This window comes from Phodopus roborovskii, unplaced genomic scaffold, assembly GCF_943737965.1.
Source record: "Phodopus roborovskii unplaced genomic scaffold, PHOROB, whole genome shotgun sequence".
Lineage (NCBI taxonomy): Eukaryota > Metazoa > Chordata > Mammalia > Rodentia > Cricetidae > Phodopus > Phodopus roborovskii.
Window position 1 is genome coordinate 29,404,941 of NW_026126459.1, and position 144,179 is coordinate 29,549,119.

General features: G+C 40.9%; 3 protein-coding genes across 5 annotated transcripts in view; 2 read left to right on the plus strand and 1 right to left on the minus strand.

Moving 5' to 3' along the window:
- The first annotated feature begins 40,371 nt into the window (after positions 1-40,371).
- CUNH2orf88 (chromosome unknown C2orf88 homolog) lies at positions 40,372-40,674 on the plus strand. Its single transcript, XM_051190167.1, has one exon. It carries the CDS (start codon positions 40,372-40,374, stop codon positions 40,672-40,674), a length of 303 nt encoding a protein of 100 aa, XP_051046124.1.
- A 4,026-nt stretch (positions 40,675-44,700) lies between these two features.
- Positions 44,701-115,597, minus strand: Hibch (3-hydroxyisobutyryl-CoA hydrolase). 2 transcript variants are annotated; one of them, XM_051190130.1, is made up of 14 exons: positions 115,548-115,597; positions 103,501-103,543; positions 99,688-99,825; positions 92,430-92,514; positions 87,645-87,725; positions 84,871-84,923; positions 65,270-65,348; positions 60,142-60,287; positions 59,703-59,789; positions 57,315-57,373; positions 56,511-56,592; positions 51,217-51,336; positions 48,417-48,450; positions 44,701-45,582 (listed from the first exon to the last, which is right to left on the minus strand). In XM_051190130.1, the coding sequence occupies exons 1-14, from the start codon at positions 115,580-115,582 to the stop codon at positions 45,467-45,469; spliced, it is 1,158 nt and encodes a 385-aa protein (XP_051046087.1). In that variant the 5' UTR covers positions 115,583-115,597; the 3' UTR covers positions 44,701-45,466. The 2 variants fall into 2 exon arrangements, with proteins under 2 accessions (XP_051046087.1, XP_051046086.1); XM_051190129.1 differs by having other exon boundaries at positions 99,598-99,825.
- A 15,402-nt stretch (positions 115,598-130,999) lies between these two features.
- The window catches only part of Inpp1 (inositol polyphosphate-1-phosphatase), a 23,330-nt gene continuing 10,150 nt past the window's right edge, over positions 131,000-144,179 (plus strand). Inside the window, exon 1 of one of the 2 annotated variants that reach the window (XM_051190132.1) lies at positions 131,000-131,348. The gene's annotated coding sequence lies outside the window, so the exon portion shown is untranslated. Of the gene's footprint in view, positions 131,463-144,179 lie in introns of both variants that reach the window. The other variant, XM_051190131.1, reaches the window with a different exon arrangement.

The following is a 144,179-nucleotide window of genomic DNA, read 5'->3' on the forward strand; positions in this document are numbered from 1 at the left end:
AAATGAACCTCTGCTATTCTGGGTGAAATTTTTGACGCTATCAGCTTCTATTTTTATACGTTCCTCTTTGCTTTTGTGTTTAGCAGAATTCCTGAGCTAAATATTCACTTTTGTTCGTTTTCAATATCTTAGCTCTTTTGCCTGCCTATTGAGTTTCTTTTTTTTTATTTCAATTAACCTATAGACCTAGAATTCACCATTTGTTTCTGCTTTCATATAAGTTTGTGTGCTCTCTCCTTTCTCTAGAATAACATACTTTAAAAATGAGGTCTTGTTGCCAGTATAAATATGCATTTCTTCTACCTTGTGACTCTCACTTTGTGACAGTGATTTCTCACTGACCATCCCTAAGATGATCTCATCTTGGTAACATCAATTCCTGCTACATTGGCCATTGCCTTTGTGTCCCCACCCATGGGTGGGTGGGGGAGTGCTCTCTCACATGCAGTGAGAGAGTTGGTAAAATGTGCCTCTCAGCTACACATTACCACCTGGCTACTGTCTCTTCATCCAGCACATGACCAGGTATCTATGTCAGCTGCCACCTCTTCTAGTGGCATGCCCACCTAGAGATGAACACTGTTATTACAGTTGATTATAAAGCATCCTTGATTTTATTGCTGCTACTGTCTTTTTTGCTAATAGGTTTCTAGAGGGCTTTTGCAGTGACCTAGACAGCATCCATTGTCACCCTTTTCCAGGGTCTGCTGATGATTCCTTCCCAGTCCTTTGCTCACCAAGGTATCTTTGATGGGTTGAGAGTATACATAATCTGCCTTATTGTTAAGAATGCTTAATCCACCATAAACTTTCTTTTAAAAGATAAAAAAAAATGAATGAAACATTCTCCCCAGTGTACCATATGTTAGGGCACAAAATGTCTATACAAGTTTAAGAACTATGAAATTAGCATTTATAGGGCAGTGGAAATACATTTCAGTGGTAAGGTGCTTGCCTGGGATAAGGAATAACCAAGAAATACTCTCTCCCTGACAGGGAGAAAAAGAGAAGCAATAACAGAATGAGAGAAAGAGGGGATGGGAAGGAGGAATGGGAGAAGGAAAGAAGGAAAAGTAGATGAGTAAATTTTCAGAAGTTGCTCATTCCTGAACACGCAGTGGGTCAGAAACTCAAAATGGAAATGAAGAGGTATCTTTTTTTTTCTTTGATAGTTTTTTTTTTATTTGAAACAAGGTTGTTTTACATGTTAATCCCAGTTCCCTCACCCTCCTATCCTCCCCTATCACCCCACTGACCCCCCATCCCATCTCCTTTCTGCTCCCCAGGGAGGGTGATGCCTTCCATGGGGAGTCTTCAAGTCTGTCATATCTTGAGACAAATGACAATCAGAAGAGAGCATGTCAAACCTGTGGCAGTCCCAAGAAGGAACTGAACTACCAGAAATGCTTCCATCAAAAAGAAACCCTCTTTCCCGTACATATCACAAATTTCAAACCGTCTACTAGTGTTGCTCCAAGTCCATATAAATGAAATGAAGTTTGTTGGGATTTTGTGGTTGTTGTTGTTTTCTGTAAATCACTTAGAGATCTTAAAGGATAATTTGTCTGTGTCCCATCATTCCATCTGAATCTCTGGGCAACATTTACAATCAGCCTAAAAACAGTGAAGAGTAGAGGAAACATGGAGCTTCCGGGCTTTGATAAAGTACTCCAGGACCTAGATGGCAGAGATTTTCACCTTCCTGTCCAGGAAACAGCCTAGCATAATCCATCTTCCAGGGGTCTATTCATCACTCTAGGCAATGTTTTACCAGTGCCTTTTAATGAAATGCCGGCAGAAGGGAAGATTGAGAAGTGGTCTGTGTGTTATCATAATACTGCTCATTGGGTGAAAAGTGCATTTGTGAGCAAATCTGGCACTGCCTAGCAACTGTCTCCAGGCAGAAGGGGCTGAGACCCAGCTGCTGCTGCCTTCCAGGAGCCAGCAGCCTATTTGCGAACACTGACAGGATATCTGTTTTGGGTAGCTGGAATTCCAGTGTTAAGGTACAGTGCTCAGTGACTCTTAATTCTAAATATTTTGTTTGTTATTGACTCACACATTTAAACTGTATTAACTACATTCTATCAATCTCTGTATAAATATACAGATTTTGAAATAGAATACAATGTCTGAAGGTAAAGTTGTAGTATTTTAACATGGTATTTAAACATGGTAATTCCTTTTCAGCCTAAACTGTCGCTTTCTTGAGAGGCCCAGGACTCTACCCCATTCCCACATGCTTTTGCCTCCTCACGTATCTCCATCCCTCTCGACCTTCCAGAGTGGTCACTAATTCTACTCCAGCTTTACCCTTGCTACAGGACCACGCTAAGACGACAGCAGTAATACAGAAGTTAGAAAGTAGGCTGTGTGAGTCATGGAATTCTCTCCATGGAGAACAGAACTTAGAAATTTTGGAGCATTTAGTCAATACTGTAGCCTCCAACTCATTGGGTACTCTTGAGCAGTCAGTCTCTCTGGTGCTTTTAAAATATGATTTATTCTTTGAGATTTCATACATGTCTTCAATGTGTTCTTGTCATGTCAAACTCCCATCCCCCTGTTGACTTCTTTCAGACTTCCCCCACCATATCTCCTTCCCAACTTCAAGCTCTCTCTTGTTCTCTCTCTATCTCTCTCCTCTCTCTCTGTCTCTCTATCTTTGTCTCTGTCTCTCTCCCCAAACCACTTTAAATAACTCCAACATGCCTGTATGCTCATGGGCATTGGATATGGACAATCTTTTCAGCCATTCCTGAAGATCCCTACTCTGTATCCCCAGCTGTCATCAACCACCAAGAGCTACTCAGCTGGGGGTGGAGCCAGGGTTTGGGTCAGGCAAGCTCCTCCTCTACTCCCACTGGAGTTTTGACTGGCACCAACTTATGCAGATCTTAAGCCACACTTACTTATTTACTTAGTAAATTAAGGTATAGTCCATGGGACCTTGCTCTTCAATATTTGAATATATGACACCTAAGTCACACTCCTTTACCTTTACCTAACTCTTGCTTGCCACTACCCTTTGATTATCTCAGCCAACACTCCTACACCAGACTTCTGTTGTAATGTCCACAACTTCAGAGTCCACTCTTTTTAGCTCCTCTTGACTGGCTCCTAGATTTTCTCTCTTCGTGTTTTTAAAAATCTTTACTAAACTGTCTTGTCTCAGCTTATACACAGCAGACAGGCTTGTTTTATGAAAAAAAAAAACATAAATTGTGTCATGTACTAAAAACCTTTATGCTCCACTGGCCAAAACAGAGTTACATGGCTGAGTCTGGATACAAAGAAAGGATAAGGATATCTCTTAGGGAGAAATTTCAAACTGCTCTGTCCATTGGGTGAGTGTAACAAGTCTTTCTGTGTTCTACACTGACATGGAAACTTCTTATTAATTATGAAAGCTCAGCCTATAGCTTAAGCTTTTTCTAACTAGCTCTTATAACTTAAATTCACCCATTTATATTAATCTATGTTCTGTCACATGGACTGTGGCTGTCGCCTCTCCTCCTGCACATTCTGCTTGCTCTGCATCTCCTGGGGTCTTTGCCTTTCTTCTTCCCCAAGCCCTCTCTGCCCCCTGGAAATCCCACCTATACCTCATCCTGACTAGTTACTTGCCATTCAGCACCTTATCAAAGACACATCTTCACAGAATATACAAATATCCCAGAACCTCCCCCCTTTTGTCTAAATAAAATGGAGAGTAAAGCTGTATACAATAAGAACAATCATCAAGTAGGAATTACATTCACAATGTTTAGTCCATTTGTGTTTGGTAAATTCAGAAAATACTCTATCATCTATCCCATCTTGGTGAGTCCAAAGTTTTGTACTCAATTTATTTTCTATCATAACTTGCATGTATTGCCAACCTAGAAACATCCTTTTAGACTTTAAAACACTTTCTTAAACAACTTAAGCTTTTATGCTTCTCAACTTTATACACTTTACATCTCTTTTGTGAGTTTCTTTTCTGAATTTGGTAAGAATTACCAAATTATCTTGAACTCCATAATATATCCATGAATAATGTAATATTACCTGAGTAAGCAGGACGTATGGAGCAAACAACTTTCAAAACTATAGAAATGACAGAGACAGCTGGCTGTCTGGACAGTCACCCAAGGTTCCTCTGCAACACAGGAGCATCCATCTTTGGCCTACAGACCTAGGGTATCTGACAGAATTTTTTGCTAAGCAGGAATTTTGAAGGACTGTCCTACCTTGTCTTGGCATAGTTTGGCCATAACCACCTTTTGTGTCCTGCTTGTCTAATTTGGACAGTATACTGTCAACAGCCAAGGCAAGGACAATTTCTTGCCCAGAGATGGCTATCTTTACCACGCTGAAAGCAAACTCAGTAAACATCATCCTTTATTTAAAGTAAATTAGTAATGCCAGGAACAGGCATGTCTCATGGTCATGAAAAGCCTTACGTTTTAAAATATCTTAAATGCCATATTCTGTAGGTCTCTGAAGTGTTTGAATATCATCATCTAGCTACAATATGTCAGTTTAACCATGGAAACATACCTAAAATGACTACAAGTTTGATTATTCTAGATGACTATCTATTAACTTGTATTTCCTTTTTTAAGTTTTTATTTATTTCTTATATTTACAGTGATCTGCCTGCATGTATTTCTGCAGGCCCAGATCTCATTATAGATGGTTGTGAGACACCATGTGGTTTCTGGGAATTGGACCAAGGTCCTCTGGAAGAGCAGCCAGTGCTCTTTTTTATTAATTTATTTTTTGCATTCCAATCCCAGTTCCCTCTCCCTCCTATCCCCTCACTCCCTCACCCCTCCATCTCCCATCTGCTCCTAGGAGATGATAAGCCTCTGAAGCAGGACCAACGCACCTCTCCAACCCCTACACACACCACTGTGTCTAGGCTAAGCAAAGTATTTCTCCATATAAAATTGGCTCCACTAAGTCAATTTGTGCATTGTGTTAGATCTTGGACCCACTGCCATTGGCCTCATATATTTTCCTAGTAACACCATTGTCACCTATATTAAGGGAGTCTAGTTCAGTCTTACATTACCATTTGTCAGATCAGAATCAGTGATTTCTCACTAGCTTGTAACCTGTATTTCTTAATTATACTTTACATTTTTAAATGAACTGCATATGTCAATACCTTAAACGGGAGTAGAAACATATATAGAATGTGTTTAACAAAAATAACCTTAAATTTGTGTCAATATACAGAAACCCATGCCAGTGTAAATATTTGAGATTAATAGTTCCTTTTTAGTTTAAAGTAGATATAATAATCTGCCCTATTATCTTATCCTTTCCATAGTCCCCTATTATTTTTCAGAAAGAGATCGTAGAATACAACCTTTCTTGCTTAGTTTCCTCCCTGACCATGACCAGTAACAATTTGCATCCAACCTCCCAAAAATAATAACAAACATTTATACTCCACCAGATGACCAAAAGTCACCCACCCCACCTCTTGGGAATGTGGGTGTCACATTCTTAAAATTACTTCCTGTTGTCTGGGGGCAATGGTATCTCTAGATAATGTGAGAAAAACTGAGAGAATGGTTAAGTCTTGGGAAAATTAGCTGTATTATTTTTTTGTTTAGTCTCTATGTGATGGGAAAGTGTGTGTGTGTGTGTGTGTGTGTACATATATATATATATATATATATATATATATATATATATATATATATATCCTTCTAATAATCTTTCTTGGCTTCTTCCCTCACCTCTGAATCCAAGATCCTCAGGAGATCTCCCTTAATCAAATCTGATCTGAAGAGAACCATAATTTTTGTTTCCCGTAGAAACAAAGGCATAACCTCTTCTCCAATGTAACATATTTTCTGACTTTCTTTCTGAAGTTAAGACATCCTTAAAATATATAGGTTGGTTTAATTTAGCAGTTTCCATAGTCTAATTTCAGCAGCTATTTTTTTTTGTACATTATCATTTAAAAAATTCAAAATCAACAAAGCACCATTCAGGATCCAGACACTCTGTGTCTGGCTTATTTTTTTTTATATCACTTACTCTCTCTTTAAAGACTATAATTTTTAAACTATTTTTTCTATGACTGTCTATACCCATTTTTTTATTTCTTCAGCACCTAAGCACATTTACACTGTATTTCTGTGTCTGAACCTGGCTTTGCCATGTGCCTGCAGCATTCTCTGACAACATGAGACTTGTTGTAGACCCATAGCATGGCTCCACACATGGCACTGTCTGGCTCAAGCTTGCAGACAGTAGGCAAGAGCTGCACCTCTGTGCTCCATGGTCTTCCTGGGAGATTGAGGGACTAGGAAGCCATGTCTGGCTCTGTGTTTGAAGTTCTATGTGGAAATACATGCTCCCACAATGGATGCTATATGTAGAGTCTTTCTCAGTCCTTCTAGCTCCCAAATAATAACACAGAGACTTCTTACTAATTATAAAATATTGACCTATAGCTTAGAGCTCTTAGAACTTAACTTAACCCATTTATATTAATCTATGTGTGGCTTGTGGCTGTTGCCTCTCCCCTTGCACAGTGTGACTGCTCTGCATCTCCTGGAGTCTTTGCCTTTCTTCTTCCCCAACGCTCTCTGTCCCACCTAAACTCTTTCTGCCTAGTTATTGGCCATTCAGCACTTTATTAAACCAATCAGAAGGCACCTTGGGAAAGACATATCTTCACAGAGTGCACAGGTGGAACAGAATCTACTTCAAACATGAGGTACCTAGCGTATGTACGATCTAAAGAAACATGCCTGCAGGTATATCCTCATCTTAAGAGAAATGCACTAAAGGGAGATTCTTCTCACCATTTCCCAGGCTCACTTAATAAGCACACATGAGCTGAAAGAGAAATCCCTCATTGTGACATATACTTCTTAGAACATGCATGGCCTTTCAGTGTTAACGACCGCAGAAACAGCCAACACAAAGAACTATAGCCTCTCCTCAAGGAAGCAGGCATTTTTCTATCCCAGTCTCTTGTGATTTGCTCCCAATAAAAAGCAACTACAGAGAGCACCAGAAAGTTTCTGGAAACTGCCATGGCCATTTTTTTTTTACTCTAAGCCACAGAATTTTTCTTCAGGAAGAAAAAAGGAGGAATTAATGGTTGGAATGACTGGATGTCTGTGAAATCTCTCCATATTGTTTAAGAATCATCTACCACACAAAGATTTAAGGGAGCAAGATGGGAGAAAAGAAATGGAGGTGGAAAGTGAAGGCGGGATATATCAAGTAGGGTATCTAAGTAGGATATATCAAGTAAATTGGAATAAAGGGAGCTTTGGTTGAAAGGGCTTGAGATGTCAGTAGAACCTGAATGTCAGAAGGGAAGGTTGTGTAGCATAAATATGGAAAGAGGTTGTGTAGACAGGAGCCTAGAAAGCTGACAATTTTTTTTGGGGGGGTGCTGTATTTGTTATTTGTTCTTTTGCTGTTGCTGTGACAAAAATATCTGACAAAAGCCACTTTTAAGGAAGGTTTTAATTAGCATACAGTTAGAGAGGACAGGCCATCACAGCAAGAAGGGCATGCCCAGAAGCACGAGGCAGCTGCTCACATTACATCTGAACTCAGGAAGGAGAGACCCATGAATGCTGGTGCTTGGCTCACTTCCTCCTTTCTGTTCAGTCCAGGACACCAGCCCATAGAATAGTCCTGTCCATATAGTCCTGTCCATTACAGAATAGTCCTTCTGTTAATGCCATCTGGAGATCCCTTCAGACATATGCCTACAGGTTTGTTTTATATATGATTTCAGATTCTATTAAGCTGACAGAATTAGCCATCACATGTCTACCCTTTGTAATGCACAGCCACAATATATGCATTTATGACCATCAAAAGTAAATAAATAAATACAAGTTCCATACATCCAACACGAAATGACACAGAATAAACACCCCCATGACAAAAGGAAGGATGGGGCACAGCAAGGAATGATGGGACCAACCAAGGAAAGACCAGAACCCAACAGGGTAGATACCAAATCCTGTGGTTTCACATCTAGCATCTGGGGCTCATTATGGGAACCATCCTGGCTCAAACAGCCTTGGGCTGTCCCACCCGGCAGGGAACAAATTACTGGGTTTGTATAAAAAAAAAATAGAAAAAAAAATTAAGGACCATCAGAAAAAATTATTAAATGTTACAAAATGAAATTAAGTAATAGGTGTTTAGATAAATGTACTGGAATAAAATATGAATCATTTCTCAAGTGAGTAAATATAAAACAACTCAGTTTTAATTTGAATGCAGTTTGAGAGGGGCTGAACAAAGTGATTTTTCAAGTTATGCAGAATGGCTCCCATGAAAGGAGTAGCCTCCTCCTTACACTGAAGCATACCATGACCTCCTTATTGGCTTTGATTTGGGTTTAGCGGGGAGGTAAAAAAAAAAAATCAAAGAACAGAGAGCTAGATTCTATTTCTGAGTTGCTTGTGGGTATTTGATATATAACAAAATGATCTTTTAGTAAAAAGGACATGGTAGGTTATTTTTAAAATGTTACTGGTCCAATGTTATAATAATCTAGAGAGACTATATGTTAAAATAAGTTTCACACTTCAATTTAACTAAGCTAGACAGCTCATGGATGCTGTTAAGTGAAAAGTAAAAATAATAATAATAATAATTTTAAACCCTGTACAATCACGGATTAAGTAGAAAAATAAAAGGAAATGAATGTGTTGACAGAAAAGTAACCTTAAAGATGAAATGTTAAATAAAGGGAACTGTCTGAACACATGACAAAGAAGACCCCAAGTACACAGGAGTCCTTACAGTGGATGAGCCAGACTTAACAACACGAAGAAGGTGCAGTAAGGTTTGAAGAACGGCATATCCTAGTGGCTGGTAAGTAGGAGAACACACTCGACTTTGCTAGGAGTTAAGGGTAGGCAAGAATCCAGCAGCAATGAAATCACTTCACTGACTTTCCATTGGGAATAGCTCAACGGGAAACTCCCTGCCTCTGAAGAGCTTGGGGAGAAGCGTCCTCTCCTGAATGTGCAGATGCTTCAGCCTTTTAAAAATGTAATCCGGTCTGGGGTAACAGGTTGCTGCATTTGAAACCAGCATGTGCTACAAAGAGAGACCCTGCCTCAGTAATCAAAACAAGACAAAATACAAGGTGGCACTGTCCTTTGAAATAAACACATTTGCCTATCCCACTGCTCGGAGCCCCACCCCATGGAAATGAATCCTGACTGAGGCATGCACACATGCACACACGTTGACTGCAGCAGCATCTGCGCTAGGGGAGCCTGAAGAGAATTAGTGCTTTCAGCAGGCCTCTCTCAGGGTGTGATGGCACACCCACATCATGTATCCATCAGGCAGTCATTAAAAGAGAGGGACATTGCAATAGTGTCCACTACATTTGTGGGAGACTACGGGAGACAAGGCAGCAAAGCTTTAGAAGTTCTGCCTTCACCATGAGTGACAATGGGTTGATGCTGCTCTCATCTTTCCTTAACAAAGTCCCAGGACAGTGCCCCACGTCCCACTTAAGACCTATACTTACGGTTCATCAATAGTAAACACAAGCCAAACTAAGTCTTCAAGGGCGTCTCAGAAGATCTTTTTGAAGATTTTCATAGCTAAGATGCTGGGCACGTGTGAACAATCTTTATAGAGACATTTTAACAAAATATGTGTTTCCTTGAAAAGGGAAGTCCATTTATAACAGTAAATATATGTCTATACATTTGAGAATTTAATTTTTATATCCCATTTGAAGTAAAGGGATAAAAGTTCTTACAAAAGTGAAAGCTGGGGCTAGAGAGATGGCCCAGTGGTTTAGAGGACACAAGTTCATTCCCCAGCACCTGCATGGCAGCTCATAACCATCTGTAACTCCTGTCCCAGGGGATCCAGTGCCATCCTCTGACCTTAACAGGAACTAGGCACGCACATGGTACCCAGACACATATTCAGGCAAAATGTACACACATAAAGCACAAACATAAAAAAATGTTTAAATTTTAAAAATCAAATGCTGTTTAAAACAAAAAAAGCAAGTGAAAGAGTGGACACGAGGTTAGCCTGCCTCAACAGTGGCCCCATCAGATCACCATGAGTCGCTCAGTAGGTTTGGATTAGGCTTTACTGTTTTAGAAAGTCAGTATTTATTTCCACCCATTGTATATCAGTCCTACAAACTTGTGTTCTGTTCTGTGGTTTGCACATAGCCTGGAATTCACAGTCCTCCCTCATGTACAACTTCTTTGAGGGTGTGCTCATGTATGTGTGTGTGCATGTGAACAGGAGAGCACCCACCTTGTGTGTCATCCTCAGGAACTATATGTACCATCTGACTCAGGGTCTCTCCCTCACCTGGCCTGCATCACCCAGGCTGGATTGGCTGGCCAGCGATGAGCCCCAGGATTCCACTGAGTTTTGCCTCCCAGCAGAGGGGCTGTCTGTGTGCAAACTATGCCTGGCATTTTCACATGGGTTCTGGGCTCTGGCTCCAGTCCTCATGCTTGCAAAGCAAGTGCTTTGCCTACTATGCTGTTCCCCCAGGCCTTTGCTTTTCTTTACTAACTTACGTATCTTGAGTTCCTACTGAGTATCATGCAATTACCTAGGAATTAACAATGCCTAATAGCATCATCCTTCTGTTTGCATGAGGACACATAAACACAAAATATTCATTACAACATAGTACTTATTATGGGCACATATATGAAATGTGAAGGAGGAGTGAGAACATATCTAAGTCAGTTAGAGCATCAGGTCTTGGGCAATAAGTGAATGATTCATTTCCGCATGTTTTTTTTCCAAAAAGAATTTTCAAGATTAAAATAGCTATCTACATAAATTCAGTAATAACATTACATTCTACATAATCTTGCATTTTGTGATTATATAACTTTTTATGCTGATACTTTTTAGGATTAGTGTTGCAACTATTTAAATCTTTTGCAAAATATTTTAATATATGTTAACTACAATACAGTCATATCACATCTCCCTTCCCTTTCTTACCTTCAATTTCTCCATGCCTCACTCAAACCTTCTGAAGCTGGTGGCCTCTCTTCATATAGATGCAACCTGCTGAGCCTGCTTCTGTTGTTAATGAGTATATTGTTTCAGGGCAGACCACTTTGTGTTGGATAACTTTAAAGGGGCTCATCCTTAGTAGAGGATAATTTTTCCTTCCTTCAGCAGTCTTTAGTTGTCTATAGCTCTTTGTGAGATTTTCTCCAATCCCAGTTAGCATGACAGTTGATACTGGAATTTTTCAGGTCTTGTTTAGGTGGCTGTTTCTAGGAGACAACCTCACAGCAGACTTTCTAGTCATCTGGCTCTTCCCATCTTCCCATCTCCTCTTCCATGATGTTCCTGGAAGCTAACATGAAGGAGATGTGTTATAGATGTACCTGCTGAGGCTGGGCTCCCCATGACCTGTTCAGCTCTGCATTGTGTTCATTTGTGCTGCAGCTGTTAGGTCCTTTAGAAGAAGGCATGGGTGGTACTGTCTTCACCAAGGAGGCTGGTGGTGATGTGTCAAGTTGTTTTCTGTTATAGTGTGGAACTTGCTGACTTGTAGGGGATTCACTCTTAATTTCTTTTATTTTAAACACTTATCCATTTGAGACACTTAGTTCTACAATTCAATAGGAAAATGGACATATCTAGAGGCAACAAGCATATACACATTTAAGCTAAAAGGTCTAATTTATGTCCTCTTAAAATATTGTGGAGTGGGGGGGGATGGGAGGGGAGGGTAATCGGGGTGCATGTGATGGGGGAGAGAGGAATAAAAATAAAATTAAAAAAATAAAATAAAATATTATTAAGTAAAATAACACTTTAGCCATAAACTCTAGCATGAATTTTTAACAGTGGTTGAAGTCAGAGTCATTATTGTTAATTATTTTAAGACAGAGTCTCATTATATGCCCAACCTGGCCTGGCAATCATAGAGTTCCTGAATTTTCAACCGTCCTGTCTTAGCCTCCCAATGGCTATACACTATTACACCTAAAATACTTAGAGATTTTAAGAATACATTTAATTACATATCTCCAAGAAGATGTCATTGATACTTTCTGAGTAAATTTAGAGGCTACAAATCATGAAAAGACTTTTGCTTAGGCAAAACTTAATTTAAAAAATACTCTTACCTTCATTGAGGGTATAGTATTCGCAAGCTGTGTTCCTTACGCCTGTCTGTGATCATTTCCAGGTGTGAGACTCTTGCACACTTGGTGCTATGAATATTCTTGTTTCTTTGTGAAAATGTGCATTAAATTTTGTTGACTATACATTCTGAAAGACATAATTGAAAAATCAAAAATGACCCCACTACAAAACTTGACATGATACTGTAAGTTGAAAATTCCATGTCTATCCTTATATGATAAGCCATGATCAAAATATGGAGATTTTGTACAAAATTCCTTACAGGCTGTCGTTATATGTGAAACACAAATGAATTTCCTGTTTAGATGTGGGCTCTCTCATCATGTATCTGCAAATATCCCCAAAAGTAAAAGAATGAAATCAAAATCACCCATGTTCCCATGCATTTCATCCATACTCAATCTGTAACCCTAGGGACGGCCAATCATATCATATATTATTTTTAGCACTGTTTAGTTTAATATCAAACATTGCCCAAAGTAAAGCTTTGGCATTTCCAAGGTTTCCTATCTGTATCGTGTGACAGTGCCAGCGTCTCTTTATTTTGATAGTTGGTGCTATAACTTGGTGACATAGTGGGATTTGATGATGATCTTAATTTATACTTCTGGTGTGAGTACCTTTTCACTTATTCATTGGACATTTTTATGTACTCTTTTGCAAAGTGTTTATTTAAGTTCTATACATTCAGGAAAGTCTTTTCCAAGGTGAAGTTTGAGTCAGAACATGAAAGGTATGAAGAGAACAGCCAATTGCACCAGTAGGAAATGGGGAGAAAATAAAGGCACACGGCTTTGGGGTAGCGCTAGTGAGGAGTTGGCTGTATGAAATGAGAGGCAACCCTGGTGATAACTAGTGAGCCATACTGTGGGAAGAACTCATGTAAGAAGAATACAAGGGCGACTCTTGAGTTCCTCACTTTTGCCACTAGTGACCATTGAACTGGAGAGATCAGAAACAGGAGAATGCCCATAAATGGTCACCAAAAGTTCTAGTTTTTGGTGAGTGTGGTGGGATTTGCCTGTAGCCCCAAATCCTTAGGAGACTAAGGTAGAAACTGAGCCTGTGATGCAAGTCCAGTCATAGTGAGAATTTGTCTAAGAGAGAGAGAGAGAGAGAGAGAGAGAGAGAGGAGAGAGGGAGAGGGAGAGGGAGAGGGAGAGAGAGAGAAAGCATGAGTTTTGTAGTTGTTAACATGATGGTGATCTTAAAGCAATGCAAACTTAAAGCTTACCTGAGAATCTGAAAAAAAGTTATAAATTTAAAAAGACATGACCTCAGACCTCGTAGGGTTAGCACAAGCGAGGGCACAGCAAGGCATGAGAAGCAGGCCAGAATCCTCCGTGATCATGTGAGCTAAGGGGGGGGGGGGGGAAGCAGTTGAAGAAGATACAGGAGATAAAGCACAGACTGGGAGTGACAGACTAAGACGTGCCAGGTGACACAGCTTCAGTGAAGATAAGCATGCTATTGTGGTGGCCATGGAAACCAGAGGAGTGCCAGAAAATAAGAGGGGAGCCATTGTTTTTGCAAAATATGGAGTGAACTAATACATACTCCGCATCCTCTACATACCCAAGAAAGATGAATTTGAAAGATTTTTTTTATAGTGGCCTCACTAGGAGGAACAAATGTGGATTCTCCACCTGTTCTCCAGGGCCCATTCCTGCTTTGGGGATGAGGCTGAGTCTAGACCAGAGGGAGGAATATGGAAACTCAGTTGTCAGTCTTGTCATGGCTTTGGGGTCATCTTTCAGTGTCCTCTAAGAGATGCTTGTTGTCTGTCCATCCATGTCAGAGAGAAACAGTGGCAAGGTAGCTTCATCATATAAGAATTAGACCACTGATTATATTATCTTAAATAAAACATGTAAGATCACATATAATCTAATTCATTTCACAAAACTTACCAGAGCAGTAATCAAATATAGAAGAACTGATTTAAAATTATAGGCCAATAGATACCATTCATAAACATAATTGAAAGGTACCATGAAAACATATGCACAAACCAAATCAACCAGTTATAACCAAATTTGTCATTATAAAAGTGAATATAAAGTAATTTAATGCTTAAAAATTACACAATAGATCAAAATGATGAAACTGTTTAATTATCTTAACAGATAGAGGAAAAGCATTTTAAAAATGAGTTGCTCGTTTATATAAAAAAAACTCTTTGAAAATGATGAATAAGAAGCTTCCTTGATTTAATTTAAAAACAAAAACTGGAGAGACTGTTCAATGAGTAAGTGTGCTTATGGTACAGTCATGAGGACCTGAGTTCAAATCCTGGAATGGCCCAGCAGGGTTTCATGAATGCCTGGATCCCAATGCTGTGGAGAACAGAGACAGGGTTGCCCTATGTGTGGAACCCCAGTGCAGTGGAGAACAGAGACAGGGTGCCTAGCTTGCTGATCTCCAGCCCAGCTTCAGGTGTCCTGACTGACCCTGTTTCAAGGGACTAAGGCAGAGCTTGATAGAGCAGAACACACGATATCCCTCTGTGCACTCAAAACACATGCACATACACAGACACACACACACACACACACACACACACACACACACACACACGGGTAGGGAGAGATACTGTAGTCTGGGGTGCGGCTCGGCTGGTAGGGTACTTACCTAGCCCTGGGCTCTATTCCCTGCATTACATAGTTTACATAGTAGTGCCTGACTATAGTCCACACACTCTGGAGGATGATCAGAACTAGGCCAGCCTCAGTTACACAGAGTCTGAGGCTAGCCTAGGATACATGACACTCTGTCAAGACATAAAGAGAAGGAAAGGAAAAAGAAAGAAGAGAAAGGAAGGAAGGAAGGAAGAAAGGAAAAAAGGAAAGAAAAGAGAAAATCTATGCTAAAGCAAAGACAATCCCTTTCATATCAGGAAGAATGTCCCTATCGGTACTTCTATTCAGTTACAGCCGACAAGAAAAGACCACAGATACCAAGTCATGAATAAACTGTACACTCGCTCAAGCCCTTACAATGTAGGTGAGGCAGATATCTCACTAGGAATAGGGAAGTTCCAATAATGGTGAGAAGAGCAGGGCCTGACCTCACTTTCACTGGGAACACAGTGACTAATGGACATTTGCTGGGATTTACAGCTCAGGGAAAGGTCTGAGGTCTAAACACTGGAGACACAGAAAGTTAGACTCCAATGAGCAGATATAGCAGAAAATCTGAGTGGGGTAACCTTCATAATCTGTTCTTCCCCACTGATAGTAGGTGTGTATGGAATGTGGCCTGCTACTTCCTCTGTGAGGTCATACCCATTTTCCTCTTGGGACTGCCATTAATATGACTCCACCTGGCAACACTACTGGCAACTAGCTTGTTTGAGCCAAGATACAACATACTAGCTGGATGCTCTCAAAAATTTTTTTCCTCCTCTGTGGTAGGCTGTTATAACATGAAGCTCAATGGAAGAAATATGGACAACCTTAAAACTGTGTAGTTTACTTTGAACTAAATCAAGGCTGTCATGATACATTTTGTCTTTGAAGATGAGAAGACAAGACAGGAACTATTATAAGGTATTCACAAAAGTCTTTGTCTTAGTTAAGGTTACTATAATAACAACAAAAACAGGATACCATAGACTCATCAGTTAAATAACAAAGTGATTTCTCTCTCTTCTGGAGGTGTCTGCTATGAGGGTGGCAGCATGGTCAGGTTCTGGTGGGGGCACTTTTTGAGTTATGGGTGGGTTGCTATCTTCTGTCCTCCAAAAATGGAGAAAGAAAAGGCCGATCAAGCTTCCTAATGTTTTTATAAGGACACTGTCTTAGTTTTGTTTCCTATGCTATGATAAAATACCTTGAAAAAAAAACAACTTAAGAGAGAAAGGGTTTGTTCAGCTTGTAGTACCAGGTTATGGTCCATCATGGCACAAAAGTCATGGTAGCAGGAACTGGAAGCAACTGGTCACAGTCCATTCACAGTTGGAAAAGAGCTAAATGCATGCATGTGTACCCAGTTTGCTTCCTGTTATAGTGTCCAGGGTCTCTTAAGCAATGATCCCACCCACAGTGAGCAAGTCTTCTAGCCTCAATTAAGGTAATTAAGACAATCCCTAGCAGATATTTTCAGAGGCTATCTAAATGATCCCTCACAGGTGTGACTAGAGGCCTGCCTCCTAGTTGTCTGACCCCACAACTCTATCCCTTTTAATTTGTTTTTTGTTTTTAGAGTCAGGGTTTCTCTGTGTAACAGCCATGACTGCCCTGGAACTCCATCTGTAGACCAGGCTGACCTCCAACTCAGGTTGCCTCTGCCTCCTGAGTGCTGGGACTAAAGGTGTGTATCACCATCCAACCAAACTCGCCACTTTTAACCCACAACCTTCTACCTCTTGACCCCATAAGCTAAAAAACCTACATATTGCAACATAAAAGTCCCCATAGCCCATCTTTAAATATTCCCATAGTCATTAGTAGTTCCAAAGCTTTAAAAGTCCAGAGTCTCTTATCTATGGATGAACTACAAAATAAAAAACAAATTACATACTTCCAATATATAAGACACACAGTAAACATTATTCCAAAACAGAAGACTCAGAGCATAAACAGAATAAAAAACTCCAAAGTGAACTGAACATCAACAGGGCAAACATGTAGAGCCTACAGCTCTTTGCCCTCCATCAACTTATTCCAAGAGGATCTGGAAGCCATCCTCTTCCAGCCTTGCTGCCTGTAGGTGGCAGCTGCATTAACTCCTGTGTTCTACTCAGGAAAACATTTTGCTGTTGTTCCAAGGCCCAGCACCAGTTTCTTCCTCAATCTCTTAGTTAATGTTTGTAAATTCTTTGGTTTTTGCGCAGCGCCCCCTTGTCTAAAACTTTAACCTTTCCCACACATCTTTCCTCTACCCAACAAGTTAGTTCATCATCTTTAAATTTAACTTCCTTAAAGTTATTAGGACATGAACAGAATGAAGATAGATTCCTGGCCACAGTGTCACACAAACAGGCCTCTAGCCAAGTTCATGAGCCAGACCTCCACTGTCCACATTTCTCTATGCTCTGTTGTCTTCCCAGATGCTAAAAGAGCATCTCATTGAACCCTGTTTACAATATCCAGTGGTTTTCTATCCCAGACTCCTCTACATTCCTCCACAAAAATAGTCACAAAGGACTAAAAGCCGCACGGTCAGGTGGGTCTCAGCAGTAACTACTCTCACTGCCAGTTTCTCTCTGTCTCGCCGCCTTTTCCTGTGTCTTGGATAAATGACCCTGTCAAAACCAACTTAGCGGAGAAGGGCTTTGTTTATCTCATGGTTGCAGGTTACATTCCACCATGTTGTGGAAGCCATGTGTGGTAGGAACCTGAAGTAGCTGGTCACATCACATATGCAGTCATGAGAGAGTAATGAATGAGTGTATGCATGCTTAACTTGCTTTCTCCATTTGTAGTTGAGGATCCTGTGCCTAGAGAATGGCACCACCCATAGTGGGCAGTCTTCCCACTTTAACCCTTCATAGACCCTCAGAAACTAGCCTTAGTCTAGATAATCCCTCACAGATATGCCCAGAGGCGTGGTGGTATCTTGCTTGTACCATTAAAGCCTGTGTGAAGGTCAGAGAATGGAGCTTGCCACCAGCTAACCATAGAGGTCTGGAGGTCTGTACAGACAGAAGGGAAGTGAGGTATCTTGGCAGAAACAAGATATAAGCAGGGAGAAACAGGAACTCACTCTCTTGTCTGCTGAGACGATAAGGAGGTGAGGTGTGGCTGTGGCTTGCTCCTTCTCTCTGATCTCAGCATTTTCCTCTATATAGGACTCTGGGTTTTTATTACTTAGACCAATTAAAAACTCTGTTTACACAGAGGTTTGACAAGTTAACAATGTAACCATCATAACTATTAATTCTGTTGTGGAGGTTTTATTCTCATGACCTAATTTACCCTGCAAAGCCCTCATCTCCCAATACCATACACTGTAGGCTAATTTTAACACATTAGCTTGTGGGGTGAGTACAATCACTCAGGCCATGCAGTCCTACAAAGCTGAATCCTGGCTGGGTAATTCATTGGAATCACATTTCATGCCTTTTTCTCCACTGCTAAGAGCTTAAGAACTGGACAAAGACATACTTAGGCCTGGTTTTCAAGTGTCGGTGCATGTGTGCATGTGCACACGTGTGCACATATGTGTGTGGTATGATGCTAGTGACATTTCCACTCATTCCTGTCCCTTCTCTCTCCCTTCTCTATCTGCTGTCAGCCAGAATGCCTAAATGGGAAGACTGGTGGGTTCGATTTTTCTCTTAGAAAAAGTAATTATTATTAAGTGTAAGAGAGATCCAGGTGTATTTATAAAAGAGCAATCTGGCTCCTCTGTCCATCGTGGCAGAAGGGTGGTGAGGTCTTAGTGGAGATGTTCCCGTGAACTCCTTAGAGTCACTGCTTCCTGATCGCTTCCTGGTTGGTCTCAACTCAGAGGTCAGGCTGGTTGGGAGCCTAATATGTTGATAAGAAACCAAATTGAATTTCTTGTTCACAAGAGCACAATGGTTCCACATCAGATAGCGCCAACATCTGCTGCTAACTGAGCTCTCTTTGGAATTCAGCCATTTTCTAGGAACAGGATTTTAATCTAAATATCCATGCTTATCAGTAGTTGTCCTTCATTTGGAGAGTGATCAATAAATTGAGATGGTGGGGATTTGTTTCAAAAATGGAAAGATTTCTTTAGGGAGTTCTTAGGACCTTGGGTCCTTAAAGGAACTTCTGGAGAGCCAGGCCACAGAGATGAAGCACTGTGTCCCCTTGTTTAGTACATAGATCACACATGTGTCACCTCATATGGAAATAATAATTATATCAATAATAATGCTGAAAAACTTAAAATTTAAAAGGAAAAATAGAAGTTTATACTACCTAGAATATTTTAAAGAAGGTCAGGAAAACCAGGTAAGGAGACCAAAAAAGGATGAAAAGTAAGCAGGCATTTGCTTCCTCCCAAACCCTTCACATTGCCCTGGCCTTTCAGAAGCAGGACAAGGGAAAGCATTTATTTTGTTCTCATTAAAAGTATAATTGATGTTCACCGTAACAAGTTTTTTATTTTAATTAATGTGTATGTGTGGTGTATGTGTGAGAACATGTGGGTGCACACACGTCCTCTTGCTTATGGAGTCTAGAGTTCACATTAGGTGTCTTTTTGTTTTTTAACATTCTCCACCTTATTGAGGGCCTCTCATTGAATGTGGAGCTCACAATTTTGCAAGGCTAGTTGGCCACTGAGCCCAGAAATCCCAAGCTCGGGCATTACGGGTGTGAGCTACCACCTGAGTCTTTTTGTAGTCAGGTGCTTGGCAGAACGAGGATATAAGCAGGGAGAAATAGGAACTCGCTCTCTGGTTCTCTGGTGTGCTGAGACTCTAAGGAGGTGAAGTGTGGCAGAGCTTGCTCCTTCTCTCTGATCCCTCTATATCTGACTCCAGGTTTTTATTAACTTGACCAATGAAGAACTCCATTTACAAGGAGACACATCCTACTCATTTCCCCCCAGGCCACTGTGCTTTGGGTAGGGTTTCTACAGCATGATTGGTTTAGGCCACTAACCATATACTCATGCTCAGCACTGCCCTCCCTATTAACTGTAAATCCATCCATTCAAGAACATTTTATTACACTGTCTTTGTAATTTAGGGTCTTTCTGGGAGTGTCTGTTATTGTCCTAACAAATCACCTACCATGGTGCTCATGGCCTTGTAACTTAGATTCGTTTCCTTCAGATGTAGGTGTGGTTCATGCCATGCCTGTCCCCTGCTCTTTAGCACAGGCTATATACACTTCTTCCCTTCTTCAACAACTGAGTTATTTGTTCCATGGCCTGATCAGAGCTTTCTCACTTCTCACTGACCATGCATGATTGTTTTTAGTCCTGTTAGACATTTGACATTCTTTCATCATCTCATAACTGCTTCGCAGGTCAGAGGCTGATTCCACACCCCTCCTGATGTAGTTCCAAATAGAAGGTCCATAGACTAGAGCTTTGCTCAGAAATGCAGGAGCAATAGAAAACCACCAGATACTTGACGTTCTGTTCTATCCTGTTTATTTTGTTAAGACAGGGGCTTCAATGTGGAGCCAAGATCGGACTTGAAACTAATCATTCTCCCTCGGCTTCCAAGTCCTGGGTTAGTAGGCATGTGCCACTGCACCTGGCTTAGAATGCTTCATTGACTGTTCAAACCAAGTGCTCAGTTACTAGAGATTCAATGGCGTTAGGAGCAGCCCATCTTTTTCTCAAATCCTGGTAACTTGGCCAGGAGATACTGCCATGCTACATGGGACAGACTGTTGCTTAGTCCCAAGGCCATATTTAACAGGCCACTGAGAGGATGGCTGAGGCCTTGGACAGCAACATAAAGCAACAAAAGAAGTATTGACTTTGTTAATCCCAAAGATGGAAGGAGACATACCACCTCAATCCCTGGGGCCAAATTAATTAAAGCTGTCTCTCCCTAAGACAGGGTTTGAGAGATCAGCATGGGACATGAGGAAGACAAGGCTTTTATAGCTAAGGGACAGGGGGTTTCCAAATGGGGAATTTGATGAGCATAATAGGCAGGGTTACAGGAACAGAACATAAGCATGACAAGTTAGTCCCTCCTGAAACGACACAGTTGCAAGGTGGGTGTAGGAAGGTAGTTATAACAACAGGCAGTCATAACATGGAAGTTATAGGTAGTCATATACATTTTTGAAACAAAGGTAGGGTTACAAGGTGATTGTAAACAACTTTTTGAAACAGACACAATTGCCATTCCTGAAAGAGGCAGTTCAGAACATTTGTAGTTAAGGTTACAGGCAGGATATAGCCTAATCCTTGAGAAACAGAGGTTTAATCATAAATAAGAGTGAACCTGGTTTGCCTTTACTGATGGCTTTTAAGCCCAAGATGAATGCAGGCTGGTTCTTTAGCTTTGGATTCAGGCCTGGATTGAAATTGAAGTTCAATCACACATCAGAAGTTGCCTTGTATTCTCATTCTCTCCTATTTGAAACAAAACGTTACACACTTCATAGGGCTATTATAAGGGTTAGACAGAATGTAGAAGACTATTGTGGTTCCTAACTTATAGCTGCTCAATGACTAGTAACTATCATTAGTAAGGAACTATAGAAATGATCCCCGAAAGTATAGTCTTGACTAGTAACTACCATTATCTCTGTTAGATTAACTCATTTTCCATCAGAGGGTAGCAGCTAATTGACAAATCCTAAGCCATAAAATGTGTCTAGATATGCAGTTTCTTATGCTGAATTACCTGAAATTCAAATACCAATGTAATAAATATTTGGCATTTGATTTGATTTCTGAGGAAAAAATCTTTAATAGAATGAAAACTGTTTTCTTAACCAATGGCTACAGTGAGACTCACTCTCCTCACACAGGGCACAGAGGAGAACAGAATCCCAAGGAGAGACTCAATTATTTTGATAACATCAGACAAATTGTTTTTTTACCACTGCAGGCAGTGAGATAATGGAAATTGAATCATACTGAAAAAGCACATATGCCACAAGAAAAACACAAAACATGTAAGACAATGAGACATCTGGGTAATATTTGGCAACAATGATCATTTTAATATTTGGTGTTAGCAGTGTCTCATATGCAAAGTACTCATGCGCATGTGCGCGTGTGTACACGTACACATACACACACACACACACACACACACACACACACACACACACCACCCTTGTGAAGTATCGGGTAAAGTGATGTAAAGTGATGTTTTGGTCTTTGATTCTGTGAACATGGTAGACAAGTCTCTCACAGCCATGTGACTAAGGCTGACATTGAGATTTGAAGTCTCTTTGGGCACAGGGTCAATTGAGAGGAGTGGGGGGGGGGAGTGTTAAAGTTTGCAGGAAGAAAGGATGGATGGCATCTTTACATTCACAGCCAGTTCTTCATGGAGAAGTGTTCTTAGGTGTCTTGAGCTACAGAAAGTATTGAATCAATTTGTTTGGCTGGAGAAAAGGCTCAGCAGCTAACAGCACAGCCTGCTGTTCCAGAAACTCAGGTTCTATGGTAGCTCACAACTGTCTGGAACTGCAGTCTCAGGGGATCTAGCATCCTCTTCTAGCCACCAGGTATACTCCTGATGCACAGTAGAGGCATCTGTATGATGAAAAAATAAATATGTTTAAAGGATCAACACCATTTCTCCTGAATTGTGAAGCTTTGCATCCCAAAACCCTGGTCTACTACTGAAAAGAGTGTGTCTGCCACTTACACACAGAAGGTATGTGGGTCTCTCCTCCAAATGGGAATAAAATCTTGGTGCAAGTTAAGGAAAGTTCACAACAGACCATTTTATCCTGACCAGACCCCAGCCTCAGCAGCAGAGGGCGCCACATTCTCCCTGTTACCTGGGTCTTTTTCATTCATCTCATTGACCAAAACCAACCAACAGGCCTTAGGCTCCTTCTGTCAAGACTGCCTTGGAACTGGGCTTCTGGATGTGAGGAAGGCAGAAAAAGAAGAGGGGTGTGCCAAGAAGCCTGGCTCTGTTAAACCCTGGGGAGCCTTGGGACTGCCTCCCAGGCACTGGCACAAGCTCCAAGACAAACACTTCCTTGGCTGTCTCTACCATACCTAACCCAGACAGGTTCTTGCCAGCTTGAATTGACTCTGGAGAGGGGAGGAAGGGTCTCCAGAGCTCACAGCACAGTGTGGTGACAGACCTTGTTCCTCTAGTGTCAGCTTTATTCTTAGACCACAGGTTAAGAGTAGATAACTCTTAAAAAAAGATGTGGTCTCGATAGAGCCATGGCTGGTAGCACACATGTGGGACTAGTAACAAACTAATGGGTAAGGTGCTTACTGTGCAAACATGAAAACTCACTTGGGATCCTGAGCACCCATGTAAAAATCCAGGTGTGGCAGTGTTCCTGTAAACTCAGTGCTGGTGGCTGAAGACAGGAGCAGCCCTGGGGCTTGCAGACAAGTCAATCTAGCCAAATCTTCCAGCCCCAGATTCCGAGAAAGATCATGTGTCAAAACAGAAGGTGAAGAGTAGCAGAGATGACATGTGACACAGACCTTTGTTACTTACACACAGTCATGGGCATATCTACACACAGGTATACCCTCCAACTTTGTACACTCACATATATGCAAAGAAAGACACGTGTGTGCATGTGTGTGTTTACCATTTTCTTCTTCTGCCCTAGTAACTAGGATGTAACCACAATTTTCTTTCTCTTCTTTCCTGTAGCCCATCAAAGACTGACACTGGTCACTCAGGGCGAGGCCTATGGATCTCTTAGAATGATAGCACCATAGATTGGCTGAGCCTTAAATCTGACAAAGATAAGAGCAAGCAAATAACACAGGAATTAAGCCTCAAGGTAGACCTTGCATCTGATCATGATTATTTAGCTGAAATGTATGTGAATACATACACCATCTAGATACAATCAATTTATACATTAAAACAATTGCTTATCAAACAAATCAAATTTAACAATAGTCACACTCTGATGCCATTAATCATAGTAAATGACCAAATTTTTATGTTTGAGCTACAGCATTTGCAGGTCAAAGTTACCTAAGCTGATTTACACAGAACAGAAACTAAAATATGCCTGATTCACTTAAAGCTGAGCTAGACCTGGCAGAGCTTCCCTAACCCCGTGGTGCTCTTAGAGTTGATTCTTTACTGAACTGGACCTTCAAAGAGCCCAGCTAGTGTTAGCCTATAGGCTTCAGGCTTTGCTTTTCTTGTGTGTGTGGGGGGGTGGGGTGCAGGAGTGTGCACATTCTGAGGCCAGAAGAAGCCCTTGGGTGGTGTCTTCAACTGCCCTTGACCTTATTCCCGTGAGACAGGGTCTCTCATTGAACCTGAAGTTTACTCTTTGGATAGGGTGATTTGTGAACTCCCAGGAACACACCTAGTTCTGTATCCTCCCTCTTCCTAAGGCGGGACTCAGCCTCAGTGTCTTCTGTAACATCAAGGAGCCAGAAGTGTTATTGCCTGAAGTCCTTTGGGGCATGAGTTTTGCATTGACAATCCATTGTAGAACAGGATGAAATAATGGTTCTTTTGTTATTCTCTTGTGGCTGTTACATTCTCTTGGGAATCACGCAGACAGATGCAGGCATCACATGGAACCAGTGACAGTGATATCTAACTGAATAATGGCCCTGTTTGGAGGCCCCTGCTTCTTTAAAGTATAAGAAAATGGAACTTCAGGATGTTTTGAAAAAACAAGCGTGTCAATTGTTGTGAATGGAAGGGTAGAAAAAGTGCAAGATGGGATGCATTCTCAAATCTGTAAGTACTCCGGGGCACTTTTGCTCCGCATGGCACGCTCACAGTGCCAAGTACTTGATCAGGTGGAGTCTGCTGGGTAGAACTGCGAGGTGTGGCGCCTGGGGTCAAATCAGGTTTGACTGCTAAGCGGGCACCAGAACAGCAAGCTTTCTCTCAGAGAGCCAGGGCCAAGCTGCAGGAGGTCACCTGCGGAGTCCGGCGCCACGCTGCAGTACCGGGAGAGCTGAGCGTGCTCCCACGCGCCCCGAGATCAGGTGATGTCGCAGCCCAGGTGGCTCCGGGGAGGTGGGGCAGGAGAATGGAGTGGCTAGCTCATTTAGCTTTCATACTCGGTGGTCTACATCTCTCTAGGGAGGTGGCGCCTCGTGGATAGCGTGCTGGGGATGGGCTTTACGAGCAGTGGCCCTGCCCTTTAGATCTCTCTGGTTGTGCCTGGGACTCAGAGCTGTGTGGAGGAGCCCCTGGCGGTGCCAGCGCTGAGGGCGTGCTCGGTAACTGGGCTTCTCCTGGCTCCACCTGCAGGGTACCACCGGCCGGGCGCGGGGCGCGGGCCGCGAACCTGCGAGCAGGGTAGGGCGGGAGGGCTGCAGGAGGAGGAGCCGGGAGCACGACCGAAGGACGCAGGCCCTCCGGGAGCAGCCACTAACTTGACCCAGCTGGTGTTAGCGAGGCGCTGTCTCTGCAGCCCGGCTATACTGCTCCGGTTCAGGCTGAGGCTCCCGCCCCGACACCAGCTCCCTCCCATAGCTGCGCCCTCCCCGAGCAACTTCCGCCCGGGAGCCCCGGCTGCGGCAGGGGCATGAGGCCCGCCGAGCACCCACACCAAGGCCATACAGACCTGCGATGGCTGCGCAGCTGCCCACCCGCTATGTAGGGTAAGTGAACATCTGGGAGGCGGGTGTCCTGTTCAGTTGCTGTGACCTTTTGACTTTCCGACCCAGGAAAGCTGGAGTTGCAGGAGTTAATTGTATTTAACATTTCACAGCCAGCTGTCCTGGATAGTTCTCAGATCCTAGGTCCCTTAATTGAGCCGTTAGCTCCGCCCTCCCGATCTTGTTGGAGCTTTCAAATGAAAGTATTTCATTGTGAGAAGCAGGTTCCCTTCCCACCTGAAGAGTGAATGAAGGCTTTCAGGTAAAGGACGCTACATGTGCATGCCAACCTGCCAGGCTTGTGCTGAGTGGCGCGTGAGGAGCTGAATGTTGGTGTCTGTACTCTTGGAAGCCGTGGGAGGCTGAATATTGAAGGGAAATGATGCAAATAAGAAAGGTGTAAAGAATAGATGGGTGGGTGGGTTCCTCAGTCGCTAGAGAAGGCTCTGAGAAGCAGGTGGTTTCCCTGTCTCCAGTCTGACCCCTTCCCGTCCTTAACTGGAGCTCATATAACATTATAAACTAGTGAATAGCCACTAACTGCTGCCTATCTACATCCGATGGAGATTTTTAGGTAAAATTTCAGGGGATTAAAGACTCTGCTTCAATTATGGCAAAACAGGAGTCAACATCAGCAGATGGACATTCTATTTATAGTTCCTAATATAGCTACCATTTGTGCATAGATGGGAACAATGTTATTTAAGTATAGCAGAATGGTTCTAGAAAAAATAGCGACTTAGAATTTTACCTTTTTCTTCTCTCTTTCTTAATAACTTTAAGAGCATAATTGGATAATAGAAGGGTACTTTAATCTCGTGGTCTGCCCTCCAGTCCATTTCAGTGTGCTGTCCACACCCCACTTCTGACAGATACCAGGTTTTGACTGGCCACTTGAGTGTCAGGAAGCACCCTGTGTTTGGAGGTAACATCCTGTGTCCGTCAGCAAGGCCATGTTTACTCTGAGCTGACAACAGCTTCTTGGGACCTGTGCCTCATTATTCCTGCCCTAACCAACAACCTTCCAACTTACTGAGATTACATGAAAGAACTCTTCTTTTTGCAAAGGAAATCTAAAACTTTCATCTGGAGTCCATCCCACTCACTCCCCTTTCCCAAAATAGAGAAAAGAGAGAAAGAAAGGAGAAAACAGTAGAGAAATGAAAGGTTTGAAGGGAGTTTTTGTTTCCCTGGCTGTAGGGAGGTTAAAACCGTTAACCCCCACAGTGCACATAGGTGCTCAGAAGACACCACATACTTTTCCTTAATGAGTAACCAAAATCGAGTTAAATATACCACTTGACTGAAAAGGTCAAAGACACCCTTTATTTGTTGTGAGGAAGACTTTATTAATCTTTATTGTGCAGCTTTGTGCTTCTTGAGTGGAACTCTTTCTCTTTTGGTTTATATTACTTTAAACTTCTAATTTTCACTTTAATAGATATATTTCAACTTTGATTCTGACATTCATTTTGTTAATTCTTCACATTTGAGAATGCCCAGCATGGCTCCTTTTGTGCTGAAAGCTGCACAGTTAGGAGCCCATGGCATGGTAGAAATGGCTCTGGGAGGTTGAAGTTTGAAGACTGATATGTACTCCATTACAGATCAGTAAAATGAGGTTAATGCCACTCACTTTCAGGGTGATTGTTGAACTTCAAAGTACTGAAAAAGCCAAGCACGAGAGTGGCTGGAAAATTTCCAGCCACTAGTTGGTCCCTAGTAGATACTAGTGAGCTAGATGAATTCGGCACTTGTTGTTGTAGTTTGTTGGTCTTTTCTGTAAGGATTTCAGGAAAGGAAAGTTTAATCAAGTTCCTTGCTGGAAACAGACTCTGGTTCAACTCCTGAAGCTTCCAACTACTAGAAATACAGACCACTACCCCTGCCAAGCCTGGCCCACTTACATCTTTAATTTTACCTGGGAAGTACAAATCAAACTGTTCTTTAGGGGTTGGGAATTCTAATTCACTTTCTCCTGTATTTAGTATTAGAAATTAACATTGGGAAAAAGTTGTGCAAGTGACTGCAGCTTTGAGACATTCCCATAGGTTTCTGGGATATTCTGGTGTTCATAACTCCAGGTTCTCTGGGGTGCTCAAGTCTGAGTGATGGGAGTGGGAAGGCATGGACAAGTTACCCCTCCAGCGTGTCCTTTAGTTCTCTCTCATCTTTCCATCCTTTCCAACGTGATGCTCATAAGGCAGGGAGACAGCTGATTTCCTTCGCTAATTAATTAACACAGCATCTGCCTTTGGATGCGAGGAGTCTGTTAACTGTGTCCCTGTTCCAGAGCAAATACACAATGAAGAATATACACCAAACTGGGGTTCAAAGTTTTGGCAACTGTAAATAACTCTAGACAGCATATGGCATAGAAACATTATATTTTATAAATTCATTTCTTAAAGAGTGGAGAATCCACACATTTTTCACAAGGGGCTGAAGGTAAACAAATCCATGACACACGGCAAAGATGCAGTGATGCTATGGAGTCCTGTTAAGTAGAGGTGTATGTCCTCTCTGGGGGTATCTTCATCAGAAAATTGTAAATATTAACAAGGCTCAACTCTCCAACTCTGCAGCAGCCTTTTTATATGAACAGTCTGAACAAAGAGAATAATGCCAAAGTCATTGCTTATGCCCAGCATCTAACACACTGAAGACACACGGGTTTCTGGTGAGTGGCCACACTTTAATAAATATTTGTGACATGATTTGACACAGGGAAATGTTCTGCGCCAAAGAAAAGACTGCTCCCCCTGAGGAATGTTCTCACCAGTCCTCAGTTCATTAACAACAAACTCAATAGTCTAGACACCCATGCATGAGGATTCTATAGAAGAGTCATGGGAATTCTGGGAATTCTGTAGAAATGAGTTGGGGCTTCCCCATCCTTGAAGATAGACTATGGTGCAAGTAGGGAAGTGGGGAGAGGGTGCTGGATGCAGATAAGGAGGAGAGGGGGTGTTTCAAGTTAAGGAAGGACTAGAAGAAGGAGATGGACATGGACACTGAAAGCAGTCCAGCACTAAAAAAGAGGAGATGCTCTTGCATGAGTGAGAACTCCAGAGCTTTTATATGCATCTCAGTAGACCCTTCCTCCCCCTGGAGCACTATCCCATCAGCCACAAGCAGCAGATGTGGTAACTCCTGAAGAAAGAAGTAGAGAGCACAGCATCATGAAAGAATTCTTAAGCTTTAGTAAAATTTTCTGAGTTCTTGGTCTCTGACCTAGAATCCAAGTACATCTGAACTCTGAGTTCTCTTGTGTCTCTGCACTAGAGTAATGCTATGTTCAGTGTTCAGAATTAGATATACTGCTGCCTGAAGTTAATTGTGTGCTCAGCACTTAATCCCCTCTTATCATTTGCACCTCCTACTTGTTCTAAAGCATCTGAATTGGTCTCACTGTGTAACATAATGCCTAAATTGAATTTAGAGGAAAGACAAGAAGTTCTTTAGCTGTCCTATGTCAGTGACTATAGAATCACTTGAGAATCCAACTGCTAAAAAGCATTGTGATTTTAAAAAAAAAAAAACTTAATCATATGTATAAGCAACGTATGAATACAATGAGCCTTTAGAATTGGGTCTGAGGTTCTAGATCATTCTTTAGTAACTAATTAGTGAGAAACTATGTCTCACTTTTCTTTAGGGCATATTTATAATGTTGGAGGAACTAAGACAGGCTGAAGTTCAGTATTTATCCCCATCAGTGAGTGGCCAGGTAAAGCCTGGAAGGGCTAAGGGACACAATGCTGCTTGGATGATATGACATGTGAGAGAGGTTTTCAGCCAATTCTAACTTGCAATTCCAGAATTAATGCTGACAATCTTGTATTATAAGTCTTTTCATAACAATAATTTTAAGATGTAAATCACTTGAAATGATGAATAATTTGATGTTCCTAGGTTTAGGAGATACTCCAGAGAAAAAGGGAAGGAGAGGGACACAAAACAGCTCTGTTCCAAGAGTTCTAGATCTTTCACACAGAGGACCTCACTTGATTTTCAATATATCTGTGATAGATCCTTGTTGGTTTACACATAAAACCAAGCCCCCCTGATCCCTAAGGACCAGGCTTGCAAGAATCTCAAAAATTGTCCTTGTGCTAAGCAATGCCATCTTCTCTACCTTACACTGAGAAACTGGCCCTGAGTGTGAGTGCATAGGAGCTGACTGGTGGACAGCCACAGGCTGTATGCATCCCTGGAGCCAGATGAGGAAACTATGTAGTGTTCTGCTGGTAACCTTCAGACAGATCAAGATTGTATATGCATGTTCTTGCTTTTGCTTTTTGGTGAAAAGAAACTTTAAGTGGAGTCTACTTGTTTAACTGTGCTATTTGCTTCTCTTGTAAATTTATAGTCCAAGTGAGTGATTCTCAATATTCCTAGAACAAAGACCCCATGTATTACTCAGTTTTCTGTGGGTCCTTACAAAAATAAAAGACAATGGAATTTTGGGGTACATTATTAGAGGACAAATAATGACAAATATCTGTTACAAACTCAATGACATAGTTTTTTAAAAATAACAGGTATTTTGTATGCCTTTGTGTTTAGGGAGATTAGAGGAGAGAGAGAGAGAGGAGAGAGAAAGAGAGAGAGAGAGAGAGAGAGAGAGAGAGAGAGTACATGTGCCAGAGACAGACACTATCTCTTCACCAGTCATTTGCCATCTTTTTGAGATAAGTTTCTCACTGAGCCTGGAGCTCACTGGTTCAACTAGACTGGCTGCCAGCAAGCTCTAGAACTTTCCTGTCCCTGCCACCCCAGTGTCAGGGTTCTAGGTGCACCTTTGTCTCTCTTTCCTTTGTTAAGTATGTGGTACTGCAAGTTAAACTCTAGTCCTTGGGCTTGCATGACAAGCATTTTCCTGAGCCATCTCCAGAGTTCCTTCAAGTATGTTTTTTAATGAATTAGCATTTTAAGTATATTTACATCGAAACTGATACAGCATAAATATACATGTACAAGACCTGTGTGTGTGTGTGTGTGTGTATTTGCATTAATTCAAGGCAGAGCCCACTGTAAAGTCAGAATGTGAAGCAGATAGCTTCACAGAACCCTGTGAATGTGATGCAAAGCAAGCCAAGCATAAAGCCAATCTGCACTTTAAGGGTGGGCTTTCAGCTGGTCTAAGCCTGCCATCTACCTGACACATACGACTTGTGGTTTCTTTTTTACTGTGTTTTGAGACAGGGTTTCTCTATGTAACAGCCCTGGCTGTTCTGGAACTTGCTTTGCAGACCAGACTGGCCTCAAACTCAAAGAGATTCAACTACCTTTGCTTCCAAGAGCTTTGATTAAAGACATGCACCACCATGCCTGATTGAGCTCTGTGTTTTGTTGTAGTTTTTAATTATTGTTTTTAAAATAACTTTTCCTTGCAGGTAGCTCCCAACTTTGGGCCCTGCCTTTTCCCCCACCAAGCTGTGGAAATTTAGGCACTGTCAACTATGCTTGGTCTTACTAGGTCACTTTAGACAACTGACACAAGTTGCTTTGTTTATTGATTTCTGCCTTTTTTTATATCATTTCTGTCCCTCTTACTTGGAATTAATTTTTCTTTTTTAGCATAAGGTAAAAATTACATGACTAATATAAACTTGGTTGTTACAAGAATTCAAATCTATACAATTTTCTTTTACATTTAAAGATTCATTTCAGAATTTTAATATATTGTAGCTTTTATTGAGCTGGAAATATATTTAGTTCCTTTACAATCTCTTCTTCACTCCATGGGTGACTTAACAATGAATAATTACTTTCCAAATATTTGGAACTTTTCTGGATATTTTATTATTTTTAAAATTTTAGTAGCAGGTCAACTAGGAAATATGTCCTGCGGAATTTCAAGCCCTGACATCTGTTAGACTCTTCCTTTCCCAGTCTAGCATAGTGAGTTTCCCTTCAGCTCGTGACGGGAATGCTGTCATTGCTGAACCTCTGTTCAGTGATGGCTGACTCAGGCTGGACTGTGTTTAAAGTGTAGCTCCTTCATTGGTCTCTAGATAATCCATTCCTGCTTAAGCAATATAAATCTCCCCACTTCACTGTGGCTTATTTCCTCTTTTAATTCTGCCAACTATCAGTCATGTATGTATTCATGTTTAAACTGCACCTCTTACAGACAGAATATAGTTAGTAGTTCTTCTAAAAGACACTTTGGGGTGAATTTTAGGTTCACAGAATAATTGAGGAAATAGAGTCCTCAGACATCATGACTATATTCATTTATTTCCCAGACTATCTGTGGCATGGAGTGACAAGTGTGTTTCACAAGGTTTTAACAGTTTTGCTGCATCATGACCACCAAAAGCCCACACTTTATATTAGGGTTCACTCTTGGTTTTATAGAATTAATGGTTTTTGACACATGTATAATCATGTATACTCATTATTATAGCAACATATGAAATACTTTCACTGCTTTGAATATCATGTGTTCACCTGTCCATCCTACCCACCTCCACAATTCCTGTAACCCTCTCTTTTTATTGTTCCATAGCTTTGCCTTCTTTTAATGTCATAGAGTCGGAGTCATATATAATCCTTTCAGGCTGGCTTGATAACTCATTTCTTTTTAATGCTGAATACTACCCCATTACCTAGATGTGCCACGGTGAATTCATTGATCAACTGAAAGCTGTCATGGTTGTTTCTGAGTTGTAGAAGTTATGAAAAAGACACTGGGCTGTACAATCTTATGTGGGCCTACATTTTCATTTGGGTGAGTGCCAACCTGTGTGTGGGATTGCTGGATCATGTTGAAAGATATGTGAAGAGATGCAAGACTGTTTCCCAAAGGGATTACATTACTTTGTTTTATCACCTGCAATGCACAGAATTCTGTTCCACATTTCACTCCATTTAGTGCTGTTTGGACTGTTCACTATTCTTTTGGGTTATCCTGTATCTCCACACTGTTCTGACTTGTAAGTCCCTCGTGCCATACGTTGATGATTTTCTTAAATGCTTAGCTGCCTTCTGTGTATTCCTCATTGAAGTGATATTCTGCACATTTTGATCAGATTCTTCAGTTTTATTATTGAGTTTTTAGAGTTCTTTGTATATTTGGATTACAGTTTTTTAAGAAAAATTATATTTTATATGAGTGTTCTGCATATATACCTGCACCCCAGGAGAGGGCATAAGATCCTATTATAGATGGTTGAGCCACCATGTGGTTGCTGAGAATTGAATTCAGGACTTCTGGAAGAATAGCCAGTGTTCTTAACCTCTGAGGCATCTCTCCAGCTACTGGATTATAGTTCTTATCAAAGCTTTTATAGTGTTTTCTCCACGTCAGTGCGTGGTCTTCTCATTTTATTAAAGTGTCTCTTAAAGAGCAGAGCTTTTAATTCTAGTGACACCAAACCATCTTTTATGGGTCACGCCTTTGGTGTTATACCTAAAATGGTAACCACTAAACCTGAAATTATATAGCTGTCTTTTTTTGTTGTTGTTGTTTGTTTAGTGTGTCTATGTGTGTGTTGTGCTATAGAAGCATTAGGTTGTTAGTCTACAAACTATTCTGAGTTCATCTTATTTTGTTTCTTTGCATGTGTACATTCACTTCTCAGACTATTTGTTGAAGACTGCTTTCTCCACTTTTCTGCCTTAACCTCAAATAAGTTGACTATACTTGCTTAATTTGTATTTAATTTATCTAGTGGTTTTTATTTATTTATTGATTTTTATTTATTAATCCATTTATTTGAAGAATACTAATTTTTCCATTTGTAAGTGGTTATCAGTTGGAGATAGCTTCTGGGTTAGGGATGGGACTTTGTGTCTTCTTCTCCTCTCAGTGCTTAGATCCTTAGATCCCATGTGGTACAGACCTGTGCAGGCCCTGTGCATGCTACTTCAGTCTCTGTAAGTTCATATGTGCATCACTCATTCGTACTGTGTTCAGAAGGCCTTGTTTCCTTGGATTTTATTTTTTGACTGAATAATTTGTATTTAGGAATTTTAGTCTATTTTGAGTATTTTTTTTAATGGAAGGTGTTCATCTCTCCTCTCTGCATTTTAACTGTCCTTTTGAATTTGAGGTTGAACAGCTCATATATTAGTCAAGACTCTACCAAGGAGCTGCACCTCCAGCCCTTTCTTTTTTACATGACCTTTTAAACACATGGTGTAAGTTTCCTAAGCAAGGTGAAAACCTAGCATCTTCTTGCCACTGTCTCCTGAGTAGCTGCGAGTGCAAGACCTGGCTCACTTTTATTTCATTTATAGTGTTTTTGTTGTTGTTGTTGTCTTCTGTGCTTCCCCTTTCCTGCCTTCTGAGTCCAAGGCATGTCATTCTTCACAGCTTGGATACTGAATGATACAGAATTATATTCCTCGTGGCTGCTCTGTTTTGATTTTTAAATTTTTCCCTCTCATTTTTCAGATTTCAGTAACTCAATGGACAACTCATTTTAGATGTTAAACCTCTGTTTTCCTGAATTTATATTTTCTTTTAATTGTACAACATCAATTTTGCTGATGAGTTTAATCATCATTATCATTTTTTCCTTTAGGTCCTTGAATATACTTATTTGAAAGTTTGAATAAGTACTATTAAATTCTGTTAATTGTCAAATGCTGGGTAATTTGATGGTCTAGCAGTGTGCTGGGTAGTTTTATGTCAATTTGACATAACCTAAAGTCATTTTTTCAAGGAGGGGACTTAAACTGAGAAAATGCCTCCATAAGATCTGGCTGTGGGTAATCCTACAGGGGATTTTCTAAATTAGTGATTGACATGGGAGGGCCCCGGCCATTGTGTAAGGTGCCATCCCTGGACTGTGGTCCTGGGTTCTATGAGAAAGCAGGCTGAGCAAGCCTTGAGGAGCAAGCCAATAAGCAGCACCCCTTCATGACTTCTCCCCAATTTGCTTTAGATCATGGTATTTCATCATAGCAATAATAACCCTAACTTAAGGATAAACAACTATCATTTTTTCTTGACTTAGGTCATTCTTATTTCTCTGCATAACTTTTGTAATCTGTTTTTTTTTTTTTTTCCTGGATGTTTCATATTGTGAATAGTTTGGATTATGTCATCTTTGTTTCAATGGCGATTTTATTCTTAAGTGGGAATACTTCTGTTTTGCCCATGCCCATGATTGGCTGCCTCTTTTTAGAACTGAAGTCTTCCTGGAATATGACTTTCTCATTTATGTGTTGTCTGTGACTGTTTCTGTGCTATGATCACAAAAGTGAGTACTTGCAGCATATGTTGTATGTGTTTCAGTCTGTTCAGACTGCTTCAATGAAATACCATAGACTGGTTACAAACAACAGGAACATACTTCTTAAGGTCATGTGCTGGAAAGTCCAGTTCAACCCAGACACCAATAGGTTCAGAATTTGCAATCGAAGAGCTCTAATTCATAAGTGCTGCATTCTCTAGTAGCAATGGAAGGCAGGAATTTTGAGTTTCTTTATAAGGTCGGTATTACACTAATACTATTTCCCAGAGTTCCCACTTTAAATACTGTCATGTGAGGATTAAATGTCAATATGGTATTGGGGGAATGTGCACAAGTGCTGTCTAGAGCAATGGCTCAGAAGTCTAAGCAAAAAACCGTCTAGTTCTTTAAGACCTTTGCCAAACCTTGTTCTTTTTGTTTATAGAACTATCTGTTCAAGTCCCAGGCCCACTCTTCATTTTCTTTCTTTTCTTCTTTTTCTATGTTCTGCTATTAACCCTGCCAGATGTGTAGCTGGCAAAGATTCGCTCCTACTCTATGGCCTCCTTCACTCAACTATTTCCTTAACTGTGCATAGCTCTTTAATTTTATGAGGTCCCGCTTCTCAACTAATGACTTTAATTCCTGGGCAAATGGAGCCCTGCACAGAAAGCCCTTTACTACACTTATATCTTGCATGGTAATGCCTAGATTTTCTTGTAATGGATTAAGCATTTCAGGTTTCAAACTGGGATATATGATCCCAGATACTGGTCTGGTTTCTTCCTTGGCTATCAGTTTTCCAAGCACAATTTATTGATGCTTCTACCTTCTCTCCAGGGTGTTTTTGGCCTCTTTGTCAAATGTCAGATGGCTATAGGTCTATGTACTCATGTTTGGGTCTTCTATTTTGTACACTGGTCTATATGTATGTTTTTATGCTAGTACCATGCAGGTTTGGTTTGTTTTCATTTCAAAGAACCGGTTCTTAGACTCATCAATTCTTTATATTGTTATTTCACTAATTTTGGCTTTGATTTTTATTTCCTGCTGTCTACTAAATTTGGGTTTGTCTTTTATTTTACTAAATTCTCTAGTTGCATCATTGCCATTTATTTGTGCTACTTCTGGTTTTGTCTTGTTTAGAATGTAGGCACATAGAGCTATGAAGGTTCCTACAAGAACTGTTTTTTTTTTTTTTTTTAATGTATCCCAAAGATATTGTTGTTTTTATTTCCATTTAGTACCATAAACTTTTAAAAATTTTATCATGATACCTTTTTTGACCAGTTCATTATCCACTAATTGGTTGCTTAATCTTCATGAATGTTGCACATAAAAGAAATTTGTTTGCTTGCAGTTTTAAATTTTATTGCATAACAGCCAAACAGGACACATGGAACTATCTCAATTTTTTTTTTTCTGAATCTAAGATTTGTTTTGCATCTTAGGATGTGGTCTATTTTAGAAAAGCATCCATGGGCTGTTCAATAGAAAGTATATTTGGTGTTTGGGTGGAATATTCTGTAGTTATCTATTAGGTCCATTTGATATATTCCTCAATTTTTTGTTCAGGTATCAATTGGGAGAATGAATTATTGAAATAATCTACTAACATTGGGTTGGTATTAACTTATCTTTAATTTTAGTAGGGTTTTTTGTTAGTTTTTTTTTTTTTTAAGAAATTGGGCACACCAGAGTTTGGTACACATATGTTAAGTATTGTAATATCATCTTGGCTAATTGTTACCTTGATTGGGAATGAAGTGCCCTTCTTTGTCTCTCCTATTTAACTCCTGCTTCTTTTTGGTCCTATTTTCTTAAAATACTTTTTTCCATCTTTTCAATTTAAAGTGGTGACTAAAACCAAGTTTCCTGTAGATAACAAAATGAAGAATTTTGTTTCTTAATCCACTTATGTTGCCTATGTCTTTTGATTGGAGAATTAAGTCCACTGATTTTTGAAATTATTATTCAAAGGTGTGTATACTGCAGTAATTTTGTCAGCTTTTTTTCTGTTTCTTAGTCATGCTTTGTACTTAATTATAGCTTCATTTGTTCTCTTCTTAGAAGCTCTTGGCCATGTGTATTCCTCTCTTCACTCTGAAGTACTGCTTCCAGTATTCTATAGGATCATTTTGCTAGACATGAAAGTATTCTGTTTATATCATAAAAAGTTCTTTTTTTTCTCCTACCATTATGTTAAATAGCTTTCCTAGGTACAGTGGTTGAGGCTAGCCATCATCGTCTTTTAGAACTTAGAATATGTTGCTTCAGGCACCTCTAGCTTACAAAGGTTCTGAGAAATAAGCTGTTATTCTATGTGACACGAGCTTTTTCTCTTGTAGCTTTCCACACTCATCTTCTGTATATTTAGTCTTTTAAGTGTGATATCTCATGAGTAGATTCTCTTCTGGTCTTGTCTCATTGGTGTTCTGTATGCTTCTTATATCTGTATATCTTTCCTTAGTTTAAGGAAGTCTGTTTTCATATTCTTGCTTAAGATTTGGTCTATGCTATTGACTTAGGATTCTTTTCTCATCTATGCCTTTAATTAGAAGATGCTGTCTTATCATGGTATTCCACAATTTCTGCATGTTCTTTTCCTGTGGTGTTTTTTTTTTTTTTTTTTTTCATGTTCTTTGCTTCTGTGGTCTAATTCCTTTGTTTTCAAAATCTGATATTCAACCTTCTATTTAAACCACTCTTTATAGCCTTCCTCTGAGTTTTCTAATTGGGATGCTTCATTTTCTAATTCTGTCTTCATTTTAATTTGAGTCTCTTCAATGCTTCTGTCTGTTTATTGAATGCCCTTTTCAAATCCTAGTTTTTATCATTTCATTCAGCCTTATTTTTGTGGGGTTTTATCCCTTTGAACATTACTCATACAATTTTCCTCTTTATATTCTTTTTCAATTCATCAAGCTGTTTTTGTCTTCTTTAAGCTTCTTGAATTCTTTGATGAAGTCTGTTTGTTTGTCTGTTTAAGATCTGTGTCCTGCAAGACTTGTAGTAAGACCATACACACAATAAGATTGAAATGATTCATTACTCCGTGGGCTTGTTTATGTTATAACATAGTTATATGCCTGGCAGAATGAGACCATAAAACTTCCATTAACAAGCGAAGGGAAAGAAGCTTTTTACTAAATCACACCGACTTATCATGAACATATATAAAAAGCAGTACAAGGAAATTCTACTGTTTTCTGCTATGCCTTCTTGGGTATTGAACTGAGGTCTTCAGACTTAGCCAAAAGCTATTTGAATTCTCTGCATTTTGAAATTATGCTAATGCAATTACTCATTATGGTCCTGCTTACTCTTTATGATGAATGCAAGATATTTGAGCACCCAATAATACTCGTGATGGTCCTGATTATTGCTTGAGACTCAATCAAGACATTGTTGATGAAGTTCGAATAACATATTTAAAAAGTTATATGTGACAGAATACTTGATTGCTTAGATAAGATTTCATAAACCTACAAAATGAATGGAAATTGAATTAACTAATTTTTATTCTTCCACAAAACGTTAGCTGCTTTAAAATGCATTTCTGCCAAACTGTCCAAGTCATTGCTTTCACACCAAAAACATAATGATAGAGCAAGTTGCTGTTGATGCTAACTGAGATGTCACATATATCCACATCAGTAACCAGGTGTTCTCAAAATCTACTCCTCGGAAGGGTTCACCTGTTACTGCATTTTGATGTTGTTTTGGTTAAGCGAAATAAAAGCAAAACTTGGGGAAAAAAAAAAAAAAAAAGATCTGTGTCCTGGGCTCAGTGAGGTGATTCTTAGTAGAAAACATTTCTGTCATGCTTACTTAGTGGTAGAGACTGAGAGAATCATTAAGAGAAAATCCAAATATTTAAAGAAAAATGTACAGAAGTAAGTTCAGCAAAGGTTAACTTTTCTAGACTTCTTTTATTACAAACGGTTAAAAGTGAGTATACATACAGTAGCTTTTACTTTCAGGGATCAGTTGTCTTAAAAACAATAACCTTCATTTATGACATTTTAGGGTTCCTTCTAAGATCAAATAAGGTACTATGGACAGGGATTGCTGACTTCATCTGTCTCCCTAATGTAGTCACTTATATAAACCCTAAAGTCCCATCGTAATTCATTCAACAACAACACCCATTTAAGATGCAAAGGCATACCACAGAGTATGGCCTACTTCATGTTTAAACACCAATAAGAGTAGGATGGGGATAATTTTGTATAAGAAACCTTTACTTTAAAATAACTTCATAGGGAGTATTTCATTCAGAAGTAAAAAAACAAACCAGATGGCTCCTGGGTGTCTGTGCACACAGATATGAAGGGCATCATTCTCTTCTCACCTTTAAGTTATAAATATCTGGCCAGGGAACAAAGTCTGATTTGAACAGCAGCCTCAGATGTGTGGGTTCATGGGTTGGTGGCAGGAGCAAACTTTGCTTTGTTTTTCCTAATAGTAAGGATCAGGAATTAGCAAACACTTCCTGCCAAGGACCAAAAAGTAATCATTTTAGACTTTGTGGGCCTCTTCAGTCCTAACTAGCTAGTCTCACCATTGTTGGCAAAAACAGCCTTATAGACTACAGCCAGGATTTCTGCATCTTCTTAGAATTCCCATGACAGCGCCCCTTACCAGCAGGAAGTAGTTTGAGAAGAACGACGCCCAAATTCCCAAATATTGTCTACAAATGTTTGTTTTCATTTAAATGGACTTGGTTATATAAAAAAACTTGAAAAAAAATAAAATAAAATTTTTTCAGGTTAAAAAAAAAAAAAAACAACTCCTACACAATACAAACAAATGAGGCCTGTGCTGGTAAACTTTTGTTACAGAAACACATTTTTCTTTTGTTTTTGTTTTTTGACATTTTGGAAGCAGTAGTAAAAGCCACAGCCTGCACAGCTTTGGGCAAGTGGCAATGGAGAATGAAGAAATGGCAGACACACACACAGAAAAGCTGGGATCTAAGGGCTATTTTCTGTGCAAACTGCTAACATCCACACTCCAACTGGAGGAAGACCTTGTCATTTCCATGAGTCTGAGGCACTGGGTTCCTAGACAGCAATGCTCATGGCAGGAATGCTCATTAATACAGGAGTATATTTGCTGCCCAAAGATGACACCATCAAATTAAATGCTGAATAAAAATGCCCAAATTTCAAATGGTTTTCTAAAGGACTGACTTTAAAACTGCCAAATTAAATTTGTGGGACACCCACCCACCCATGGAGGGAGGCAACAAAGGGAAAGAGGGAAGAAGAGAAACAGCAACAAAAAACACAAAAAGAGGGTGATTTGGGGGTGGGTGGTTGGTGGTTTGATGGTATGAGTAAGGAGTAAGAAGGTAATAGGGAGAATATGAGCAAAGTATATTATATATGTATGAAATTGTGAAGAAATAAAATAGAAAAAATGTACTTGAAATTCAGTCCAAGAATGATCACTTGTTACTGTAAAGTTTTACTCCATTTATTTTTACAAAATTTTCAGGAGCTCAAAGCAATGTTTGATGAGTGTCCTGTCATTCCCACTGACTGATTTATCCAGCGTTGGCTGATATGGTTGGTTGTTAGTAACTCCACTTTTCTTTCAAGGAACCAAGAGCTTCCACATTACCACATCATACAGAACCTCACAATGAAAACTCCCTTCTCTTGACAGGTAAACACAAGACGTGAAGAGTACTGAGAGGGACCAGTGGCTGCCAAGTGGCCTGAGAGGAAGCCCGGTCAACACCGTGTGAACAATCCTGCATTGTTTTCCAAAGATGCTGTTGAAGCTGTCTTAATTAACACACCTTGCCTATACTCTGCCAAAGCTCTACACCATGGGTTGCATGAAATCAAAGCAAACATTCCCATTTCCTACCACATTAGACAAGCTACATGAGAGTGAAGAAGCCTTTATGCCAGATGATAGCTGTCAACAAAGGACCCCTTCTCCAGGTAAACCTGGAGACCAAGAGGAAGTGAAGAAACTCCCAGAGCCCAGTGCTGTGGTCCTTGAATTTGCAGAGCGCCTGGCCAAGGAAATCGTGCAGGATGCCTTGCAGCAGTGGACATGTGAAAACATCAAGTACTACAACATCCCATACATCGAGAGTGAGGGCTCTGACACTGCTGTTGGGTGATGACACTTTGCTGTGCTCTGGATGTAGTCGGTGCTAGCTTAAATACATGAAATAAGTTTTAAAACTCCAACTGGATGTAAAACCATGTCTATGATATTGGTGTAGGAAGCTTATGATGAAATATAATTTTAAGCAGTTCTATGTTAACATCAATGTGTATCTGCTTGATCTCAAATTTGGGTCACAGCAAGCTGTCTGCCATGGCATGCTCTTCCTCAAGCAGTAATGGCATCACCAAAGAAAATGTTGAATAAAAAGTGCCCAAGTTCCAAATGGTTATTTTAAGGACTGACTTTAAAATAACTATTTCTGTAAATCTACACCAAAAAATAAGCCCAGAACATGAAAAGGGGTTTCCTTAAAATGCTTTGGTGAGGAATGGCTCTCCAGCCATAGTGACCCACAGCCTGTCAGATTGTCAACACCATTTCATCAGGGACTGCCCACTTGCTTCCTGCAGCCTCTAACCTACAATTAGAAAACCTCCAGAGAAGAGGCCCCCCTTGAAGGTTGTTCTTTGGAGGAAATTGAATTTGTAAATGAAAAGGGTAACTATCACACTAAGCCTCAGGGTCATGCCATGGCTGTTACTGGATGATTTAAACTTTGCACATTACAGCCATCTTTAAAGGATAATGTATGTCATGACATTAGTTTATGGCATTGAAATAAGCTCTTCGGTATCTTTTATCCATCATATCTTAAAAATGACAGAAGCCTAGTCTGCAAGGTGAAAATTACCCAAGGTGTCATGGCCCACCATGGATAAAGCCTCCCTGCAGTGCTGGTGCTGATATAGGAGCAGACATTCAGGGAGCTGTAGATCTCATGCACTACAGAGTGGGGTTTAGCAGTCACTTGTGCTCATAGGGCACTCTTAGCCATATAGTCTCCTCTTGAGTAAAGCACCTGTGTGGGACTTAGCAGTCATAAGGCACTCTTAGCCATGTTATAGAGAGGTTTTAAATTAGGCATTTTAAAACTTTCATATGTATATATTTTTTATTTTTTAAAGAACTCAACTGTATAAAGTTCAACAGTAAGATAAAACTTAGGACAAAGTCACTAGAGGAATGGAGCTGAGTGTCTACAATTATCACCAAGCTGTGCTAGACACTGAGTTTAACTAGACAGGAAATAGGTCCATCTACACAGCCCTTCAGTGGTATGGTTTATCAGCATACTTAAAATCCAAAACAACTGGAGAAAGGCTTTTGGTATTGTTAACGATATAAATAGGCACTTGACTATCAATAGTGAGAAATGAGGCCTCTAGTTTTAACACTAATATGCTGAAATCCAAGCTAAATAGTGTGAATCCTCCAAGTTTTAGCAGCAAAGGGATCGTTAAAGTGGGTGACAGGCCATCTTTTCAGTTTGCTTTTGGACACCTGAATACAAATATAGAGAAATTCTAATTTCACTAAGCCCTGGGAATCACAGTACTCCATTGCACTTGTAGTCCAATAGCTTACAGAGCTACAAGCAACCACTCTGTTCCTACAGCAATCTGCACATAAGTCCCATTAAGTACAACCTCTAGTTCATGAAGCAGCATAGTTTCCAATGTCTGTACTGATGATTCAGGCAAAGCTTATGTCATGAATTTTTTTACTCATTTGTTTCTCATATGAGGACACCTATTGCAAGAGTTCTTGTTATTTAAAATATATAATTAAACATATAAAATAATATGTATGTTGTTCAGAACATGACACAATCTACACGGGGATAATGGCAAGAGGGTTTGGGTTATATGTGAGTATTTCAACTTCAGGTTTCTTCTTTGTCTCGTGTTGATTCCTCAAGGGTGGAGCAGGGGTGTCTGCCAGGTCCACATCTAGCCAGAGGTCTGCTCCCTGCTTCGACCCCCTTTCAGGAACTGTGATGAAAGGTTTACATGAAGCAAGCACTATGCCCTCACCCTGAGTCAGGCTTTGTATATCAGCCCATGAACAAGGAACAAAAAAAGAGCTGAACAAACTTTATACCACGCGGGATAGTTATCAGGATATAGTTTGGACTTAATGAGGCATCTCTGATAAAGAATCAGCTTTCTTCATACCTTTATATGAAAAAATCTGATCTTCATTTGAGGTCTTTCATTGAGGAGGAGATTACTGGGGGTGAGGGACTCAGAAAGATGGATGACTCATTTAACTACTGGACAGGGACATGTGGAACATCAGTGCAAGGGCACAGGGACTGCTAGCAGCATATAGCCTCTCAGTGACAACTGCAGAGGCAGATCAGTGGAGGAAATAAATGTGCCAACTCTTTATTTACTAAAACTCTCAAAGTGCCCCAGTATTCTCCACTGTCCCCCTGATGTCTCTTTGGTACTGCTACCTTTTGATTACAGGTTTTTGATCCTACAATTCTCCCATCTTAGTTGCCTTATCAGTTGTTTGCAAACCACCTATGGTTGGTATCACTTAAAGCACAATTTTGAAGGGGAAAACATGATTATCTTAAGCCCAAAAGAATTTGTACCAAACTGTCTCATAAGCATCAAAAATAAATGCACATAAATAGCATGATATGCACATACTACTTCATCACCATTGGCATTTGGTAAGATGGGACGGTATGTTCTACATTTTATTATTTTAGAAATCAGAAGCTAGACATGTATAAATGATGTCAACAAACAGTAATGTATGTAATGTCTACACAAATATAGTATCTACGTGAAATGACCCAGCAAGCCATGTGTTTCCTTGGAGCCATAAGCTAGCTCTAAAGAATTAGCTGCCAGTTTACTCACAAACTCAAGTTTTGTTAGAAAATTCCCTTCACTGTAGGAGTTAACTCTGAAGTGATTTTTTTTCCCAAATATTTTTGTGAAAATGTTTTTTGTAACTATAATAAAAGTCCAATTGCAATTAGCTGTCAGTACGTATTTAATTGAAGCAAATACTTTTTGGTGCGGTTCACTGATGTTTCACATAAAGACTTCTATTCTGTACTGCTAACATGCACCAAGTGAATGAAAGTACACTTACACAGACAAGCTCTTGAGTTGCTAGGGTCTAATTTTGGAGCTTTAAGAACATAAATGTAAAACATGGTCAATACCATGGTACTAGTTCAGACATGCTTTGTTTTCTGAACTGTTAGGAAGGAAAGTTCTGCATGAAGAATAGATTAAGAGCTGAGAAAATGGAAAGCAATACCCTCGGGGCTGGAGCCTCCTCTTCCGTGGAAATGTGCAGACATGAGTCCAATGTGAGCCCAACTCAAGCCCAACGATCTTTTCAGTTTTGTTGGTTTTGTTCTTACCTCACTTTCTCCTGGTTTCTCAGGAGCCTGGGATGGAGGAGATATTATAACAAATTATAAACTAAATGATTAGCTAACTCTAATATAAAATTATTCTGACTTAAATCTGTCAGGGGCTGGAGCACTGGCTCAGTGGTTAAGAGCACTAGCTGCTCTTCCAGAGTACCAGGGTTCAGTTCCCAGCACCCACAAGGCAGCTCACAATTGTCCTTAACTCCAGATCCAGGTATCCAATGCCCTCTTATGGCTCTACAGGCAAATATGCATAACCAAACATAACCAAAAAATATTTGAAAGATTCTATCAACTTCCAGTTACTAAAGATGTTTCTATTTTAAAGTGCTTTTAACTTTTCATATAAAGGTTTGATGTAACATATAAAAAGCAAGGGTGTGTCTGTCTTAGAAACTGGAGTTTCTTAATTCCTCATTATTTCCAGGTCAGCAAATACTGCAAATAACAAGAGCAATGATTTCATTTCTGCTGGGGAGGTCTGTTCTGATGACCCAGAGAAGGCTGAGTTAATATTCTGGAGATGGAACTTCATACAACCTTTTTCTTTCCAAATAAGAATTTTCCTGTTTACAAAGTAACTCTTCTGCCACAGTGTTGTTTTAAATTCACTCACATTTTTTTTTTAAAGAAGTGCTTATAAGGAATTAACATACCCCCTTCAAATTTTAGGGTCTTTATTTTTGATAATTTATATGTAATTTGGTTAACATATAAACTACCACAGGAAGCTAAAGTCACCATTTTAATGAGAGCTAGTAACTCAAGGCTCTCTGAAGCTCTTGAGAATTTCCCATCTTTTGAACCATGGCCCAGCAAACCATTTCTGAAGATCACAGTTGACACTTAAGGCTTTGCAGGTCATACAGTATACGTCATGGTGTCTTAAGTGTTTCTATTCCTGTGAAGAGACACTGTAACCATGGAAACTCTTATAAAGGAAAACATTTAATTGGGGCTGGCTTACAGTTCAGAGGTTTAGGCCATTATCATCATGGCAGGAAACAAGGTATTGGAGAAGGAGCTCAGAGTTCCATATCTTGAATCCAGGCAGCAGATGCAAATGTGTCACTGGGCTTAGCATGAGCATAGGAGACCTCAAAGCTCACCCCCATGGTGACACACTTCCTCCAACAAGGCCACACCTCCTAAGACTGCCACTCCCTATGGGGGCCATTTTTTTTTTTTAACCATCACCCATGGTCACTTCCAGTAGCCACAGGTAACATATATGGCTATGCTGCAGGAAAGTTCTATAAACATTAGTGTTTGAACTAACTGTTGTGTCATGAAATACAAACACTGATGTTTAAACTTCGGGTGACCACTGTATCATAAAAATGTTAGTTTTTTTTTTTTTTTCATTTCCAATAATTTAGAAGTGAGAAAACTACTTCCTGTTTGCAGGCTGGATGAATACAGGCAAGATGCCAGACCTGGCCTCTGTATTATGTGTGCTGACCCTTGTTCCAAAATAAACCTGAGGGGTGTGGTCACCTCAGAATTTCAAATCATTGCTTCCCAGAGATTTAAAGTAACTATTCAAATCTTCATCAGTAACTTCATTTAAATTGGCTGGTTTCCACTTTGGACTCTGGTCTTTGTCAATGAGAACTGTCAAAAGAAGGCAAAGACATTAGCACATCTTTTTCTGTTATCAGATTTAACTACTAAACTGATAACTGTGTCTTACTAGGCATGGTTTTCTATTGCATGATTTTCTACAAGGTTTGCATTTAATAAAACCCAGTGAACTAATCTGGCAACTTAAGCATGGCTCTTTTGTCCTCAGACAGAACTATAAATTAAATCTCCATATTACAGGCCACTAAAACCAGTATTGATGCAGGTTGGAGGGAGGCAATGGAGGGCAGTAGGCCCAGGCTCCTAACCAGGCTTTGAGAGGGAAATCAATTACTTGAAGGAAAGGAATGGAGACTGATACACATAATTAAATGTAGATGCTGCCGTTTTACCAAATCCTATAGTATAGACAGCTTTGAATTAAAAAAAAAAAAAAAAAAAAAAAAAAGAATCAGACCACCATCAGATAATCACATCATCTTCTACTCCTATGTCATCACAGACATCGCTCACACATTACATCCCCACAGGATTCTAAGTGTAAGCACTTCAGAAAGTAAATAGAGAACATTTATTTTCTGGTGTTAGTGCACTCAGTTACACATGTGCTATTCGGGCACCTGGACGGAAGGTGTGCAGGAGCTCCATACTGTTTGTGACAAGTACATGTCAATCTACAATTGCAAACAGTTAAAAAAGCATGGTTATGGTAGGAAATCTCAACCATGCCTAAGGTATAGAACTTTAACAAAGAATGGAAGTGTTGGGCGGGGGAGATCCATGTTTGCTCTGTTGTTGTTTGGTGGTGACAGTCCAAGAATTGAACCTTAGGCAAGCTTTCTGTCATTAGCCTACATTCCCAGTCTTAAATATATAAGTTCTATAGAAAAACCCAAATAATTACAGTTGGAGCAGCAGTCTGAGAACCAAGGAAGAAGGATGGCTTGTCGCACAGATAAACTTTTATGTACAATTAAATGTAGACACTGGAGAAGTTATCTGTTTTTAGTTTTGCTCTGAGATGGGAGTTTCAGGTAGCTGGGGACAATAAGTAGGCATAAGTTTGTGTATTATGGGAAGCAGGTCAGAAATGGCTGTGACTCCTCCCCACTGAAAGCTTCCATTTCCTAGCCAGTGTCAGTGAAAGACTCGTCTTGGGGCATTCCTCCCTTCCGTAAGACTCACTCCTTTAAGAGGCTGGGTGGTAACATCTACCTCCTTGGGTAGAAGGGCACAGGAGCAAACACAAATCAAATCTGTACTGTGTTCTTGCAAGACAGAAAAGTGCTGCCCATGCAGAAAGATAGGCCTATGGGAGGGAGAGCTTCTAGCCCTTAGCTCTGCTGGCACGGTTCACTTTTATCTTCTGTAACCAGAAGGAACTTCATCCTAGATGTTAAGATTAAGGATGTTTAACAATCATCTCCCTAATTTGCTGATATAGCATTATAATTGTAAACTGCAGCAAGAATACTTAAACAGTCTTACTCCAGCAGATGCTGGAGCTACTTTCTAAGAGTCTATGCTGAAACAGGAGGCAACCATGCTGTCTCACTATGCAGCTAGGCCTGGTGGTACTTAATAAGCAAGTGCTTTGAGTTTTTTGCTGTTGCTGCTACTGCTGGTGGGTTTTGTTTTGTTTTCTTTTGTAGACAGAATCTCTCTATTATGTGGCTGTGGCTCGCCTGGTAGACCACAGAGATCTGCTTGCCTCTGCCTCAGTGCTGGGATTAAAGGAATGAGCCACCACAACTCCATTTTCATAAAATAACTGAAAACATTTACCTAAAACATCTAAAAATGTCTTATATTTGCAAAGGGACCATTATAATATTTAAAACTTTAGTAACAACTCTAAAGCAGTATGCCCCAGAGCAGAGACCATAATTCTGATCTGCATGCATCAAGAACAGCAGGAATTAATAGGAAAGATGCACACTTTGTTTTAATCACATAGCCACCTATGCAGACTCAAAACCACATGTCTCCCAAAATGACCTTCACCTTATGCTTATTTATGATATGTCATACTACAAATTAAGAAAACTCTACTACAACAACAATAGAAATTTACCAAATCTCAGGGTATAGAAAACATCACCTTGTACTCAGACAAATTCAAATACTTCTGGGGTTGGAGAATATAGGTCAGTGGTAGAGCAGTAACACACACACATGCACACACACATGCACACACCCGTGCACACACACACACACAGTGTCTGTGCTCTACTAAAATGATTAAGAAAAAACAACAAAAAATTGGCCAGTATGATTTGGGAGGCAGAGACAGGAAGAGACATGCAAAATTTAAGCAGAAGAAAACTCATATAAAACTTTATATTAGCTCTTTATGAACACAAGAACTACATATAAAAGGAATGGCTACAAGTTTGCTAGAGGAAAACAACATAAGCTTTTTCTAAATGTGCTACCTTGAGATGAGCAAAAATGTAACATATATGCTCTGCAGTGATGCTACCTGATGAGACATTAGGAAGTGGGCCACGGGTGCAGACACTGCCCGTTCATAAGGGAAAAAAGGAAGGAGGAACAGCTGAGGGCTTCTAGCCAAGAATTGATGCCCCTTTCAAAAGTAGCAGGGCACGTTTACAGGCGGCCTGATCTGACACACACATCAGAGAACAGTCCACGATGTGAATGTGAAACACTAGTGCTGGAGACACCTTTTCATATGACTGATAGACACACACACACACACACACACACACACACACACACACACACACACACACACACACACACAGTAACCATTCTAAAAGTTTCATCTTCACTAAAAAAGTCAATGAAGTTAACTGAGAATGTTCACAAATCCTCTTTCTGAAAGTCAGGGAGTCACTTACCTGCTCTAACGCCTTCATGGAAGTCATGACCTTCCTGAAAGAAAGCCAAGAGTGAATGGAGTAATTCTGGCACCCTTTTCCCATGCTCTTGCTCTCCCACCGGCCTCAACCCTCCATTCCTATGACTACAACCTTGACCATGCACTCAGAGACTACACCCCTCCATACAGCTCCCCTCAGACCTCCCAACTTGATTGGCTCAGGCAAGTCCGCTGAGGCGCATCTTAGCTCCTCCTCAGGTTGGTGAGGCCCTGCAACTCACTCCACCTGTGCTGCCTTTCCTTGCTCTTTCCCAGACCAGGCTCTTGAAACCACTGAATGGGCCAGTTGGTCTGGAAAATGTTCTTAGCCTGCAAACCTTTATACTATTCCAACAAATTCTCTACACTAGCTACATCCTCATCTACCTATCAAAACACCATAGGAATGTGAGTAATGTCATAATTCATGATTTATAATCATGTCTCACAGGCACAGAAAACAGCCCACAATCCATGACCACTCATTCTCAAGGTGATGTTCTAAACTATTTCTGCCTTCTCAACTTCTATCCTTCTCACTCACTTAACCTTCTACACACACACACACACACACACACACACACACACACACACACACACACACACACACACACACGTTCTCTGCACCTAGATCTGTGCGGCTGATGCAGCCTACAGGCTTTTCTCTCCCTTTCAGACTAAAAGGAGGAGGGGTCTCCCTTTCCCAGGCCAGTCATGTCTGCATTCCACTCTACATCTCCTCTGCCCTCCCAGGGGTTTTTCTTGAGAAGGGGTTCTACATTTCTCCCCTGGCATCACTGCTGGAGGCCACAGGACTTAAGGGGCTGAGGTCATGCAGTTCAAATACCTGTCACTACCACCAACTGTGTTGCCTTGAATGTAATTCCCTTCATCAAGTGGCTACATCAATACATCATGGGACTATTTTAATCTGTGTACTAGCGCAGGGACATACTACGTGTGCAGTGCTTGCAATGTGCTGCAATCTGAACCATCCACCTATAATTCTCTTTGGATAATTCCCAGTCCTTTATGACCATGTTATATCTCCCATCTTACAAATAAACCTCATGGTCCTAGATTCTATTTCAAGAAGAAAAGGCTGGATATATACATTATTTTCATTTCTTCACAGCCCACCTGCTGCAGTTCACATCCAGTTCATGCCATTCTACCTCCTGCCTCTGCCACTCTGAAATGGCTTGTTAATTCACTCACTCATTAATTATAAACTTTCCTCTTAACCATTGCCTTGTTTGTACAGATTTGGGTGTGTTATGTTTTCAGTCTCATTCAATTTTAGACATTTATTTCCTCACTGATCCATTTACTATTCAATACTGTATACCTTAACTTCTAAGACCTTATATATTTTCTATCACTGTTGATATTTAGCTTTATTCCTTTGTAGTCAGAAAAAAAATGCAAGGAGTTACTCCAATTTTCCTTTATTTGTTGAGACTTGTTTTGTATAATATGTGGCCAATTTTTGAGAAAATTCCCTAGGCTATGGAAAACAAAATGTACTCTCCAGTGTGTGGGTTCAATATTCTGCAGGTAACAGCCCCATTTGATGTTTAGTCCCACTATTTTTCAGTTTATTTTTAGATTGTATGTCCTTTAGTGAAAATGAGGTACTGAAGTCACAACTAATGTATTGGGGGGGGGTTAATCATCGGCTTTATGTCTAGTATCATTTGCTTTAAGAAAATAGATTTGCCAAGTTTGTTGTATATATGTTTAGAGCTATAATGTCCTCTCAATGGATTTTTTTTTTTTTTTTTGATAAGCATGATGTGACCTTTGTGGCTTCGGATTAGTTTTAATTCCAAGTCTCTTTTGTCAGCTATTAGGACAGCAATTCCTGTCTCCTCACTGTTTGTTTGGAATGGACACCTGTGACTATTCTTTCAGCCTGACCTCATCTCTCTTTGATAGTGATGCATGTTTCTTGGAAGAGGCAGAATACTGGTCCTGTTCTAAGTCCAACCTGCTAACCTGTGTCTTTGACTAGGGAGCTGAAATCATACTTGGGTACTACTGACAGGTGTGTTCTGGTTATCACACGTCAGACTTGATTTTGTAGTGTTTGTTTTCTTAGTTCCCTTGTATAACCACTGACATAACATGAATTTCTGTCTCCTCTTGTTATGCTTATCTTTCTCTTCAGTCTGAGGTGCCCTTCCACTATCCACTAAAGTGGTTTGATGGTCACAGATTACTTTCACAGATTTTCTGGGCCAAATAGCCTGGGTTGGGATCTGTGCTTGTTCACTGGTCCAAGCCTGTCTGACTTTGAAGGTCTGCACTGCAAATTCAGCTGCTATTCTGATAACCCACCTTTCTATGTGAGTTGGCCTGTCTTTCTTGAAGCGTTCACTGCCCTTTCTGCACTCTGTACCTTAAGGGTTTTAGTGGTATGTGATGTGGGGATTTGTTTTGGTCATATTTGCGTTCTGTATGTGTTGTTCACCTAAATAGTGTCTCCCTAGATTTGGAAATTTTTCTTCCATGATTTTATTGAAAATATTTTTTATGCCTTTGAACTGCTTTCTTCTTCTTTGATGCCTGTAATGCATAAGTTTGGCCCATGAATCCTGAATGTTCTCCATGCTTTTTTATAAAGACTCACCATTTTCTTAAACTGTGACCCAATTCCTCTATCTTTCCTTTAAGCCTTGATAATCTGTCTGCCACTTGCTTATTCTAGTCTGAATTTTACATGTTCTACAATGAATTTCCTAACTAGAAAGTAGTAATATTCAGTATAACATTCTTACCATACATGCTTGAGTTAGCCGGTATTCCATAGTCAGTACCTCTTGCAAGGTCTTTGAGGAGCCTTCCATGAGCTGCCTAAGTGTGATCTTCAGGGATGTTGGAGACATTTTACTAATTACCTTTGGGGGAAAAAAATATTCCTCATTACCCTCCCGCTCCTTTACTGCATGCAATACCCTGAATGTCTATGTAAGCCAAAGTGATACTGTGCAGAACTTCTTCATGTGCCAAAGACTCATAAAAACTGTGCCTTAGCTTAGCCCTGCCAAAACGTGTAATAACAGTGTTCTAGCCCACCACAGCAGTGACACAGACCACTCCACAAATGCAGTAGAGCCTACTCAAATAAACCTTATTTAAGTTAGCCTGGCATAAGCTAAGTAGAGATTACACTGAAACAGAATATACATTATAGCAGGAACATTCCTCACAAATGTCAGAACTGGAAGGAGAGCTGAGCAGCTGAGAAGGGAAGGAAGAAGTTGCTCACTACGCTGACCCCACCCCAGCTACTGGGTAAGTGCTGAAAGGAAAAAGGAGGAGGAGAGGGGCAGCAGCTGTGATCTGGATGTGTCTTAACTGCAGTGGGTTTTTCACCTCTGAAAAACATGGACACAGAAAACAGTCCATGACTAACTCTTCTTTAATGTCAATTAAAAAATAAGAATGGCATACCTAATCCTTCAGCTGCAATGCCATGTGACATGTTCTGAATTTAAAGATTCTATTACTAATGTTCCAAGTCACACATATGACTGTGACCACCTGGCTGATACAAAAGGCCATCACATACCTGCAATCTCCTTTATAATTGCACATACAATTTTCAGATTGATTATTGAATGGCTCAAAGGTTTAATCTGGGTTCAAAGAATTCTCATCTCAAATTCTACATTTTTTTAAAATTTTATTTTCTTTTTTAGTGTTGTATTATGTATATTACTTGATTATAGTCTACTGGGTATCTTCTTATCCCCCTTCCCCACTGAACACTCTTCTTTCCAACAAGCAACAAGTCCCCTTGCTAGACTCGTGTCTTTTTTTATGTGACTGGACAACTGCATTTAGTTAGGGCTGCCTGCATGCACAGCATGACCAGGGATGGGGTGTGGTGGGTTGTGGTGAGGTGGGGTGGGGGGAAGTAGGGGGAGTACTGGAGAATGGTACTTTACCAGTGGCTATAGCACTGAGGTACATGATTTCCCTTCCCTGGCAACTATTAACTACTGATAACCCTTCATGAAGTTCCTCCTCAGGAACTCCTCCTCAACACATGGCAGAATGGTGATAGGCCTAGTCATGTACAGGTTTTGTTCAGGAAAAAGGTTCTGTGTCCTCTGTAACATCCTCAAGTCTGCCCATGCACACTCAAGGACAGGTTCTCACTTAGCACTTGCTGAAGCTTAGAGCTTGACAACTACACAGGAAAACGTTCCGGCAGGGGGTGTCAGCAGCTTACCCACAACCTCACTGCTAATGAGAAGAGGATGATGACAGAAGGCCTTTATGAGCTGCACCCTTGAGAGGGCTAAACTTCTGAGTGAGGGCCTTCAGGATACTAGTCCACATTCAGCTCCTAACAGCAGTTCTGTTCCAGGTTCTTGTTTGATGGCTGCAAGTGAGGCTGAGGACAGCAGCATAGCAACCTGTATGTACTACGTGCCACACTTGACAGGCATATAAAGTGACCATTTTGCTAGCATACCCCTTCTTTTCCTTAGTGAAAATGGACCCACGTTATCTCAGGGAAGCACTTGAAAGAACATCACTATGCTAAAAGGCATGTTTAAACACAGCTCCCTTCTGCTTTTCTAGTCTCCAGAGACAAAGTCACCTTTCCAGCAGCCCTGTGGTGTTCAAGCCAGCATTCACTCCCAGCACTTCATCACAATTCACTGCTCAGAGGGCCCATTCCTGGGGGGGGAGGGGGAGACACGACTTCCTTTTTTTATATGTACTCTGTCGGCTACTAATTAATTTAAAAAGGCCTACTTACTCATGATTGTCACATGCCTGGTAACAATGGAAGGTGCTTGCTGAACCTGCTGCTTTATGACCTATGAATACTGAATGATGCCCGCACATGACAGACCTCACTTAGAGGAGTATGAATGTTGAGTATTGAACATGGATCTCTAGAAAAGCAAGGGTGCTCTTAACTGCTAAGGCATCCTTCCAGTATATAAAGGGGAAATTTATGAAGCACATTTCCCTTAGAAGTTAGAGATGTGCTTCAACATGTTTAATCCCACTCTGTAAAGGGGACAGTAAAATCACTTCATGGATGAGGAAGCTGGGCCTTGATACAAACTGGCCCAAGTGAAAGCTCGAATCCAAATTCAAGGTTATGAGCTCCCAAGCCCACTTCCTTTCTCTGTATAGAGTAACAGCCTTGACACCAAAGAGAAGTCCATGGAAGATGATGGTGAGAGGGACACCATATTTGGGATTAAATAGATGTGACTAAAACCTGTCTGTAATTTTTGATGGTAAGAGAAACACAAAGGATTATAGCTTAAGAAGGTCCAAGGAGAAAGCTTTAAATTTCTTCTTACCACTTCCTAGCCTGATTTTATCTTTCTCCTTGCCCTGGAATGATGTTACTGAATGGAATCCATGGACTGAGTCAAGCAATGACTTCCCACTATGGGGAAGAGCATCCACTCCATCAAGAATGGGCCTCTGCCTGACTGCTTGGGCTCAGACACCAATATCTTCAGGCCTTCAAACTTGTCTTGGAATCTACTGACTCTCCATTTCTGTACAAGAAAGCATTTAATTTGGGATTTACCATTACAAAGGATTAGAGTCCATGAGCATTATGGTGGGGAGCATGGCAGTAGGCAGGCAGGCATTGTGCTGGAGCAGTAGCTGAGAACTTTCAATTGATCCCCAAGTAGGAATGGCCGTGGACTTTTAAAACTTCAAAAGCCACCCCAAGTGACAGACTCCTTCAGCAAGGTTATAGTTTGTAATTCTTTCCAAACAGGATCTGTTCTCATTCAAACAAACACAGGCAACAACCAAAATGCTTTTAGAAGAATAGGTAGGTATTTCTGCATATTGGGAGTAAGATGACATTTCTCAGAACACAGAGGAAAAATAGTTACAATAGGCTTTGGGTTATAGTTCACTGGTAGAACCCTTACTTAGTACACATAGGTCTTGGATTTAATCCCAAACACTAGGGTAGACAGAGAAAATGTTAAAATTATATGATCATCCTAACAACTACAGAAAAATGATAAACTCTAACACTTAGAACAATAATTATAAAAAAAATCCTTGTAGGCAACAAGGAAAAATTGATAAATTTAGCCAAGTTCTGGATATAAGGTACGATATATATATATATATATGAATGAATTTTTGGTTCAGTGTTACTTCTATATCTCAACAAACAAAAAAAGTAACTTTCAAATGATACCCATTTTCAAAGGCATCAAAACCATCATAATCTACTGATAAATCAAATAAAAAATATACAAATGTAATTCTCTACAAAGAAAATTGCAACGTCATTGAAATGAACATAGCCCTAAATAAAGGAAAGAGCACATCAGATGTGCAGTAGGATGACTGTGAGCTTTCCTTATAAGGAGACTGGAATTCTGCTGTGCTAGGAGGAGAGTGACTACAGGACTAGTCCCCAGTGACAGTCTTGTCAGTGAACCATGTTTCACTGACGTGCTGAGGGAATAGGAAGGCACTGTGTGACTCCACCTGGAAGTCTGGTTTTCTCCAGACCTCACTGCATGTGCCTTTCCTTTGGTTTTTCTTTGTCTGTTTCCATTACATGCTGAGTTTTGAGTCCTGCTAGGGGTCACCAAACTCACAGGAGCTTGAACACTCTAGATGTAAAACATAACATTGACTTGTCTCTTTGGAAGATATCAAGGGTCCTAATGCCTTCGTATACAATATATTTTCTTATCTGAAAGTTTTCAAGGGTAGCCAATAAGTCCATTAAAAGGGCCTAAAGAACAGACAATAAAGGGGGGAAAGACAATTGGGATACTGGTATTTCTATTAACTTTTTTGCTCATGTGGAATCAGGAAGAGAAAGTAAATGATAAAGGAAAAAAGATGTATGAATACATATGCCAACTGAAGGACTTGTATCCAGAACAAATTTTACAAATCAATAAGATGAATATTTAAAAGATACTTCACATGAAAAAGTTACCCATATGGTCAATAAATATATAAAATGGCATTTGATGTCCTTAGTTATCATGGAAATGTAAATTAAAACCACAATGCAATGTTATTTTATGTGCTCTTAACTGAACAAAATGAAAAAAAAATGATATCATATATTGGTAAAATTGTGGAGCTAATCAGTGCTCCAATACAATCAGAAGCAACCTTATTGGAAGAGTATTTAGAATAATGATTACATGTATACACAAAGCAGGTATGTTTTGTAATGCTGCTTACGGGTTTATACCCAACAGATACATAAATCTGTGCTATTATCATAAGACACATATGCAAATGTTCAGGGACACATCAACTTTTACAGTAAAAACCTGCAAGTAACCCCAGATGCTTAACAGCAGAAAAAGTCAATGTGAGTATCATGTAATGGAATGTCTTGCCAAAATGGAAATGAAAATCCAACCTACTTCATGCAGTACAATGTGGGTTAATCTACACAGATAAAGACAGGTTCAAACACATTTCAAGTATGAAGAAGCATACTTTTTCTTCTGCCTAGAATTCTGAAATACTTGAAGTGTCACACTCAATCCTATGATAGCTCAAGGGTATCAAGTCCCTATGCACACAGCACTTCCCCCCAAATTGTTTTCCTTCCACTTTTACCAGTTATGTGTAGAAAGTCCAAAGTGCTGCTAACCCTGAGGAATACTACTTACAACTCAGTGGTGACAGAAAATGGAGGCATGCCAGCTTAAACAATCTCACTTCTTTATTAAATTGCTTGGTTAAAGAAGACCATCTTACATATTAAACATTATTTATAGGCTCAATCACCAATATATTATCACCAGGTGACTATTCTTCAGTGACTCACCCTTCTAATAACATTTCTATGTGATTCTCCCCAAGACAAAGGGACACTCAGAAATGAAATGCTGTCACCAAAATCCTTCTCTGTTATACTCAAAGGACATATAACCAGTTTCACTTGATTCTCAAGAGCCAGCAGGTAGGGGCATTTGGGTATAGCCAAGGTTTAGAACTGATTTCAGAGACTTCTTGGGACACCATCATGGAATACTGACAACCCTCAGACAGGCTTCCCCTTCCCAAAGGATTCATGCATTACCTTCAATTGTTCTATGGCAAAAGGCGAACCATCCTGCCGTAAGTTTTCAATAATCTGTTCCACAGTATTGGCTGAAAAACATCTATTAAAAAGAAAGAAAAGAAAAGAAACACAATTTCACCATTGCACAAGTGCACAAGTAATTTTCTATTTCCAATATATCAATGAACCTGGGCGCTGGCTTTCCCCAAGCCCCATGTCTACATGATGACTTTCAATGTGTTTTTGCGAGGGAGGAAATGCACACCACTTCCCTGGGTAGGAGCACCTGTCATCTATCACTGCTAGTGAGACTATAGCCTAATCTTGGCTTCTCATTTGCTTCCATTCATTGCTGGTACATACATTTAGATACATGTCTAAACTATAAAAACCTGATGCTTCAAAACAGAAGACAGTAGCACTATATCCCAGTCGTCTTCCTCCCATTCTTTCCTTGGGTAAGTTGGATAGGTTCTAGTTCACACACAAAGCCTCTTGCTGACTAGCTTAATAATCCCTTCTGGGAAGATGGCATTGTGAAAACAAAGGTAAGGTAATTCGTTTGTCTTCTGACCTTTCTTTCTAACTTTTTAAAGAGATAAATTTTTATTAAAATGAGTAAGCATGGGAGAGGACAGCAATGAAAATTTTCTCTTGGAAGAGAAGGTGAGACCTCACTTTGAAAGGTAAATGGAAATGAAAGCAGGAAATTACCCATCTCAAACTGTGGAGCATTATCAAATAATAAAATGACAAGGGGGGCAGACCTGACTTAATACAGCCTTCCAAAGGACAGCATGATCAGTACCTTGTGTTACATACCTGTTTATCTTGTCCATGTGTTCCTCAAATATGACAGGTTTGTCTTGATCCATCTTGGACTATTTGAAAAGAAGTACTCTGAAGTGACTCAAATCTTTTTTAAAAATCCTTTAAAAGTTCATCACGTTTAATGATATACTTTGTGACAGATTATCACTTTCATTCAAATTACATTTAACACTCTCATAAATAACTGCCACCATATGTTCAAAATTCAGACAATCTGCAGAACTCCAGATAAGCTCTTGAAAGTGCCAAAGGCAAAAAAATAAAAAATCTTTCATTTATTTATTTCTTAACATCTAAATGTTTCTATGAATATAAGGATAAAGAGTCTAGGACATGAGACCTGAGAACACCATGTCAATCTCCATCAGAGCTAGAAATGTCCAGGGCATGGCTGGCTCTGCCTTCAGAGGGAGAAAGTGACCTTAGAAAGACAACCACAAGTGCAAGCCAACAACAGTCCAGTCTTCAGCCTTTATGGCTGTTCTACCTCCCAATGGGAGCTCTCCTGTGTATATTTTTTAGTCACTCTCTCTTCTATTAACCCATATCTCACATGACATAATCCAGGTGCCTTCTTATAAAGTAATGCCGATTTACCAAAGTCATTCTTATGGTAGAGAACACATACGTATTGGAAGGTGAGGCTGGGTCACAGGAATGAGCAATTGGGCCTGCGTTTTGGATGAACTACTTTTACCGACAGCTCTGTACAGGCAGTCCTATTAGAACGCTGTTTTAACACTGAACCCCAACCAATCTTTCACTTTAAACCATGTATATCATGTTTCTCCATTCTGATACTTAAGAATCCAGTACTCTGGATGGCTCTGTTGACCTTTAGTGAGTTGTATGACAGACATGTCTACCACAGCTGGCAACTGAATGGTACATTCCAAGGATCAGCCAAGTACCTACACCTATCAGGAGCTCCCTGAGTGCCAGTCTTGGGAGAAGGACAGCAGACATTGGTTCTGCAAGCTCGCCCCTCAAAGGCACCACAGGTCTTCCCACTGTGCATGCTCCCTCTCCCTCCTGTATAGCAATACCCCTCCCCATCCCTGCCCTCTTGGCTAGACTTTCAGAGGTCTAACTGAACTTATTGAAACTCGTAAGACATTTTTTACTTTTTTCCCCTGTCAACACAAGTATCCCCGCCTCTGCCCCACCTCTAGCTCTCTAACTGACGATATCACCCTTTCTTTTTCTCAGTTCTTCCTCTCTCCTACACTAGCCCTTCATTTTAGCAGTGCTGAAGAAGCAGCCTTGCACATGCTGAGCAAGCACTCCAGCACTGCTCTGCCCCTGCCCACTGCGCGGGTCTTCAGAGGCCCATGCCCACTGCGCGGGTCTTCAGAGGCGCATGGTTCCTTAAAGGGCTCTCCACAGGATGCAGCTTGCCCCAGCTGGCTTCCCACACTGTAGGATGATGTCATAATCTCATTCTAAATTAGAGCCTTCCTCTTTGAAGCTGTCATTATATTGCTAACTCACTTCTACCTTTGTTTCCTTTTGTTTTATTTGACTTGATCTATGCTCTTTTTCTTCCTTTACTACAACTGCAGTGAAATTTTAGGAGATACATGTATTCAGTAGTAATTTTTAAGGATTCTTGGCTTTCTGTATATGCACACACATGTACATGTCATTTCTCTCCATTTGTTTGTTTGTTTGTTTGAGACAGGGTTTCTCTGGGAAGCCTTGACTGAGACCAGACAGAGATCCACCTGCATTTGCCTCCCCAGTGCTGGGATTAAAGGCCTGTGCCACCACCACCCAGCAATGTCATTCTTCTTTAAATGTTATTTAATGCTATTAGCACTTGGAGCTTGCCATTTAATCTAGGCTAGTCTGACTGGCCAACAAGCCTCAGGGGATGTGCCTGTGTCCACCTTCCCAGAGTTGGGGTTACAAATGTACCACATCCTAGCTGAGGATCAAATTCAAGTCCTGATGTGCTTGTGCAGCAAGCACTTTACTGACTGGGTAGCTACCTCCCCACCTTCTATTCTTGGCCTTTATAAGAAAACTCAGGTGACATAAGTAAGAAATTGAACACTGCAGCATGTTTTATTATTAGAGTTTCACTTTAGCAGCTCCACAAATAGTCTGAACATTGAACCTCTGTCACAGAAATGCCATAGAGCATTGAAAGGCTTTTGTAAAAGTACCTTCCAAGGCTGAACATATAAGTTCAATAGACAAGCTGTGCTGTTGCACAGGAGGAGAGCAGGTATCAGATGGCTAGCGCAACACCCAGGCTCTGGTCCTCCAAGCTTTAAAGTAAATGATCCTCAGTGCACTTTCTACAGCCTTGAACTAGCGCTTGCCATCGCTCACTGTGTGAGTATTTTACTTTGCTGTGATCGGAAACCTACTTACCTCTGCATGGTAGCTTTTTAAGACACCTGCAATATCTTCTACTGTGGGTGATTTCAAGGTCAACAACTCTTCCTCTAACTTGTGCAACTAAAAGGAAAGAAAGCAAGATGTGAAACTTTAAAGAGGCAGAAAGCTTTTATCCCCTTAGGAGCCTTATCTTAAAATCTTTGCAAACTTTCAATAAGCCCTGAAAGAGAGGTGGACTGTAGCTGCATGCATATACACAACAAATGCTGCCCTCAAGGTTGGATGAGACAGGAAATGAAGGAGCCCTTGTGATGTAGGACAGCATGGAGGAGAAAAGGGAAGGTGAAGGAGTGGGGAGGGGGGCTTAAGTACTTTCTCCAAGGTCACATAGCTCAATGCAATAAATTCTGCATTCATATTCATACTCACTGAAGACCTGTGATCTCAACCACTCCAGCAAACACCCAGTTACCTTTTCTGAATCTACAAAGTGTGTGGCGATTCCTGCTCTGTGCACATCTCTTCCTTTCAATCTGAACCCTGTCAGTGCAAGGAAGTAACCCAGCTTTCCTTGAAGTCTTGGCAAGAAATAACCTCCGCCTACATCAGGAAATAGCCCTGTAATAAAGTACAGCAATGAGAGTAATTCAACAGAAGGCAGAGTTAGGCTCTTGCATCATGCAGCCATTTCTATAGACTGATGATCTGTACTATAATTATTATATGCTATACAATCAACTCAAATTACAAGAAATATTATAAACTGTTAATCTATTTTGGACATTTTAAAAATTCTTTGTATCTCATTGCTGCAGAGGTAAGTAAAGTACTTGACTATACAATAGCTTGTATCTTACGAGTATGCAATACTGGGTGATAGATGGTTCAGTAGGGACCTGAGTTTGATCCCTAGAACTCATGTTTAAAATTCCAGGTGCAGCAGCATCTCATTGCAATCCCAGAGCTGGACAAGCAAGACAGAGAAGTACCAGGATCACATGACTAGCTTGACTGAGGTCAAGCCAGCAAGGAGAACTTGTCTCAAAGACAAAAGGTACCTAAAGAACAACAGCCAGTGCAACCAACAAAATATCCTTTTTCCAGGCAGAAAGCGCAGTACATCTTTTCCTATTAACTTGAGAGAGAGCCTTGTGAAGTAGCCCACAGTGGCCTTGAACTTGTGTTCTCTGTCCTCAGCCTGCAGCCTCCCCAGCACTGGGATTACAGATATGGGTTACCATAGCCAGAAAGTATGGTATTTTTTAAACATGAATTCTGATCAGAGTTTTAATTCACATTTCTTAAACACTGTCACTGGCTGTGCTTTTTATTAAATTAGAACACCCCCCCCCAACCCAGCTGAAAATGTCCACCCACATTTTCAGGGGCATCTCTTGAAATCATGCTCTGCCCTAGCCACTCCTGTTTTCTCATCTCACCTCCTGACTAGAGCCTCAATGGTGGCATTCTGAACACAGGAGACCCTCCTATCCTGAAACATGCCCTTATCCTGCAAGGCCTCTGATGACACCCAATGAGTGCTTCTTTTCATCTATGTCTCTATGTGACTTGATCTCTGAGTGCTGCAGAAACTATTACACTTGCTATCAGGATGCCCACCTGTGCTCATTTCCCTTGAATCCAGTGGCCTTACGTAACATCCGTATGCTGATTACTATTGACTAATAACATAATTGTGTCCCAAAATCTTTATTTTGAAGCTTCAGCCCAAAATGTAGCTATTATTTAGAGATGAAGCCTTGGGTGCTGTGGAATCCTTTTGTACACTGTAAAGCGTATCTTTGCCAAGGCACCTTCTTACTGGTTTAATAAAAAGCTAAATGACCATTAGCTAGGCAGGAGGTCTAGGTGGAACAGCCAGACACAGAGACCTCTGGGAAGAAAAAGGTGGGGTCGCCAGGAGATGCAGAGGAAGCAAGACATGATGGTGGACAGGTAAACCCACAAGCCATGTGGGTTAATTTAAGTTGTAATACCTAGCTAGTCAATAGCAAGCCTAAGCTATGGCTAAGCTTCTGTAATTAACAATGTCTCCAGTGGGGAGCCAGGGGCTCCCATAAAAAGCTCTGACTACATTCAGGTATGTCAGATTGCAAGGGGGATACCATAATCCAACAGAACTATCCTTGTGAACGAGATACACAAAAGAAGGAAGGCCCCATGAAGACATGGCAAGGAAGCAGCTCAGAAGGAACCAATCTTAGTGACACCTTAACCCTGGCTCTCAACCCTCAGAGATGTTGTTGTTTTAATAGTTTTGTTGATGACCAGTCAAGTTGACAACCAGTCTCAAACCTAGCTGTGCCTTTCCCCTCAAATACCAAACTCAAGAGTATCTTTGCAGTCACATGGTTTATAAGCATCTCCACACACAAAACCACAACTCTGGACTCACATCCTTCAACTACAACATTTCTCTCCTGATATGCCACCTCCACCCAAAGGCACAAACTGAATGGCCTGGTGCTATCCCTAATTACACTTCAGGGTCTCTCCATCCACAGCTCTCCCTTAGAACTCATCAGTACAGTGTGTGAAAAAGGGACCTGAGCCTCAGGAAGGGATGCAAAAACTAAGTGGAAAGCCTCTGCCTAAACACCACATTCACCAACTAGATGAAGATCAAGAGTCTGAGCACCAGACAGACCCAAGGGCAGATCCTGTCTCTGTAGTTGTAAATATAATCAATGTTAGCTTAAAGCATCATCCCCACCCTATACAAAACAAAACACCAAACCCTTGTTAGACATTTATGTCTAACAAGATCAAAATGCTTGCAAGCAACTTTCATTCATCCTAGGAAAAAGTGCAAGAACATTTGTAAGAACTCAAAAAGTCAAAAACCAGGCACAGTAGCACACACTTTTAATCCCAGCCATCAAGAAGTACAGACCTACAGACCAGTCAGGACCAGTCAGGGCTATACACTGTCACAGAGAGAGGGGTTGGGGTGCGGAGGAAGGACAAGCTAGGGAGGAAGGAAAAAGAAAGAAAAAAAATTCAAAATATCCAGCACCCAACAAAAGAAAAGTTTTTTTAGAATCTAATAAAAATAAATTACTAGCTGTCTTAGTCAGGGTTATTATTGCTACAATAAAATACATGATCAAACACAAGTTGGGGAGGAAAGGGCTTACACTTCCACATCCATTGTCCATCACTGAGGAACTTAGGACAGGAATTCAACAGGGCAGGAACCTGGCAGCAAGGGCAGATGCAGAGGCCATGGAGGGGTGGGACTTACTGGCTTGCTCCTTGTGGCTTGCTCAGCCTGCTTTCTTACAGAACCCAGAACAACCAGCCCAGGGATGGCACCACCCACACTGGGCTCAGCCCTCCCCGACCAATCACTAATTAAGAAAATACCCTCCTACAGGCTTGCTTACAGTCTTATCTTCTGAAAGCATTTTGTTAATTGAGTTCCCTCCTCTGGGATGTCTTTAGCTTGTATCATATTGACATAAACTATCCAACACACTAGCCACCTAGTTCATGTCTTTAGTCCTAGCACTTGGGAGGCAGAGGTAGGTGGATCTCTGAGTTCAAGGCCAGTCTAGCCTACATAGACCCTATCTCAAAGAGAAAAAAAAATTAGTAGATATCTAATATGGCAGGATTAAATGCACAATGCACAGTTAGACTGAATCAATTGAAATTGACATAGATGTAAGAATTTGTTCATATATTCAAAAAATTTAGAGACAAGTTATATTTTAGCAACTCAAATCACATTTCCATAGATAAAAACTGAGATGAATTCACAGTCTAAAAAATATTTACAAATACTAAGGACAGATTAGACTGCAGAGGGAGAAGTTTAAAATATAGAAATAGAAACTAAATGAAAACAGAGAAGAGACAACAATCGAAAATGAACAAACAATAGGGCTTGGCATATAGCTATGTAATTATAGCTACAGATGAACACACAGATACAGGCAGGAACACAAGGATCACAGGTTTAAGGGCTGCGTGGGCTACAGGATGGGTTCCTGTCTGCCCTGAGTAACTTACAATACTCTCTCAAAGTTTAGAAAAAAAAATAATGGGCTGGGCCTGTTCCTCAGTGGTAGAGCACTTGCCCAGCTAACACTATGAGGCTTTGAGTTCAATCCCTAACACACACACTCACCCACACCCACATACACACATATGCACACACTCACATACTCACACATACCACAAACATACCACAAACACACACACCCACATGCACTCATTCACACACACACACACACAGTCACACACACTGATAAAACAAGAGCACATCTAACATTAAGTACAAAAGTTGTATCTGAAAGAGGGAGCTGTAGGCCAAGTCTGCTGGAAAACATTGAAATCAGTGACACCATGAAAGTTGAAATGTACTTCACACACAACCCACTGAGCATCCATGACTTAGCCACACCATATGCTGGACCCAGAGCATCAACTGTACATTCTTATGACCATGGGGCCGACCAGGAGCTGCAGCCCAGGAACAGAGGAGAGTATCTCATCACATAGGACTAGCCTGGCAAGAGATCAGAATGCAAAATTTGGAGGACACTTTCTACTAAATGTGTACATGAAAGTTTTTTTTTTAATTATCTGGTAAGATTAGAAAAATAGAGCAGCGAATGAAAACTAAAGCAGTTGAAAATAATAAACATCTCAGCAAAAACCAATTAAGTGAAAACCAAATTCAGATTTATGATCAATAACTGATAAACTTCACATTAGAATGATCTGGAAAAAAGGAATAGACATAAAATTAATCAAAAATGAGAGGGATAGAAAACACTACAGAGTCTATACATATTATAATATCATGGGCAGCATTATACTAATAGATTGCAAAAATTCCTTCAAAGATTCAACCTACCAATGCTTGCACAAGAAGATAGGTCGACTAGCCAAACATGTACCAAATATGATTACAAACTTTCTCAAAGAGACAACTACTAGCCTAGATGGACTTACTGGTGTATTCTACACTAGGTGATATCAATTCTATACAAGCTCTTCTAGAAAGAAAAACTGATAAGATTGTAAACTTGCGAAATATAACAACGGAAGACAAACTAGATGTTTTTACAGAAATACAAATGATCTTTATAACCAAAGCACTTGGGGGTGGGGGTAAAGTGGGGTGGTTGTTGCTACCTGGTTTTAAGAGCACTGTGAGGCAAAAGCAAACAAGATGGTATTATACTGACAGGACAGCAGCATGGGCAGCACCGGCATCCGCCAGAGGCAATGGCGAAGGAACAAGATCCTTTTCAAGAAACCCTGCAAGAGTAGCTCTTTTTAACACAAAATAGGAATGCTGACCCATGAAACTCCCAAAGTTTCACAGATGGAAATGTGAGTATATTTTTCCTTGCCAAGATTAACTTATGGGTACTAATGTCTTCAGATAACTATTCTTATATGTGATATAATTACTAAACTAATATAAAGTATCTTGCTTTCTTGGGTTTTTTCATTGTATCTCACATGGAGTCTTTTGGCTCCATATGTATATGTATAGAATATCTGACAGATAGTAGAGGAATGTGATTCAAAAGTAATTACAAAACCTTTCGGTGTCTTTTTACCTATTCCCGTTTCTGGCATTGCAAAGAGGGACCTTTCAGTAGCCACTCGGAATCGCCCATGAACTGAAAGACCAACTCCCTAGGGAAGTAAGGGAAAAATGCCTTAGCATGTGGTAAAAATTCAAAGGTCAACACACAAATATTATAAATTTCAGTGTTATATGATCTTATATTCCACAGCAATTTGTTTCAGCATATTGAGCTGGAAGGGAGCCCCAAGCCTCATAATTTCAGATGAATTTGCTAGACAAAACTATACAGGCATCTCTGACAGGTGAGCTTGGCCTGCTCTAGATAGGCAGCTGCCATCAGCAATCTGTACTGTGCTTAGGCTTTCCCAGCATTACAGACACCTACTCTCCCTGGAAGCCCAGCACTGCTTATTACCGGCACTAACATCCATAAAATCATGATCAGGTTATTACAGAAAATTTCAATAATTTTGAGAAGACTATTTAACACATTTCTTAACCTATTTTATCAAATAAAATTAGCTACATCATTATTTTCACATGCACCACTTAATGAAACTCCTCCAAAGTGGCTTCTAAAAGATTTGGCTGAAAATCTATCTCAGATTTGGTGAATGACCCTGAAAATAGCAAGCACTGAATACAGCAAATGCTAGAAACAGAGCATATGTGAAGACCACCATCCCTGTTTATGCTGACTGCTCACCGTACTTCCACTCTGTATGCTCCACACTGTCTACACTATTCACAGCTTCGCAACGTTTCCTTTCTCACTTTAACCAGTGAGATACGTAACTTAGAGCAATGCCAGGCTCTTTGTGCTGTGTATTAGCTAAACAGATTTCCGTATTAGATTCTCTTAATTTTCTTCATAGGTTTTGCCATTTTCTTCAGTCATTTGTAAATTATTAATCCTCTAAGGATTTCATTAAGAAAACACTTGAACATCCATGTATTTTCTTATGCTGTACATTAAGCTTAACATTTAATAATCATGGCCATAAATGTGTCAACCAATGGTGTCCTTTAGTCAGTACCTATGTCCTTTGTGGTCAACACCTGTAAGTTATATTAGATTTGCTCTGTGTGGACAAATGTATTTGTTCTGGGCACTGTGCTAGGACATGGTCAACTGACAACATTGCCCAAATCAGAACGTCAATACACTTCAAGACTACAGTGAAATCTTACAATTCTGATAAAGATGAAACATGTTGCATTGATAATTTCCTTTGTGGTTTTAAGAGCCTTTCACTCATAGTCTGACACACTGCAACTGAGAACTTAGAACTGCTCAGAAATGCCTTGCTACAAATTTAAAAGGAAATGTCAGGCAGAATTAGTAGCTAATTAACACAGGGTTTGTTGAGTTCAGGCCACAGTCCTCTCCAGTTCTCCAATCATAGACCCTACCTCAGCTGTCATCCATCTAATTATTGCCCTTCCTCTTTTAACTATGGAAATCTCTCAAACAGCATGTAAGTATAACCATTATTATTTATATATCAAGCTAAAATCTGACTACAACTCTCAATCTAAGTCCTATCATTTTCTTCCAAATGACACAGTGATTGTCAAAACTTTCAAGTTTCCCCCTGTATTACATATTTGAAATATATAAATACATATATGACATATAGCAGTATATATTTTTAAAACTCCACTCCATGGTCTGCAAAGAGTTCGGTACTCCAGCCAAGCCTACCCAGTGGACTTCATCTTCTTCTATTCTTCCTGTTCTCATTCATTAGCCACAGCTTCAGGCCATTCCTCTAAAGGTTTAACTTATGCCTTCAACTGGTATGATTTTTAAAAATTAGTTTGCATTACTAAACAATGGGTTTCATTATGACATTTCATACAAAGATCATTATCACAATCATATTCACTTCATTCCACCTCTGCACTGACTAGTCTTATAACTTGAAAAACAAACTAGAGTTATCTGAAAGGAGGAAACCTCAAATGAGAAAAGGCCTCTATAAAATCCAACTATAAGGCATTTTCTTAATTAGTGATTAATGGGGAAGGCCCATCCCAATGTATGTGGTTCCACCCCTGGTGGAAGAGCAAGCCATGGGACCTAGCCAGTAAGCTGCACCCCTCCATGGTCTCTGTATTAGCTCTGACTCCAGGTTCCTGCCCTGTTTAAGTTCCTGCCCTGACTTCCTTCAATGACAAACAACAGCAATGTGGAAGTGTGAGCCAAATATACCCTTTCCTCCCAACCTTGCTCCCATGGCGTTTCATCACAGCAACAGAAACTCTAAGACAATCTTCATCCACCACCCTAATTGTTGGATTGTTGATTCCCTTTCTTCTCCTTAAATAATCCCCTTCTACTTACGTCATACCGTGAAGTGTGTGCATGTATGCATACACACACACACACACACACACACACACACACGCACGCACGCACGCACACTCACTCACTCACTCAAGTAAATGTGTAATTTTAACATGAAGAGCTAGAAGAAAAGGCCTCTGCCTTCTATACTGACTGCATCTGCTTTACCCAGGGAATTTCCTCCCCTGCCAGCAGGGTCTGAACAGTGGACCCAGGAACAACCAACTGAGACTGACCTGAGAAGCAAAGGGCATGAGGGATCAAACAAAGCTAGTATTGAGGAATTTAAACTAAAACACAGTGGTCAGCTGTGGGGTGATGACAAGCAAGTAAGTTTAAAGGTCATCCGAAATTTGAGTTGAAGATCACATGGCAGCTAAGTAAAGGCTGAAGTTAGGGGTAGAGCGCAGAACCTGAGAAGGTCACAGTCAGTACATCCCAGAGAACAAAGCAAACACTTGGAAACAAGCAGATGACAGAAGGGACAAAAAGTGGGTAGGAGTCAGAGGACCAGGGAGTTTGCAATGAGATTGTTTCCTAGTAACATCAGAAGCTACACCCATAAAGCCTCACCCACATGACCATCCAAATGTGAGCTGAACAAGGACAACACCAATGGACATGCAAAGTGGATACGGAAAAGGCCACGAGACCTCAACCCTACACAAATAACTACAGGCAACTAAGGAACACTAAGAGTAGGAGAAATATTCTTCTACAGAGAAGAGCACACTAACTGGTTACCCAATACTAAGCGGTCAGCCTTGAAACATGCATAAATAATATACAGAGTGGACAGATTATATTTAGGGTGTGTGTGTGTGTGTGTGTGTGTGTGTGTGTGTGTGTGTGTGTGTGTGCGTGTGTGTGCGCGCGCGCGTGAGTGCATTAAGAAAAGGCCATGAATCTGAAGAGAACAGGGAGGCGTATATGGGAGACATGCACAAAGGCCTAGGTTCAGTCTCAAGCACTGCATAAAACCAAGTACAGTGGTACAAACTTGTAATGCTAGCACTTGGGAGGCAAAGGCAGGAGGCTCAGAAATGCAAGGTCATCCACAGTTCTACAGAATTGAGGCTTGCCTGGAATACCAAGACCCTGTCTCATAAAGAAAAATATTATAAAGTTTAATGTATTTTATTTAACCATTAATTTTAGGAGGTGCTTTCTGCTATACAAGAATAGTCTTAAAGTCTCCCACCCCCCACCCCACCCCCGGGTTTCTCTGTGTAGCTTTGGAGCCAGTCCTGGAACTTGATGTGTAGATCAGGCTGGACTCAAACTCATAGAAATCTGCCTGCATCTGCCTCCCGAGTACCGGTATTAAAGGCGTGCACCACCACCATCCAGCAAAGCCTTCCTTTTTTTACTGCATTAACTAATCAATTTTTAACCCCCTGTATCTACCCTGCATCCTGCCAAAGGAGTTGCCAACCTCTTCATATGAGAAGTCTCCATACATGTGACAGAGGACTCCTTCTGCTCCCTGGGAGTGGCCTTGGCTTACCACTGTATCTTCTGAACTCCCCCTACCCTCTCCTGGTTCTTTAAAGTGTTGACCTAAGGCCATCCCTCTGTTCCACTCACCCACAGATGATATATTCATCCCCTAGGCAATCTTCAGCCTCAGGGCACCCAGTTAGTTCTGTAAATCGATGACTTATTTTGCCATCCACAATCACTCTGGACTCTGCTGTCATTTGAACATCTTTGTTTGTAAGTGGCTGAGCCTTCACACTGCTCTTAAACTGGGAAGCAGGTCAGCAGCAGGGGCCCTGGGTCCAGTCTCCATTGTACTACACCTTTTCTCCATCATAGCAATAAGCAGTTCTGCACTCACCATCTACTCAGGCAAAAACCTAGTGCCATGTATTTTCTTACCCAGAAACCCATCTTTATAGCTCTAATTCCAAAATGTATCCAAAATTGGCCCCTTTCACTCTGCCATGAGCTTACTTGAATATTCCATCATTTTTGCATGCTATCTCTGGCTTCTATTCCTGCCACAGTTCATTCTCCTCATTCTCTCACAGTTCATGTCATTCTCTTCCCCTAAATCTTCCAGAGATTCCCCACCCTATGATGATAGCATCAAAACTCTCCATCATGGCAGAGCTGAACTTATGTGGCCCGACTCTTTCCTAGTTTCTTAATCTTTTGATCTATTTTTCTCAATATCACTCTACCCAGATATCTTTATTGTTTTAACATGAAATAAATGTGGAAATACTAAAATAGTAGTTAGTAGGCTTATAGTTTCATCAAACTCTCAAAATGAGTATTTTCACATGACTAAAATGTAGGTGGGAATGGTCATAAATTCCTTTTTGTGTACTGTCAGTCTCCAGTCCCTGTATCCACACAACTATTACTCTAACATCCATCTAACATGTGTGGGGGTCAGAGAACAACTTGTGGAAGTTGGTTACTTCCAACCACCAAGTGTGGATTCTGTGGATTGAACTCAGGCCATCAGGTGAGAGATAAAAATCTTTGTTTACTCAGTTTTCTTATTGGCCCAGTCTTGGGTTGTTTCCTGTTGCTATAACAACATGTTTGAGGCCAAGTAACTTACAAAGAACAGAAGTGTCCTTAGCTCTGATTCTGGATGCAGGAAAGTCCAGAGATGTGGTGTGATACCTGTTAACATCTGGTGAGGGCTTCCTACTACCTCTCAACACAACAGAAAATTCTACATGGTAAGACAGAACAAGCATACTAGCTCAGTGCGCCTACATGGCAAGACTGCAAGCACTCTAACTCAGTCTTCCTACATGGCAAGACTGCAAGCACACTAGGCTCTGACCTTCTTAAGAGAGCCACTGATGTCACCATGGGGTTTTCATCCTCATGATCTTATCTAAAACTAGTTCCCCCAAAGGACCAAATAACTAACTTGGATATGAAATTGTGTTACATAAAGTGTAGAAACACAAACCACAGCACATGTGTTTGTGTCACCAGACTTATAGTTTGTATTTAATGATTTAAGGGTTATCAGGATAGAAGTGCCTGGCCTGTAATTTACCAAAGATCTCCACTGACTCACTGATACCGGTTATTCAACATCCACAGCATGCAGAAGCCAGCCTCTGCACATTTCTCTGACCTACCACCAAATGTTAGTCATTTATTTTTAATCATTTATGACAGTTGTTAGTGGAATATTATACATGAATTACTTGCCTGATCTTGGTTTAACTTTGGTAAGTGGTATGCATCAAGAAAATTATCAATTTCTTTAGATTTTCCATTTTGGTGAAGGTTTTTATTCCCTGGGTTTCCTTGCTATCTCTTGAATGCCCCCTTTTTTCATTTTTAATTTCGTTAATTTAGATAGTCTCTCCCAAATAATTTGGGATACAGATAGATAATTTGGATACAGGTTAGTCAATTTTATTGATTTCTTCCAAGAACAAATTCTTTGTTTCATTGATTCTTTGTACTGAATTTTGTTTGTTTCTACATTATTGATTTCAGCCCTGAGTTTGACTATTTCTTGCTATTTACACCTTTTGGATGTGATTTCTTCTTTTTTGCTCTAGAGCTTTCAGGTGTGCTGTTAAGTTGCCAGTATAATCTCTCTCAAATTTGTTTTTTATGTAGACATTTAGCTCTATGAACTTGTCTCTAAGAACAGCCTTCGTTATGTCCCAAGACTGGGTATGTTATGTATTCATTTTTGTTCAGTTCTAGAAAGTCTTTATTTCCTAATTTCTGACTTGACCCATTTTTCATTGTCAGTTTCATGAGTTTGTAAGCTTTCTGTTGTTTCTGTTGTTGACATCAGCTTTAACTTATGGTGGTCAGACAGGATTCAGATTGTTGTGATTTTCTTGTATCTGTTGGTACTTGCTGTGTTTCTGAGTATGTGATTAGTTGTAAAGACAGTTCAATGAGATGCTAAGAAGGTATAGTCTTTTGTGTCTTGGTGAAATATTGTGTAATATATCTATTACATCCATTGATGTTATCCATTGATAACGTCAGTTAGCTTCAACATTTCTTTGTTTAGTTTTTGTCTGGATGACCTACTGGCAAGAGTAGGGTATTGAAGTTTTCCACTAACAGTGTGTGAGGGTCAATATGTGATTTAAACTGTGGTAGTATTTCTTTGTCTATTCTTGATATTAACATGTGTTTCTTCCATCTCTTATATTCTGTTGGTGAAGCTTGCTTCTGAAGATCCTGTCAAGTTGCTAAAATTCTTATTTCTATATTTCCCACAGTTTGGATTTTCTTTATTGATTCTATTTTCACTTTCAAGTCTTAAACAGTTTTAATCATGACCTTTCAACATTTGCTTGTGTTTGCACAAATATCTCCAAGGGATTTATTCATTTCCTCCATAAGGACCTCTATTATATGCATGAGGGTGGTGGATTTGGAGGGGGTGCGGGAAAGATGAAGATCTACAGTTAGTCTATCTGTTTTCCTGGTAGGGGTGGCTTGTTCAAGTCATTTTTAAAAAAGACTTCCAACATAAAAAAAGATTTCAAACATTAAATAAGTAAAGGCACTGAGCAGGACTCCTAGAATCCAGTTAGAGAGAGGAAGGAGTGATGAGCAAAGGGGTTTCTGAGGAAACCAACAGAAACAGCTGACCTAAGCAAATGTGAACTCACAGACTCTAGACTGACAGCTGGAGAACCAGCATAAGACCAAACATGGACCCCTGGTTGTGGGTGTCAGTTGGGAGACCTGGGCATTTATGGGGACTCTGGAACCAGTATTTATCACTAATGAATGAATGGCTTTGGGAGGCCATTCCCTATGGAGGGATCTTCTCTCAGCCTAGATACATGGGGGAGTTCCTAGTCTGGGCCCCAAATGATATGACAGACTTTGACAATCCCCCATGGGAGACCTCACCCTCCATGGGAGTGGATGGGGATTAGTGGGGGACATGGGAGAAGAGAAGGGAGAGGGAACTGGGCTTGGTATGTAAAATAAGATTGTTTGCATTTAAATAAAAATTTATCTTTTAAAAAAAGTCAATGTTGATAGGAAACATCGAGTTGATGGCCTATTTTCTCTTAAACAAAATATATTCATAGTTTAGTGAAAGTCCTAGAAACAATTAGGAACCTACCCAGTATATGTAACCACTCCACCATTTTCTAATCAAAGTAGCCAGCACTGCCTTAGAGAAAACGGTGATTTGAAGTCTGGGAAGAAAGTGCATAGGAAGAGCCTGGAAAACATTCTTCATGGCAATATAAAGAACTGTCAAAGATCTCTGGAGCACAAAAGCCAACAAGAATGTTTCAAGACCAGTCCACTCTCCTGGCTTGCTTCTTCCAGTCACCACCCACTCTTTCCCTGGTGTCTTCTGTAGGTTCCTTGTTCTCCCCCTGGTTAATGACCCTGGTGGGCTTAAACACATCATCTTGGACTTACCTTTGTCTACATCACACTGTACATTTCTATATACAATCCTTTACAATCCTTTCTATTGACAGTTTTTCAATACAAGGCTTCTCAACTGTAAAACAATAAATCCCTAAAATACACCAATAAAAAAGAAACCCTCATACTTTATTAAACTGCACAGAGTATATAGGAAAAAGGGTTGGCACAGTCTGCTCAGAACAATATTGAAATCTTAGTGTCAATGAAAACTATAAATGATCCTTTAGAGCCCAGTCAGGCTGTTCCACACAAAGAGGATCACAATAGGTCATTAATGTGCACAGAAGCACAGAGGACACTGCTTTAATCTGGGCAGAAGCATAACCCATGGAGTCAAGAGAGCAGAGCGTCTGGCTTTGAGCCAAGTAGCAAAGATAGCACTGGGGGGGGGGGGGGTCCCTCACCATAAACTACCAGGGCCACCATGAAACACCCCAGCTGTGGGGACTGGGGATTGGCCAGCAGGGGAAGATGCCACTAAGAAAAACATTCATTTTCAATTTTCTTAAAAAACAAAGCAATCCCTGTTCATAGCACAAATGAATTAATGATTCCTATTAGCTGACAATCTCAACGCTCTACCTACTCCTTGTCTAGCAAAAGCCTGCATATGAGCGAAGTGGATTTCTGCATCATCCTAATATCATTTTTCCTTTTATGTGGAGTAATTCACATTACTCGAGCACACACTATACCTGTATGTCAAAGTTATACTACATGCCTATTTCAGACCTGTGTATTCAGTAAGACACTTAAGTTCAGACTAAGTGCCCCCAGTTCACAGGCATCTCTCAATGAAACTCCAGATTCAAATTAGTTCCCTTTGCCCTCCCTGCCACTCCATACCCACTCTTCCACCTGAGCAAACAGTGCCATCATCCCACCATGGTCCTAACTGGAAACCTAGATGTCATCCCTCCCCCACCCCCAGTACCTTTCACAAGCATCGTCAAATTTCATCATATCTCCTAAACTATTTTCTTAAATCTACCCCATTGCCTGCTCTCTGTTAATTACCTGTACCTTCCCTCATACCATTTCACCTGGATCCCTAAAATAGCTTCCTAAATAATCTCTTTGCCTTCAACCTCACTCCCCTCCAATCTGTTCTTTTCCTAAGAGCTCTCTCTAAAATGTAAATATGTTCCAGTCAAGCAAGCCCCTGCTGAGCACTTAAGTGGCTCTCCAGATTGACACCAGGATAAATTATTCAGCACATCTTCATGCAGGAGGACAATCTGGCTTCTTACCTCTCTGGCTTCAGAATTTAACCTCTCCCTGCTTCACATTCCAAAGACAGGCCCACTGAACTTTCCTGTGGTACTTTCCCCCTCTCACCCTTTCCATACATATTATTTTCTTCTTACTCACACACTGCCCTTCAACACTGCAGCAAAGATCAATATGGTTGCACCAAACACTGCATTCTTCTCTTCCAACTGGCTCTTTTCAGGCAAATAATCTCTCCATCTTTGAATCTTGGTTCAAAAGTGACTTCCTCCATATGCATCCCACTGCATCCCGTCACCACACCACCTGCACATGTGTACTGTAGAGGTGGTACTCTCAGTACCCCTGCACTTGCCTGATTCAACAGAAAACAACACAAGGAAAGAAAACGAGTTCACCTTGTCCACTACTTTATCCCCAGCATCTAACCAGTCTCTATAGCACTAATAGACATCAATATACTTTACTGCTTGGGAAATAGTTGAGAGCAATCTTCAATATGGCATACTGGGGGTCTCATTAGTAATTTCAAATTTCCTATGATCACATATCCTTACAAGGAGTTTATTTTGTAGACAAAAGGAACTACCTCCCCCACTTTGGTCTGTAAAAAAATTCTATGATTCTAAAACAAAATACTATTTAGATCACAAGTCATCAAACCATCATGGTGCAATGGGAATATAGCAAAGAAAGCATAGCCTAAGAGGACAGGTGGCTCCCGCTTGGCCTTGAATCCAGGGTGCTTTCACAATTACAAACAATGAGCCAAAAATCTAAACAGTGCAACCATAGGAGCCAGCCAAGGGAAAGAAAAAATAACTCATGGAGCTGAGCCTCTGATAGCTTCCAGAAATGCTCATAATCAAAGCCAAAACTCTATCTCCCACTGCCTTAAACTAAAGTGGGGGAGGAGGGAAAATGAAATGCCAAGTTCTTAGTAAGGAAATGGAAATTTACCCTAACTTTGGACTTAGATGTCCTTGGGATGTGGTAGAGAACGGCAAAGGACAAAGGGCTCTAACAAAACAGACAGGCAAGAATGAGCAGACTACTTATGTTAGATACATGTGAAAGAATATGCATTACATCCTGAAAAATTAACATGGATATATATATATATATATATATATATGCTATATGTATATGTATATTATTTCTTATAGTGTATATGTATATTATATAAAAGAATATGCATTACATCCTGAAAATTAACTTTTGGATGTGTGTATGTATGTAAGAATATGCATTACAACCTGAAAATTAATATGGATATATGTAATATATGTGAAAGAAAATGTATACATGCATTACAACCTTATGCTTACTTATGAAAAATGAGGCTGAGGGCTCCAACAGCAAACACGAGACTCTGGGTTTGATCAGGACAAATGACTGGGGGAAGCAGTGGGGACAGAAAGTTAATGACCCGAAGACTTTCTAGGAGAACGTATGCAACTAAGGACAATCCTAACTCTAAGACAGAGGATATCTTAAAATAGCAGAGTCCCCAAGTTGGGGACTTTATCAAGGAAAAGAAGCTATTCATCCACACGTGGATAAATGATTCAGTAGTGAGCATGAATAAAAAAATAGTGCAAAAAAGTATAGTGTAGTGTACACACTTAGAAATCCAAGAGTTCCTGTTCCTGCTGCTAATATTCCAGTAATCACACACTCAAACACACACATACACTTCCATATATAATTATATATAAATATGTAATTTTCAATACATAAAGAAAAAGACCTCATCGCTCACAGAGTGGCATGTCCAAGACTGAGGAACTTCATCTGGTCTTTCTTGCTCGGTCCTCACATGGCAGAAAACACAACAGAGTGCCAGTGCACACAGCACTAAGATCAGTCTTAAAGGGGACTTGATTCTTTTCTTAAAGTTTTAAAATTATTGAAAAAAAAACTGGTAACTTAAAAATTCACAAAGTGGGAAGAATTATAGCAAATGAGACAGAATTCAAGTTTCTCAAAAAACAAAATCTTCAATTTAGTTAATAAAATCACTTCTTTTTCAGGTCCCATTATGCCCTCATCTATTAAATGATGTTAAGAAAAACTTAGTTCTTTATTATAATAAAAAAAAGGATTCTTAATATGTCATCTTTTCAACTGTCAGTAACAGCAGCAAAAACAGAATACTTTTTAAACTGAAAAAGAGGCTGCTATTACAGCTAGCAGGTCTTTGTAACCTACTAATGTAATTTCAGAGTGTTCTCTTCATATCACAGGACATGTCTTGTGTGACCTCAGTAGCTTACCCCTAACTGAGCAGAGTCAAGACTCCCTGTGGGTGGCCTGGGTCCTGTTCTAACAAAGTGTCCTAAGGTCACAGAGGCACTCATTGTTCATGCTCAGTGTTTCTACTGAAGTTCCCACTGCTCAGTTAATCAGAACACATGAAGGGTAACTCTGTCACTGGCCCAGCAAAAGCAATTCTGCACATTCCAGCTCTATTCTACTTTTCCCCCCCAAGACAGGGTTTCTCTATGTTGTCCTGGTTATCCTAGAACCCCCTCAATAGACCAGGCTGGCCTCAAACTCACTCACAGAGATCCACCTGCATCTGCCTCCCCAGTGCTGGAATTAAAGGTGTACCACCACCACCCAGTGCTTCTTCCTCCTGAATTACTCTCTCCCAGGACAGGACAGACTGATACAGGGACCAGAACTCTGGCAAATGCAGCACTAGGCCTGGCAGAGCAAATATCCCATGATGTGGTGGACTCCAAGTGGCAGCAGTTACACCATGGTGGGCCCAAGACTGGACCCAAGAACAAAAACATCATCTTGTGGGAGTCAGAGCACCCTTCAAGGAATGACAGCTACAGCAACTTACCCTGAACCCCCTGGAGAATCAGAACTGAGTTCATAATCAACCAGATTTCTGGCCCCACCCCACCAAGATACCTTCTCTGTCAGCTATGCAAAACCCAACCACACAACCTCCAGTCTCTGCCTCTGATGCCCTCTCCTGGCCAGTGTCAATGTTCCTGTCAGCCCCCCAGCAGATTGTTCTGGGATCACTGACCATCTTTGATCCTCCTGATGGATCACATGACTACAGCTTTAATTTTACTTTATTTTATACTAAAATATTACATGATAGAATTTCAGAACTCTAAAACGTAATAGAATCTAGCCATTTCTTCTACAATAGGCCTTGTTACTCTTTGTGGTAGATAACAAGACAGTGAAATTGTCATTTTCCATAGTAGGAAAAAGAATACTTTTTACATCAAAGAGTGAGAGAGGGAGGGGGCGGGAGAGAGAGAGAGAGAGAGAGAGAGAGAGAGAGAGAGAGAGAGAGAGAGAGAGAGAGAGAAGTGAGGTGATCAAGTTCTACAGCACCACCCTGTGGACTGTCCAAATTCTTAACAAACTGAAGTTCATTAGAGGGGAGCTGGATTCCCAGGATTTCCCTCTAAGTATTTCCCATGAGAAGTTGCAGCAAAGCAAAATTTTGAAAACTTTCAGAAAGAACTTGGTCAAGATATTCTTAGAACTATTAAACGAACTGGCAAAAGATAAAGAGAACTACAAAAAGTTTTATGAGCAGTGGTCAAAAAATATAAAGCTTGGAGTTCATGAAGACTCTCAAAACCGGAAGAAGCTATCAGAACTGTTTTGATGCTACACATCTTCTGGAAATGAGGGGGTGTCGCTCAAAGACTACTGCACCAGAATGACAGAAACCAGATGCACATCTATTTCATGACAGTTAAGATCAAGGACCAAGTTGCTAACTCAGTCTTAGTGGGGTGTCTCTGACAGCAAGGCTTGGAAGTGACTTGCATGATAGAGCCTACTGATGAGGATAGTGTGCCACAATCAAGGAATCAGAGGGCAAGACCCTAGTGTCGGTCTGAAACATCAGAAGGTGAAGAGGAAGAGAAGAAACAGGAAGAGAGAAGGACAAAGTCTGGGAACCTCTGAAAAATTATGAAATATCTCAGGAAAAAAGATTGAAAAGATGATTGTGTCAAACTGATCAGTGACATGACCATGCTATGTCATTCATTACAAGTACATATAGGTGGACAGCAAACATGGAGAGAATCAAGAGAGCTCAAGTCCTCAGAGACAACTCAACCATGGTTACATGGCAGCAAAGAAACACCTGGAGATGAACTCTGACCACCCCATTATCAAAACCTTAAGGTAAAAGGCAGAGGCTCACAAGAATGACAAGTCTGTGAAGGGTCGGGTCATCCTGCAGCTCTTGCCTTCTGGCTTTAGTCTGGAAGGTCCAGGCACATGTGAACAGGATCTACAGGATGATCGAGCTTGGTGTAGGTATATGAAGATGATCCCAGTGTGGATGACACCAGTACTGCTGTGACTGAAGAAATGCCACCCCTGGAAGGACTTGAGGACACGACATGCATGGCAGTAGACTAAGCCCCACCAGAACCACATGTTCAATGCTTACCTTCTTTCGTTCTAATAATACATTTTCCAAGATACATTTTTGTTGTTATTTTTGTATTGTGAAAACTAGGGAAGACAAAATTTCTTTCTACTTCTGGCACTGTGATACCGTGGGCTTGATTCAATAGGTTGGAAAATTTATTGTAAGTAATGTAACTTTTTAACTTTGCAATTTGAAGTATTTAGCTGTCAAGCTGGATTCCTTAGTCACTGAAGTGTTCTCATATATATCTTCATTTTTATAAGGAAAAAATTGTTAAGATGGCTTGAGTTTCATATCCTATAGTTGACTTTTTTAAACTTTTATTCCCTTTAGTTAACTCTGCATGTCCTAGTTTTGGGAGTAAGAACACAAGCTAAAACAACTTGACAGGAATTCTCCATGTGTTTTCCAACATAAAGTACCTAGGATAAAACCCTATGCTTCCCTATGTCTTGTCATGTCTTGAGACACAGCAAGGCTTGTGACTGGAGATATAATGCCCAGTCACCAAAAAAAAAAAAAAAAAAAAAAAAACAATTACTAACCATATACACTTCTTAAGTCTTAAAAATAATTCTCAGTTTTAGACAGGTCAGTAAAATTAAATAAGCAAGGTCATTGGCCTGAGATTGTCCTCTGAGTTCCCACATTACAAACAAAACACAACCTGAAGCCTGAATCTAACGTAGGAAAAGTCTTTGGAGTCATCAGGAAGACCTGCATCCTCAGCGCTGCCAGTACCTAAAGGTTAATCCTAGGGTCACAGCCCAGACTGGCAACTGTGGAAGGGTGAAGGCTGGACTACACATTACCAGCCCTCCGAGTGTATGAGGGATTTAGAAAGAGCCCCACAGGTGACATAGAACCACATACTAGTGTAGGCAGTTCTCAACCTGACTTCCACACTATAATCACCAAGAAAGGGCTTTAAAAATGCACAGGTTTAAAGGGGCAAAGTGGCACACCCATGTATGTAATTCTAGTTCTCCACAGTGTGGCAGGAGGATCAGGGCCTGTTTGAGATTGGCCAGGTCTGCAGACCAAGTCCAAGGTAGTCAGGGAAACATAGTCAAGACCTTGTCTCAAAAAGAGGAGGAGGTGGACTGGAGAGATGGCTCAGTGACAAAAGCAGTGGCTGCTCTTCCAGAGGACCTGGGCTCCATACTCTGTACCCCTATGGTGGCTGGAAACCAACTGCAACTCCACCTCCGGGGGATTTGATGCCCTCTTCTGACCTCCATGGGTACTAGGCATGTGTGTGACATTCAAGCAGACAAAAACACCTATACATATTTTAAAAATTAAGAATTTAAAGTTTTACTGACTTGTTTGTTTGTTTTTCAAGACAACTTGTGTAGCCTCTGTGTAGCCGTGGCTGTCTTGAAACACATTCTGTAGACCAGGCTAGCCTTAAACTCACAAAGAGATCTTCCTATCTTTGCCTCCAAGTGCGGGGATTAAAGGTGTGTGCCACCACTGCCTTTTTAAAGAGATTTTGACAGTGAAGTCAACACTGGCTCATATGTGGGACCCCAACATTCATTCACAAGCATCCTGGGCTGCACAAATTGGAAGCCAGCCAGAGTTGTGTAGCGAAAACCTATGGAAGCACTGATCACTGACAGACCCATGAGGAGTTCACCAAGCCTTTCACATCAAAATTAATCTTCATAGTTTCCTTGCTATCCACTGCTGATGACTGACTCCAGGATCTTAACTCCAAAACAGCCTGTACCACTGACACCCCAGTACCGTTCTCATCATCAGTATCACTTTGTTTTTAATATTTTGAATCATTTCTGAGAGCTTCGCAAATTTGACCTTCACACTTTCAATAGCCCGTGTATGCATATTTTCTTACACCAGTGTGGACACATTCATGCTGCGGCCAGCATGTGATGTCAGAGGACAACCTCGGGTGCTGGTCCTATCTTTCACCTTGTTTCAGGCAGTCTCTTTGCTGTTTACCACCGCAGAGGCCAGGCTACTTAGCCTTGGAACTCCTGGAACTACTGTCCCAGCCTCTCAGATTACAGGTGGCGACTATGTTGTTGGTTTGACCTGGGTTTTGAACTCAGGTCCCCAGCCTTGTACAGAAAGCACCTTTACCCAATGAGTAACCCAACCCCAGACTCAATTTATATTGCTTTCAGAATGGAAGGTCAGTTCTGCTGCAATATATTTGAGTTCCTAGTCATCCATCCTTAAAGTTATCAGCCCTTACAATCTTCCATCTGAGCCTGATGCCTTGCCTGCCTGCCTGCATCCTGATGGGTTTCCCTTCTGTATGCTTTGGGCATGCCTGATAACTTTGGTTCTCTGGTTTTCCCCAGTTCTTTTTACATCACAGGGCGGTTCTTGACACTTCAGATAATTGTTAGGTTTTTTGTTGTTGTTTTTGGGGTTTTTTGTTTTTCTTTTTTAATAACAGGACCACACTATATAGCCCAGTCCAGTCTGGCCTCCTATTCATGATCCCCCTGCCTCAGTCTCCTGAGGCTAGAGTTACAAGCCTGTGTGAACAGCACTAACAAGGCTTTTACATTCCCAAGTTGGTACTGGCTTGACACAATACAAACATGATAAGATACTAATATCTGCCAAGAAGGAGTAGAATGTAGACTGCCTTTTTAAAAATACTTCATGTGTGTATTTTGCCTGCATGGATACCTGTATATATGGGTACCACATGTATGCTTGGTGCCTAAAGAAGTCAGAGGGATCAGATTCCCTGGGGCTGGAGTTACAGAGGCTTATGAACCACCTCGTGGGTTTGCAGAACTGATCCTGTGTCCTCTGGAAGAGCAACAAGTGCTCATAACTGCTGCACCATCTCTCCAGCCAATTGGTTGTCTTTTTTTTTTTTTTTAAATCTCATTTTACATATGGATCCCAGTTCCCTCTTCCTCCCTCCTCTCCCCACCCCCCCCCCCGTCCCATGCATCATGACCACCCTCCCATCCCATCCCCCTCCTCCACAGGGAGGGTGGTGCCTTCCAGGAGGGGTCAACAAAATCTGTCAAGTCATTTGGAGTAGGAACTAGGCTTTCCCTCCTGCCTCTAGGTTAAGGGAGTATCCCTCCATGGGAAATGTGCTCCCAAAGTCCTTTCACGCACCAGGGATACATGCTGGTTCCACTGTCAGAGGTCCCTTAGACTGCCCAGTCCTTCTAACTGAGATCCATGTTCAGGGGGTCTGAGTCAGTCCAATGCTGGTTTCCCAGCTATCAGTCTAGGGGTCTATTAGCTCCCCCTTGTTCAGGTCAGCTGTCTCTGTGGGTTTCTGTAACCTGGTCTTGTCCCCATTTTCTTATCATTCCTTCCTCTCTGCATCTGGATTCCAGTTCTGCTCAGTGTTTAGCTGTGGGTGTCTGCTTCTGTTTCCATCAGCTACTAGATGAGGGTTCCATGATAGTGGATAAGTTCATCATCAATCTCATTATCAGGGAAGGGCATTTATGGTAGCCTTTCCACTGTTGCTGAAATTGTTAGTTGGGGTCAGTCTTGTAGGTCTCTGGACATTTCTCTAGAGTCAGTTTTCTCGATCGGTTGCCTTTTGATGCTACCTGTAACTACAGAGAGCTACTAATGGACTCCCTTCCCAAATGATGTGAAAAACCAAGCAATTACTGGTACACAAGATGCTACATTTATAGAGATTCTACAAGAATAAGATTTCCAAATTACTAAATTTTTCAAGTACTGAACACATGCAGTTTTTTAAATGTTGGAGTCCTCCTATTCCTGTTTATTGTTGGGAATCACAACATACCAAGTTTCTGTTGGGTCATATTTAGAGGTCACTCTCTAACTTTCCCTCACCCTCCTGAAGGAGAGCTAATGTGGTGGCCTGAATGAAAAGGAACCCCACAGGCCCTTAGAGAGTGGCATTATTAGCAGGTGTGGCATTGTTGGAGAAAGTGTGTCACTGCAGGTGGGCTTTCAAGTCTCAGATGCTCAAGCCTGGCTCGGTGATTCTCTCTTCCTGCTGCCTGCCCATCCAGATATAGAACTCTCAACTATCTCTCCAGCACCCATATCTGCCTGTGTGCCACCATGCTTTCTGCCATGATGATAATGGCCTAAATCTCTTAACCTCTGTAAGCTAGCTCCAACTAAATGTTTCCTTATAAGAGTTGCTATGGAGCTGGACAGTTTTTGGTGGTGGTACACGCCTTTAATCCCAGCACTAAGGGAGGCAGACACAGGTGGATCTCTGTGAGTTCAAGGCCAACCTGGTCTACAAAGCTACACAGAGAAACCCTGTCTCAAAAAACTAAAAGTTGCTGTGGTCATGGTGTCTACTCACAGCAACAAAAACACAAACAAAGACAGCTGATAATAAAGGATATCTATAACCTGTCTCCTGAGAGTATAGCATCATTCCACCTGATGAAGACTCCTGCCTCAGCCAGAAAGGATGCCACATAGCCAGGCAAAAAGAACCCACTTAGAACCCCCATCTCTTCTCACTGATTCACACCCCTTTTGTTCATTTTCTGTAACCATTCGTTCTCTATCAAAACTAAATAGAAAAACAGTTTGCCTTAGGTTTTCAGGTCTTCCTTTCAAATGCTCCTGTCAGGCATTTTGTTACACGAACTTGTCATGCTTCTCTCCTTAATCTCCTTTGTCCCAGCTGTCAGCCACTACTTCAGTGAGTCACAAAAGAAGCTGCACTTGGGGCCAGGAGATCCTCACTGGGTACCTGACCTCAGTGCCAAGACCCACATGGTGGAAGGAGAGACCTGATTCCCACATGCTGTCCTCTGACCTCCCAGGCTCACCATGGCACACACTCACCCCTCTCCCCACACATAAATAAATGGTTGTTTTCTGGTTCTTCTCTTACCACACACACTACCTTTCAGTTCAGTTCAATTCACTGACTTCTCCACCTGCTCTGCAGGTCCCTTCTGACCCCTCATTCTGTAAAGACTAGATCTTGTTCTAATCAGCACCAGACCATGTATGTGTCACTTGCTCTGTGATTATTTAATATGTTCCTCCAGTTTTACAGCAAGTAGTTCAAAGCACATCTTAGTCTTCTTCGTGATAGCACAGACACCAAGCAAAACATCTGTCAACTGAAAGGAACACAGTTTTAAGGAAACACTAAACTGAGTCTGCAATCCCAGCAGAAGCAACTAGACTGAGAAACCAAGACTACCTAAGCTGTAGAGCAAGACCCTATCTCAAAGGAGAAAAAAAATTACAGCACTTCCATGAATGTGAAATGTAGGACAGAAATAATTCAGTGACCCGCCTCCCCACTACTGAAGATCCAATGTTGGGTTTTTCTCCCAATACTACTGGAAGCACTCAGCTAATGTGTAATTAGGAAAGGGGGTTATAGAGGGAATAATGGTGTATACCTGTAATCCCAGCCAGCACCTGGGATGCAGAGGCAGGAAGGAACATCTTGAGCTCCAGGCTATCCTAGGCCACATAAAAGTTGGTAGCTGGCCTGGGCTATATATCAAAGTCCTAAAAGGGCTAAGGATAAAACTCAGTGATAGAACATTTGTTTAGTGTACATACAGCCCTGAGTTCACTGCACAAAAGGGGGAAACATCTAACATGTAAATAAAACAGTGCAACCAGAGTTGGGAAGTACTTGGTAAAGTACTTGATGTAGGGTATGAGACTCTGTGTATGAATCCCCAGAACCTACATAAAGCCCATGTCTACAACTCGTGCTCCTAAGAGGAGGAGATGGGAGCAAAATCAGGAGAATCCAAAGTTTGCAGGCCAAGCAGCCTGACATACACAGTAGAAAAATAACAAGAGGCCTTGCTCAAAGACTAGAAGGGATAGGCTGACAAACAAGGCTGTCCTCTGCCCTCCACCCCTGCACCATGACACATGCATGCCTGAATATTCTCATATTTTACCGCCCTACATGCCCCCCGACACACACACACGCACACGCACACACACACACACGTAAGATTTTTAAAGTACAATCAGCTTCTGTGGCTTAAGAGAGTTTGATAACTACAAAGGTTAAAATAGATTAAGAACACAAAATATTCTTTTGGTACCAATACATTTTATATCCCAAATCGTGAGGATCTGAACCTGAAATAAACATATGTTCCAATGAGCTGCATTGTATTACATTCACTTTCTCAATTTAACGAAATAATCATTATCTTATTTTAATACAACTCATTAAAACAATGAAAATAGCAAAAAGTCTACTTACCCCACCCATTGTGACCCCATCAATAAGGGCAACATAGGGTTTCTGACAGGAAGCTAAAAGAGAAAGAGCTTTAGTTAGAATATCTAAAATACATCCACTTTCCAAAGAGTCCTGGTATGTGCACTCTAGTTTCCCAAGGAAATATTTAAAGAAATATTAAGGAAGACTATTACATAGTTTGTAACATGTATATTTCATTGTCAATTCACTCATAGTCATGATAAAATAATCATTACTGCTTAACAACTCGGTCTTAAGTCGGAAACAAATAAAAGTTTTGTATTATTTGTCAACTAAGAAAAATAATTAGCATCCACATTATAAGCCACATACCCAGATGTGCTTTAAGAACATAATTGCTTTCTATACAATGACAGCATCAGGATACATGCAGAGAAGTACACTGTACAGGGACAATCACAGAGTGGGGGTGACAAGACCCGGATTCCAGTCTCAGCTTTATTATTAAATGAACAGCCACTGAGTGACATATAAGTTATATGACACATACACATATCGGATAAGGATGTTTCATGTACTTCACCCACAAATAAGTGTCTTCATCTATAAAATAACGCCTAACACATGTCCTCAAATATTCCTTCCTGTTTGAAAAATTCCATTAATCACATAAACTTTTACTGTCTCTATTTCTTTTTTAGGTTTTCTTCTTAGAGAGTTGGGCAGAACATAATGACATAACTTATGGGGCTTTTGTCACATCTTACTGTCAACACTACCCCGATGAAGGCCAAGGTAAACCTGCATTCTGATACATTCTGGAAATACTCAACATATTCACAAACAAAGCATAACTCAGACTTCACACTCACAAGGTCTGTACGTGCAGTTCCTTAGAAACTATAGAAGTTATTGTGATAGAAATATATATACAGACCTCACACCAACTACTACAGAAGTGTATATTTCAAATACAAAATATTAGGTAATAACTAATGCAGGACATGAAGCCAGAATCTGCCAAATCTTTTACTGATTATAATATCCCTACATTCAGAAATTTTACCTCAAGACTTTCTCTCTCTATTATTACCAAACACTATCTTTACACTGCCTAAACACTTTCTATGTTCTTTCTGTTTCATTGAAAAAAAAAAAAGAGTAGTCACTGTCCACATGAACCATTTATATTAAAATTATAAACATTCAAAATTCCATTTCTTGATTACAGCACACTTGTAGCCACACACCTTGTTAATTTTCTAAAACCATAGGATGTTTATGATACTATACTGTGAACTATAACTCCAATGAGATTCATGGGAAGAGGACTCCTACAAAGAGCTCATTTCTCACTGAGTCAGGGTGAAACAAGTCATTGTCTTTGCAGCCCAAGCTTCCCCAGGTACTAATGACTGTACTCACTTGCATTCTCATAGTCACACATTCACATATTCTCCGTCTCCCTCTCCTTTTCCCTCTCCCCCCCCCCTCTCTCTCTCTCTTTCTCTCTCTCTCCCTCTCCTTCCTTACATGTGTTTGTCTGTCTGCCTATTGTCTCAAGGCTCAGGAATGAACCTCAGGCTTCTGGGTTACATATTCCCAGGCTTCCATAGGAATTTTTTTATAAGGAGACAAAACAATTATTAAGTTAAAGGAGAAGATACAAAAATCCAAGAGTAGTCAAAACAAAAGATGTGTACAGAAAGTCGTCTTTTTCTGGGAAATGTTGGAGACAATGTGCATCTGGATAGCATATCCATTCCACAAATTACCACTATACAAACGTTAGCAAATGGTCATTAGAGCAGCATATAGCCATCTCTATCAGTAAAAACTAGGAATGACCTCCTGTGTACAAATGTAGAATAGATAGTGTTAGTGCACTGACAACACTTGGGAGAACATAAGTACCAGGGTCAGCAAGCAGCACTCAACAGTGAACTGTAGTGCTAGCTGTATCTTTTACAGGTCAGATGCATCAAATGTCTTGCTGTGTTTTCAACTCAATTACATCTTATTTGGACACACTCCCATCACTAGTCAGGGCACATGTGCATACAGTTCTGTAAGTTGGTTTTAACCACAAAGTGTTATTACTCTTCTAACGTCCACTGAACACTTATGGAATTGCGCTATAAATTCTAACTCCACAGATTCGTGAAGGAAAGACCTGCATCAAAGAGGTCAGTTCTCCCCAAATTAGTGCAGAATAAGCCCTATGATGTTAAAATCAATTTAAAATGTCTACAAGAATACATTACAGATTAATAATGGCAAGGCTTTTGAAAAGGGCTAAGATTCAGGGCTAAGGTTCCTTCTGGTTAAAGAATGGCAGCAAGGAAAACCACAAAAGGGGTTGAACTCTAAATTTAAAATGTATTATTCTTATATCATGCAAAATCAGAATATTGCTACAATGTGTACACTTACGGATACAAATGCTGTATTAATTTATCTTTTCAAAACATGTTTGACTAAGGTAAATGCTACTTCACTTCCACAGAAACCTAGAACTCTGATTTTAAAGACATTTCTACTCCAGAGTTCCTAGAGAAACAGAAAATGGTACTTTATTTTATTTAGAAACCTAGAATGCAAGTTTTCTTATCTTCTGAGAAAGCTATCTAAATGATCAAGAGCCTACATTTCACATTGATTTTAGACAAATACAGAATAGTTTTACCAGTTTGACCAAAAAGTAAAAATGAATGTTTCCATAAAAAGTGCCTATTGGTTGCATTCTAACAAATTACAGAGCCATCCCAGCTCTCAATTTCAAGTTCAAAGGGCAGAGTGGAACACACACATACCAATGGCGTTGTTCAGGATATATTCTTCTCTGAAAAAATCTTGGGTCAAACTCTGCCTTGTTTTTTTAGCTTCTGAGATTGCTACAGAAGGAAGGAAAAAGAAAAAAATGAAGGAAAGAACAATTACAAATCATAAAGATGGCTTCCAGTCAATACAGTCAATATAATAAAAGTCCTGTAATGATTAAGTGCTGGAGGGAGGGGAACTTACAGATGGCTTTAATATTTGAAGTCATCTATAATGATGACATATCACCCATTGTCAGAGATCCATAGTCCAATGTCAAAGCTTCAAAGCAAAAATTCTTCTTTTACTTATTGTGCTGTGAATATACACACATGAAAACAAGTATCCATGCACACGCACAAATGCATGCATAAACACACACATGTGCAAAACACACACACACACACACATTTTTACCCACAGTTCCTGGCACCTTAAGTCCCTCTGCACAGGAGGTCACAGACACAAGAACTTCTCTACCTAAAGCAGGTCACAGTCTCTATGCTTTCCCCTCCCACTACCTGGATTTGACCTGGATCATAACAATCCCATTTGAAGAGTCCTGTCCCAGACTTCAAAGAAAGGAATGGGCTGAGAAAAAAACAAGGATTTGGACACACAGGCCTTGCTGGGCTTCCCATTGGTCTATTTGCATTAAATTATACCGATCACACTTCTGCATGTTCCTCCACGCTTCTACAGTGAAACCGTTAGGGAAGTCCAAAGGCTGCAGAACAATTACAGATAATGTATTGAGAAGAATATATCCTCAACAATGCCTCTGGTGTAAGTTTGTGCTCTGCTCTGAGCTTTGAAATTGAACAAGATTTCTGATGGGTCAACGGGAGGAGGTTCCACACGGACAAAAAGGATATGGAAGCTCCATACCCATTTTTCCACACCTTGTCCCATCCCTGTATCCTTTATAGGAAAACAATACAAGTAAGATGACTCAGGCCCCCCTGAATATGGGTCTCAGTGAGAAGGACTGAGCAGTCTAAGAGACCTCAGACATGGAACCAGGAGGTATCCCTGGTGCACAAAAGAACCTTGTGAACACATCCCCCATGGAGGGATAACTGCCTTAACCTAGGGACAGGAGAGAAGCCCTAGTCCCTACTTCACATGACCTGACAGAGCTATATGACCCCACCTGGATAGCATTCCCCTACATGTGGAATTGGGGTGAGGGGATGGGAGGGGAGGTTGGTCAGGGTGCATTTGAGGGGGCAGAGAGGGTAAAAAGGAGGGAGGGAAGGAGGAAGGGAGAGGGAACTGGGATCGACATGTAAAATAATAAATTAAAAAGTATTAACATTAAAGTTTCAGTTACAACTGAAAAAAATGTATAAATTGAATTAAAAAAAAAGATGACTGAGGCACACCATCCTATGCAATGTAAGTCACCTCTAGCTGACCTAAAACATCCAATATAAATAAAATTTGTTGTCACAAGGCGTTGAGGGACTAATAAGGAAAAAAAGTACCTTTTTGGTACAAATATAATTTTTGCCAAACTGTTTCACATCTATAGTGAGCTGAATCCATAAGGCAGAAACATCAGTCACCAAGGGCCAACAATACTTTCCTAAAAAGATCTGCTGGGACTGTGCCATTACAATGTAAAGGAGGGGTAGTTTCCTGAAGGGGGGGGAACCCTTATCTGTTGTCCTTTGTTGAGTTGGAGCCTCACTTACCAACTCCAAGAGTCACTTTGCCCCAAGTTCCTTCTAATTTTACTTAAGCAAAATTTATATATTGTTGGTTTGAATGAAAATTGTGGTGGTTTGAATGAAAATTGCCCCCATAAGTTCAGAGAGGGAATGGCACTATTAGAAGGAGGTGTGGCCTTCTTGGAATAGGAAGAACTGTGTCACTGGGGGCAGGCTCTGAGGTTTTAGAAGCTCACGTCAAACCCAGCATTGCTCTCTCTCCCTACTGTCTGTGGATACAGATGTAGAACTCTCAGCTACTTCTCCAGCCCATGTCTGCCTGCATGCCACCATGCTTCCTGCCATGATGACTATGTACTAAATCTCTGAACCATAAGCTAGTCCCAGTTAAATATTTTCCTTTATAAGAGTTGTTGTGGACATGGTATCTCTTCACACCAATAAAAACCCTTAAATAAATACACACACACACACACACACACACACACACACACACCCACACACACACACACATATACACATTTAAATTAAATAACATACACCTTTAAAATTTTTCTGTATCTACTTGTAGAATTTTCTGGAATTTGCATTTACTGTTTTGTATGCATAAACTAGAATAATTCTGGAATTTAAAACTACATTCTATATTCTTTATATTCTAAACAAGAATATAAAGTTAGTCATATGGCATTTACATGAGAAATGTCCCCAACAGGCTCAGGCATCTGAACACTTGGCCCATGGTTAGTGGTGCTATTTGGAAAGGATCTAGGAGGTACTATCTGAAGAAACTATGCCACTGGGAGCAAGCTTTGAGGGCTCATAGCCTCACCCCACTTCCCATTTTCTTTCTGTGCTTTATGCTTAATGGTAAAGATAGGCTCAGATCTCTCAGAGCCATGTTCTGGCTGCCTACTGCAATTTCTCTCCTGTCATGAACCCCCCTGGAACCATAAACTGAAATAAACCCTTCCTCCTGTAAGATGTCATAATGTTTTAGCACAGTAACAGAGACTCACATTAGGTCAACTCATATTCAGAAACTGCTCACAACAAGAAACCACTAAACTCACCAATGCAGTAGTCTTTCCCATGTGGAAACTGACAAGACCGTGGCCCCACTCTAAAGAAAAGGCACTCCCAGGGGTGAAAACCATGTTTTAAAATATTGATGTTATGGTTGTTAAGACATAGAGCACAGGCATGCATGAGACCCTGGGTTTGATCTCTAGTACGCACATGTGCACCAGTGCACATAAGCACATACACACATACCACACAGACACAGGCACCAACCAGAGTCATAGGCACACAGGCATGCATGTACATACACACAGTATCTCACACACATACAAACAAAGTCACAGTCACAGGCATACAGATGCATGAACTTGTACACACATAGCCACATACATGGTTATCAAAATCATATGCAGTCATAGGCATACTGGCACTCACATGCACAGTCACGGGCACACAGGCACATACATGTGTGCATACATAATTCATGTTATAGGCAAAACCATAACGTTAAGGAATTAAGGTTTCTATTATATAGTAATTTTAAATTTCAGCTACTTTAAACTGAGTGAGCATCTGAACTTGATCCTGAATCTAGGTTTACTTTCCTTCCTACTGATAATGAAATGATCTATATAAACTTGCAAATTTGGTGAACAATCAACCCAAAAGTTGTTGTATTTTAATAATAAAACAAATATGCAAAATCATAACGGGGGGGGGGGGTGGAAATCCCTGAACCCTACCAATTCCATAAGAATTGAGAGTAGTAAACTGAAGTCAAAGGCTTTACTTCTAATAATTCACATTGGGGAGAAATTGTACAAAGCCTTAAGTTTCCACTTAACTCTTATTATTTATACTAGAGAAATAAAGGTACCAGACCCTCACTCAGCCTCATGATTTAGCAGCCATGACAGGCTACAGAAAAGACATGTAGGCCTCTGACTCAGCACATGACACAAAGATCCCCAGGCCTCCCAAGAGCTTAGAGCCAAGACTGAACACAAAGAAACTCCACACCCGCCTAGCCTTCTAGATACTTGGTTCCTGGGAACTGTTTGGCCACCAAAGAAACTTCAGGGGAGGCAAAACCTCCCCTGTAGTCTCCAGGACACAGTTCTGAAAACTACTGGTATCTATGTACAACAGGCCACCTGTAAGTAACAAGACAGAGCCATAGAAACTACAGAATGTTCCCTCTCTGCACTGACCAATGAGAGTAATTGGTACACAGGTATTTCATGCCAAAATATAACTTTGAGAAATTCCCTTAATAGTTACCCAAATGTCAACCAATCAGAAACCAACTTTGTACCTACTGATGTAATCCTGTGATTTTTGCCTTTAAAAACCTGACAGTAAACAGGGAACTCATTTCCTCTGGTAAATGCTGCATCAGCCAGCAAGATGAGGTCCCTGTAATGGTTGGATGAACAATAAACCTTACTTTTACATTTCAGAGGGTCTGTCTCCCTGGTGGTCTCTTTGGGGATCTTTGAGAATTGGGCACAACAAGAACAATATATAAACTGTTAAAAAAAAAAAAAACATCCTTTTCAATAGTAACAACCAGCAGTGATAGCGATGAGTTCATAACTCTCATCACAAAAGCAAATATTATCTTTAATAGTTAAATACATATAGACTAATTGACCAACAATAAAAAAACAAACAAACAAATTTTAATCTCCCTGTCTTTAAACACTCAACAGTATCATACAATAGGCTATAGTCCTAACTCTGCTCACAGAACTTGCTGTCTGGACTGAGAAATGGAAAGTGATGGAAACAAGCGTGCATCAGGTCTGGATGAGAAGTCCTTCACATGGTGATGATGTTGATGACATTGTGGGGGTGGGGGTATGTACCATAAAAGGAAAACAAGATATCTAAATCTCAGCACTGTACATGGGTAGTAAAATAAAATCTCCATTAGAATGGTAACAAATTCTCTATATTTCTCATCTTTAAAAGAATTATTAACATATAGCATACAATTCTAAAGAGCCAAATAAAATCTATCTCACGTAATTTCCAATACTTACTAGCTCCAGTGGGTACTGGCTTACGGTTGCACTTTACCTTTGATGTCCCCTCCAGCACAGAAGGCCTTTCCGCCAGCTCCCTTTATGATGATCAGGAATGTCTCAGAGTCCTGTTCCCACTTCTACACAAACATAGAAGATGATGGTGGCTTTTGAGGGCACAGTAAATACAAGCCCATTTAAGATACACTCACACACATATGTGTGCACACGTGTGGTCTTTCCTAAAACATACCCAGAGGAATGGATTCCACCCACTTCATTTCACTTTCATTATAAGTACAATCTGTGTTCCAGGAATATCTGTCAAAGCTTTAAGATTAAGATGAGTAAGTATGGGCCTAATAGCAATGTATTATTTACAATTATGAGTCTAGTGAACAAATACACACAAAGACTGATGGCATGTGGTGCTGCAACAACCTTTCCCCCATGGCAAGATAGGACTATTATACCAAAAAAAAAAAAAATATATATATATATATATATATCTCGCAGTCATGATACTTAGAAAGTTCTTTAAATAGGTAGGGGATGATGATGAGGGTTTAGTGAGGTCAGAAAATAAAAAGAGTATGATGAGTTTGGGGTGCAAATCAATGGCAGAATGCTCACTTTATAGCCATACTACAAAAAAAAAAAAAAAAAAAAAAACCATTGTTCTCATTTCCTCACAGCTAAGGAAAGCAGGGTACAGAGATTAACATGCCTAGCCTACAGAACTGAATACTCAGAGATGCTTTCAGCCTTATACTTTCTAATGTCTCATACATACCACTTTAATTCCTATGACCTTCTCTAATGATGGCTAAGAAATATAAAGGATGTGAGGGTTGGGGTGCAGCTCAGTAGAATACTTGGTTAGCAGGCACTGGCAGGGAGGAGGGGAAGAATGGGGGCCAAGCAGCAAGAGGAAGGAGGAGTTAGTCAAGTAATTTAAAGCAGCTGCTTCACAAGGCTAGAGTTGCACACCTCCAGTCCCAGCGAGAGGAAGACTGTAAATCTAAGGCCAGCCTGGGCTATCTAGCTAGACTCTGGCTCAAAAACTGAATGACAAAGTGTCTTCCATGCAAAAGGTCACTTAGAAACAGATCAGACTGCTACAGATTAGATCTCAGATCTGAACAAATGGCTAACTGAAGTGCCTATTTTACATACAAAGATGACCTGTTCTCCACCATGTTCTCCTAGCATCCTTCAGTCCCTATCTGTTACACAGAGTATGGCCGGCATACCCCCATCCCTACCCTAAACTTCTCTAGCCCAGAAGCTGAGCTACCCATGCCCCAGCTGCCCTTCCCTATATAATCCAGACATTTTGGTTACCTGCCCCTTTTTTGTATACTCTTTACTCTCCTGGTCTCCTGGCTCTTAGCCCACATGGAGGGGCCCCAGAGGGTGTAACAGGGAAATACACAGTGGTCAGACCAGAGGGCACCGCAGGAAAATGCCCATGTGGAGAAGCATACTTCAGGAGCCAGGAAGATACCCTTCCCCCTCTCCTCACATGACATGATGGAGGGTCCTGTTCACTCTGGACTCTCCCAGATGTCCCTGTCTCTGCCTATGCTCTCCCTTCTAGTCACAATAAACTTTCTCCACCAAGCTGAGGCGCAGTCATGTCCTTCCTTTTTACTTCTTTTCATTCATCTGGTGCCAAAGCCCAGGACTGGCATACATGAGTTCCCTTCCAAGGAATGCAGCCTCTCCAACAGAGCTGATTTGACTCTCCTAAGGTATTTGGATCATTTGTTTCTGCTGGCTTCTGCCAACCACCATATTAGCCTCCAAATCCTAGAGTCCAATTTTTCAGCTGCTTCCTCCCTCCACCTATTCTACCCATCTCTTGCCTACTCAGCAAGTGTCCTCTCTCCAGCTCCTAGAGCCTGCAACACCCTCTGGGATGCCATACATGGGCATTTTCCTGCAACACCCTCTGGGATGTCATACATGGGCATTTTCCTGCTATGCCCTGTGGGATGCCATACATGGGCATTTTCCTACAACACCGTCTGGGATGCCATACATGGGCATTTTCCTGCTACACCCTCTGAGATGCCTACCACATGGGCATTTTCCTGCTATGCCCTCTGGGTCCTCACTCCTCTCCTTCTATTAGAATCCCCCCCCCTTCCCTCAAGAGCCTCTCAGTCCACCTCTTCAACTGTGTTCTCCACCTGCTCCATGCATCTCTCCTCTTCTTCTAGGTAAATGTCACCATGAGCTGCCTGTTTTGTCTGCTTTTACTACAGAAGCTACACAGGCCCCTATTCTTGTCGAAAGGAACACCTCTCCTCTGTGACTTGTGACATTTCTCTGACATATCTCTCAGTCTGTTTGGGGCAACCCTAGATTAAAATTCTTGTCACAGTGACACTTAAGGCCCCTATTCCCTTATGGTCTCTCAGCTCCTTCCTGGAACTTCCTCATCTCCCCTGAGAACTACCTGCTTCCACAGCTTCTCTACTCTCCCCTGACAACCTTTTCCTTGCCTCCTCCCCCACAAAGCTACCTGCTCTGTCTCTCCTGGTACCCTCCTGGACCTGTACGTTGCAAGTTTCCTTGCTTCCCCCTAGGAAATGCCTGCTGAGTTCCACAGCTATCCTGGGCCCTTCTGGATCTCTGACAACTGTGGTGGTTTGAAAGAAAATGGCCCCCACAGGCTCATAGGGAATGGCACGATTAGGAAATGTGGCCTTGTTGGAGTAGGTGTGACTGTGTTGGAGGACATGCACTAGGGAGCAGGATTTGAGGTCTCAAATGCTCAAGCCAGGTCTAATGTGATATCACTTCCTGCAGCCTGAGGAACCAAAAGTAGAATTATCAGCTCCTTCTCCAGCACCATGTCTGCCTACACCACCATGCTTCCCACCATGATAATAATGGGCCAACCCTCTAAACTGTAAGTCAGCCCCAATTAAAAGCTTTCCTTATAAGAGTTACCGAGGTCATGCATTTGTTCACAACAATAAAACCCTAACAAAGATGGCAACCTTGTCCCTCAACTCCCTCCTGAAGTCTTGCAGCTTCTCTATGACCTCATGGCCTCTACAACACTGGAACCTCCCTGGGGTGGGTTCTGGTTTGTTTTTCCTTGCCCCTCAAAGCTACACCATTCTGTCTCTCAGCTCCCTCTTGGAACCCTCCCTATAGCAGAATTCCTTGTGGACCCTTCCTCCTCCTTTTTCTCCTCAGACTGAGACTCTATTAAAACTTCATGTCTTATTGCAAATGGCCTCAGTGAAGCTCCATGGCTAAATATGGTACACTTGAGTTCCAAATTCTAACAGATTGTAACAACTTCTGCCAGCACAAGCAAATGATCCCAAAGTATCTCATCTCTAAAGTTTTTAAACTTTCTACTCTTAAGTCTTTTATCTATACAATATCTCTGTGCTCTGCTCTAAAAAAAAATCTTTTAAGACTAGTGTGTAAACAGTCTTTATCTCAGGATTTGTAACTTCAATGGGTGTGGTTAAAGAATCTGTAAATTCTGTATCAAAAATTAGCTTAAAGCCTGTAACAAAAGTAGACAGTTTAAAAATCTCTACATAGGTGATCTTAATTTGCTACAACATATTCTTGTTTAGAAAAAGAGATGCTTTTAAATAGCAATCATGTGGCTCTCCCCCATCTTGGCTGATGATCTCATCAAGATCTGTTGAAGAGTGTATGACATGTAACTTCATCTTAAGATGACAAGGTGGCATAGAGCAGCAATTATAAACCTTCTTATTCTGAATGAGTTCTCTGTTTTTCATTATACTTCCTTTTTAGACTAAGGAGAAAACAGCAAGTTTCCAAAATATTTTGGATTGGTATGGATTTTTGAATGATGATAAACTGTTATGGTTTAAAAGGTCTACTCTTATGAACAAAGGTTGACTTGGAGATCTACATCTAAGTCCTTGTATTTTTGCTAACTGTTCAACACCAGGCATCTGGAAAATTTAGATAAGCAATAATATATGTTTGATAAATAAGGTATATTTGATAATCAAGGTTTATAAATTCCTAAATATTTGTCTAGATTCTTTGTGTTTGACCACTTTGTTAAACTTTAGCTATTTGGATAAACTAAGCCATTCAAAAAAATGTGATAGTCTATAATGGTGCACTATGAAAAGATAAGAAAAGTGTTCCCAGTGTTCCTATGGACTGTATTTATGGTTTAAAGTTTTATTTCTATGTTAAAGGATTTTCAATTAAATCTTCCACTCTAATTTAGAAAGTTCAAACTTAAAAGGATAAAGCTATAAAATCCTAGTCTTATAAAAGCTACCAACTTAAACTGTTAAAGATAATTGGGACATACTGTTGATGAAAGTTTTCTTGTCCTGCCAGGTCCCACAGCGACTTCAGCCCCAAATAAACACACAGATGATATATTAATTATTAAACTGTTGGCCAATGACTAGGGCTTCTTATTGGCTAGCTCTGTCTTAATTATTAACCCATTTCTATTAATCTATGTATTTCCACGTGGTCTTAGCTTACCAGAGAATGCCTGGTGTGTCCTATTGTCCTAGTCTCCTCATGGCATCCCTCTCTGCCTACTTTTTCCAAAATTCACCTTGTCTCCTAGCCCCACCTGTTTTCCTGCCTTTCCTGGCTATGGGCAAAACAGTGTTTTATTCATCAACCAATAAGAGAAACATATACAGAAGGACATCCCACATCAACATATAAGTTAATGTATTTTCAAAGTAGAGCCTAAACTCAGGTATAGTTAATAGATAAATGGTCTTCAAACTCTTTAGAGATCTATTGAATATATCATTTAAAATGTTTAATGAGAAAGCCTCCCATAATAGACAAAATGCTCCTAGTAGGAACCGTAAGATCTCCAAAGAATATATAGATAAGGCACAATGACATGGCCTAAATTATGGTAACACTAACCACTTGGCAAAGCTGCCCTGTGCCTCACCTGCTGCCAGGGTTCTATACAAGCTGCAGACACTGTTGCTGATTACCCTGCTCTGCCTGGTCAGGGTAAGGTCAGTCCCCCAAGTTCCTCCTCCACAGGAACACCCCTCAGACCTGGGTCTGGCAGCCCAAGGCCGATGTTGCACTGTGTAGCAGCTGAAAATTACTGTCCTGTGTGACAGTCAAAGACCTAGGACCATTTCCCCCAGCGAAGCCATCAAAACCACAGGAGCCTAGGACAACTGTCTAGGTAGTGGGTCTCTGTCATTTTAATTGATAGACAGGCTATAATTTATCCTTTTCAAATCTCTGATGATACTGACAAACTGTTGCTTTAACAGCAACAAGCACCCAGCTCTTCTCCACAAGGCTTCAGCTGCCTTTTAAGTTCTGTTCATATGGAGGAGAGAGGGAGGTCTGTTCATATGGAGAAGGGAGGGAGGGAGGAATACTTTCCTAGAGCTACTAGGTCTCCAGCTGAGAAAGACAATTTACCTTGTTCCCAGATTATGAAAAGAGACAAACTCTCAAAACAAGTTCAATGTAACTTTTTTTTACTATTCCTTTATTTAAAGGAACTGCTTTATAATGATTGCTCTCATAATTAACCACCTGTGTCTCCTGGGGAATGATTGGATAGGAAAAAGCTCAAATTTTATGTAAGTTTGGAGGATCTAAGAAAGTGTTTTAAGATGTGTAAATGCATGTTATAAAGGTCTACGTTTTTAAAGGTATGTAAATGCAAGCTGTAAAGTTCAAGAAAATGATTTAAGGTATATGAAAAATAAAAAATTTTATATTTCTCTCTTCATTATGCTATTGTTATACTAAAATTTCTGAAGTTCAAAATTTCAACATCAATCAACAAAGTTCTGATAAGCTGGTAAAGCACTGACTACTATTATCAATCACAAGCTCAAGATTTTAAACTTACTTCGTCTTCTAAGAATAGACTTAAAAGTGCTTCTTAATAGTACTAAAAACACTTCTGCCTAATCTACACATCCAGCCCTCTGAAAACAGTGTTCATGATTTTAACTCAGAATCATTTTGGGTCATTGGGCTTCTACTGTTTCTCAAAGGCATGAGTCTACTGCCTTTCTACACTAGGGATTTCAGTACAGAGTACAAACAGTAGGCATGCTAGCATATCTAAAATTATCAGGGAGTCAACTTGGAGCCACCTCTCCCAGGTCAAAGGGACTTCAGATAAATACACCTAAGTTTTCCCTACCTGTCTATTCTTGAGGGTGGGATCTCTCCCCCTTTCCCTGGTCTTGAGATTGCCCTCCCCAAACTATCAGGACCATGGGTCTGGATATACACTCTGGATAGAAAATGTCCCCTAAACTCCTTAACTATACCTTCTGTTCCTAGTCTACCTGTCCCAGCAGATTTGAAATCAATAGCATACTGCTCCAGCAACCTGCTGGCCCCTGGTGTTCTCTTTAAGTCTGCACCCAAGCCTGCTCCGCTCCAAAGCTGCTAGCCCAGGCGGTCCAGCCTCACAAACTGCTCCAATGCAGCTTGCACTTCCCAGGCCCCAGATGGTCCTGCAGAGCCAGGACAGTGCCTGAAAACAGCCTTCATTCCTCTCTCTCTCTCTTTCCAGCCTTGAACAACATTCCCACTTTCTTCAGTCCCCAACAATGACTGCACCAATGTCACCAGGAAGAAGTCATAGAAAAGATTATATCTTCCCTTACCATTTATTATCAACAAAAGGTGGGAATGCTATGCCTCAAACCCAGGCCTATTTAACATATCAAAGTAGACTGGCCACCATGTTCTCCTAGCAACCCTCAGTCCCTACCTGTCTGGCATACCCCCACCCCTACCCTAAACTTCTCCATCCCAGAAGCTGAGCTGCCCTTCCTCCAGCTGCCCTCCCCTATATAATCCAGCCATTTTGGTCACCAGGCCCTTTTTTGTCTACTCTTTACTCTCCTGGTCTCCTGGCTCATCTCCCCCCTCCCCCACCTCCTCTCCTCACATGGCCAGTCTCAGGATCATATTCACTCTGGACTCCCCTAGAAGTCCCTGACTCTGACTTTGCTCTCCCTTAGTCTACAATAACCCTTCTCCTCCACAACACCTAGGAGCAGTCATGTCCTTCCTTTCCATTTCTGAGCAGTCAGCATCACTGTTTAAAGGGTCAGTGACAGAACACAAGAGTGGCAGAACACAGAAAGAAACATGAAAAGTAAGAGCTATGTGAAGTAGAAGGTATGTCTCCTAAGAGTGAACGGAGTGGGCAAGGCTCCACAGGAAAGCACCAGTGGTGCTGATGCAAGGGAGTCCCAGGGTAAAATACCAGGGATGCTCTCCCACAGTGCACTTGAGAAGGGTTCCACGCTGTTGCGGACCTTTAGCTGTGGATAGATCTGCCGGATCATGCTGAGAGACAGAGCGTTGAGGAATTTGGGTCTGTTCAGCGTTATGACTCCCGCACAGCCTCTCCTCTCCAGCAGCACTTCCGCGGCTTCAGTATGCATGGACATTCTCTGAGTGAACAAAGAACAACTTCATGAAGTTTTTACCATATGCCCACAAAAGAACATACCAAATCCACATCTTTCAGGCAACAACCAAAGGAGTGACCATCTAGGGACATCTAACAATCTAACATTCTCAGACTATGCAGATGGGGCAGTCCCAAAGCAAACCATGCACATTTCCTGGATTTTCACTATTTTATTTCTAAGTGGTCTGAATCAACTAATCTAAATACAGCCTCTTCCTAGAGCACCTGGACTATGAGATACTCTTAAATCTTGTCATTTGTTACTACATTCAAATTCTCTGTTAAGTGCTTAGAAAATGGGAAGAGCAAATAATTCTTATACTACAGTAGCTGTGAGCAACTTGGAACAGGTAGCATCTGGGCAGGGCTGTGATGTACACAAAAGTGAAGGTGAGAATCCAAGCAGAACAATGGCATGTGCTGGCCATCTAGAAACACTAAGATGCTAAACATGAGTACAACAAAGGCTGGACAAGGAAATGAGCATGGGAGTACAGACGGAAGAGCAGCAAGGCAAGATCACAACTTCAGACTTGCATGTTCTACATTGAAAAGATGCAGTGTAAGCATTGGCAGGGTCTCACACAGGACACCTCGGCACCACTACTACAATACCGACAAAGTAGTCTTCAATCCAAAGGCTGTCATGTCTAATTACATTAGACTGTACAATGATTCCCTAAGAGCAGTCAGCATTTTTTTTTTTAAAGTCAGTGAAACTAAGTGGCAGGGTACAAAAAGAACATGAAAAATAAGAGCTATGTGACATGAATTTAAAAAATTAAAAGGAAAGAAAAGGGCATGACCACTCCTAGGTATGGTGGAAGAGAAAGTTTATTGTAGATATGTGGAGACGAGCATAGTCAGGGACAGAGATATATGTGAAGACTCTAGAGTGGACATGACCACTCTAGGTGGTCTAGGGAGAGAGGGGAACCAAGTGCATGCAGCAGCCAGGAGGCCAAAGGTCCAAAGGGGGCAGGGTAACCAGTGTCTGGATTATATAAGGAAGAGCCTCTGGGGGAAGGACAGCCTGGACCCTGAGCTGGAGAGTTCAAGGTAGAGGACAGGATATGCCACGTACCCTGTAACAGGTAGGGACTGAGGGATGCTGGTAGAACCTAGTGGTCAGGTCCATTTTGATATGTTAAATAAGCACCTCAGCATTTGTCCTGGGTTTGAAACTTAACTACAATACCTGACAGGAACAGGAGTTTAACTACACAGCAACTTTATAGGATTTGGTCAGGGACACAGACAGACACACACACAGACACACAGACACACAGACACAGACACAGACACATACATACACACACACACACACACACACACACACACACACACACACACACACACACAGGGCTTTCAGGGCTTACAGCATCACCATTCCTAATATCTCCCTTTATCCATGGAGAATAATTTAAACCTCACAGGATGTTGGAACACAGTCCATGAATGAAGCTGTGAGATTTATGAGACCCTATGAGAAAACTCCAAATAACCAGGACAAGAACCTCATAACCTGTTTCTCTATAACCTGGGTTGTTCTTGGAATGAGCTTCTGCACCCCTCCCAGCTGTGGTAATAAGAGCGGTTTACTTTAGATTACCCATCAACGTATCCATTATTATTCAGAATGATGTTACAAGCAAGATGTCCTCAACAATGTATACAACTTGAACTAATGTCACCTTTGCTCATATGACCTTGCTTAACCCTCAGAATGTAAACTAATAGATGAATAAAGTTGGCTATTGCATGAGAGTTTAGTCCACCTCATTTCTAGACTTCACTCTCCCAGGTTTACTCCACCAAGCAGAGTGGCAACACATGGGAACAGTCTTTAGTATAAAACTGGAAGTCAGCGGGGCTGGAGAGATGGCTCAGTGGTCAAGAGTGTGTATAGTTCTTATACAGGACCTTAGTTCAGTTCCCAGCACTCCACAACAGGCTGCTCATAGCTGCCTATTAATTCCAACTCCAGGGGAATTTGCTACCCCTGGCTTCCATGGACATCACACACACATAACCACACACAAATACTCACACACAGACATAATTAAAATAATAAAAATAAATCTTAAACATATACTAAAATTGGAAACTGGTTTAAATTTAAAAATTGTGGCTGAGTGGTGCAGTGCTTGCCTAACATATGCAAATTGCTCAATTCAATCTTCAAGATCACAATATTTTAAAAATGAATTTAAATTTTTATCTTGAGATATGTCAATTAAAACCACACAGCACACATAACTAATATCTGATAAAATCCAATTGACATTTTGACAGCATTAAACATGTTTTCATTTTCCTTGGTAAATTCATGCTGTATATTAATTCTTATGACAATTCATTACCAGATATTAAACAAAATGATATGTACTTAAAAGAACTTTAAGTGCTGGGCAGTGATGGTGCACATGTTTAATCCAACACTCAGGAGGCAGAGGCAGGAGGATCTCTGAGGTCGAGGGCAGCCTGGTCTACAGAGCAAGTTCCAGGACAGCCAGAGATATACAGAGAAACCCTGTCTTAAACAACAACAAAAAAGAAAAACAGAAAGGAAGGAACAATAGGAAATGATTTGTCCTTTTAATTTGAATTTCTCAGCAGAAAAATCCAGTTAACAAAATGATCCCTGTAATAAGTTACCCTTCTTAAGCAACTTGACACAGATCAGAAAATATGATCTTACTATGTCAGGTGTGAGTAAACACACACTGTAGAAGCAATAACTATGACAGAGCCTAGGAAAACTATCTGATACTTTTGTAAGACAGGTTCTTAGCATGCTACCCACCAGACCGCATCTATATTCAGATCAGACAGTGTCACAAAGCACATTAACCACAAATTAACAACAAAAGCTCTATAGACGAGGCTTTAAAACTACACATAAGAACTACAGGCTCTGCTCCAAGCAAGCTAATACAATATGAAGGACTTAGTGTAACTACTGTCTGCATATAGTGCTATAGCAGTGTTTATTCATATTAAGATATTCAGCAGATTCTACAAGAGATATCAAACAATAAAAATTATTTTCCTGTTATCTAATAAAAATAGAAAGTCTAACTTTACAAGGTACAATTAGCATAATTGCTATGGTAGTAGCATTTATTATTAGCAATAACTACTAAGGTATTACGTTATTATTTACATGTTACATACTGTTTTTAAGATTTTTAAAATTTTATTTTATGTGTATGGGTACTTTGTTAGCATGTATGATGCCAGAAGAAGACTTAAGATACCCTGGGACTAAAGTTACATACTGATAGCCACTATGCAGGTGCTGAGAACTAAACCCCAGTCTCTTAAGCACTGCTGAGTCATTTCTCCAGTCCACATGTTAAATTTTGAATCACTGTGTGCTAAATACTATCCTCATTTTACACACACACACACACACACACACACAAGCTACAATAAACTAAGCATTTGTCCAAGACTGAGTTGTAGATGCAATATTTAAACCAGACAGTAAGCTTTACAACACAGAGTGTGCAGGAGGTGGCAAGTCTTACCATGGGAGTCTGAGGGCCACGGTTGGGGAGTCAAGGAAACCTGTCATCCCAAGAACATCTACTTCCCTAACAGAGACACCTTTAAGTTGTATCATAAACAGCAAAGCAAAATCCAAACTTACCAGATGCTGCAGAATAACACTGGCTCTTCTGAGTGAGTTGAACCTGAAACAGATGTAGAAGGCAATGAGTAACACAGGCAATTGTGTATTAATGTACAAACACCATAAGGCCTTAAATCTCTTCTAAATATTATTGGGACAAAACCTTGAGAACAGATTTAACAGCAATGAAATGATGCGCCATCTCAAGGACTTTGGCACACTCTCTTCCCATTTGTTTTGGGAACTTTCTTGGGGTGGAAACAAATGTCAATCCCCTACTTATAGAACACCAAAGATTAACTGAAGTAACCCCACTAAAGTGCAACCCTGGAAACCAATGACTTTCTGAGGCTACTTACAGAGCATGTATGAGGAGGGATGTAGGGGACTGTAAAGCAACCATACCACCAGAATATCTTGTCCCAACATGGATGTCAACTATCTCATAGCTACATCAATGGAGTCCCTGCTTCTGTTAACCTTACATGACCTATACATCATGGCACCTTACAAGACCATGAGGTCATGTGCAAATATGACAGATTACATACAAAAGGCTGGGCAGTGCAGGAAGGAAAAACTGGGATCTCAGTGAGGGTCTACTAAATCTCCCTAGACTCTCTAAAGATGACGGCCAACCATCAATAAGCCTGGGCTCAGCTTGTGTATGTATACATGTGTATGTTTGTGTTGTGTGCATGTGTGTGTGGTGTGTATGTGTGTGTAGTATGTATATATATGTGTGTGTGTGTGTGTGTGTGGTGTGTGTAGGAGGCATATATATATATATGTATGTGTGTGTGGTGTGTGTATATCTGTGTGATATGTGTATGTATGTGTGGTGTACATGTGGTATGTGTGTATGTGTAATGTTTGTGCATGTGTGTGTGGTGTATGTATGTGTGACATATGTAGGTGTGTATGGTGTGTGTATGTGGTGTATTTGGTGTGTGTTAAGTGTATATGTGTGGTGCTGCACAAAAAAGTAAAAGACCCAAAGACAGATACTGAGGTTCAAGCTTCAAGCTGAAGATCAGAAATGCAAAACAGCTAAGCCAGTAGATCTTACCTCTACCAAGCTAAAATGGCAATCCTGTCCCCATGAATCCTCAGAGGCAAAAATTCTTAGGTTCCTATCTCCTCCTCCTTTTACTCCTTTCTCTCTGCCCAGCCATATCACTCCTGTCTCCACCACCTCTCTAATGCTGGGATTAAAAGTGTGTGATCCCAGGTGCTGAGATCACCTTTGTGTGAGCTGTTTCATTTAGGACTGAATCAATTTCGTGTATTCAGTGTGGCCTTGAACTAACAGAGATCCGTCTACCTCTTAGTCCTACATCCTGGGATTAAAGATGTTTGCCACCACTGCCTGACCTCGATAGCTTGTGTCTGGCTTTGCTTTCAGTACCCTCGGGCAAGCTTTAATAAATCATAAATAGTATATCACCATAGTGTGGGGTGTGTGTGCATGCGTTTGGTGTGTGTCTCTGTGTGGGAGTGCGTGCATGCATGCGTGCATGCATGTGTGCGTGTGTGTGGTATGCATATGGTTTATGTGTACGGTATTGTGGTAGTCTTGTATTTGGACCCGATAATCCCATAAGGAGTAGCACTATTAGGAAGTGGGGCTTTGTTGGAGTGGGTATGGCCTTGTTGGAAGTGTGTCATTGTGGGGGGTGAGCTTTGATGCTTCCTATGCTCAGAATACTGCCCAGTGAGTCAGTTGACTTCCAGTTGCCACTGAGTCAAGATGTAGGACTAGGTCTGCCTGCATGCTGCCATGTTCCCCCACCATGATGATAATGGTCTGAACCTTTGAAACTATAAATGAGTACTTCAATTAAATGTTTTCATTTATAAGAGTTGCCATAATCATGATGTCTCTTCACAGCAATAAAAACCTAAGACAGCTCTGTGTAGATGGAGGTTTCTGTCCTGCCTGGTCCAGCAGCTATTTAATCCCAAATAAATACACAGAGGCTTGTATTAATTATAAACCGGTTGGCCAATGGCTCAGGCTTCTTATTGGCTAGCTGTCTTTTAAGAATTAATCCATTTCTATTAATCTATATGTCTCCACATGTTCTTGACCTGGACCTTTTGCTTCCTAGCAGCTATATAGTGTCTGTCATGTGACCAACTCTCTGCTTTCCTCTTCCCAGAATTCTCCTAGTCTAGTCTCTCAGCCTATACTTCCTCCTGGCTACATCCAGCCTGTCCATTGGCAGAAACAGCTTTATTCATCAACCACCAGTAAGAGAAACATATATTCACAGCATACAGAATGACATCCCCCTTCATCTCCTCTTTTCTAAATAAAAAGGAAGGTTTTAACTTTAACATAGTAAAATTATATATAAGAAAACAGTTGTCAAGCAAAAATTATACTTATAATATTTAGTTCATTAATATTTGGTAAAATTTAAAGAAAATATTCTATCTATCTTATCTTTGTGAGTCTAAAGTATTACCTCAGTGTGTGTGTGGTGTGTGTGGTGTATGTGTACAGTGTGTGTGGTTGTGTGTCTGTGTGGTGTGTGTGTGTGGTATATGTGTGTATATGTACATCTTTTGCAAGCAGTCACAGCTGTTGTGATGAAGATGGCTCTTATGCTTGAGGATAGCTCTCTACAATACCATAGATCTTGAAATCCTAATCTTTGAGTTTGATGAAATGAGCCAGAAGCTTACATCCACAAGAAAACCTGCAAACTTGCACATGCATTTTATACTAATTCCATTTATAAGTGTAAAATCCAGGCATAATCAAGATATCCTTAAATAAATTCACACAGGAATAGAAGCCATAAAAAGAAATGAGCTCCCAACTCAAACATCCCACACATAGAATGAAACTTAAATAATGTGTGCTCCTAAGAAGTAAATCTGAGAAGAAAATGCTCTGAAATTTCAAGTATAAGATATTTTTAATATGGCACAGTTCTGGAATGCACAAAAAAAAATAAAAATAAACAGCTGTTAGAGATTTGGGGAGAGAAATGAATAGTGGAGACATAGTTAGACTTATCTGTAAAACACTGTACATGCCATTAGATAATAATTAAAAATTTTGAACAAAACTTCAGCTTAATTATCTATAAATCTAAAACTGTTCCACAAATAAAAGTCTGTAAAATAAAACTTCAAATTACATTTTGTTTATTTATGTGTGTATAAGGATAGGGAATCTGTATTTTTTTTTTTTTTTTAATTTGGCAAGGATGAAATACAATGCCACTCTAAGTCACCACTGGGAGAGGTCTAAGTTACTGTGACCTCCTAAACAGGCAATCTGAATATACAGCCCTATATCCTCCAGCAGTTTAGGGAGAAAGGGTTATGTAGCTAACAGGTTACACTTCATCATGGGATAAGCCAAGGCAAGGACTGAAACAGAGGTCATGGAGGGACACTCATTTACTGACTGGCTCCTCCTGGCTCGCTCAGTTTGCTTTCTATACCCCAGAACTACATGCCCAGGGGTAGCACCGCCCACATAGGCTGGGCCCTCCTACACCAAACAAGAAAATGCCCCACAAAATGCCTATTGGACAGTCTAATAGAAGCATTTTCTCAATTGAGGTTCCCTCTTCTCATATGATTGTAGATTAGTAGAGTATTAACATACGGACACATAGTTTCTAGGGAGATGAGGCAAGAGATCAATTGAGCCCAGGAATTCAAAGTCAGACTGATCAACAAAATGAGACTCTACCACCAAAGAAAACAAACTTAATTTGTCCTTTCACTTTCCAGCCATTCCTCAAGCATTTGCAAAGTATGACTTACTAAACTACTCACAGTTACCAGCATGATAGGAAAACTGAAAACTTACAGTGTATTATTTTTAAAACTGTGTCATCACTACCTAATTATTATACAACCATTAAGCACACTTGAAGATATGTAAGTTATATGACATGTAAAAAGTTATGACATAATTTAAAAAGCAATCTATAAATAACAGACATTATATTTCCAGAGTTGTTGTTTCAAAAGTATTCGGCTACAAAAACAGCTAACATACAGCGTGGCAAAAGTCACCAATAACAACTGATGTCAGAATGGCAGATGTAGGGGAAGCTGGGAGGGGACAAGAAGGAGGTGGAATTGAAAATCATCTGTACATAGCTGGCATGGTGGTGCACAACTGTGATCCCAGGACTGTGAGGGGAGGCAGGAGAATAGTGAGTTAGAGGCCCACCTAAGCATCACAACAGCCCCCCCAAAAAATGTGCCAGAGATGATGGCTCCAGGATAGTGTATAGGATAGTGAAAACTAAGCTGTAAATTTCAGATAAGTACATTTGTACCGTATGTAACCTTTCATTTAGCAAGTGTCTTAACAGGGTTTCTAATGTTCTGGAGAGACACCATGATCACAGCAACTCCTATAAAAGAAAACATTTAATTGGTGTTGCTGGCTTACAGTTCAGAGGTTTAGTCCATTATCATAATGGTGGATCATGGTGGCGTGTAACAGACATGGTGCTGGAGAAGTAGCTAAGAGTCCTACATCTTATAGGCAGTGTAAGTGGTCTGTGACAATAGGAACAGCTTTCGTAGAAGAGAACTCCAAACAACTTCCTCCAACAAGGTCATATCCATTCCACACATCCTAATAGTGCCCTTCCATTTGGGGACCATTTTCTTTTAAACCATCACCACAGCAAAAAAAAAAAAAAAAAAAAAAATGAGAAACTCAAGATTAGGGAAGGTAGTGGCAGGAAAGCACATAAGGAGGTCTTCCAAAATGAAGGTGTCAGCCTGTTTCTTGATCCACTTGACACTTAAAGGAATGCTTGACTTGTGAGCACTGATCAAGGTATCTTTATGCCTTGGATGGTTTTCAAAGAATTCCCCAAGGACAGCATCTCTTGCTCCTGGAAACTCACAAGGTAGTGACTAAACATCAAAAATGCTATCATTAGAATACACTGGGATATATGCTTCTTCTCGAAGACATCAAACTTTAAGAAACAGAGAAAAACCAAAACAGGAATCAGTAGGCACAGCCTCAAGGAGAAACATGCCATCTACAGATATGCACACTATCTGATGGAACTAATACACTGCCAAGTGTTAATGTTTTTCAGTAATACAGAGAACACATAGGATGAATAACTGAGCAAACAAAACAAAATGAAATAAAGAAAACCTAGAAACATCACTATTACCACTTGTAAATATGTTAATGGCTGTATATAAACTATTGAAACCCAAATGACTTAAAGAAGCTACATTGTTTTCCTTTTAAATTATGCTCAAATTGACAATACAACCAAAAGAAAGAAATCATGTATTCATTTCTGACCTAGCATATTTTCAATCTGCTTTATTACAAGTGAAGTATCTTTGTCCCTAGTCCAGTGTAGTCTTCTGAAGATCCCTGCCATTATTCCAAACCTCTGGGCACAACAGCCCAGTTAAATATTAACTATGCAGGTGAGGCACAGGCATGGGTATTTTGTTTGACAAAATGAATACTACAAAGTGCAAACAAGTTGTCATTAAAATAAAATTGTTATGAAAATTAGCCTTAAGTGACAGGTGACAGGTAATTTAGGATTTTCTAGAAAGGGTTTACACACACAATTTGTGCACATGCTGAGGCCAGAGATCAAGACTGAGTGTTACTATTTCAAGGTCTAATTTCAAGTTCAAGCTTATTCCTTAAGACAGTCTCTCCCTGAACCTGATAGACTAGACTTTCCAGCAAGCCCAGAGTTCCACCTCCCAGCATTGGCTTTTAAGTGGGTGCAGCATGCTTGGGCATCCCCCCAACCCCTCATACAGACTTTTAAATCTACACCACCTAACTTAAACACCCCAACAACCAATTTCTTAAAAAAAAAAATCTACTCACTTTCAAAAACTTACAAATACACATGTGTATGGTTTATTCCCCAGCACAGCAAAAGAAAAAAGAAAAAAAAAAAAAGAGTTCTTTCTTTCAAACCATAGTGGCTCTGAAGTTCTTAATGAGGCCAGTGCCTAAATGGCAGCTCAAGGTTACAGAGGGTGCTACAGTCTGACAAATCTAAGTCACGATAGCCTGAGCACAAGAAGACATGAGAAACACATGAGAACATAGGCCTAACTTCACGTCCCAGTTTAATTTATGAGATACAGTTCTACCAAAATCAAGAGACATTAATCCACACTGACCATACCCACATGCAAAACACTGGGCGAGGCACTTGCGGGTCACAAAGATCAGGAACCAATGACAATAGTTAAGTATAACTAAATCCTCCACCATTTTCTATACAATCAATTTCCATTTAGTGCCATTCATACTAAAACTCTTAATTTAAAATATGATACTGGGCAGTGGTGGTGCATACCTTTAATCCCAGCACTCAGGAGGCAGGCCTTTGGATTTCTGTGAGTTCGAGACCAACCTGGTCAACAAGAGCTAGTTCCAAGATAGCCTCCAAAGCCACAGAGAAACACTGTCTCAAAAAAAACAAAAAAAAAATCTGAGGGGGGGGTATGTAGCTCTTGGTACAGTATTTAGTTCAATCTCTACAAAAACATAAAATACCATTATTTGAGAATCCATTCTCCAAATGTATTTGACACACATCTCCTTCTTCTCTGTTGCCTCTAAGACTGCCATCTGGTGGACAGGAGGGGGTACACACATCTCAGCTAGTGAAGTCCTTTTGCAGCTATCATCAAGATCATTTAATCCTTGCAAGTGATATAAAATACTGGGAACCTGGCTGGGAAGGCAAATAATTTGCTCCATCAGAGACTACAGAAGAAAATTAAGGACCCAGAAATCTTCCTGATGATTACAATATATAAGAAGATTTAAAACAACTATGGTAGCTGGGCATGGTAGCCCAAGCCTTTAGTCCCAGCACTGGAGGCAGAGCAGGCATGCCATCTGTGAATTTCCGGCCAGCCTGGTGTACAGTGACTTATAGACCAGCCAGGAATACACAATGAGACTCCGTCTCCAAAAAAACAAACAAATAAGCAAACAACAAAATACCTCCATCTCAGAATGATGCAAGTTTCAGAAACTTTGTTATCCAATAACGCAAATACAACGCAACTCTACAAGGAACTGTTCCAGCAAGATAACCTAACAAAAGAAGGGCTGAGAGACAGTACTGGCAGCTGCCAGGGTGTAGGGCAGGCAGTCAAGTGAGTAATTGGGTGAACTGATGGAAAACAGTGACATGGTTGGCATACAGAGTTGTGAAGTAAAAACTCCAGAAAAGAGGGCTTCCAGCAAGACTAGGAAGGGAAGAAAGTGCAGGTCCCTGTACACTTAAAAGGACACCAGCAGCTTTACAGGATGAACTATGAACTTTAGGTTGCATTTGCTACGACATAAAGCAAAAAAACATTCAAGAAGAGACCCTGAAGCCTAAGAGAAAAGTCAGGACTGAGGATACACCATGGGGTGAATCAGAGACAACCACAGAGGCACTATAACCTCAACCTGTCTGAAAGAAATAACCCTGGTTTGTGTGGTTTGTTATTATTTCATTCCTATTTAGTCAAGTGATTTTTCAACCACAAACATCTTTTTTAAAATCAAGAGATACTGCCTAAGCTAGAGTTTTCCAGCATTTCCAGAAAATCAGACAAAAATTTTAAAAAAGCTACTTTTGGGGATAGTGGATCTATCTGCATTTTACTAACCACATCAGTCCAGAGCCTTCTCCCTCACCCAACAGTGCCCTGCTGGTCCCCACTGCTGTCATGTAGTGACCACCATGAACGCTTATGCTGTCTTGGTTTGTGTCTCCTCACACACACACACAAAAAAAACCAAAAGTATAACACAGCCTCAAAGAGTGCACCTTTGTCCAACTAGCAGTAAAGGACAGAGGCAGCAAACAGCAGCAACCCAACAAGGAAGTTAGGCAGAGAACTGCAGCAATCTTTTGACAGTATACTTTTTTCTTGGAAACACTTCCCAAAGTCAGTAAATAAATATGACTTTGTCTTTAGTGTTTATCACTTAAGGATTGGTAAGAATGTCTAGTCCACATTGCCTACAGGATAACCAGTGCCCAGAACAATGCCTCTGAGCACCACAGAAAGTAAACTGAGATTCAAATTCTTGAGATCCAGGCTAGCAATGCTCTCTTTTATTTAATCCCATTGCCAGGAAGGTTTTTTTTTTTTAATTGTTGGGGCTTGCTTTTATTAAAGATTTATCGGATTTAGATTCACCATCACCTCTCCTTGGCTCCTGTATTCATTCCTGCACATTTGTCTCTGCTTCTTACACCTCTTCCTTCTGCTTTGCTTCTGATGGGCACAAGTCAAAGGGTATTCACATGCCTCATTCACTGTTCATTGCAGCCAACAAAGGCATTTGTAATACCAGCCTTTCCCTCATTCTCTGCAGCTCAGGGGGACTTTCTATTACTATTAGTTGAATTCCTTTTCTATGAATTGGTTTTACATGGCCCTTTTCCATTTATTTTGGTTATCCATCTATCATCTACCTACCTACCTACATATCATCCATCATGTATGTAAGAATGTATGTATTTTTTATGCTCTCTACTACCTTGACAAAATAGCTGAGATAATGAAGGAAAAGCATTGTTTTGACTCAGGGTTCAGAGGTATTGATCCATGGCTACTTGGACAGGCTTTGTGTCTGTCATAACTCTGTAGATCATGTCAGCTAAAGGATGTCAGTTCATGCTATTGTAGAAGCAAAGAGAGAAAGAGTGAGGGCTTGGGGTCTCAGTGTCCTTTGTAAGGTTCTGCCAGGAAGGTTCTTATGAGAGCTTCTAAGCAGATGAACGGCTTGCACTGACATAAATTTCAGTAAGGTTAATCTAGCAGTCACACACAGAACTTACTCGAGGCAGAAGTAGTAAGACCATCAAGTTTCTGCAAAATGAACAAGTGCCAAACTGAGGGTGTTGTATAAATTTGAGTCTGCAAGAAGAAATAAGGTTTGGGGTGTTGGGGAATTAAGGTGACCTTAGGACTCTAAGTCCTACCAAAGAGATTCTTGTATATTCATGTGTATTGCTGCATCAATTACAACAGCCACAAATAATAATAATAATAATCAAAAGTAACCTAGAGAGCCATCAACAGCTCAGATAAAGGAAACTGCAGTATGCAGACACAATAGAACTTTATAGCAAGAAAGAAAACCATGACATTTGCAGAAAAATGGAACTGGAAGTTACTATGTGTCTTAGTTAGGGTCTGCTGTGATGAAACAACATAATAATTAAAAGCAACTTGAGGAAGAGATGGGTTAGTTGACTCACACTTCCAAATCAGTGTTCATCTCTAAAGGAAATCAGGGTAGGAACTCAAACTGTGCAAGAATCTGGAGGCAAGAGCTGATGCAGGAGCATGAAAGAGTTCTGTCTACCAGCCTGTTCCTCATGACTTATTCAGCCTGCTTTCTTGTAACACCCAGGACCACCAGCCAAAGGCCACCAGCCCAGAAGTGATACTACCCACAATGAGCCAGGCCCTTCCACATAAATCACTAATTAAGAAAATGCCCTACAGGATTACCTACAGTCCCATTTTATGGAGCATTTTCTCAATTGGTGTTCCCCTCTCCCCTGAGATTATAGGTAGTATCAAGTTGACATAAAAACTAGCCAGCACTCTGTGTTAAGCAAAGTATCCCAGATTCAGACAAATACACCATGTTTTCTCTCATATGTGGATGACATATGTATAGATACAGATCATAATGATGGAACCCACGAGACAGCTGACCTGAACTTTTGGGAGCTCATGGAGTCTGGACCAACAGCTAGGAAGCCCACATTGGGACCAACCTGGGCCCTCTGATTGTGTGTGACAATTGTGTAGCTTGGTCTCTTTTCATGGGGCTCCTAGCAGAGGGATCAAGATCTGTCCCTGGCACTTGAGCTGGCTTTTGGTTCCCAAAAGCCTTGCCCAGCCTTAAGGCAGGGGGAGGAGCCTGGCCCTGCCTCAACTTGATGTGCCATGCTTTGTTGATGCCCAGGGGAGGCCTGCCCCTTTCTGAAAGGAGACAGAGGAATGAATGGAAAGGGGAGCAGATTGGAGATGGGGGGGAGAGGGAAAACAAGAGGAGAGGAGGGAGGGGACACTGTGGTTAGGATATAAAACAAATGAAAAAAATTTTAATTAGTTAAAAAAAGAGGAGGTCATAAAACTAAAAACAAGACCATGAGAGCAGAAAAGGGTCTTAAGAGAAGGCTGCAAGAGGGTAAAGAGTGGGCAACAGTAAAAGAACAAAGTGACATGAAGGCGGGAGGGATGGAGGGAGTGGGAAAAGAGGACTTATGGGGAGGGGGTGACAGGAGACCAGAGGAGGAGAAAAGGGAAGGACCAGCAACCAAAACAGTATCACAGACCGGTCGCAGTGAATCTCATTACTTAGTGTGCTGATGGAAAAACACTAGAAACAAAGATCATCTAGAAACCTAGTGTACAAATAACTGCAAGTGTTTGAAGTACAACTGAAGCATTCAGCACAGGGCTCAGCATAAATCAGGTTATACAATACGTATGGGAGTTGTCTTCAAAGAAGTGGTGTGCGGACAAAGAAGACCGCCTAAAAGCTGTGGGCACTGCAGTGGGAAAGTGATGGTGGGGACATACAACAGCCATTGGCACAAAGTGAGGAGGTCAAAGATCAACAGCATTGCCCAATAAGGTCAGCTAAAGCACACAGCTCTTTTCCCTCCAGACACTCTCAGATTCCCTCACATGTTTGTGGGGGTATGCTCCTCTTGACTGCAAGATCTTGGCTCTGATCCCTTTTGCTAGGGTAATACCGTTTCCAGGACTGAATGTAGAAAAAGCACCTGGAATCAATGCTGTCCAATTTGTTCCTGGCTTGACCTAGTCAGTTTACGTGGAGTGAAATAGGGCTAAGCTCAACTGGGTAATGATGGAATCTTTCAAGTTGAAGCTAACTTTGGTAATATCCATGTCTTTGCAACATGGTTCCCAAATAATGTGGAAATTGCCAGCATCAAAAAAAGCAACAAGAGTGAGTATATGCACATATGTTAGTATTTACCTCGGGAAGAGAGAGAGAGAGAGAGAGAGAGAGAGAGAGAGAGAGAGAGAGAAGCAAGCAGGGCAACTCTACAATGTGTAACAATGTTAGAGGCTCTCCCCCGAAAAAACACTATTCTTAAGATTTATTTTTAATTATGTGTAGATGTGTCCGTGCCCATGTGAGTACAGGTGTCGTGTGAGTCCAAAAGAGACTGTCAGATGCCTTAGAGCTGGAGTTACAGATAGTCACCAGCCACACAGGGTACAGAATCCCAATTCTCAGATCAGCTCTCTCTCTAGCTCCAACAGTAGATATTCATTTAAACCAAAGAAACACTCCCATGCCTTTGCAGGAACCTTCCAAACAGTGAGGCATAAGGAACTTGGAGTGGAACAAAGGGGAGTGAGTTCCACTGTTTATGTGCTCCTAGACCACACAGATGTCTATCAGTAAAACATCTCAGCACCCAAAAAGGACTTCTGACAAGCATTTCACCGGGACAATTAAAGTTTTTGTGTATGGTACTGAACTGAACAAGCCAAAGCTCCTAGAATGAGGTGGGGTTGCAGTGAGAGGCACTTTTAAAAAGTTAGTATTTTGTAGATTTGTGGTCCGGCCAAACAAGTAAAATGGCTACAATATTGTTTTGCAAACACCTGCGCTGCTGGTGCAGCTGGCTAAAAAGCTCTACCCAGAGCCCAGGTACACAACGGTCAGACCTGTGTGACCAGAAAAAAATAGCCCACATAGTAAATTAGACGGCACGTCCCCAAACTGCACCCAGCTCCAAAAAAGAAAATAGATAGGAGCAAAAAGTAAAGAAAAGTTGTGCGAGGTCAAGGCTGAATACAACACAGAGAGCGGAAAATGACTATGTTTTTGCAAACAAAGTGCTAGAGAGCAAACTCGGGGGACGGCGCGGCCGGCGGGTCAGAGGGCTGCCCTCCAAGGGCGACCAACCCGCGAGGCCTGCGATGGACACTCGCGAGCCTTCTCCCCGGGCGAGAGCGGACGGCGAGCCGGCCCTCAGCCGCTGGCTCGCTCGCTAACTCACCTCGACAGGAGCCGACACACGTCCTGCTGCCCCATGATCCAATAACCCAGAGCTACAACAGAGCGGAACGACGCGGCGTTCTGCACACGTCAGACCCGCCCACCGCCGACCGGAGCCGAGGAGAGCCACGGGCAACGATGCAACGATGACAAGTCCTCCGGAGGGCCAGAGCGGCCCACAGCCTGCACTTCCGCCGCGCTGAGGGCGGGGCAAAACAAGAGGAAATGAGAAAGAGCGAAGGGCGGGGAGGCGGGGCGGGGCGGGGCGGGAACCGGGTACTAGCGGGGCGGGGCGGGGCCTGGCTAAGGGGCGGGGACTAGAGCGGCTGGAGAGGGCAGGGGAGGAGCCAGAGCGTAGGCGGAGAGAGCTGAGGTAGGTAGCCAAAGTGCAGAGAAAAGAACGAAATTTAATTGGAAAGGGAAAGCGAGTTTGCTCCCTAGAGGTCGTCTTGGGAAACTCCTAGGTTAGGCCTTCAAGTTTGACCAGCAGAAATTGATTGATCTAAAGGAGTTTTGTGGAATTTTAATAATTTTTAAATGAAAAGGTAGGTTTAAACCGGACATGATGATGCATTCCTGTAATCCTAGAACTCAGAAAGCTGAGGCAGGAGAATGAATGGCCACCCCGGCCTATATAGCAAGACCCTACCTCAGAAAAATAAGTAGATTTAGTGTTCTTCGTGAATCAGATGAAATGCATTTAGTGTCAAGGAGAGGTCGGCGTCGTTTAGTACTCACTCTACGTATCTGAACTTGCTTTCAAATATATCTAATTGTCTTGGGAAAGTTAGAGATCCCTCAGTCTCCCTCCGACAGGCGAATATATCTGATTAGAGGCTGTGCTCACCAACAAAACTAAAAATCGCTTTTATCAAAGAAAGTATACCTGCACCAGAAAGCAGTTCATTAAATAAAACTCATACTTAACTGCCTGCTACTGTTGAGTCACCTCTAGACCCACCCAGATGTCCAGCTGTAAGCATTGAATCACCAAGTATTAGCATATTAATTCGAACTAAGAAAATTAAAGGTGTGTGTGTGTGTGTGTGTGTGTGTGTGTTTGTGTTGGGATGGACACCAAGCATTCATCCACTATATCTTATTCTTAGTCTTTGGCAATTAGGCTACATACTATATGATATTTGGCCAGAAATTATCTTTCTGACCTGGGTTAAATATAGCAATACCCAGCGAACAGAGGAAGTCTGCAGGTACTGTAAAAGGAGTAGACAAGAGACACAAGGAATTCCTGACCTGCAATTAGTCCTCAAAGGTACAAGCAGTCACCATTTGACTTCACCATCAAACAGTGTCATGTACTATCAGGGAAGAATGAATATGTTAGCCTATCTAGGGAGTGTTACTGGACAAACAAGCTTTCCTACTCTAGCCAGAGCCAAGTCATCCTTTTCCTGACTCCATGTGAATGGGGCCTGTGCTCTACAGTCTCCATGCTTAGAGGGCCCTATTTTGACTTAATGCCCTGCTATTAAATGTTTTTATTTTGTTTATTAATTTATTATTTATTTGTTTGTGTACCTATACACATCCAAGTTCAATGATGCATATACAGAGGTCAAAGGGCAACTTGCAGACCTCGGTTCTCTCCTTCCACTATGTGGGTCTCAGGGACAGAACTCAAGGTTTAAGTGATGTTGGAGATTCAACCATGGCCTCAGGAATGCCTGGAATGCCAGGCAGGCACTCTGCCAACTGAGCTATATCCCAAGTTCTGGATATAAAATTCTTCTGTTCAGTTTTGAAGGATATTTTGTTGTCTTCACTTTGGGCTACAAAGAATGGCTAGGTCATGAACTTTCACGTATTGTTTTATGTGGTCTCTATTCATTTATCTTGGGCATACATGTAAAATTGGAATTGTTGGGCCCTGGGGTAATTGTTTAATCACTTATGAATGTGCTAGAGGCTAAAAAGAAAATGATCTGGTTTTCCATATCCTCATCAAAATCTTGTGTTCTTACTCTTGATTTTGGTCATGCTGGGGTGTGCAGTGTTATCCCACTTCCTTTTAAAGTTTTATTTTCATGGCCTTTAATATGTTGAACACTTTTTTATTAACTTGTTACTATTTTTACCAAGTGTCTACTTAATTATCTTGCCCATTTTGAAATAGAATTATCATCTTTTATTACCCATTTATATTATAATTATCCCACAAATTAAGCAACCTAAAGCAGTAAATTTTTCTCTTCCAGAGGGTCAGGAATCCTAGATTAGCCAGGTGATGCTGGCTCATGGGCTAATGAGGTTGCAAAGTGCTGGATGGCTAGGTATGAAATCTCCAAAATGTCCACCTTGGACAGGAAGAATTGCTTCCCAACTCTTGTGCTTGTTGGCAAGTGTTGAATCTCACTCTGTGAACCTGTGCAGAGAGCTGCCCACATGTAGAAGCTGCCTCCTACCAGAGCAAGGGGTCCTGGAGGGGCAAACACCAACACAGAAGCCACAGTATTCTTACAACCTAATCTTGGAAGGGATTTACTGTGGCTTATTCTCTTGGTCACACAATGTGGGAAGCCACGCTGGCTTCGTCAGGCTTTGCCTGTCAGCTTGTTTACTGCTTTTGTAGCCTAATCGTCTGCACATGAGCATATGACTTTATCCTAATATGGCTGCTCACCTATCCCGATTGGGTGATGCATAATCGTCCCATGAGACCTAACCCAATCAGACGACGTTGCACGTCCACATCATCACTAGTATATAAGCTTGGTGCTCTGTAGGGTCAGGGTCCTTCTCTCTTTCAGCTTGGAGCTCCCAATAAAGTGTGCTTGAGAAGAATCCTGTTGTTGTCATTCTTCCTGCTGGCGGGAAGGGCGCAACAACACAAGGCGTCCCTGGGACTATGTAGAAGACTTGGATACTAGGTGGCAGAGAGCCTTGCTTCTTTTTTTGTGTTCTTTTCTACTCACCAATCAACCATTAAGACATCTCAATCATTTCATTGAAACATCTCTCAAATTCCCCTGCTCTACACCCCACACTACTGTGCTAATTACCCCTGTGATTCATTCCAAGTCCTATCCCCCACCCCCACCCTCACCACACGCCCACTTCAGGCACCGCTCAGTGTGCATTTCACACACAACCAATTAAGACATCAAGTTTTATTATTCGGATACTAAACAATCTCACACTTGTGTGTACCTATGTTGTTAAGACTAGACACATGGGGATATTAAGCCATTGAAATGCAGCTAATCTCACTGATGAAACAAAATTCTTAAATTTTGAATTCAAACTGAAAGCATTCTGAAAAAATATATTTAGTGCATGTTAAACTGACAGTATTTTAGACATACTGAGTTAAGGAATAGCTGTCATGAAAATTAACTTCACATGTCTCTTTTCATTTTTTTCAGAACATTTTAAATTTTACATGTGACTTAAATTTTATCTCCATTCAAATCCAGCAGATTGACTTGGGGCCAGAAGAACCCAGGCTCGACCTTATAACAGTCTGTCCTTGTTCCCCCATTTACTCTTCTTGTTCTTGTGCTCTGCTCGTATCCTTCCTGGAGGTCCCTGCTCACATGTTGCCTTTCCCTCCCTCTGCCTTAGCTCACACCTGTCTTATATCACAAATGCCACTCTGCTTTTACGTTCCTAGAGGGTAGCCTGAGGACTAGACCTGATCTTCCCGAACATCTCTACCCTGGCCTGCATTGAGCTTCCCTTTTCTGAATTTGAATTACACTTCTAATAAGTATAGCCAACTGCTGCATAGCTATGTGTTGGATGCTAATTCTGTGTGTACACATGTGTATGTCTGTTCATGCATGTGCAGGTGTGTATGCACTGATAAGTACAAGGCCACAGGTGAACCATAAGTGTCATTCCTCAGCAGCTATTCATCTTGTTTTTAAGATGAGTCCGCTAGGACCTGGAACTTTCTGGGGTAGGCTGGTGACCCTACCAGCCCCAGGATCTGTCTACCCCTGACTCCCAATCCCTGGGTTATAAACCTGCTTCCCTATTGCCTTATTGGAGGCAATTGGGTATTGGAGATCACACTCAGGTTTGCAGGCTTGCATAGCAAATACCTTACCAATCAAGCTCTCTCTCCTAAGTCCCACTAATTTTCTTTCCCAAACTACAAATTTCAAGTGTCATTTAGCTGATTGTGCAAGAGATTGTGTGTATGAATTGTGTGTATGAATAACTCTTACATTTTGATTGGGGTAAACTTGATTATGTTGAAAAATATGAGTATAAAATTTGTGAAAATGAAAGCAATCCTTAAGTCAAGTTCCTATGTCAAAGATGACCCAGAAGTCAACATCGGGACTAAGTGACCTAAAGGAGATAATTTATCCAGTATGTGTGGCAGTTTCAGCATACCCCTGAGACATAGGCCAACTGGAGAAGGACATGATAGCAACAGAAAAACAAGAATTGTTAAACATCCGGGCTTTTCTCTTCAGTGAAAAGGATGTGCATACCTGGTCTTCGTCCTGAAGGCTGGAGATGGTACATTAATAACCTGGTAATCTTTGCTATTCTGGAGAGTCAGACTTCAACCTAATCACCTGAAGCTGAGTGTTGTTTCTCCATCAATAGAACCCATTCTTGTGGAAGAGGCCACAGGTACTTTGCAAATGAGTTTTAATGTAGCCATGCTTTTTTGTTATGGTAACTGTCACAAAGAAACTTTTCCAAAGTTGTACCATGTTTAAATATGTCAAAAATAAACTACTCAGGGTTAGAAGTTTGAACCAGCACAGTTTACTAGACCATGCTGGACTGGGTTTCCTTCTTGCCCCTCATAGTTCATTTTTCTGCCAGCTATAGAGGGATCCGCACAGCCAACCACAGCATGCACAGAATGTAGACCCCCTGCATGAAGTCTGAGAGAATGGGATAACAGTGATGGAAGCCTCTCCCTTTCCTTGAGTATCACAGGTATGTTTAGAAAACAGGCCTTGATTCAGTGGCTACCAATGGCGACACTGAGTTCAATTTATTCTGTCCCAAAAGACATATATATATATACCATTCCTTTATGTCATAAGGTGAGAGATATTGTACTATGAGTTAACAGCTCTTCTTGTGTCTTTTAAGATTTAGTTTTTATGTGTCTGAGTGTTTGCCTGAACATATGTCTGTGTACCACATGGCATCAGATTGCCAAGAACTGCAATTACAGGCAGTTGTGGGCTACTATGTGGGTTCTGGGGACTGAATGAGAGTCCTCTGTAAGAGCAGCAAGTCTACTTAACTGCAGAGCCATTTCTACAGTGTGATAACTTGTTTTGAACTATGAATGGGTCACTGTGGATCAACAGTCCGTGAGGTTTAATCATCTGTTTGGGCCCTGGGGCTGTTCATAGGTTCCAAAGTTATGGCATCTGTCAGGCAAGGATGATTTTTTCAGCTCATCAACCAATCTCCATGCTCACAGAATCACTTTAAACAGCAGACAATACAATAAAAACATTAATAAGGTAGGGGAAACTTAAATAGTTTATGTTAAAGAAATGTATATATGTCCAGGAACATTTAAGAGAAGTAAGACCCAAAATATCAATAGTATACAGCTGTGGAAATATGTGACACATTTCTTTTTTACACTTACATGCAGTATTGTTCTACTTAAGAATGTACAGTTGTAGCAGGGAGATGGTAGCACATGTCTTTAATCCCAGCACTCGGGAGGCAGAGACAGGTAGGTCTCCATGAGTTCAAGGCCAACCTGGTCTACAAAGTTACACAGAGAAACCCTGTCTCAAAAAACTGATATATACGTGTGTGTGTGTGTGTGTGTGTGTGTGTGTGTGTGTGTGTGTGGAGAGAGAGAAAGAGAGAGAGAGAGAGAGAGAGAGAGAGTACAGTTGTAACAAAAGCAAAGCAAAGGTGAACTTAGGTTTTATTTACTTATCTTTATGTGTTTTGTCTTCATGTATGTCTATATACCATATATGCCCCAGTGCCCACAGAGGATATCAGATCCCCTGGAACTGGAGTTATAAACTGTTGTGAGTTGCCATGTGGGTCCTGGCAATCAAACCCTGATCCTCTGGGAGAGCAGCCAGTGATCTTAATAACCAAATAACTTCTCCAGCTTTCAAACATACATTTAAAGACAATGAGGGCTATTACATGTTATAAACCATAATTCCACAAACCCATTGAGACAAGTTTTTTCCTCCTTATAAGTTGCCACTCACCATATATGGTGAATATAGTCCATCCAAGAAAATTGAAAGGTGAGTTTATTTGTAGTATAGTCCCTCTGAAACAGATTCACTAGAGAAAAAAAAAACTGCAATGCATTGTTTGATTTACTATATGACATGTCATAGTCTTCAGTAATGAAAATGAAAATACACTACCCATTTAAAACATAAAATAACACTGACATTTTAAAGACTACACTGTTTTCAGTACTAGCCTTAGTACAACAATACAATGTCCACATTCAAGGTCAACTTCATTTTTTATAAAGAATATTTATGTTATGTAGACACAGTTTGCTAAGTTTATGAAGCCTGTGATGTTAGCAAGTCCCTAAAGAAACTGGGTAAGCAAAAGGGTCTCTGCAAGCTATCACACTAAATACTTCAGGGTTTCTACAGGCTTATTTGCAGAAACCTATGCATAGCAATATTATATGCAACGCATATACTACATATGCATAGATACAATATTACTTTTAGATCGTGTGAATGTTTCTGGTGACATTTCATGTCTAAATATGTATATTTCTTTGGGGTATGAAAAATAAAATTGTGTGTTGAGATGGTATGTTTTTTCCATGTACAAGAAAAAGCTTGAGTGCTTTTGTAAACCTTTTCTTTGTTCAAGTGTTTGGTATTTGGCAACTTTCTATTAGTCATCCACCATACATTCTCTTTCCTTGTGGAAGATAAAGAGGTAAGGAAAGAGAAAACTGTAATTATTGATATGAATATTCTTACATTGTTAATATGCTCAGAAACTCTTTGCTCAAAAACCCAAGTCAACAAAAGAAAACAGTGACTCATCCCACAATACGGGTGGCAAAACTGATTTAGATATGATGATATTTAGGGACAAATGACAGTGGAAGGCGTGGCAGCAGGGTTGTATTTTTAAGATTCCAAGATGAAGGAGAAAATAATTTGCAGTGGACAAAAGACTTACGGGAAATGACATCATCAAGGACCTGTTTTCCCAAGTTTTGACTTTGATATCACCAATGACAGAAATTAGAGACACATGCAGTGGTGCAGGGACCTTCTCTTAGACTGCATAGCATGTTGTGGTCTAATCGCCACACTTTGTAAGAACAGACCGTCTAAAAGAATGGAGAATGGGAGATCAGAGATGGGTGATGCCAGCGAGGGCTGAGAACTCACTCTCATCTCACCTTGATGTCAAACATTGATCTACAATCCTCCTTTAACTTATTAGACCTGTAGAAACATCAAATGGCTGCATTGTTATTTTCAAAATAGTATTTAACTGTTTAGATCAATTAGACAATTAACTTTTCTTCACAGTCTTTTGGAGAGTAGAAAAAGGCAAAAAAAAAAAAAAATGTAGGAAGTAGGGAAAATGACTATGAAGAAAAAAACCATGTGAAGGTAGTTTTAAAACAAACAAAACAAACAAGATGACCAGTGAGGGGGTCTCTGCAGGTATCATACAGGGAATGGAACCCTTCGAAGAGAGGATTGAAAAGATCATGCAGATTGACTTAGTCATCCTGGATCAGACATTGGGGAGTCTTATACCAGGCAGTTTATTCCCACTGTATTTAAGCCAGTATAGTCTGGAAAACATTACCTGATGTAATACAATCCCCATTGTGCAAGGAAGCATAATTACATTGAAACTCAGATCTGGGTACATGTCATTTCTTCCAAGAAGATAGGTTCTAGAAATAGACTACTTGTACTAGCTTAAGGGCCTAGTCGAGGTCATATAGATATTGTAGAGGTCATTTAGGCTGTTAGCCTCCTCTGGTTCTGGTGTAGAAACTTGGGAGAGCCTCTTGCTATCAGGGTCATTTAGATTACTAGCCACCTTGGGTCCTAGTTGTAAGAACTTGGTATGGTCTGGCCCAACAGATAAAGCAGATCACCAGGCCGCTAATCATTTCCATGTCTCAGATTTCTGTATGGAAGAACAGGCTTTTCATCTTTTGCACTGGAAAGACAATCTTGAGTGCTTAACAGTCCCAGTTTCTTTGAAGAGCTGTGGGCTCATGGACCTTAGTGTTATGCTCTCAACAGACCAAAATCAATTGTATGATCATTCTGATTTTCCAGTATTTTTCCCCACTCACAGGAATTAGAGTTAGATGGTTAACCACACTAAGCAAACATTTCACCACCAGGACATTCAACAAGAAGACGGTGAAAAGCATACAAGATCAAATATTTTATGCATATAATCATTCTGAAAAGTAGCATTACTTTAAGCAATGGGGAGAGGATCAGGATAATGACAACGTCCAAATATACTTACTATGGACTCAGTAGCACTATCTAATTAATTAAGCTGAGCACTTAGAGCCCAACTTCTTGAACTGTGGGTCCCAACCCCAGATGGAGGTCACAAAATAAATTGGCAATAATAAAACTTTTAGAATGCACAAAAACCAAAAATTAATTTGCAATGAAATCCATGATGAATCCAAGGTGTTCCTGATGGCGCTCACCTGTGTGAAAGCCCATGCTGTCACTGCATCAACTCAAACTTGTGAATATTTTATGTTATAAATAAGAGTGTTCTCACTGTACCTACAAATGTCTCTGCTCTTAGAGAACATCTTGACTAACAGTCTTTCCACCATTATTTCTCAGCAGATGAGTAACAGTTTAATAGATCTGCAGACTGCTTGCAATGTTTTTTTTAAAAATCACTGAGTTGCTGACTTGAGTTTCATAAGACAATTAAACAAATTTTGACCTGTCATTATAACAAGATTTCAAAACACACTTCTATCATTTTATTTTCTATGTATGCAAAACAGCATTCTCAGCTTTGCTGGTTCTGAAATCAGAATACTGATCAACTCTGAAAAATATCAAAGATGCTGTGGTATCAAAAATTCAGCCAAGATTTAATTTTTATGTAGAAATAAGCAACCACATTCATATCGTTGGTAGCTTTCATTGTTTAAAAACAGTAACATTTTATTTAAGCCAAAGATTTTTTTTTGACATTTATGTTTTGTTTCTTCAGAGAATTATTTTAAAATACTCTTTTTTGATTTGTTCTCAGTAAATGTCTGGTTTATTGGCCAAGTTTATATATACTTATATATACCATAAGTTACATAAAAATTTTCTCAGACCAAAAGGGTTGAAAGTACAGAAAGCTTAAGAAACTGCTTTGGTGACTCCAAAATTTAACTTGAAGAACAAGTTACTGGGGAAAAGGATTTCTATTTTTGTTTCCACAGAAAATGAAAAGATGTGGACTAATGTGGTTTGATCACGCCAGACCGCCTGAAACAGAGTACAAGCTGATCCTACATTCAAAACAGCTGGACAAAACAGCCCTACAGACTACAGCTAGGATATCTGAATCTTCTTCGAATCCCCCAAGACAGCACCCCTTACCAGCAGGAAGTAGTTTGGAAAGAACGAAGCCCAAATTCCCAAATATTGTGTATAAATGTTTGTTTTCATTTAATTGGACTTTGTTATATAAAATTAAATAATAATAAAAAAAAAAAGAAACTGCTTTGGACCACAAAAGGAAGGTTTTTGGTAAATTTTAAAGTCAGAAGATCCGGCACCGGGGAGACGCTCTTGTCTGCTCTTGCCTTTCCAGCCTTGTCCTTGGCTTCAGTTTTTACTAGAATGATCTGGTACATGCAGTCTAGAGACACCATGGGTATGGTTTGGGAAAAGAATTTGATTCTGTGTATAGATATTTTTGGTTGTGAGCCTAACCTTTAACGGCTGAGCCATCTCTCCAGCCCCTGTATAGATATTTTTAAAAAGCACTTCAGCGTTTTATTTTTAATTCTTATGAAATAAATGCATTATTTTCTATGAAATTAATTATGTTGATACCACAAAATACCAAAACATAATCAAATTGTATACAGTTCTGAAAATAAAACCAAGGAAATTCATTTCAAAGGCATAAACATTCAAGATAACAAAGCATGCATTGAAATAGTATTAGGGAACCTCACATAAGCTCTTGTTAGAGTCCTCTGTGGAAAGCTAAACAGAAAATGTCCAGGAAGTTTAAGAATTGGGGGAAATGACTCATCGATAACATTCTTGCTGCAGAGGAAAACCTCTCTGCAAACAGCAGGCAAGGTGTCAGAAGCTTGGCCAGACTTTCAAAAGGAGGCATTCACATAGCACAGAGCAAAAGGCATCCCAACACTCTCAAGGGAAGACCTGGAATCCTGGGACCCATGTACTTCACAGCCCTGGTCTTTACAGTGCAGATGTGAGGGATAGAGTGAGCATCCCTGCTGGGGACCTACAAGCTGGAAAACTGTGATTCCCAAGTTACAAGGTCGACATATGTACCCAAGTGAGACCTGAAAAAGAAAACACCTATTTCCAAGCATAGGGATATGACTCTAAATGCATCTATCATGACTTGTCCATCCTTTGCTTTGACCTTCTCACTCAGGTGGAGTACTTCATTTGATCCCCTCAAGTTTATATGGTTTAATAACACTGCACTATAAAAACTTCAGTTTTATATATTCCATTGGTCACAAATGTTAAGGGGTCATCTCCAAAAGTTTCTTCATTATAGCTCAGATAAATTTGACTTGCAGTGTATAATAATAATAAAAGTACACTGACTGAGCTGAGAAATTATGACAGTATCAATTAAAACTCAGTCCATGCTGTGAGTATCATACAATGATTCATTACCAAGACTCCTATGGTTACTGTTACATCTGCCTAACAGAAAACATACAGGTGGCTAGTGCTGCAGCAGTCACCTGGTGAGCCACAGCAATGTCACTTGTCACTTCCAGCTGTCCAACGGTGACAGGCACACTATGTTGATCTGAGTGACAACTGGCCAGGTTAATACTAGTTTGAAGTGACAGATACAATTTTTTTAAATTTTAGAATATTTGTATATATTAGGGAGTGCAGGAGAGTGTTGGTGCTGTGGTGATTGAGTCATCAGATCCCTTGGTGCTGGAGTCACAGGTGGTGTTGAGCTACATGAGTGTGGTGAGCAAAGTTCAAGTCCCTTGGAAGAGCAGCATAAGCTCTTAACAGCAGTGCCAACTCTGAGCCCATTAGATAGAATTATATATAAAGAATATGACTGAGTCCAGAAAGCCTGAAAGTACTGGGCTGTGGCTATTGACCCTTACTTAGGACAGGTTGGCTACTATGTTATTGAAAACTCAGAGGAATATTTGTAGAGTGTATCTTCTAGAGTGGGACTCTGCTAATCTGTGTTTCAATCTGTGTTCAGAACCATCTCAACATCTGCTTCAAAGATAAATTTCCTCCAACTTTCTGTCAGTTAATCACCTCAATATTTGTACAGTCTCCATGTTTGATACACATAAGAAAGTTTCACTGAAAAGTCCACTAAGGCTGGGCATGGAGGAGCTGAGGTAGGAGGCCATCCAAGACAACACAGAAAGATCACACACACACACACACACAAGCACACATGTACACAAGCATGCAACATGGGAACACACACACACACATAATGAACCTACTGAAAATATAGAAATCTGAACACCAATGCACTGTAGTACATAATTACCTAATAAAATTCAGGCATGTTACTTTTCAAACACTGCTTTGCAGCAGTTAGGAACAATGTTAAGAGTATTACATTCCCACACAAGGACCTCACAATACTAATTCAAATTCATACCCACAATGCATGTAAATCATTACCTCCAATGTAAAATGTCCGTGGCCTGTTGCAATGAGGAATAAAAGTCTATGATGACCAAGTGTCCCTTAATATATACTAGTCTGTCACAGCAGGAACCAGCTCTACTCAGATGTTGAAAATGCAGAGATATTTATTAAAGAGACTACAGATGTTAAATTCAGAACAAGAAAGAGAAGTGGTCAGACGGACAAAGAGAAAGGAAGGCAGAGAGAGCTCACACCAGACCCAGAGCTTTGTTGTCACTCTTCCTCTCTAAACTAGGCCCCATCCAGGTGGTGGTGGCACACGCCTTTAATCCCAGCACTAGGGAGGCAGAGGCAGGCAGATCTCCATGAGTTCGAAGCCAGCCTGGTCTACAAGAGCTAGTTCCAGCACAGCCTCCAAAGCCGCAGAGAAACCCTGACTCCAAAAACAAAAAAACAAAAACATAATTATAATAAATTAAAAAAATAAACTAGGCCCCACATCCAAAAAGTTCCAAAAACCTCCCAAATCAGTGTTTCCAGCTGGAGATCGAGTGCTTGAACACAGCGGGCATTTTATCTTTGAACCACAGTATTTCATTTCCACCTTCCTATTGGCTTATCACCACTTTATAGTGAAAAATGGACTCTGTCCAACTGCAAAGGTCCGCATTGTCTTATAACTTCAACACCATTCAGAAACTGAAAGTCCACAATCTAAGACTGCAGGCAATCTAACTATGAAAGCCTTAAAAGAAAAAGTCACCCACCATTTTCAATATACAATGACACAGAATAAAAATTCTGTTCAGAAAGGGGTAATAGACCATAGCAAGGAAGGACTGAACCAAGACAAAACCAAACCCCTCTATGTCAAACCCTGTTTGGTGGCACCGTCTGGGATCCAATGGACTTGGGTCACCTCCCTATAGCTCTGTTGCCTGTAGCACATGTGCTCTTTCTTGGGCAGACTCCAGTTCTCTGACTGCAGCTTGCCCTGACAAATATTTCATGTTCCTAGTATCTCTAGCATCCTTAAATCCATTGCAACTTAGGCTTCACCTTCAAAGCTTCCTGAACTGCTCCCTGAGATTTTGTTACAGGCATGGAGTCCAGTCCCACGCCATATTACCAGTCCACAGTGGCTGTCTAGAACCGTCCACAATACTGTAACTCTGGAATCTTGCATGCTTGCAAAATCAGTAGTAAATTCTGCTGCTGGCTCCCTGTCACATCAGTTGTGGCAGCCTCGGAGTTCCAATATGGCTGAACCTAATTAAGCAGCTCCCTAGCGGACTGAGTTGGGTAGGTTACCTAGGAGCTTTCCGAGCATGGGGTCTTGTACTCAAAGAGCGGTTCCTACTGCAGTGGAGAGCTGGGAAGTTCTCTCTAGGTTGTACTATTGCAGAAAATGTGGCCAGAGTCTTGGTGAGAACTTAACACAAATGGCCTCCAGGCCAGTTCCCTCACCTAGAGCCCAGCCCTCCTTCCCCTCTGAAACCTCTTGAGAAGTTGCTTTCTGGTCTGTCTTCCAATTGGCGTTCTGCCACCAGAACGGCCTGTTAAGCTCTGCATACAGCATTCTGAGGTTCCTCTAGTCTGCAATGCCAACTTCTTCCACATTTCTTCCTTCCAGAGACAGAGACAGAGAGAAAACCAACAAAAATAAACAAACAACAAAACAAACCAACCCCAAAAAGAGACAGAGAAGCTGGTAACTGGCCAGACTATAACATCAGTGGTTACTCCTCAGCCACTCACGTCTTCCAGTGAGGACATCCCAACCCCCAACCTCCAACCCCCCCATACCCACCCCTGACCCAAACTGTTCTGTAACTCCCCAAAGAGCACTGCAAGCTAGGGATGAAATGTCTAAATGTGTAAGCTTGTGGGTAACACTTTGCAATTAAACCATAACAATCTGAGAAAGATATTAAAAAGATGAATGTACCCATCATGTGAGTATTGAAGTCAAATTTCCAGGTTCAAACTTAGCCTCACCAAATACTACATATTTGAGCAAATAAACTCTCTTACATCTTCACTGTCTTATATTTTATAACATTATATTATCATAATTCTTTAATATAAGAATATATAAGTATTTATATTTATGGCACCATGTGGGTACCAGAAACCAAACTGAGGCATTAAGCTTAGTGGCAGTCATTTCCCCTGCTGTATCATCATCTCGATAGCCATGAGAGAGGTGAGACTTACCAGTTACACAGCTGTTATAACTGTGTTACAGCTGCAAGAGACTATTCACAGATGTGACAATGGTGCCCACAAAGGTGGAGTTATAAATATTTATGGATTGGTATCTAGACCAGGTTTGGTAAAAGGGTCAATAAATCTGAGTGGCAAAGTGGACAGATAAGAGGGGACAATGGGCTTTGGTCACCAGGAGCTTGCTCCTAGTATTACCAGCAAGAGACTCACTGGGATATATGTTACAGAGTGATTTCTGCAGCAGCAGAGAAGTGAGCTAGATTCAGAGCCCTTACTCTACTCCCTCCCCAATTGTGCTCCTAGATACAAATCCTTCACCTTCTCTCTATTCCAAAATATCAAATTTATATTATTTTTTTCTTTGCTGTCATAGATCTGATTTCATAAGGAGGGACTTAGGAAAATGGACCCAAAGGACAATCTGAGCGTCTAGGCCTGATGGCACTCCCAGTACCCAGAAGGCTGAAGCAGGGGGATATGAGTTTGAGGCCAGCAGGGGTTATAGAGTGAGACTCCACACAAGAAAATAGAGGATCTGAGAGTGAAAGCTGCATTCTCAGAGCCTGCCAGTGAATGAAAGCTGGAAGTGGGTGGGGCCTACAGGAGACAGCTGAGTGAGTCACAGAGAATTAACACTTTAAACCACTGCTGTGTTTTTCACAGCACTGCCCCAGGCTCCTGCCCTAGTGCCTCCTTGTTCATTGAGTTGCCATTATGGTGATGCAGATAAATGGCAGTGTGGGGGAAGGTAGTTGAGAAAACCTGCTGGCTAGAAGGTCCAGTTCGGCCACCTCCTGTAAGGGCAACCTCCTCTGCAGGCTTATTTTGGGCTTTGCAGTGTTGTCCTCCCCTAGTTGTATAAGGAAAAATGGCTGTAAAACACTGCTTTAGAAGGCCAGGAGCACTTAAGAGACTCTGAGCCCCTTCCATCCCCAAATTTTATGTTCCCACCCTTGCTGCCCATTGTCCATCACCATTCATTCCTATCTCCACCTACCATTCCCAACTATCCCTAAGGCACACTGTGAGCACTACTTTAAAGGGATGCAGCGGGAACGAGTTGCCTACCCAAGATTTCCATCTCTCCAGCCCTTGGCCCACATAGAAGACACCGCTTTGGCTAAAGGACACGCCACGCGGCAACCCAGAACCCTCTATTACAGCAGGGGGACTGGAATATCGCTAGCAGGAGTCCAGCTTCACAGCTTCCAACCCATCTGTCAAAGCCGCAATACCCGGAGTCCTAAAGAATAGAGGAGGAATATTCTAAAAAAGTTTGTGGGCGGGTCGGAAGAAACCACACACACCATGAACTGTGGCTGAGGCGACCCTGAACTTCCTGGCCCTCCCAAGCAATTCACCATGCTTCACTTGTGACGTCGCAGACGCCAAACTCTGGCAGGCGTGGGATGCCCTCGCCCGCCCCAGAAGCCAGAGGCGTCACCGAGCCTTTCCACGCCACCAGCCCGAGGAAAGAGAGGGGGCGGGGACCTGGCAGCAACTAGGCTCAGGACTGGGAGCCAGGAGAGCAGGGCGCCTCCCCGCCTTCGCTGCGGTGACCTCCGCGGTCCTAACAGGCGCTCGCCCTCCGGTTGCGTCCGCCCCAGGACGCCGACGCCAAGTCCCCTCGCGACCACCTCCTGGAGTTGGCACTCCCTTCCTCCTCGCTTGCCCCTCCTCCGCCTCTTCCGTTTCTCAAGGAAAGGCTGTAGCCTCCTTCTGGGCTCCGCATCCCCGCTTAGGTAATCCTCTTTCCTGCTTACACCACCCCTCCCCTGTGTCTCCGCGCCAGCGTCTCCTCTGCGCATCTGGGTCCCGGCAAGCGGCGCGCGCTCCATCGCCTCCGGGGAGGGCAGGTGAGTCGGTCTCCCGCCGAAGGCTGCTGGCCTCCGCAGCTGGGCCTGCGAGGTCCCCGGCCACTGCAGCGAGGCTGTCCCGGCCTGGCCGTGGCCACGAGGACAGAGCTCGAGTCGCCAGCCGGGAGGCTTCCGTGGCCCCCTTAGCTCTGCGGGAGCCGCCTCAAGAGATCCGCGTGGGAAGACAGAGTAGCAAGCAACTTTCTTCCCCTGCTTGGTTCTTTTCAATCCTCCCACTAGCTTCTAGGTTGAATGAGCTGATCTGAGAATGGTCGAAAGCAGAGGCCCAGATTCCGCGGGTAGATGGCGCAGCTGTCAAGAAGTCAGGGAGCAGTTTGAGAGATGCTACTCATCATGGGTTTACATTGACTGCCTCTGGAGACCTATTGGATGAGTGCAAAATAAACCGACCGAGACTAAGTTTAGATAAATCTTCACCCCTTTGATATATTTTAAAGTATGGCTGTGTGAGACGTGCCTAGGCAGCGGGTGTGGACAGCGTAGGTGGGTGTCACCTAAACATGTAACCTGGCTTTGGTGAAATCCTAAGGACTATCAGGCGAGAGGTGTGAAAGAAAATCCAGGGAAAACATGTAAGCAAGCATGGCGGGTACTTTGGAGATTTCCATCCATAAAACCAGGACTGAACTTGTGGAAGTCTGCCCACTGTGTGAGGGTGTTCACTTCTAAATGACAGTGTCTTGAGGCCCTGGGTACAGGCCACTTACATCGTGCATGCACCCCAGGCGCGTGCGGAATAGATTTTGTTTTTTGGCTCCTTGCCCTTGATTCCCAGTTTCAATCAAATGATAAGATTTAGATCCTCTCCAGTCTAAGGTAGAAAAGAATTCCCTAAACTACAGCTGGCTAATGAACTAGCTGAATGACTTTAGTTAGCCAGGCCTCTGAAAGTAGACTATAAGGGGAAATGCAAGCAACAGGGAAAGCCCAATTTTAACCCCTGCACATACCTGTTTGCTGTTTTATTACCTTTATTTTTTAAGCACTTTAATGCTACTTTTGAAGTTCTCGGTCACGATGTAAGTCATTATGTAAAACGCATAAAGCTACACGTTTTGAATAGAATAAATACTTCTTTTCGAGTGTTTGACCTAAGCCACCGCTTGTTTGGTATATATCCTAGAGTTATGCTCTAGGGTGCTGATTTAAATTATAACTATACTTGCAGTAAAACCGCTTGGAGTGAAAATGCTAATTTCTTTTTAGACACAGAAGGCCAATAAAACACAGGCAATAAAGGTAAATCATTATATAGGTGTTGCCTTTTTTTTATTTCGACCTTGAATACTATTAGAAAAACATGCCGAATTTTATTTCACATTGTACCAAAACTGCTTAAAAGTTAAACGTGTAATCAATTAAAAAACAAACACCTTCAGTTTTTTAAAGGCAAGAATGGCACATATGAGAATTTCTAGGTGGGAGTAAATGTCCTTGTTAAAATACTTTCTCTGTCCTAATGAGGTCAGTAGGACTCAATATTCATGCTTTTGCCAGGGGTAGTTTGGAAATAAAAGTTTTGCTTCTTGTTTCTCACTGTTAGTGTGGAGTCATGTTTCCTACCCATGCCTGTTTATTAACATGACCTGAAATAAAGGGCAGGTAGGGGAATGATGTTGATAGTAGAAGGCTGGGAGGGTGGGTAGCTCACTGCATAAAGTACTTCACATCCCCAAAACCCATACAAAAGGTAGACAGGCGTAGCCATCCTCCAGTACTCCCAGCATTCAGGGCAGAGGTGGAGCATCAGGACAGACTGGCTAGCTAGAGTAGCTAGAGTGAGTTTCAGGTTCCCAGGTTCCGTGAGTGTGAAGCTACAATAAAATACAGAGTGACCTAAGGAAACATCCAGCTTCAGCTCTGGGTTTCCACATCTACAAAACAGTGGACCATGCATACATACACAAGCACATATACCACATGTGCAAAATGATACTTGGTTGCAACTTGGTAATATCATCCTATTATTTAGTTAGTAAGCTAGACAGGGTCTTACGTGTCCCAGGCTGGCCTCAAACCCTGTGAGGCAGAGGATGACTTTGATCTTCCTGTTTCCATCTCCATAGTGCTAATATTGCAGGCGTGTGCCACCATACCAGGTCATTGTGCAATGCTGGGGATGGATCCTAGAGCCCCAGCATGTCTGGCAAGAACTTTACCGATTGAGCTGCATCCTCAGCCTTCAAGGTAGTACTTTCTAAGTCATGGTTTCAACAATAAATTTAAAACATTGATAGATTTCTAAAAAGATAAGCAATAGCAAAAAAAAAAAAAAAAAAAAAAAAAAATAGACAGCCTTGAAATCCACAGGTAAAAACTAACTGTGGCTAAGGTGGATAGTTGTGTGATTTTCTAGCATTCTTCTACATAAAATGTTTCATCATAAAAGCTGGGCTGTTATTTGTGTAATGATGTTACTCATTTAAGAAACCAGCACATCTCTTTCTTCTGGTGATTGGATACCTCTTGCTGCAAGTGTATATTCATAAACATTTTTGCCATTTCATTTCCATCATAATGTATGTAATGTTAGTTAAGTCTTTTCTTATTAAAAAATCTAATGGATATTTTTAAAAAGATAATCTCATGTGCTGGAGATCACTGGCTGCTCTTCCAGAGGTCCTGAGTTCAATTCCCAGCAACCACATGGTGGCTTTCAACCATCTGTAATGAGAGCTGGTGCCCTCTTCTGGCCTGCAGGCATAACACTGCATATGTGATAAATAAAACTTCAAAAGAAGAAAAAGATAGTCCAGGCTAGCGTCACATATGTAGCTGAGGCTGGCCATGACCTGATTCTCCTTCTTTCACCTCCTGGGGCCTAAGGTTAAAAGTATGTGTCACTATGCCTCTGGGGACCAAATCTATTGTTATTTGTGTGTGTGATTATATCTGTGTATAAATTGTTCACGTGTGCTCATTCATGAAAAGCAAAGGTTGACTTTGGCTGTCATCGTCAATTTCTCTCCACCTTGATTTTTGAGGCAGCATTTCACTGAACCTGGAGCTCACAAATTCAGTGACACTAGCAAATCCTAGGCCCTTGGCTCTCAGTGTTGGGGAATAGAGGCAAGCCCAGCTTCTTAGGGGGTATTGAGGATTGGAATTCAGTTCCTCATGCTTGCACAACAAACATGTTACTGAACCAGCCACCTCCCTCACTTCCTTATTAATGCATCTTTAATAAAGAATGAATCTTTAAAGAAATTAATAATTCACTGGAAAATACTGTGCCAATAATTTCTTTGATGATTACATAGCAGATTTATTTGTTGCCTCTACCTGATTAAAAAGGAAATCAGCATACAGTTTTGAATAATTTATTTGCAACTTTTATTGAAATGACTTACCAACCTGTCCAAAAAGGGAAAGAAAAAAAAAACTTTACTTGACCATAGACATGGCTATTTAAATATAAAACCTAACAGCATAGAATATTAATATCTAATTATTAATGCTAATTACCACAATGGGGTTTGTAGCAGAATTATTTTTCTTTCCATTTCTTCTCTTTCCTTTCTCCGTTCTTTCAAAGAGACTAATTGCACACTGGTTTTACCCTTAAACAACTAAATATTTTAAATCTCCTAAATTATCTAGGTTTAGATTAATTTAGGTAACTTTGCCAGTTGATATTTAAATGTGGGCTTTTAAAAATGTAACAATGGTAGGCTTCCCATTGGTGTAAATGAGAATTACACTAACAACAAAGGAGGGATTTAAAATGATCAAATTTTAATTTTGCCTAGGGGAAACATAACTCCATAAAAGGTGATTACCTAAGTTTGCATTATTAGCAGCTTACATGTTTTTTAAAATTTATTATACGTATGAGTATTTGCTTCCATGTATGTTTGTGTACCAGTGCATGTCTAGTGCCCAGGTAGGCTGCTTGAGAATGTCATAGTCCCCAGAACTGGAGTTACAGACAGTTGTGAGCCATGTGGAGGCTGTGAATCAAACCTGGATCCTCTAGAAGAGCAGCCATCTCTCCTAACTGTGCAGCTGTCTCTGCAGACCATCTCCCCAGCTCTCATAGCAGCCTTTCCGATGAGGGTTTGAACTCAACCTTACTCAACTCCTCAGAATTTACAGCACTGTGCACAACGCCAGTTTGTTCTGGGAATGGTTAAAAGCCTGTTTTAAAAAGATGAGTGATTATAAGCCTCATTAATAGAAAAGTGGCCAAATGCAAATAAGAATGGGATTGGGAAGGAAAATATTAACCAACTTATAGTTAAAGATCACCAGAAATGTGAGAGTGCTCAGTTTGTTTAGATATTTCTATGGCCTTAATGAGCCGCTCATACTGTTTACAACTTTGAGCTTTTTAGATCAATCATACTATAAAAACTTTTATCAGTTCCTTTTCCTTTCAGGGCAAATGTTACATCTGGAATTCTTATTGCTGTCTTCCATAACCTGAAACATCTGTTAAAAACAAGCACCCGCTTCTCAGAAGTGAAGGAGCAATAGCATGGCAGGGGCTGCCAGGAGAGGCCTAGCAATGGCGCCAAGGTGCCAAACACAATTCATGATCTGTAAGGACCTGTAGCTCTCGGGAGGAGTGCTTGGTCAAGTTATTTATTTCTAAGAGAAGAGTCATCTTCATCATCTAGGGTACTCTTTGAAGTGCTCTTTCAGCTTATGGTTTCATGGTTCTAAGGTCTGAATAATATAATGAATAATCCTTTCCAGATTCACTTCTAGAAAATTCCTTAAACACATTTATCTTTATTGAGATGAAAGTCAAGCTGACAATTCCCATTGTGGGCTGGGGAGGGAGGTGGTTATCCTGTTTGGAAGGCATTAACAGCCTTGTAGTGGGGACCATGGTGCCCCAGGAAGTGTTCTGGTAAGGAGCTCCCTGCCTCTTATTGTCCATTAACCCATTCATTCACACCCAAAACCAGGGAATATAATATGCAATCTATTAAAATTCACTGTCATTGCTATGCAAAATAAGCATCAAGACAGACAGGCAGGCAGCATCAAGACAGACAGATAGGCGGGCAGACACACACACACACACACACACACACACACACAGTATCAATCAAGCCTGTCCAACTCACAGAGATCTGTCTGCTTCTGTCCTTTGAGTGCTGAGACACTGCTGGAAAGAGGGCACCACAGTTGAGGGATTGCCATTATCAGATTGTCTTGTAGGTATTTTTATGGGGCATTAATTGCTGATTGATATAGGAAGGCCCAGCCACAGTGGGCAGTACCATCCCTGGACGGGTGGGTCTAGGCCCCAAGAGGAAGGTGGCTGAACAGACCAGAAACAAAAAGCCAATGAACAGTTTCTCCATGGTCTCTGCTTTAGTTCCTGCCTCCAGGTTCCTGCCTTGAGCTCTTGCCCTGTTTCCCCTGACAACTGAATCATATCTGAAATAAACCATTCCCTCCTCAAGTAGTTTTTGGTCAACATTTCATCACAGCAAAAGAGAATCTAGGTTTGAGTAACAACAATCCAAAGTAGAAGCTGAGCCAGTGGCTCATGCCTGTAATTCCAGCACTTAGGAGGTTATTGAAGTAGGAGGATCTCATGAGGCCAGACTGAGCTATACAGTAAACCCCAGATGGTGGGAAAGGTATGTGTGTGATGGAGGCAGGAACAGAGACTAATATAGCCTGTTAGCCTCTTCAGAGCTACAGCGAGTTAGAGAACCCTGTTTATAAAGGCCATGTGTTTTAACACCATTTGAAAGTTAGGAAGAAAGGAAAATTAAAACACATTAATGTCTGTAACCCCTTTTTGTTTACTTTGAAACAGGGTATCATTATATAGCCTAGGCTGGACTTGACCTAGAGATCTCCTAGTGCTGAAATTACAGGCATGCACCACCATGGTCAGTTAAATTTTTCTCATCTTTAATTAATTAGTTGATTAATCAAATAGTTTTATGTTTATGGAGATGAAACCTAGGGCTTCCATGTGCTAGGCAAATGATCTAACACTAAGCTACATTGCCAGCCATTATATCCCATGTTTAATGTCTTTTATAACAAAAACAAATTAACTTAGTATTTTGGTGCTTTATTAACTAAATTAAAGTTTTTCAAGGGTGGGTCACCTTTAAGTGAGATATTATAATTTCATGTTCTGATGCAGTTCTCAAAAAAAAAAAAAAAAAACCTGAAGTTCAGTTGTTTGGCATCTGGTGGGAACTGTCATTTGTCCTTAAAATCAATAGGGAATGTATGCAGACTTTCCCATGAACAATATGACCCATGTATCAACACCTCTTGGGCAGTGCTGATAAAATCCAAGTATGATAAACACCCATACAGGGGTGGATTCTGTGCTTATGAAGCTAAGGGGAAATTCATCAGTCAGCATGGGTTGAACACCTCTGAGTATGCCCTGAGTTATAAGAAATCAGATGTGTGGGGGTTTTGTTTGTTTGTTTGTTTTTTGTTTTGTTTTGTTTTTTAATGAAACAGTTAGCCTGTTACTAGCATTTCTTATTGGCTAGATCTGCCTTAAATATTATATTTCTATCAATCTAAGTGTTTCCATGTGGTCTTATCTTACCAGAGAAAGGGTCCGGACCTCTTATTCCTCTTGTGTCCTTCATTTGGACTCCTCTCTACTATATCTCCCAGAATCCTCCTTGTCTCCTAGTCCCACCTAACTTGCTTCCCTATAGGTCAACAGTGCTTTATTCATTAACCAATAAGAGAAACATATTTACAGAATGACATCTCCCTTCATCTCCTCTTTTCTGTCTAAATAAAAAGGAGGGATGTAACTTTAACATAGTAAAATATATAACAAAATAGTTATCAAATAAGAACTATAGTTAATATTTAGTCCATTAACATTATCAGGAATTAAAGAAAATATTCCATCATCTATCCTATCTTTGTAATTATAAAATCCTATATGTTACTTATCTTTAATCCTAACTAAGGATAACTATAACCATAACTATCTATCTTCAACTCCTTCAAAGACCACAGAAGGATAATATATAAACTCTAGAAATGACAGAGACAAATTGCTGCCTGGTCAGTCACCTGAAGTTCTTTTGTAATGTTCCATCTTCAGCCTATAGTATGACTGGCAGACTCCTCAGCAAAGCAGGAAATTTCAAACTGTCCCACCTATATTTGCAATTTGTCAGTCACTTTTCTCTGTGTCCTGCATAATGTCTGGCAGACTCTTCCATAAAGCAGAAACCCTGTAGCATTGTCCATCTTGTTTCAGCAGTCACTTTCCTGTGGGTCCTGCACATCTACTTAATAAAGCATATAATTAAACAGTCTAGACAAGAGCAGTATCTTGCCCAAATGGCTAGTCTTGCCATATTGAAAGCAAACTCCATTATGAGCTTCTTTGATGTCTGTCTTCCTTTCTGACGAAGGCGGTGTTGCCAGGAGCAGTTATGTCTTACTGTCAAGAAAAACCCTAAACCATTTTAAATGCCATATTCTTTGAAAGGTTTGAAGAATGCCTATCCAATCTCTGTATATCTGGAAAACCTAACCAACCTGACGATAATCTTTGAGTATCATAGGTAACTATCTACAATCTGTACTTAATTATACATTACATTTTTAAATGAGCTAAAACAAATACAGTACCTAAACAAGAGAAAAAATATACATATCACAAAATTGACCTTAAATTTGTATCAATAAATGAAAGTCCATTCCAAAACAAAGTATTCATTTCTATACCATAATCCCCCTTTTACGAGCAGTTTCCTGCCAGCCTAGTCCCAGAGCCCCATCAACCTGAATAATACAAGAGACACTATATTAGTTATGAAACTGTTGGCCTGTTACTAGCATTTTTTATTGGCCAGCTGTCTTAAATATTAACTCATTTCTATCAATCTAAGTGTTTCCACGTAGTCTTATCTTACCAAAGAGAGGCTCCGGACCTCTTACTCTTCTTGCGTCCTACATTTCAATTCAAGAACTAAGATGTGTTTTAATTCTTCTGCCAAATGAAACACAGATAATTAAACAAATGTATAGTGTGTTGGGATTTAGGTTATTGATATAGCGCTCTGCTGTTCTCCCTCTGCCCAGGAAGCAGAGCTGGAGGATCCAGAAATGGCTCTCCTGGAGGCTGTGTGTTGTTTCCTGTTGCAGCCATTCATCCACACTGCTGTATGAATGGGCTACAGTTGGCTTCACTTAATTATTGGTGGTTACTTGAGTTATTGCCAGTGCTAGCAGGTTGAAAGAATGGTGTTCATGAATACTCTTGAAGATAATCTTTTAATGCATATGTGCAGACATTATTTGGAATATGTGAACAAGGGTGATTGCTGGATCACAGATTAACATTTACACTGAGGAATGTTAACATTCTACAAACCACTTTCCAGGCAGTTGCAGTGGATTCATTTATGCCACCACTGTGTAGGAGATCAGGCATTTCTGTCTTTTTAATGTAAGTGGTCCCACTGGGCATATAGTGGTACCCTGTTGAGATTTTTGTCTGTTTGTTTGTTTGTTCGAGACAGGGTTTCTGTGTATTGCTTTGGAGCCTGTCCTGTAACTAACTCTGTCAACCAGGCTGGCCTCTAAGTCACAGAGATCCCACCTGCCTTTGCCAGAACAGCCAGCCTACAATTGTTAAGCCTCAAAGACAGCAAAGGGTGAGGCACCACAGAGGCTACTTCCCCACAATAGCAGTGTGAGCTGAGAAGAGCCCAGGCCACACCTTGGTATTCATCACCTTAGGGGACTTCTGGACACTGCATGTCTTGAGAGATCACAGCAAACACCTTCTTGTGAAACACCCACATACTGCATGGGTGCTGAGTCTTTCCTCCTTCAGCTATGGCTGTCTGTGAAGCTGGGCTGCCATACAGTGGGGTCAAACCACTATTGCTCAGGTGGTTAAATGACTGACTGTGATGTAAGTGGTGGGGTTGGGAGATGCAGTCAGAGTATAAGATTATGGACGTGGCCTCTGAAGACTTACTTGGATTATCTGCCAGAAGGAGGGGATGACAACAGAAATGCTGAAGTACTCAGCTGTTTGTGAGAGGGCCTACTGTTTCATTGAGGGCTCCCAGCTCTGCATTGTGCTTCTGTCACTGTGGACAACAGAAGGGCAGGCCAGGTCTTCTGGAAAGAGGAGACCTGGACCCTGGAATCCAAGTTCCCTGACAAAACGCCCCCTTCAGAGAAAAATGTCTCGCCTAGGCTACACTCAGATTGTCTGACATGAGGCCAGAGTTGCCACACAGCTGCCAGGAGCCAGAGTTCCACCCACACACCCAGAAACTGAAGCCATCAGCTCTGGCCTACATAAAGGGACTTTATTCTGGGTTGTTCACAGCTTTACAAAGAGTTCCCGGGCTTTGGGATTTTCAGTGACCCACATAACTGCCGGCTTCATACTTTCTCAAGGGAGGACATATGACTGTGGTGTCTGTGCGGTTGGATTTCATAGTGAGAGCTGCCGTTTATTATCTACCGTGTGCAGGCTCTGTACTACTGCCTTTCCAGATGCCTCATTTGCTCTTCAGATATCACTGCCAGGTAAGTTTGTCCTCCAGGTGCAGATGAGGAGAGCCTCAGAGAGGCTGAGTAAAGTTCCTGATGCCACACAGCTGAACTAGGTTTAGCCCCTAGGTCAATTTGATTGCAAAGCCTGTGCCTTTCTTATTATATTGCTCATTGCCTCTTAAATACCTGTAAACTATTCTGATTACATTATTTTTATTTTCATACCTGGTATCAAAGTCAGGACTCACGCATGCTAGGCACGTGTTCAACGGCTGAGCTAGATCCCTAGCCCCAGATCTGATTTTAAGTTGCTGTTTTGGTTTTTCTTTTGAGACAGGGTTTCATGTAGCCCAGGTTGGCCTTGAACTCACCTTGAACACTACCCCCTCCCCCAGTTGTTCTCCTCCCACCTTCTAAGTGTTGGGTTATTTTTTGACTGTCCTACTTACTTCGTTTAATTAGACTTGAAAATGTCCCCAAAGCCAGAGGCTCTAATTCTATGTGACATTGTGACACAATTTCACGTTTGTGTCTATTTACACACACTCACACATCCACACACACACACACACTCACACGTGCACGCGCATTATGTGTTGATATGTGTATATTATACGTGTGTGGTTTAGTTGGAGATAATGAAGAATGAAGCCTGCTTTGCTGAGAAGTGACTTGGTGGGTCATCACAAACCAAGGCTATGAAGAAGCTGCTTCAGCATTCACTGTGTTGCTAGTGGCCTGGCTGCTAGAGTAACAGCTAGCAGGAAATTTGTCTCACAGAAGTAAAACTTCTTGACCACACAAAGAAGACTATCTATCTATCCCAATTTTACTATTTGGCCAGAAGACAGAGGACAAAGGGATCGGTTGTGCTGGCCTCTCTCGGGAGGTGTTAAGGGCTAGGCTGCATCCCTCCACCGTGGCGGTATTGAGACTGTGACCCCAGTACCTCCAACTGTGACTGTGCTCAACACCTTTTTCCACTCTCCTGCCTGGATTCAACCAGATATGAGTGGGAAATAGTTGACAAAATGTGTGCCTGGCTTGTACATACACAACTGTTTCCCCATCACGTCCTAATGCACAAGAACATCTTATACAGCATTTACAGTGAGCTACATATCATGAGCAACCCAGAGCTGATTTAAAGCTTTGGGATGTACTGTGTTGGTCAGGCTGGCTGGAGGAAGTCTCGACTGAAACTGGGCAAAAACCCAGAACCACTTGAAGCCAGGTGTCTTGGGCCAGAAAAAAAAGAGGTTAAGGTTGATGTAGGATGACTCAGCACCCAAAAACCCAAGTTTGGTACTATGAATTTCTAGAGCCCACCCTGTTGTGTGTCACAGTTCACAGCTCAAAGTTCTCTCCTCTTGGCCAATTTATGTACTTCCTAGGTAACACCTGCTCAGGTTGGAAAAATGACCGTTGACTAGAGTAGCCAGGACTAGAACTCTGAGTTCGTAGAGGCAATGGTGCAGAAGTTAACCCAGCAGTGTAACTGGTAACTGGTTTTCAGATTAAAAAAGGGGAGAGATATAAACATTGATTTTTAAAGTCACTGAATGTGATAAACAGTTGATGAGTATCTTGCTCAAGTTCAAAGTGAGATTTATGTCCCCGTGCTGCTTCTAAATAAGAAGGACCTTAGGTACGTTGCTTCATTGATTCTGCTCTTGCAATAACGCAGAACATTTGCTAACAAAAGTTGTGGTCACTGAATTTATACTCTTTGTGGCTCATGAGTTATAGTGAGATATTCTTTGTGTATTTTATAACTTATCATTGTGGCAAGTATTTATATAATAGATGCCATAAATTATTTCTGAGTTTAAGTGGGTTTGCTATGGGAATGCTACTTTTATTGACATACAGGTCTATATCAAAGTAAAGTGAACCTGCTATCAGGATTGAGTCTGGGAATAAAGGCTTGTAAGACCCTGTGGTTGCTTGAGTTCTCTTTGTATTATCATGTAAATCCAGAAAGTCTTGTTATTACTGTAGGGTAGGTACATTTTACTTGGACCATTCCATCAAGGAGCCCAGGAATGTTTAGCTTTTTTAAATGTCACTTATTAGGTGGACTTGGCGGTACAGGCCTGTAATCCCAGCTACTTGGGAGTCTGAGGTGAGAAGATCAGAAGTACAAGGTCAGCCAGTTGAAGACCAGCATGGGCAGGTTAGCAAGACCATGTATCAAATATCAAAATCAAAAAGTTAGGGCTATGGAGAAAGCTCAATATAAAATATTTGGCTAGCAAGTACAAGACCCAAGGCCCAGTCACAAGTCACATGTTCCCAATACTCAGAACACTAAATCAAGTCATTTCTTATAGAATTATAATGTATAAAATAAATATCTACTACATATTTACTGGAGAATATTTGATTATGGAAAAAAACTAAGTTGTCCCCAATTACATTATAAATTGACTACCTTAAAAAACATGACCTAAATTGGTAACATGACCTAAATTGGTAACATAATGATATATAAAGATATAGCTATGTGTCATAGGTCATTTTGTACTTAATATTATAACATTCTTTTTTTCCTTATTCATCCCTCCAAAGCATTATTTTACAGGCCACACAATATTCTTAGTTTTATCAATATTTAAGGCTTTAGGATTAGGGATATTGAGAGGGCTCAATCAGTAAAGTGTTAACAAGCATGAGGACTTGAGTTTGCTCTCCTAGGTCATCACTCAAGGTCATCCTCAGATGCATAGCAAGTGTGAGGCAGCCTGAACAATGTGAGAACCTGTGCTGTGGAATAATCCTCTGTACGTTCTGTGAATATGTGATTGGTTTAATAAAAGAGATGACTGGCCAATAGCTGAACAGGGTAGTTAGGTGGGAAAGTCAAACTGAGGATGATAGAATGAGGAAGGGCAGAGTCAGAGGAGTTGCTGGCAGACACAGCGAGAGCAAGATGGATGCACCTAGTGAGAAAAGCCACCTGGCAAAGCACAGATAAGGGATGTGGGTTAATTTAAGTGTAAGAGTTAGCTGGTAACAAGCCTGAGCTATTGGCCGAGCATTTTTAATATTAAGCCTCTGAGTGGTTATTTGAGAGTGGCTATGGGACAAGAAAACTCAGCCTACAAAGCTGCCACAAAAGAAAACTTATTTTAAAGTCTTTCCTACTTTTTATAATTTCAGCCTACCTTATATAAAAATATTTTAATTCTTATTTTCTTACCGTAGGTTAAGCTA

What these genes read in the sequence shown, in the direction of transcription:
- Hibch (XM_051190129.1), bottom strand. Translation starts at nt 115,582, where the DNA reads ATGGGGCAGCAGGACGTGTGTCGGCTCCTGTCGAG. An exon ending in TATCCTGAACAACGCCATTG is followed by an intron (nt 84,924 to 87,644) that starts GTATGTGTGTGT and finishes TTTCTCTTTTAG; the next exon opens with CTTCCTGTCAGAAACCCTAT. An exon ending in AATGCCAGAAACGGGAATAG is followed by an intron (nt 60,288 to 65,269) that starts GTAAAAAGACAC and finishes ACTTTATTACAG; the next exon opens with GGCTATTTCCTGATGTAGGC.
- CUNH2orf88 (XM_051190167.1), top strand. Translation starts at nt 40,372, where the DNA reads ATGGGTTGCATGAAATCAAAGCAAACATTCCCATTTCCTACCACATTA.